Source organism: Nycticebus coucang, chromosome 7 (genome assembly GCF_027406575.1).
Source record: "Nycticebus coucang isolate mNycCou1 chromosome 7, mNycCou1.pri, whole genome shotgun sequence".
NCBI lineage: Eukaryota > Metazoa > Chordata > Mammalia > Primates > Lorisidae > Nycticebus > Nycticebus coucang.
Window position 1 is genome coordinate 121,150,057 of NC_069786.1, and position 144,179 is coordinate 121,294,235.

At 42.6% G+C, this 144,179-nt stretch overlaps 2 protein-coding genes across 2 annotated transcripts; one reads left to right on the forward strand and one right to left on the reverse strand.

Moving 5' to 3' along the window:
• The first annotated feature begins 1,310 nt into the window (after window positions 1-1,310).
• Window positions 1,311-12,607, forward strand: MRPL44 (mitochondrial ribosomal protein L44). Its single transcript, XM_053597587.1, has 4 exons — window positions 1,311-1,556; window positions 4,425-4,893; window positions 8,381-8,559; window positions 12,308-12,607. Exons 1-4 carry the CDS (start codon window positions 1,378-1,380, stop codon window positions 12,477-12,479), a joined length of 999 nt encoding a protein of 332 aa, XP_053453562.1. The 5' UTR covers window positions 1,311-1,377; the 3' UTR covers window positions 12,480-12,607.
• Window positions 12,608-21,451: 8,844 nt separating this feature from the next.
• SERPINE2 (serpin family E member 2) lies at window positions 21,452-81,520 on the reverse strand. The gene is made up of 9 exons (XM_053597586.1): window positions 81,291-81,520; window positions 49,417-49,697; window positions 46,540-46,767; window positions 40,025-40,222; window positions 30,610-30,808; window positions 28,525-28,625; window positions 26,206-26,292; window positions 23,794-23,877; window positions 21,452-22,200 (listed from the first exon to the last, which is right to left on the reverse strand). The coding sequence occupies exons 2-9, from the start codon at window positions 49,673-49,675 to the stop codon at window positions 22,163-22,165; spliced, it is 1,194 nt and encodes a 397-aa protein (XP_053453561.1). The 5' UTR covers window positions 49,676-49,697; window positions 81,291-81,520; the 3' UTR covers window positions 21,452-22,162.
• Window positions 81,521-144,179: the final 62,659 nt, after the last annotated feature.

The following is a 144,179-nucleotide window of genomic DNA, read 5'->3' on the forward strand; positions in this document are numbered from 1 at the left end:
TGGCCCGTGGGCTGTAGTTTGAGGACCCCTGGAGATGTTCAACAGGCAACTCAAAATTGGGAATTTAAGCAAGCTTCCGTTTGTCTTTTTTTTTTTTTTTTTTGCGACAGAGTCTCACTTTATCGCCCTGGGTAAAGTACTGTGGTGTCACAGCTCACAGCAACCTCCAACTCCTGGGCCTAGGTAATTCTCTTGCCTCAGCCTCCCAAGTAGCTGGGACTATAGGCGCCTACCACAATGCCTGGTTATTTTTTTTTGTTGCAGTTTGGCGAGGGCCAGGTTTGAGCCAGCCACCCTCAGTATATGGGGCCAGCACCCTACCCACAGAGCCACAGGCGCTGCCAAAGCAAAGTGCCTTTGTGTCTTAAGATCTGTAAAAAAATTATCCTCTATTAAGTCTTCCAGGAAAGCAATATAATGACATTGCTGAAGAAGGGAAGATAAAGATGAAGACAAAAAACTACTTATAATCCCACTGTTACTGTTTTGTGTTGTTCGAGAGAGTCTTGCTCATTTGCCCTGGGGTTTGAGTGCACTGACAGCATGGCTCACAGCAACCTCAAACTCTTGGTCTCAAATGATCCTCTTGTCTCAGCCATCCGGGTAGCTGGGACTACAGGCACCCCCCACAAGGCAGGGCTAGGTTTTCTATGGTCTCACTTTCCTCAGGCTGGTCTCCAACTCCTGAGCTCAGGCAATCCACCCACCTGGACCTCCCAGAACGCTGGGATTAGAGGTGTGAGCCATACGCCTGGCCTCCCCCAACCCAGACTTTCTTCTGATTTTCTTTCTTTTTTTTTTTAAAGTATGTTAAAATGTTTTTAAATAAAAATTTTAATTTTGATAAGCCAACATTACTGAGTCTAGACGTCTGAAATTAAAAGGCTTTCAGAAATGTGCTGAGTTAAAAGTAGAAGCTCAGTATTTGTTCAGTAGTGGCTGGACTAATGTCTGGAACTCTAAAGCTAAATATTTTTTAAAAAGTTTTCTTTTTTGAGAATTTAAGTGTGTTTTCTTTAATCTTAAAGTGAAACAGGTTTTCTGTCCTGCTATAATGAGAAAAGAAGGAATAAAAGAACAACAAAAGGAGTAAGAGCAACTGACAGTATGAAGTAACTTCTACCAGAAATTACGGAACCAAAAAGCTCCCTGAACTGGCAGGTCTGCAACCTCCGGGAAAGCCTGAACCAGCGCTTGCGCATGCGCAGTGGAAAAAAAAACCCGCAGCAGTCCTAGCCCCGCCCAATGTGCTGGCCCCGCCCCTGCCCTTTCTCTGCCCGGCCCTATGGCCACCTCGCACCCCAATCCGGGGAACTGTGTTTCCAGGAACACCAATCCGACTTTTTTCCTTCCGTTCTCCACCACTTTCTGCCTGCAATGGCGTTCAGGCTGGTGAGGCTGGTCCAGCAGGGGCCTCACTGCTTACTGGCTCCGGCAGTCCCCACGTTAGTCCCTCCTGTTCGAGGAGTGAAGAAAGGATTTCGCGCCGCCTTCCGCTTCCAGAAGGAGTTAGAGCGGTGGCGCCTGCTGCGGCACCCGCCGCCGCCCACGCGCCGGTAGGAGACGCTTGGGGAAGGGCTGGAGCTGAGGTCGGGGATACTGGTCCTCTTCTCACTTCAGACCCGCGGCAGATGCGCGTCTGACTGGAATTCTAGGAGGCTTGTCATCCAGACACCCGTGCTTTAGGACTCCCATTTAAAATCTGCTGAAAATTGCGAGAAATGAGGTCCCCTGGAGGATGATGTTTACGTGGACTTGGGTTTTGTAGCCACCGTTGTATGATACCTGAGTATTCTTTGGGTACTGATGAAGGGGAGGGAAGCGTTCTGCAGTATTGCGAATTCGGGGGGAAAAAAAGTATCTACAATCGCAAGTCCACGGAGTAAAAGAAAAAAAAACTTAGCTTTAGATTTTTGACTTCATTAATCTTGTTCTCCTAGCAGCAGTTCTGGCTGAAAGACACATGTTTTTTTATAGCACCAAATGAGATCATGCATGTTTTTCTTCATCTTGCTTTTTCTGCTTAATACAGTGTTTTTGACATGTTGCAATTACAAATATATACACCTCACTCTTTTTTAGGGCTCTGTTTATGGGCAATATGAGCTCCGTATTACTGATGCTACAACCGATGTGACAATGAATATTCATATTTCATCTTTGGAAACATACATAGTATGAATTTTTGCAACCTACTTTAATATTGTCTCCTCAAAAATGTTGATTCAGTTTATATTCCTACTAGTAGGAACATTTTTCTAACCCAGAATATTATATTCTTTTTCTAATAGGCAAAAAGTATAATGTCTTTTTAATTCACTTTTCCTTGCTTATTCTAAGGTTAGATATTTTAGGCTTTTAAAGTTGGAAGAAACTTTATGGGTAATATACATTAGATAGGTCTGTATATTGCAGAGATCTTCTGACTTTCAACCCAGATTTTTATACTTCGCTGTTCTTTTTCACTTAAAAGGGTTTTAGCTAGGCGCTGTGGCTCATGCCTGTAATCCCAGCACTATGGGAGGCTGAGGCGGGAGGATTGCTTGAGTTAAGAAATTGGAGGCTTGTCTGAGTGAGAGTGAGACCCTGACCCATGAAAAAAATGGGAAAACCCAGCTGGGCACCGCAGAGAATGCCTATAATCTCAGGGGCTTCTGCGGCTGAGGCAGCAGGATGCCCACAGCCTGAGTCTGAGGTTGCAGTGAGCTGTGACACCACTGCACTCTGCTCAGGGCATAGGGTAGAACTCTGTCCAGACAAAAAAATAAATAGAAGTGTCTTATTTGGGGTTTATCCTTTAAAAAAAATTTTAGTTCTTGGAAATAATTGTGAACTTTTAGCCTACTTGTAATATTGATGCCAGATTATTACTAATTTAAATGGATATTTTCAAAATTTAAATCAATAAAATACCAAGTATAGTTAGCTCTTTGTATCTGTGGTTTCCACATATAGGGATTCCAACTAACCACAGATCCAAAATTTTGGGGAGGTGGGGAGAGGATGGTTGTGTACAGACATGTACAGACTTGTCTTGTCATTATTATTATTTTTTTTTTTTGTAGAGACAGAGTCTCACTGTATCGCCCTCGGGTAGAGTGCCGTGGTGTCACACGGCTCACAGCAACCTCTAACTCTTGGGCTTACGCGATTCTCTTGCCTCAGCCTCCCGAGCAGCTGGGACTACAGGCGCCCGCCACAACGCCCGGCTATTTTTTTGTTGCAGTTTGGCCGGGACTGGGTTCGAACCCGCCACCCTTGGCATATGGGGCCGGCGCCCTACTCACCGAGCCACAGGCGCTGCCCCATTATTTTTTAATCAATACAATATAACAGCTATTTATATAGCATTTACATAACAGCTATTTATATAGCATTTACACTACATTAGGTATTACAGGTAATTTAGGGGCATATGTGGATAGGTTGTATGTAAATGTAGGCATACCTCAGAGATATTTTGGGTTTTGGTTCCAAACCACTGCTATAAAGTGAATCACATTTTTTTAAAAATTTATTTTGTGGTGTTTATGAAAGTTTTGTTTATGCTGTAAACATGAATTTAAAATACTTTACTGCTAAAAATATGATGATACAGGTAGAAAGCGAGCACAGGCAAGGTTGCTACCAATCTTCAGTTTGTTAAAGAAAAAAATGCAGTTATCTACCAAAGACAATAAAGTGAAGTACAATAAAATGAATGAGATATGCCTGTATTACACCATTTTATCTAAGGGACTGGAACAGCCATGGATTTGGGTGTATGAGGGGACTCTGGGAATCAATCTCCCACGGAAATTGAGGAGTGACTTTAAATGCAACATACCTCGTGTTTGTGCCCTGAATCTGTGAAGTTATAATTTATGTCTTATATCTAGGTGTAAAGAATATTTCCATGGTTAAAGCAAAAATAAGGAACCTAAAAGTTCATGTAATGGCGTAGTGGCAGTTGGGCCAATGGGAAAATTAATCCAATAATATTATGTAGACTATAGCAAAGAATTGTTTGTATTCATCTGACTTGAGTTTTAATCCTTAGAATATCAGAACCTGGTATTAAAAAGAAACAACCTTTTTTCGGGCGGTGCCTGTGGCTCAGTGAGCAGGGCGCCGGCCCCATATACCAAGGGTGGCAGGTTCAAGCCCAGCCCCGTCCAAACTGCAATAAAAAGAAACAACCTTTTTTGTTTTCCTAGTGTGGTTAACGAGACAGAGTCTTGCTCAGTCACCCACGCTGAAAGACGGTGGCCCTGTTGTAGTCCACTCTAACCTCCAACTCATGGGCTTAGGTGATCCTCTCACCTCAGCCTCCCAAGTGCTGAGATTATAGGTGTGAGCCAATGTACCTGGCCTCAGAATGAAAACTGTTTACATCATAGTAACATGTCCTCTTTACCAGCACTTAACTGTCTTTATGTTTGTAGGTCAGAGAAACCCAACTGGGATTACCATGCTGAAATACAAGCTTTTGGACCTCGGTTACAAGAAACCTTTTCCTTAGATCTTCTCAAAACTGCATTTGTTAATAGCTGCTATATTAAAAGTGAGGAAGCCAGACGCCAAAAACTTGGGATAGAGAAAGAAGCTGTTCTTCTGAATCTTAAATGTAATCAAGAGCTAGCTGAACAAGGGACGTGTTTTTCACAAACTTGCCTCACAGAATTTCTTGAAGACAAGTTCCCCGCTTTGCCCACTGAAGGCATCAAAGGTCTTGTTGACTATCTCACTGGTGAGGAAGTCGTGTGTCACGTGGCTAGAAACTTGTCTGTGGAGCAGTTAACATTGAGTGCAGAATTCCCAGTTCCCTCGCCTGTATTACAGCGGACTTTCTTTGCAGTAGTTGGAGCCCTGTTACAGAGCAGTGGTCCTGAGCGGACTGCACTTTTTATCAGGGTAGGTAATTATTAGTTGCACATGCTTGAGGTAGAAAGAAAAATTTCCTTTTGTAATTCATTTCTTTATCACCTTATAAGTGAATTTTTCTTCCAACAAAATTGGAAAAGATCCAGAGCTTTCTGGTAGGCCCTTAATTAATACCAATTATCTCTTATGAAAGACATCATCAGAAGTGAATATGAAATTCTGGGTTGTGACTTGTAGCTTTACATTTTTAGGGCCAAGGCTAGTGCCTGTGTGGTTGATACTCAGTATCAAAGTTTGGCAAATGATTGAGGTCAGAAGACACTATGCAAAGACTTAGTGTGGTTGGGAGCATCATACTTAAGTGTAAGCTGCTGTTCTGCTTTTCCAAGTGATAAAGCTTGGATTTGTAAGTCCTTGTGGTACACAACACATTAGTAGCTTAACTGATTAAAGTTCTTGTACGTATATCTGGTACATCGTGACCCCCACTGTCCTCTTAAAATTTATTACCTGAGTGAAAAGTTTTATCCTCTGCCACTGAATGAGAACATGAGTTTTTGTAAATCAATCTGCAGTAATAGAGCATCCACACAATCATTTCATTTTATTTTTTGAGACAGAGTTTTACTTTGTCAGCCTTGGTAGAGTGCATTGGCATTATAGCTCACAGCAACCTTAGACTCTTGGGCTGAAGCAATTCTTTTGTCTCCGCTTCTCAAGTAGCTGGGACTACAGGCACCTGCTGCAGAACCCGACTGTTTTTTTTTTTTTTTTTTTTTAAGAGATGGAGTCTCATTCTGGCTCAGGCTGGTTTTGATCTCCTGAGCTTAAGCAGTCCACCCACCTCAGCTTCCCAGAGTGCTAGGATTATAGGCACAAGTCATAGTGCCTGGCTCATGCAATCATTGTAAATGAAACAGTTTTGATGCAGACATCTGAATGTCATTCTCTAAACCCGCAGCACATGTTGTTAAAATCTATTAATTTTGATAGCAAATGTAATCATTTTGTTAGCGAAAGATACTTGTATTTACCAACCTGTCAGACTTTGTTCACAGATGAGATCTGTCATCCTCCTTCCCAGTTGGGCTTGGTGGGACTATTCACTCTTCTAGTTATTTAGCTTTTTTTAAAGAAATTAATCACTAAGTCCTCCTTGATTTCTGTTTTCTTTATCCTTATAGTTTCTGTCGGGTTTTAAAAACTAAACAATATTTGGTTATGACTTTGAAATTTGCAAAAGGTTGCTGGATGAGGTGGCTCACACCTGTAATTCTAGTACTCTGGGAGGCTGAGGCCAGTGGATTGCCTGAGCTCACAGGTTTGAGAACAGCCTGAGTAAGAGCAAGAATCCGTCTACAAAAATAGCTGGGCATTGTGGCAGGTGCTTGTAGTTCCAGCTACTCAGGAGGCTGAGGCAAGAGAATCACTTGACGCAAGAGTTTGAGGTTGCTGTGAGCTATGGTGCCATGGCAGTCTGCCGAGGGCTACAAAATGAGACTCTGTCTCAAAAAAAAAAAATTCCAAAAGGTAGTCATGAGACTTTCAGAAATATTTGTTTGCCATATTTTAGTGCCTTATTGACAATTCTAATTAAAAGTCAGTTAAACAGATAATTCAGATGTCTATTTCCAAATCAAAAGCTTTGGTGTTTCATGTAGTAGAATTGACAAATTTGGATTCATTCATTGATTCATCCATCTCATGTTGAGTGTCTTGCTATGTGCCAGGCTCTCTGCTGAGCTCTGGAGCCAGAAACTACACAGTATTTGGTCCTACTCAGCTCATTAGGCAGATGGAGTAGACAAGAGAAATGCTTTCATAGCAGTATTAAGGTTCAGAGGGAGCTCCGAGAAGGCAGCAATCAACTCTATCTAGTAAGAATAGGGAAAGTTTTACAGAAGTGACATTTGCCCTAAAAAGGACATTTTAAGAAGAAGTATAGGCCGGGTATGGAGACTCATGCCTGTAATCCTAGCACTCTGGGAGACTGAGGCAGGAAGATTGCTTGAGATTAGCCTCATTACGAGCGAGGCGTCTATTAAAAATAGGAAAATTAGCTATGCGTGGTAGAGTGCACCTGTAGTCTTAGCTACTTGGGAGTCTGAGGCAGGAGGATTGAGGAGTTCCAGGTCTCTGAGAGCTGGGCTGAAGCCAAGGCACCCTAGCCCAGATGACAAAGCAGGTGACAGAGGAGACTCTGTCTCAAAACAAAAACTCCACTGAGAGTGTACTTATAAATAGTTTTTATTACTGAAACTGAAGTAGAGTTCTAGTGCTTGGAGGATTATTATAATGAAATTTTTTTCTTTAATACATCGAGAGGTCTTCTCTCCTGCTCACATCGATCCATCCTCTTACCATATTATAGTTAATCCCAGTTAATCGTGATATATAAATTGCTATGAAAATTAATGTCTTTTTATAATTTCTATTCAACATAATTTTTTTACTGGCAAAATGAATGCTACTTTGAATGTTCATAATTTGTTTCTAAATTTTTTTAGTCTTACAAAGAAGTTTTAGTAAGTCAGAGATTTATTTATTTATTTAGGAGACAAAGTCTCAGTCACCCTAGGTAGAGTGCTGTGGTGTCTTAACTCACAGCAACCTCAAACTCCAGGTTCAAGCCATCCTCTTGCCTCAGCCTCCCAAGTAGCTGGGATTACAGGTGCCCATCACAATGCCCAGGTAGTTTTTCTATTTTTAGTACAGATGGGGTCTCACTCTTGCTCAGGCTGGTCTGAGCTGCAGCAATCTACCCACCTTAGCCCCCCAGAGTACTAGGATTACAGGCGTGAACCACTGAACCTGGCCAGTAAGTCATACATTTAAAAGGTAGTTCATGTTAAATTATTATTTAAATGATTTTTTAAAAATCATCAACTTAATGGAAAGTATTATAATCAAGCAGGGGTGTCCAACCAATCAGAACCACAAAAGCATTCTGATTTTGTGAGGACTTTTTTTTATGCTTATGTGTGGCATCCAATATCATGAGAAATATTCCTGGACCCTTTTCTCATCAGCTTAGTGTTTGTGTATTTACTGTGTGGCCCCAGAATAGCTTACTCTTTTAATGTATGGCAGAAAAGAAAAAAGGCTGGATCCCCTAAAGAGGTCTTGAGTGCCTTTTTACGTTTTTCTGCCAGAAGTTACTACTGTTTCTCCATTAATTCAACTTGTTGAAATCTTTTTTCTTACTGGTAGGAATATAATTTTAAATTATAATATAGGATTTTACCTTGTATGGAATTTTCATAGATGATACTGCTTGAAATAGTTTTTTCAGGCTTTCAAAATTTTTTATTTGACTACAATTTTTGTAATAAAACTTACATAAACTATGGGAATGAAATGATACATTTTGTCTTTTGTTTCCCATTAAGTTTTAAATTTCTATTAAAAATATACCTTGTTTTTTTTTTCTGATTCAAACAGTATAAAAAAAAGTACTTTGAATTGTGGTTTTAATGTTCTTTATACTAATTTAAATGAATTATGTTTTTATATTCAGGACTTCTTACTTACCCAAATGACTGGAAAAGAACTCTTTGAGATGTGGAAGATAATAAATCCCATGGGGCTTTTGGTAGAAGAACTGAAGAAAAGGAAGATTTCAGCTCCTGAATCTAGACTGACTAGGCAGTCTGGAAGCACCACAGTTTTGCCCTTGTATTTTGTTGGCTTATACTGGTTAGTAAAATTTTAATCTTCGTAACTTTGATTGGAATCCTTAAAAACAAACTGCTTGTTCCACAACACGCCATAAGAAATGTTGACGTTCCTTTACATAACCTCTTCAGATTCCTTTACATCACTTTTAATTACATTAAACGATTTTTGAAGAGCTCTTCATGGTTATCTATTTACTTACTTTCCGGCTGGGGAAGGCAGATAATGTACATTTTACTACTAGTAGATTTTGTTGGGTCAACTATTTACTGTAGAATTTCATGGATATACATTAATCTAAATTTTTCTATGTAAAAGCACAAGTTTTGACTCATGTTACAGGTTTAAATTTAATCTGTTCCTGTCAGCAGCTTCAACTGAGCCTCCAACTGGGAAAAGAAGAGCTTACTTATCCATAAAAATGTAAATTCTAACCCATGTTGAGAATTTTTTAGTTTTGTTAATAAAAGGTTTACTTACTGCCTGGCACGATAGCTCATGCCTGTAATTCCAGCACATGGGAGGCCACGGTGGCGGGATTGCCTGAGCTAACAGGTTTGAGACCAGCCTGAGCAAGAGCGAGACCCCATCTCTAAGAAATAGCTGGGTGTTGTGGCGGGCACTTTAGTCCCAGCTAGTTGGGAGGCTGAGGCAAGAGGATAACTTAAACCTAAGAGTTTAAGGTTGCTGTGAGCTAAGATGCCACAGCACTCTACCAAGGGTTACCAAGTGAGACAGTGTCTCAAAAAAAAAAAAAAAAAAGCTTATCTGCTCCAAATTAATTTCATGTATTAAGATCAAAGTGTTGAATATAAATACTAAATATTTAAAATAGCTAATCTTATCACAAAAGACTTTAGAAGTATAAAAGCAATAGAAAACATCACGAAGGAGAAAATGTGTAGTGTTGTTAAAAGTTTTATCTTCAGCCCAGGCTCTGTGGTTCATGCCCATAATCCTAGCACTCTGAGAAGCCAAGGCAGGTTAGTAAAATTTTAATCTTCATGATTTTGATTAGAATCCTTAAAAACAAACTGCTTGTTCCACAGCATGCCATAAGAAATGTTGACCAGCCTGAGCAAAAGCGAGACTGCTGTCTCTACTAAAAATAGAAAAACTAGCCAGGCATTATGGCAGCTGGCTGTAGTTCCAGCTGCTCGGGAGGCTGAGGCAAGATTACTCAAGCCCAAGAGTATGAGGTTGCTGTGAGCTGACACCATGATACTCAGGAAATGGAGAGTGAGAGTGAGATTCTGTCTCAAAAATCAAAAAGGGTTTCACCTTCAGTTTTAATTGAAATACAAAGCAAAAAAAAAAAGAAATACTCTTTTTTTGCTTATATTGGTAAACCTTAAATACATCTTTTATAATCAGTTCATACCCTGCTGGTAAAAGAAAGAAATGTACAATTGTGAATAATTTTGACAGAATGTCAAGAATCTTGAATACTTTTATGTTCTTTGATTTGGTATTTGTCAGACAAAAATTTGTGAACAAAGTTGTTCATTTCTTTTCTTTCTCCCTCATTTCTTGAGCATTTTCTGGGAGACAAGGTGGTCAGTAAATAGTAAATGAGAAATAAAATGGCTATCCAATAAGAGAGAAAGGATATGTACACAGTAGAATATAGTACAGTGATTACAGGTGATATTCTGAAAGAATTTTTAATGACATTGGGAAATTTGAGAAGTTTTTTTTATCTTAAAAAATATATGTAGTAACTTGCCATGTTATTAACAGTGATTGTTGTTGCATGTAGTATTTTTCGAGATTTCACATAATGACTTTTTAAAAGATGATCAATGATACATAATGTCATTGGACTTAAAATATGATAACGGGCGGCGCCTGTGGCTCAGTTGGTAGGGCACCGGTCCCATATACCGAGGGTGGCTGGTTCAAACCCGGCCCCGGCCAAAACTGCAACCAAAAAATAGCCAAGCGTTGTGGCGGGCGCCTGTAGTCCCAGCTACTTGGGAGGCTGAGGCAAGAGAAACGCTCAGGCCCAGGAGTCGGAGGTTGCTGTGAGCTGGGTGAGGCCACAGCACTCTACCAAGGGCCATAAAGTGAGACACTGTCTCTACAAAAAAAAAAAAAAAAATTATGATAACTCCTATGCATGAAATTCACTTTTAGGGGATTTTCTCTGTTTCTCACTTTATAAAAGTATGTATATGTTTATTATTATAAAGTTTAACTTAATATGATTAACTATTGTTTCATTTCAAATTACTGTCAAGTAGCAAATGTTTTTGCAAATTCCTTCCACCTTACAGTTCTCTGATTTGCATAGCTGTATTCATTTTTCTTTAATTTGGTTCTGGTTGTCTTCACTTTCAAGTCAACTTGCAGTGAATCTGAGTTATTAAATGGAGTTGCTATGAATGAAACTGTCAGAGAGATGCCTTATTTTAGGTCAGGAAATTTACAGGAAGTGTTTAAAGAAGTAACCAACAGGATTATAGTTAAGTAACATCTGCATTCTTTGTTCCCTTACAGGAACATTTTTACTTTTTTTTTTTTTGAGACAGATTCTCACTTTATCACCCTTTGTAGAGTGCTGTGGCGTTATAGCTCACAGCAACCTCAAACTCTTGGGCTCAAGCAATTATCTTGCCTCAGCTTCCCAGATAGCTGGGACTATAGGTGCCCATCACAATGCCCAGCTATTTCTAGAGAAGAGGTCTTGCTCTGCCTCAGGCTGATCTCAAACCTCAGGCAATCCATTGCCTTGGTCTCTCAAGTGCTAGATTACAGGCATGAACCACCGTACCTGATCCTTTAAAAATGTTTACATTTTTAAAGAAGATAGCTAGGTATAATAATGGAAATAGCAGTAAAGCAGAAAATACCTGTTTTCAGTTTTATCTAGTTTTGCTAGAACACTGGTAACCAGCATTTAATATTTACTACCCTGGGCGGCGCCTGTGGCTCAGTGAGTAGGGCGCCGGCCCCATATGCTGAGGGTGGCGGGTTCAAACCCAGCCCCGGCCAAACTGCAACAAAAAAATAGCCGGGTATTGTGGCAGGCGCCTGTAGTCCCAGCTACTCGGGAGGCTGAGGCAAGAGAATCACGGAAGCCCAAGAATTAGAGGTTGCTGTGAGCCATGTGACGTCACAGCACTCTACACAAGGGCGGTACAGTGAGACTCTGTCTCTACAAAAAAAAAAAAAAAAAAATATTTACTATCCTATCTGTATCTTCTCGGAATAAATTTAGATACGTATAGAAAGTAATTTTTAAATATAGCCAGTTTTGAATCTAAAGTTCACAATTTAAAATATAGAACTGATTTTTCATTTGTGTTAAAGTTTAGATGACAAACTCAAAAGGCACAATTTTTTTAAGTCTTTCTTCATATGTTCAAAAAGAATTAAAGATAATTTAGTCATAGTTTCTAAGAATATTTTTAACAGTTTCAGCTTTTTATAAGAGAATATTTATATATTTTTCCAGTTTTCTTACCAGCAGTTAAACCCATACTTACATAGGTATACATGTATTGCGTTTTTGATTTCAAAAATACTGGGCCGAGAGAGTTGTTTATATTTCTCTGTAAATGTAAATGTATCTTTGTCTAATTATCATAGGTAAGAAACTTGCAACAAAACTAGTTAAAATCCAAAAGGTGATATATAAAGCTATTGTATTATATCTGGCGGTTGTTATTATCAAAGTAAGATTTAGAAGGCATAACTGCTTTTTGTACTGGATCTTACTCTTACTGTGTACTACACAATTTAATACTAGTGTTTGTTTTCTTTCCAGTGATAAAAAGTTGATTGCTGAAGGACCTGGGGAAACAGTATTGGTTGCAGAAGAAGAAGCTGCTCGAGTGGCACTTAGAAAACTGTTTGGATTTACAGAGAACAGACGTCCTTGGGATTATTCCAAGCCCAAAGAGAACTTGAGAGCACAAAAGGCCATCACTACCAACTAGCCAGTGAAAGATATGGCAACCTGAAATTTGTGAGCAAAACAATGAGGCAAATGTCAAAGGTGTTTCAAGCTAGACATTTTCAGAATGTCTAGCTTGCTGTGTTCCTAAAATTAAATAAATGTTAATCAGATCACAGTTTTTTGTTTTGTTTTATTAAAATCGTTTTTGTTTAATCAAAAGTCATTTTTTAAAATCTTTTCCAAGAAAGTTTTCCTAATGTTTTTTGATTTTTTTTTTTATTGTAGAGAATTGGTATAGTTAGGTATATTTTATTTCCCACTAGCTTTGAGGTATTATAATTTGAATATATGTCTTATGTTAGTTTTGTGCTATAATGCCAATAAAATTATTCCTTCTCACAATGTTACATTGCAGTTTGATAGACCTGGGAATCTCTAATACAATTTTAACTAAAGTAGCAATGTTATAATTCTAGAAATGTAAGATATGAATTATGTTTAAAATTCTGTGCATTTCGGGTGGCGCCTGTGGCTCAAGGAGTAGGGCACCGGTCCCATATGCCGGAGGTGGTGGGTTCAAACCCAGCCCCAGCCAAAAAAAAACCACACACACAAAAAAATAAAATAAAATAAAATTGAAAAAAAAAAATCCTGTGCATTTCTAATGTTTCTTGTTTATTTCTATAAAAGGGAGAATAGGTGTATTTTATGGTTTTAAGAAATTGCTTTTTCTAAGAAATTAAAACTTAAAACCAGCTTAAAATATTGAAGGTAATGTAAAAATATTTATCAGTTCAATTTAATATTCTATAATCATAATGGTGAACAGTACCAAGCACTGCTCTAAGTATCAGCACACATTAATTGGGTACAGAGGGTTCTTCGGGTTCTTTATTCTTTTGTGTTGAGGTCAGTGATCCTTCAACTTCAGGTGTCATTTGGTTGATTCCTTAATAACTCTTTGGCAACAGTATTAATTTTTAGTTTCAGTCTGCCAGTGGTTACTCCCAAGGGTTTATAAGAAATGCAGAAGTTGGGAGTTGAGAATAGGAAAGAGATAAAATGTTATAACCAACAATGCTTTTTGCAATGAAATCTTTTTATAAAAGGAGATGAAAGACCTTTGAAACTCCTTTTCTGAGACTGGCTAGGAAATTGGAACTTGAATTATATGTCAGAGGCTTTACAGCTATCACAGGTAAAGCGGGGACTTGTTTTTGGAGGGGAAAATTTGAGAAGTAACTAGTTGGCTAAATTAGTAGGTTATAAATTACATTTGGCCCTTGAACAATGTGAGTTTGAACTGTGTGAATCTGCTTAAATGTGAATTTTCTTCCCTTTCTGCGATAGCAAGCCCTCTTCCCCTCAGCCTGCTGCATGTGAACACCACAAAGATGAAGACCTTCATGATGATCCACTGCCACTTCATAGTAAATGTATTTTCTCTTCGTTATGATGTTTGTAACAACATTTTCTTTTCTGGCTTACTTTGCTGTAAGATTATATAGTATATAATACATATAAAATATGTTAATCGACTGTTAACAATATCAGTATGGCTTCCAGTCAATAGTATGCTGTCAGTAGTTCAGTTTTGGGAGAGTCAAAAGCTATATGTGGATGTCTGACTATGCAGTGCGTTGGCACCCTTAACTTTTGCATTGTTCAAGGGTCAGTGATATTTCACCTTTTATTTTGAGAGTTAGCTCCAGTTTGTAATTGAACATAAGGATAGAGGACTAAACCCAGTGGTAAAATGCCATTTAAATGTCATTCATAACAAGTAAACATTTTTCTTTTTTTTTTTTTTTTTTTTTTGAGACAGTCTTACTATGTCACCCTTGGCAGAGTGCCGAGGCATCACAGCTCATAGCAACCTCCAACTCCTGGGCTCAAGCGATTCTTTTGCCTCAGCCTTCCAAGTAGCTGGGACGACAGGTGCCCGCCACAACGCCCAATTATTTTCAGAGATGAGGTCTTGCTCTGGCTCAGGCTGATCTCGAACCTGTGAGCTCAGGCAATCCACCTGCCTTGGCCTCCCAAGGATTTTATTTTTGTGTGTGTGGCTATATAATATTCCATTGTATATATGTATTACAATTTCTTTGTTCATTCATCCGTTGATGGACACTTACGTTGATTCCAAATCTCAGCTATTGTGAATAGTGCTGCAGTAAATATGAGAGTGCAGGTATTTTTGTTGTACTGATGTTCCCTCTTCTGGATATATTCCCAGCTGTGGGATCACTGGGTCACATGCTAAGTCTCTTCTATACTGTTCTCCATCGTGGTTGTGCTAATTTACATTCCCACCAGCAGTGTACAAAGAGTTCCCCTTTTTCCACATCCTTGCCAGCATTTGACATAAGCCATTTTAACTGGGTAAGATGAAACCTCATTATAGTTTTGATTTGCATTTTTCAGCTGACTAATGTTGAGAGCATTTTTTATTATTTATTTTTTGAGAGAGTCTCAAGCTGTCACCTTCAGTAGAGTGCTGTAGCATCACAGCTCACAGCAATCTCAAACTCTTGGGCTTAAGCAATTCTCCTGCCTTAGCCTCCCAAGTAGCTGGGACTATAGTCACCTGCCACAACACCTGGCTATTACAGTTTCCAAATTTATTTTGCTTACCTGTGCTTTGGGGGTATTTCTCAAGAAATGATTGCCCAGACCAACATACTTAGAAGTATTTCTAAGAAGTAAACATGATTTGATAAGTTTTTCATGGACATAGTAGGAGAAGAGATGATATAATGAAAGCTTCTGAGAAGCAGAGGACAGCAAATGTCTTCTAACCACTTACTTTTTTTTATTTTATTTTATTTATTTATTTATTTTTTTATTAAATCATAGCTGTGTACATTAGTATGATCACGGGGCACCATACACTTGGTTCATAGACCGTTTGACACATTTTCTTTTTTTTTTTTTTTGTAGAGACAGAGTCTCACTTTATGGCCCTCGGTAGAGTGCCGTGGCCTCACACAGCTCACAGCAACCTCCAATTCCTGGGCTTACGCGATTCTCTTGCCTCAGCCTCCCGAGTAGCTGGGACTACAGGCGCCCGCCACAACGCCCGGCTATTTTTTTGTTGTTGCAGTTTTGGCCAGGTCCGGGTTTGAACCCGCCACCCTCGGCATATGGGGCCGGCGCCCTACTCACTGAGCCACAGGCGCCGCCCCCGTTTGACACATTTTCATCACACTAGTTAACATAGCTTTCCTGGCATTTTCTTAGTTATTTTGCTAAGACCTTTACATTCCACATTAACCACTTACTTATTCAGCGAATATGAAATGGCAGAATCTCCCTAGAGTATATGATTCTAATTTTTGTTTAGATGAAAATTTTTGAAAAAGTTTTTAGAATTTATTTGCAAGCTCAGTAATTCTTTTTTCTCCGTTGAGGAGTACTGTTGGTACAATCTCAGATTTCTGCTCAGGGCAGTTTGCAGGACCTTAACCTACTGGTTGCAGGGGAACTATCCTTTAGCTTTTCAGGCTTGTAAACCTCGAATGCTACTGGATTTATATATATGTGGAACAAATCTAGCTCCGGTTCCTAAAACTACCTTGCAAATAAAGATCCATATCCCTTATAAAGAATGTGATTTGAACATATTTTCAAGTCAAGTCTTCTCTGAAATTAAGTTGTACTTTTAAAAAGCATCTGCTGAAATATGGTGGGCTGGAATGTAGAAAAAGTAACATACATTTGCAGTTCCATATGAAATAGCTTAAAACTTAGAACTCTGGATAATTATTTTATTTGTATTAAGAGAATAACGACTGACAAATGTGGTTATGAAGGCAAAGGGAGCACATTGGCACGTTGGTACAAGGGTGGGATCAAATACGGCTTGTGACCAGACTATTCAGTGACCATTTGGCGGACTATCTCTTTGTTTAATGCCTAATCCACTTGTAGAAGATAGTCCTAAGACCATGTGAAAGTTGTTGGGACATAGAAACACAGTGAACAGAGGAAGATATTAGTCATTTACTTTGAAATCCTGATTTCTTTTCCCACCTTTTCCCACACTACAGTTAAGTGTATTGCACCTAAAAAAATCCCTTAACCAAAAATGTAAAATTCGTATCCATAGACTCCTAATTAAGTCCTTTTCTTTTACATTCACACTATGTTTTTATTATATGCAAATATACAGTGGGGAATATTATTCTCCAAGAGCTTATGTGGCTATGAGAAAGTGAACTAGAAACCATGTTCAGAATAATAGTATAATACCTGTAATACAAATTGAACAAATTGGGCCTGCTTTTGTGTTCAGCAGGATATCGATTTTGGCCACGAGGTGGTGCTCTAGTCCTACCGCATGGGTCAGTATGCACAGTGCTGTTTTGGGGAACACTTTCTACCTGTACAGGAAAGATCGTGTATGTATGTAGCACATGGTTCAGTGAAACGGGACTTTTCAAGGCACCTTATAGTTCTGACATTTTATGAGTACGTTTACAGGAGCTAAAAAACCTGTTTCTTTGACTTTTCGTGCTGTTCCTCTCCCCCGAAAGTAGGGGGACAGGAACAGCAAGAAAAAGAAAAGCACTGCTGAGGCAGGAGGATTCTTTGTCCATCTTGACACTTCCTAAAACCAGATGTAGACATTCTCCCCACAAGGGAGGCCAGTTCACAACATCCTTTGGGGATGCCCACTGGGGATATTCCCCTATTAGCTTGCTGCCCAAGTTCTGCATCTAAAAGCCCATGCTGATTTATGCTCCTCTCTGCTGATCCCATATCTCCAAATCTCAGCTTGTCCTGACCACCTTATCTTCTAGAGGTATGGCTCTTCAGATGGGTATGAAAGCACTTGAAAGCCATGGTTCTCCCTACAGTCCCAACAATGTTTGCTAAATTGAATCCAGTGTTGCAAACAAAAAAAGAACAATTTCCCCAAGAATACCTGTAATCACACATGTGTTCTGAAAAAAATAATTAAAAAGCTGTGTGACATTGATAGTGCCTGTGCTTTCCACTAACATGAGTTCACTAATAGCAGAACACGATTGGTTTAAGGCAAATCGGGGAGAAAAGTGAACAAATTTACAACACTAACTTACTCCCCCTTCAACCAAGGAAGAACTTTGATTATTCACAGAGTATTTTTTTACTGGAGCTGTTGTACATTGAAATTGTAAATGAACTATTTTGTTTTGTTCTGATCCTCCACAGAAGATGTATAAGAGGTCACTGAGAATTTCTAAGCTAGGGGAGAAGAGTTTGCCTGACTTTCTGATAATGCTTCCTCTACATAAATTACGTCAGCATCTTCACACCAAGACACCATGTCGGTAAGGGCCCGGAGATATTTAGCAATAGACTATATAGTATATAAGACAAATGTCGCAAAAAGTCAGCTGGTCATCATCAGATTAACTATTCATGATTTGACAATGATGGTCATGGGGCTCCTGGCAATTTGTTTGCTCCTAGCATTGTTTTTGTTTTTTTTGGTCTAGAAAGGACAGGCACAAAGGTCTGCCACGCTTCTCTTGGCCTTGGTAGCTGGGATTATAAAACTTCAGATGCAGAAGGCATAGCATTAAGAAATCACATTCATTTTCATTTTACCACCTAATATTCAATAGTTTAATCAGCAAACACGTGATCTGATAATGAGTGGTGATTTCTCATTTGGCAAATTTTTCATTAAAATCATAACATCTGCATCTCTTCATGATTTGAGGGAGAAGCTCCAAGAAGCAGTTTGTAAATCTAAGAAATGGGGCTGAAAAGTCAGTATTTTCCACCCTTTGGCCTCCCAAAGTAGATTTTGAGTAGAAAAAACACACAGTGTGTCTGTCCATGCTCACAGAAGTCACCTGCCAGCTTCCCCAGCTCTCACCTCCCAGCTGTCACCCCTGAGCAGTCCTCGGAAGCATGCGTTAGCTATTCTGCTGGCTCAGAGCAGATCCTTGCCGTTTTTACTTCAGTTTTTAGAACACTTAGTGTGGAGCTCTATGTCATTCAGTTTTTGATTTTCAGGGAAACGAAAGAGTTAACTGGTATAAAGGCCACTCCCTGTCCCTTTTAGTAGATTTGTCTTATGACTGGGATTTTTTTTCAGGCTACCTGTCACCATCTTTTCAAGACAAGAGACTCCAAGGCCGGTAAGACAGTGTTCACTGTATTTGGGTCAATGCCTACTCTCTTTTTTATTGTGTCTCAGGAATTGAAAATACCCATCTCATTACATGTCAAAAGAGTGATTTCACTGATTGTGGCCTCAGTTTTTCCATAGGTCTACCATTTTGTTACTTTAGGAAAATTGCATCCTGCCTCCTGTTCAAACTCAGTATGACATCTAATCTGTATGATAAATTGTTTGCTCAAACATGTCTACATAGTAAAAGTGATCTTGCTCAGGCCCATAATCTTTATGGCAGTCTCCATATCTTAAATTTATTTCAGTTTTCCTCAAGGAAAGAAGTTTTCATAAATTTAATCACTTCGAAGTAAGAAAAAGCCAAAAGGTAAAAGAGAAAGTATATTAAAAAATTTTAAGTAAAACATTCTCTCCCCTAGTCCAGAGATTACAATTAAAAAAAATCAGCTAGGATCAGAATCTACATGTTGAATGATGAGGAAAGTATAAAGGTAAGTTGGGAGGATCAAGTGAAAATACAGAAAGGATATAGTTTGGCAACCATGATACAAATTTCCCAAGTTCTGTGTATTGTTAAGTTTGAAACTGTACTATGAAACTTTATTAATCAAAGAGGCATTCTGAAACAGGATGAGGCACTTCAAAATTTCACGTGCCCAATAAAATGTGAGCAATATACTATTGGGGAGCAGCCCGCCTGTATCACAGGATAGGGTCATTCATTTTGGCAATGTAAGAAAGGCGAACTCTGGTCCTTTCTGCAATGAGCGCTGCTGGAGTGGGGAACCCAGGGATCTTTGGCGCTGCCGCAAAAGATCTTTTCCCAGACCTGTCCTGCTTCCACGTCTTGTAAATACACTTACAGTAGTGCTAGGATTGTCTCTCTGCCTTTTAAAATTAAATGTCTTGGGGAAAGTGTATTTATCTCTGTACCTTCTGCTACCTGGAATCAATCCAACCTTGTCTAGATTCAAGGATTCTTAGCTAACTGGTAAACCATTGACTTCTAAGCATGTCTGTGAGGATGTTTCTGGAGATTGGCTGAGTGAGGAAGATTTGCCCTTACTCAGCGTGGGTGGCACCTTCTAGGCAGTTGAGAGCCGGGGTAGAACAAAAAGGTCGAAGAAGGGCACATTCACTCTTTTCTGGAGCTGGAACACCCATCTTTTCCTACTCTTGGACATCAGACCTGTCCTCTGGCCTTCGGGACTCAACACCTGTGGCTCCAGGTTCTCAGGCCTTTGAACTTGGGCTGAGCTATGCCATGGGCTCCCTTGTTTCTCCAGCTTGCAGACAGCACGGGATGGGGCTTCTCAACCTCCATAATTGCACAAGCCAATTCCCATAATAAATCTCATGTGCCTCTCCATCTCGTACATCTATGTCCTATTGGTCCTGACCAACAGAGAATTTGAATGAATGAAGTATATAATTCTCATTACTGCCAACGCTGTTAACTATTCTAAAGGATTCAAAACAATACAATTACATGGGAGCAGAATACTGGAAAACACTGTCAGCTGGCTGGAAAGAGCGTCACTAAATATGGGCATGCTTGCTAGAATATACGTGGATTAAGGTAGCCTTTCCCAACAGTTTTTTGGCATTTATTCCTAAATTAGGACAACATTCTCCCCTTTTTCTCTTCTCTCTTGGTGAGCCAAAGTATACGCACTTAAATAGTTGCTATCAGCAAAGCTCAGCCCACTTTACAAATAAGAATTACAAATGGCAGGTTGGTGGCATGTTGAATGTGAGGTTTTAATGTATAAAGAGTGTATGTGGAATGTAAAGATCTTAGCAAAATAACTAAGAAAATGCCACAAAAGCTATGTTAACTAGTGTGATGAAAATGTGTCAAATGGTCTATGAACCAAGTGTATGGTGCCCCATGATCATACTAATGTACACAGCTATGATTTAATAAAAAAAAAAAAATAAATAAAAAATAAAATAAAAAGTACATTTAGGCAGACGAAAAAAATGTATAAAGTGACTAGTAGAGCTTACGGGCTAAAAAACAATGCTTTTACGTTTTGATAAACCATTCTGACTTAGTAAAGAAAGACTACAAATATCTTTTAAGAAATTAATGAAAAAGTATTGACAAATGTAACAGTAAAATTATGATATTTGAGTTAACTTGGAAAGTTATTACAAAACCAAAAATATGGTTTCAAAAAACACTACAGACGGGGTGCAGTGGCTCACGCCTGTAATCCCAGCACTTTGAGAGGCTGAGGTGGGTGGATTGTCTGAGCTCATGAGTTTGAGACCAAACTGAGCTACAGTGAGACCCATCTTTAAAAATAGCCAGTGTTGTCATAGGCAGCTGTAGTCCTGGCTACTTGGGAGGCTGAGGCAAGAGAATCGCTTGAGCCCAAGAGTTAGAGGTTGCTGTGAGCTGTGACACCAGAGCACTCTACCGGAGGCGACAAAATGAGAGTCTGTCTTAAAAAACAAACAACAACAAAAAAACTCCAAGACTATAGCTTATCACCAAGAAATGAAAACATTCACTGTTCCCTTAGATTTCCAAAGTACATTTTTACATTAGGAACTTCTTTCTGTACTTAACTACAAAATCTCTATCATTGCTGACAATACTTAGCCATTGCTTAAGTGAACTGCACTTAAGTTTAGAACTAGGATTACTGTAAGAGCTACTCCTTTGAAGGGATCTAAAAAGTGAAAGTGTGGAAGCAGGGAATAGTGTTTGACTGCCCGGTGTAGAGGGAGAAGAGGAAAAGGCCAGCGGCTTTGTATTTCCCGATGTTTGCCTAAGTGCAGAGGTTTCTTAGAAGAGGCTGAAGTATTTTATTTTTAAAAAGGCTCAGTTCTTTTGTTGTATTTTCAAATAGCAGAGAAATGGCTTTTTTTAAACTACTATTAACACTTTATTTTTACTTTGTACAAAATACAAAAATGCAAATCCAGAGAGTACAGACCAGTAGTGACAGGCACACTGCACAACAGCAAACCTTGCCTAGCAAGACATTAGTTTTTTAAATTTTATTTTAGTGAATACATGCATTATATAAAACAACGACAAAAACACACAAAGGCTAGAGATTTTGCTACTTCTTACCCCCCAAATAATGCTTGCTATCAAGACTTTGGATGGGGGTGGGGAAAAAAGATTAAAAAGGCAAATAATATTTTTTTCCATAAAAAAGTAAAAGCTACCATAAAACATCTTTTTGTTTTGTTTTTTTTTTTTTTTTCTGTCACACTGATTAAATTTCTTCTGAAAAGTCACACATATAAACAAAACAAAACAAAAATCCTGAACTGGACAGACAGCAAATACTCAAGAGGGCTGTTAACCTAGGTAACAGTTCAGTAGTTTAAAGAATCTTTTAGACATTTTGAAGCCTTTCTATTCATTCCTCAGTACAGTGTTCAGTCGTTCTGCCCATTTTTTCCCCCTTTAATACCTCCCAGAACAGAAATGCTTGCATCATTGAGTCTGTTCCTAAAAACTAGTTTTGAAAAAGAAAGCAATGTAAAAAAATATTTAACAGAACTATGGAAGATGTAGGAAAGGAGTCTTCATGGCAAAGTAGTCTTTGCATGGTTTTATTGTAGATTCTTCAGGGTTTATTTATCTGCCCCATGAATAAGACGGCACCTACAAAATTAAAAAGAAACAACGCATGACTCTATAATCCTTAAAGTAAGAACTGAATAATGCTTAAAATAAGATGGCAGGTGCTAGATTTAAGGGAGGGGAAGGAGCAATGTTTAACCTATTACTCAGTAGTATTAAACAACAGAACTTTCTGCAATGAATAAAAATGGTTTATATGTTCACTGTCCAATATGGTAACCAATAGTCACATGTGGCTAGTGTGACTAAGAAAGTGAATTTTTATTATTTTTTTTTGAGACTCTCACTTTGTCATCCTCAGCAGTGTGCCATGGTGTCACAGCTCACAGCAACCTCAAACTCTTGGGCTCAAGAGATCCTCTTGTTTCAGCCTCCCAAGTAGCTGGGATTACAGGTACCCACCACAATGCCCAGCTATTTTTTAGAGACTAGGTCTTGCACTGGCTCAGTCTGGTCTGGAACATGTGCACTCAGGCAATCCACCTGCCTCGGCCTCCTAGAGTGCTGGAATTACAGGCGTGAGCCACCATGACCAGCCAGAAAACCATTTTTTTTTTAAATTTTATTTCCTTGCTTATTTTTTATTTCTTTGCTTTTTTTTTTGTTGAGACGGAGTCCCACCCTATGCACCTGAGCAGAATGCAGTGGTGTCATAGCTCACTGCAACCTCAGACTCGGGCTGTGGGCATCCTGCTGCCTCAGCCTCCAGAAGCTGCTGGGATTACAGGTGCTCGCCGTGGTGCCCAGCTGGGTTTTTCCATTTTTTTCATGAGTCAGGGTCTCACTCTCACTCAGGAGAGTCTTGAACTCCTGAGTTCAGGCAATTCTCCCTTCTCAGCCTCCCACAGTGCTGAGATTACAGGCGTGAGCCACCACGCCCGGCCAGAAAGTCAGTTTTTAAAGTTAAGGTTAAATAGCCATATGTGGCCAGAAGTTCTAGCATTGGACTGCTTAGCTCTGGAGCACACTAATTATAGAACATTACTGATTCAATGAGATAAAAGGATAAGGAACTATCTTACATTGCTGATCAAATAAGATAATGAGCTAAAATGTATTATGCCAACTTTACCAACATGAAGCCAACCTTCCACAAAGACAACCTCATACTTCCTAATTGTACTAAAAAGTAGGGACCATTGTATCATTATAATGATGAAATCAAAGGCCCGAGCCAAGTTTCAACCCATGACTGACAGAGCTAAGATCTACTGCATTAAGAATTTCCAGGTCATAACAACGGAGTGGGCTTACAGAGGTTGAAGACATAGCTTCTGGCAAAATTTACTGCATTTATAAAAATATGGGAAAATCAATAGATATCTAAAGTGCCCTCAAAGGGATACTGGCTGAGCCTCTCAATCTGTTAAAAACAGCAACAACCCCAAACCTAACATCCTATCAGTGTTTATTTAAAAGATTCCATCACAATCTGTAAACACAGCCTGGGTTTTCCTATCTCTTTAATGTGGGTGGCTGTATGATTCAAAGTGTTTGCAATTCTTGACACAGGGGAAATGGATCAAGGGCAACGCTGCTGGATGCATGTCTAGCTGTGACCGCAATATACCTTCCTGCATTCTAATGAGTGAACAGAAGCGGAGAATCACTTACCTGTAGGATTGTGTCGGATGAAAAATAGAAAAGGTCTGTCTACTATAAACCAGGGAGGGGACGACCTTGCAATTAGAATCGCGGCTATGGGGAGAAAAGGGAAATGAGTCAGACACACAGTGAGAGGGGAGCAAGGTGGTTTGTGGGATGGTTCCTCAGAGGCTGGTATTTGAGGACACACTTAATGCCTGTCCCATGGGCCGACCATGTTGTAACAGGCTCAGTGGTCACCACCTACTGAACACCTCACGTGACAGGCTTTACATTATTGTCTCATTTATTCTACACAAGCACCATCTTCTCTGATAACATAATTACTCCTCATAGAGTCCTGACGAAGGTTAAATGACATAAAACATACGAAAACTCTTAGAACAAGTGTTTACCACTAAATAAACACACAATGTGTATTCACTGGAAGGAGGCCTCACTGCCACACACCTGCTGCAATGGCCCATCCTCTTCCTCAACCCCCTGGAAGCACTGACAACTTGGGCTTGACGTTATAAAAGGAGCACCTGTATAATATATAGGGGCAAAGCACTCCAGCCGGGGTTACTAGTAGGTGCTATGGATTGAACTGTCCCCCGGTAAAATTCGTATTTTGAAGCCTTAATCCCCTCAAGTGGCTGCATTTGAATATACCTTAAAGATGTAACAAAGGTTAAATGAGGCCATGAGGGTAGGATCCTGCTTCTATAGAAGTGCAGTCACTGTAAGAAGGGGGAGAGACACCAGGGATCTGAGGACATGTGAGGAAGCACCGTCTTTTTTTTTTTGTAGTTTTTGGCTGGGGCTGGGTTTGAACCCGCCACCTCCAGCATATGGGGTCAGCGCCCTACTCCTTTGAGCCACAGGCACCGCCCAGAAGCATCGTCTTTAAGACAAGGAGAGAGGTGTTAGGAGAAGGCACACCTGCCAACACCTTGACCTTGGACTGGCAGCCTGCAGAACTATTAGTTCTCTTATTTAAGTCACCCAGTCTATAGTGTTTTGTTAAGGCAGCCCAGGTTGGGGCAGACAGCAATAGCAGGACCCAGGCAGCCACACAGAGCCTTGCACTGTGATTGGTTTAATACTCTCTTACTACTATCTTGAAATTCTTCATAAATTATGAATGAGGGGCTCTATATTTTCATTTAGCACAAAACCCCACAAGTTATGTAGCTGGCCCTGATGGTTATGCTAGTTGACAAAATTTAGATGTCACTTACAATCACCTACAAAAGACAAAGAATATCCTAAAAATTCCAGCTGTCTTATTCTAGATTTTTGTTTGGAGTCTCAGTAGTGTGCTGTGGCATCACAGCTCACAGCAACCTCAAACTCTTGGGCCCAAGTGATTCTCTTGCTTCAGCCTCCCAGGTAGCTGGGACTACAGGTGCCTGCCACAATGCCTGGCTATTTTTTGGTTGTAGTTGTCGTTTGGCAGGCCAGGGCTGGATTTGAACCTGCCAGCTCTGGTGGATGTGGCTGACACCCTAGCCACTGAGCTATAGGAGCTGAGCCTGGAGTACTATTTTAAAGAAATAAAATGTTTATTCAAGAAAAGCAATAAAGCAAATATGAATGGTACCTTTTAAAGACCAGGAATATTTGACCCAGTTGTAAGTGTAGCAAGATTTTCACTTCATGAGCTCACAGAATTTGGCCAGATCTATTCATCTGATCTCATATGGATAATGAGGGGGGAAATTGACCTAAGGTGGTTCTATTTTCTCCTTCATTATATAAACCACTGAGGAGAAAGCAGATGTGAATGTTCTAATTATCAGGGAAGGCTGCACAGCCATCCTGCTGCAATTCAATAGAAGCTACTTCTTCACTTTGTCCTGGATAGACCTAATTGGCTATTTTTCTATGAGTACTTGATGTTTTTTTAATATTTCAATTTGAAGCTTGCTTTGTTCCTGCCAATATGTGCAGGGTCAGATGTGTATAAATATAAAGCCAGAATGTGCTTTATTCTCCTGAGAACAGGGGCCAGCAAAGTACTGTCCTCAGCCAAGTCCATGGGGAAAACATCTTATACAAGTAAAGTTTTATTGGAACATAGCCACGCCTGTTCGCCTGCATCGTCTGTCTGCTTTCTCCTACAATGGCAGAGGTAAGAAGTTGCGATGGAGACAGTGTGGCCTAAAAAGCTGAAAAACACGCGATTTGGCTGTTGACACAAGTTTGCTGACTCTTGTCCTAGAGGAATTTCTCTCACTGAAATACTTTAATGAAACAGATTCTGAGCTCCTTGGATACAGGTCCTTGATCCCTCTGTCCTCATTGTCACCTCCTGAGGGTCAACCTGCAGCATCTGGCTGGAAACAAGGCTCATTACTTATTTGAGCAATTGTTGACTGAAGGGGGGTGTGTCTGCTTCCCCACCAGAGCTGGCCCTGCCTGCGCCCCGGGGCTTACTTGTAGCTGCTGAAGCTTTGGTTCCATCTTCACTGACTTCAATTTTTGCTTTTTGCAAGATGTGAGAAACATGAAGGTTTTCTGACCCTGTTTCCAGAAAATAAAACAAAATCAGCATTTCTTTGACAGCACATCATCATCTGGTTGGAAAAGTGACCTCAAAGTCATGCTAATTCCAGTTTTTAAAAACTGTGAGGAGATGTGACCTCTGACAGTCCTGGTGACAAGACTACAGACAGCTGTCATGTGTGAATTTCAGTCCCTGTTAAGTAAACTGTGGTACTTGCTTCTGGGAAGGGAACCCCAGGCCCTGAATATTTTCATGCCTCTCTCAATCTAGTTCTGATCAGTAGAACCTTATTTTGAAAAAAGAAAATAGAAGATATTTAAAAAGGAAGGCCAAGTTTCCAGAAGCAGCAAGGCAATGATACTATTTTTTAATTAGAGAATACAGATCCAGGAAGGATTCAGACAGCATTAATGGATGGGGAAACTGAGGCCTGAAGTGTTAAAAAATCTATCCCCAACTAACTACAACAGCTAGTTAGTAGTAGAGTAAGTGCTGAGTGTTCACAACCACCACCACTTATCTCATGAGCATGTTAGTGACAGAAGAGTGTCTTGCATGGAGAGAGTTTGGCCTTGAGTGGAGGACGGGACGCAGAAATGCAGTGGTGCCTTGAAGACCCTCTCATGAACTCGCTTACTTTTCCTTCTCAGTAAATCCTGACCTTTGCAGCAGTACCCACGGGGGGTGCTGCTTTCAAGGAAAATGCAAACTAAAGTTGACATGAACTTGGATGGGACGCAGCCCTGGAAGCAAAGGGGAAATATGCTTTCGTGTCATCTGGGTTTGAGCTATATGCACCAGGGCCCAGGTCCAGCGTCACCAGCTATGATTGAGATGCACATTTAGGGGCCCCAAGTCACATGTAGGATTGAAAGAACTTCTCAGAGGGATTTGGGGTACTCGGTTCTCCTGTTATCACCCCCTGTTTAGCATTTGGGATAAGGCAGATAACCCTGAAGGGGCAGATACAGGTTAAAACAGCTTCCCAAACTTTTTGTGCTCAGGGATCATGTTAAAATGAAAATTCTGATACAGCAGTTCTGGGTTGGACTCAAGACTGTACATTTCAAACAAGCTCCAGCTGATGCTAATGCTGCTGGGCAAGTGCTCAGAGTCACCGGGGATTAAAAGGAATCAGAAGATCTAGGGAGCTGCACTTTCCCTGGGGAAGTGGTAGGGGTCCCCAGACAGAGCAGGTGCTCAGCTGTTCACTAGCACACAACTGAGGTTGGTAACGAACGAACTTCTTACCATTCAAGGGAAAAGTTCAAACCAGAGTACAAATAATGTTCAAACTATGACTTTCCTTTGAAAGGAGATTGTTTTGTTCTAAATCTAAATGACAAAGAACTGAGCATTCAAACATAACTCTAGAAAAATGTGATACCAAGGAAGCCTCAGCTGCTCTGATGAGGAAAAGTTTTAATCAGATTTATATGAGTTTATATTATTTTAGATTAATGGGTGGACACAAGATACCAAAATACATATCTGGATACAGTACCTGGGTCATTACGAAAGTTTTGACACAAAAATCAGGATACGTAAAATTTCCCACCTAACAGGTACAATGTAGGGGTATAGGGCACACCTCCTGGGGAAAGAACTCAATGACAACTCAGACTTTACCTTTCAAACACACAACAATGTAACCTTACCATACATACCCTCATATTAATCGGGAAAAAAAAAAGAAATGTAAAATCCACATCATATTTACATCCCAGTAACACCAACAAGGTGAGCAGGTTGAAACCTGCAGAGGTGAATCAGAAGGGTGCCGTCGACTGTGCTTCTTGTAATCAAAGTAATGGACCATAACACAGTCTGTCTCTACACTTTGGTAGTGACCTCCTACATGCCTATAGTTGTTCAATGGAATCAAGCAAACATTTGTGAGTTCAACAATCTTGAGGGTTTTTTTTTCAAACAAAAGGAAAATGTTCACATTTGAAAACAAAGAGAAACTAGCATCTAAATAATAGAGAAATTTTTAAGTAACAGAGGCAATGCAGGAAACACTTCTTTGTGCAATCACTGGGGCCTCGTGAAATGAACACACAAAATGGAGGGATGGAGTATGGTGATTTAAGTGATGACTCAACGTCATTCAACGATTTACCAAATTAAACCCTGGACAGTTTTAGGACAAGCCATTCCTAATTCTGACCTTTCTTCTCTAAACAAACCAGAGACTCCGTTTGTAACATTTTCTTCAAGTATACAAGCAAGTTTTAAATGGAACATACTTGTTATTTTTGCAAAATTTGCCTTTGATGAATCAAACATCTCGGTAATACCAAGAACTTGCAGCGGCTCCTTCAAGTCTATTTGAGCGACAGCTGTGAACCTGCCATGAAAGCAGAAAACAAGGGGGAAGAATCACTCGGCTGCAAATGGGACAATCGGGGCACGTTTACAAACTGATTTCTTTTTAAGTAAGATCTGAACACGGATCTGAATTGTACATTAAATTTTAATCCCCAAATTAATAATAAATACCAGGTAAGCAGGGAAAAACTCACTTCTCAAACATTTAGTTGGCAAATGAGCAGTACACACCAACAGCGAGTATAGCCATTGTCACCCTCATGTGCCACAGGGTCCCTTATCCGATTCTTTGAAGATCTACAAAACCACTTTTTTTATTCTTATTCTTTTTTTATTCTTATATTCTTTTTTTATTCAGAGTATTAACAAGGTCCTAGTACTCTGGAATATCTATAGTTCTTTCCTATATCCAGGTATAGTTCTTCCCCATATCCAATTTGAGTATGGTAAGAAACACCATCCTTTATAGCAGCTGTTATCAATGTGTGGGTGGTGACTCACAGGGGTCGCCTAATACCATCCTGCATATCATATATTTACATTATGATTCATAACAGTTGCAAAATTACAGTTATTAAGTAGCAATGAAAATAATTTTATGGTTAGGGGTCACCACAACATGAGGGACTGTATTAAAGGGTCGCGGCATTAGGAAGGTTGAGAACCACTGCTTTAAAGGATAGCAAAGGGTTAAAAGAGAGGCGATTCACTCCTGATAGTTCATGTTGGGACTGTGAAATCATCTTCCTGTTAAACCAGGAGCAAATGTTAGGCATATATATGGAATTATACTTGGGTGTAACATGGGTTCTTGGACATGTGTGGCTTATCTAGCCTGGGGACCATACATAGGTAAATCTTAGTTATTAAAACTATTGTCAGAGGATGTTTACCAGACTTGACTTCATCCTGTAAGGCTTCTCCTGCTCTTCACACACTGAGGCCTACAATCCCATCATCTTATTCATTTATATCACGCATTGCCTACTCGAAGGCTTAATTTTACTAGGAAAAATAATCGTGAGAGGATTACTAATAATTGTTGTGAATGTATTACTCTGATTACTTAACTCAGTGAAGAATTAAAAGCAATTAGAACACTCTACTACCATGGAGGCCTGGGCTATTAAAAGCTCTGGAGAGTGGGAGAACAGTTAATGTTGGCAAGTTCACAGAACAGGGACCACAATTCCTGGCCGCCTTCACTGGTCTGGACAGAGCATTCTCTGACCTCTTAGAAATGTAGGATTCATATAGAATTTGGGATTACTCTTCCCTTGGCTTCAAATGGCATCTATATGGCTCATACGGCTCAAATGGCATCTATATTTTATTTTTAGGGTATAACAGAAAAACTGCCTTAGATACTAATGTAAGAATTCTGTCTAGGTAGTTTCAAAGTATTTCTTTACCACCTAGCTTTTGGGCCTTGGTCTTCAGCAACTTCTAGCTAAAACTTAAGAAATAAGTTTAAAATGAAGTCTTCTTATGAAAACGTACGGAGCTCTATTAATCTTTATTGTACTTTCATCTATGATCCATACATGAGCTTTTCAGTTTTTGGAATACACGTGTGTCTTTGAAATACACGTGTTTTTCAGTCTTTTGAACACAATGAGGTATGTTAAGAAGAGCTGGTCCTCATACAGAGGGAGGGAGGCTCTGGACGAGAGATGCCTCCTCCTCTCCTTTCTTATTATCAGTACCTTACCACAAAAGCAGCACAAAGATTTTTTTAAAAAGCTTAGGAAGGGTGGCGCCTGTGGCTCAAGGAGTAGGGCGCCGGTCCCATATGCTGGAGGTGGCAGGTTCAAACACAGCCCCGGCCAAAAAAAATAAATAAATAAAAAAATAAAAAATAAAAAGCTTAGGAAATCACAGCCTAGTATTCTTACTATGCAATTTCTGCCCCATTTTTGCCTCATGTTTTGTTGTCTCGTATCCAATACCATAGCTACCGGCTGAAAATCCCACCGTCGTCCCCCAGGGAGAGGGCTACTCACTTGGGCAGGATGACCTGCACTCTCTTGGGCACCATGGTGCTCATCCAGCTGTCAATGGTCTTGGTGCTGATGTGAGGGATGATGGCCGACAGGGGGGTGGAGCTCTCAGTTGGCAGTGCGATCAGCATGCTGACACTCTCCCCGTGGTAGGGCAGTTCAATGAAGTTGTACCACAAGTCATTGGGGGTGCTTGTCGACCCTAAAGAAATCAGAGGCAGGTTCAGTGTCTCCTATGGCTTCTGGAAGTGGCATGAGTGGTCACCAGGGTAGCTTCAGAGGGAAGAGGGCAAATCAGCTGGAGAACGCCCCTTTCCCACAAATAGCTTCCTTCAAAGGATAAAGATAAGGACAATTATTTCTTCCCTCTCCACTGAAGAATTCTCTTCCTCCCGTCTAGACAGAATGCCTTTGGGCATCACTAAAATCATTTTAATTCTGCCAAGTAGAATTTAACTAGATCACATAAAGCACTTAGGATTCAGTGCTTTGCAAGAAGTTGACCCTTACATGAATAAAAGAATAAGTCTGAGCTGCCTTAGCCTCATTTCTTTTTTAAAAAAATTTAGTTCAAAAAAAGAAATTGTATGTGTATATTAAGGATACAGCATGATGTTCTGTGATACATATAGACAGTAAAATGGAGACTCCACTGGAGAATGCAGCAAATTAACACATCCATCATCTCACGTAGTCACCTATTTATTTATTATTATTTTTTTATTAAATCATAGCTGTTTACATTAATGCAATCATGGGGTACAATGTGCTGGTTTTAGATACAATTTGAAATGTTTTCATCAAACTGGTTAACACAGCCTTCACGGCATAGTCACCTATTTTGGTGAGGTTTTTTTGGTGACAGATAAAAGCAGCTCAAATCCATTCTTTTAGAAGGAATCCCATACACCAATGGCCCCCAACCTTTTTATTACCAAGGAATGATTTCATGCAAGACAATTTTTCCATGGAAGGGGGAGGGTGAGGAGAATCTGACGGGAGGTGGAGCTGAGGCTGTGATGTGAGCCATGGGGAGCGGCTGCAAATACAGATGAAGCTTTGCTTGCTTTCCCGCTGCTCACCTCCTGCCATGCAGCCCAATTCTTAACAGGCCAAGGATCAAGCCTTTTTGCATCAGGGACTAGTTTCATGAAAGATAACTTTTCCAGGATGGGGGTGGGGGGATAGGATAAGAGGCGGAATTTGGGTGGTAATGTTGTGCAGCCCAGTTCCACGGAACTGGTCCACAACCTGGGGGTTGGTCACTTACAGTGCTCACTTTGGTGGGCCTACACGAGCATGTAAAGAGAAAGAAGAAGATACATAGGGTCTACCATTCAGGACCAGGCCCATCCCAACAACTTCAACAGATGGAAAGTCTACAGCACCCCAGGAGGTCAGCATAAGTGGCCTGACTGTGCAGGTGAGGAGGCCTCTTTGGAGAGATTAAGGAAATGCCAAAAACATCCTGACAGCAGGAGGGCCAGGAGCAGCTAATGCCAAAGGTGATCTTTCTTCACTCCCTGGCTCCCTACTCACTCTCCACCCACTCCAGCAACTACTACATGGGTCATTCTGAAAGTTTTGAGATACATGAAAATCAAGAAACAAAATCCGTGGGCAGAAGCCCTACCAGCACCACCCGTAAGCCGCCGAGCAAGTTGCAACTTGCTGCATTCTCTGATTCTGGGTGAATCAGAAAGGACGCTGTCGATTGTGTTTCTTGGAAGTGAAATAATGTATTAGCCATTTTTTTTTGAGACAGTCTCACTTTGTCACTCTTGGTAGAGTGCCGTGGCATCACGGCTCACAACAACCTCTAACTCCTGGGCTTAAGCGATTCTCTTGTCTCAGCCTCCCAAGTATAGGTGGGACTAGAGGTGCCCACCACAAGGCCTGGCTATTTTTTTTTTTTTTTTTGGCCGGGGCTAGGTTTGAACCCGCCACCTCCAGCATATGGGACCGGCACCCTACTCCTTGAGCCACAGGCGCCGCCCACGCCTGGCTATTTTTTGTTGCAATTCTCATTGCTGTTTTATAGCTGGCCGGGGAAGGGTTTGGACCACCCTCAGTATATGGGGCTGACGCCCTACCCACTGAGCCACAGGTGCCGCCCTGGAAGTGAAATAATGGATGATAACCCAATCTGTCTCAAAACTTTTTTTTTTTTTTTTTTGAGAAAAAGTCTACTCTGTCACCCTGGGGAGAGTGCCATGGCATCATCATAGCTCACAGCAACCTCGGACTCCTGGGCTCAAACGATCCTCCTGCCTCAGTTTTTCTGCTTTTAGTAGAGATAGGGTCTCACCCTTGGTCAGGCTGGTCTTAAACTCGTGAGCTCAAGCAATTCACCCACCTCGGCCTCCCAGAGTGCTGGGATTATAGGTGTGAGCAACTACCCCTGGTCTATCTGAAAACTTTTGTAGTGACCTCCATGGTACTATCACTTACTAGTGAAAATCTAAGAATGAGTTGAATCTGCATTTCTCAAAACACTGTCCAGAGAAAATTCTACCTGCATTATGCTCTACAGACCAAACAGAGTCCACATCCCAGCAGGCTGGGGACCCCAGACACTGGATTGTTCCCGCAGATCCCTGACGTACGCCAGGACCGGAAAGGCTCTGGGATGACCTGAAGTCAAGGAAACCATCTAACTCTAGTTACTGCCAAACTAAGTTGATTTTATTTCATGCAAGATATTCAAAATATGTAGCACCTGAGCATTAACCAGTAAGAGCGGGTGAACGAACAGTGGTGAAGGGCACCCCAAGGAGGGAGTTTTCCACAGCTTTCGGATCCTGAGCTAGGTATGTAATGAAAAGAGTTCTAAAAATAAAGCAGGCAGATGTAGAACCAGCAGGTCTAGATTTATGGCAGATTCCTGAAATGTTTTATGAAACACTTCAAACTTTTAAAGAAGAGGTCATGACCCTGGTGACCTGTGCCTCCTTGTATGTAGAATGGAGATATCAAGATATCACAGGACCTCACAGAGTTGCTGTGATGATTAAATGAGAAAAAAACATATCTAAGGTACTGGCCCGTGCTCCCCTCCTCATCCTCTAAGTAATCTAGAAGAACAACAGAGCTAAGAAAGAAGAAAAGGAGAAAGCAACCTTCCTTCCTTCCTTCCTCCCTCCCTTTCTTTTTTTTCTTTGAGATAATTCTCACTTTAATGCCCTGGGTGGAGGGCCATGGTGCCCTAGCTCACAGCAACATCAAACTCTTGGGCTCAAGTCAAGTGATCCTCTTGCCTCAGCCTCCCAAGTCGCTGAGACGACAGGCACCCACCAAACACCCCCAGTGTTTTTCTATTTGTAGTAGAAAAGGGGTCTTGTGGGCGGCGCCTGTGGCTCAGTCGGTAAGGCGCCGGCCCCATATACCGAGGGTGGCGGGTTCAAACCCGGCCCCGGCCAAACTGCAACCAAAAATTAGCCGGGCATTGTGGGGGGTGCCTGTAGTCCTAGCTACTCGGGAGGCTGAGGCAGGAGAATCGCTTAAGCCCAGGAGTTGGAGGTTGCTATGAGCTGTGTGAGGCCACAGCACTCTACCCAGGGCCATAAAGTGAGACTCTGTCTCTACAAAAAAAAAAGAAAAGGGGTCTTGCTCTTGCTCAGGCTGGTCTCAGCTGTTCAGCAACTCCGCATGGCCTGCCTCAGCCCTGGGTGTGTGTGGAACTTTCTCTAGCCTGGCTTCTTTCTTGGGGCTACCTAAGAACCAAAGATAGGACTCTCCATCTTTACTTTTAGCCTGTGTAATAAAACAGTCTCAGCGGAAACTGAAAAATCAATGGAAAAGTGAGAAAAAAACCTACTTCCTAATGAGCTCTTTAATCCTCGAAGAAAACATTACATCCCTACTCTGGCAGGGCCAATTTTTAGAAACTGTGAAATTTGGGAAGCAGCTAATAAGTGATTGCTCCAGGGCATGAAATAAGGAGGCATTAACGGCTTCTAGAAATGTTTACTGTTCTGATAAGAAGGATGGAGGTTATGAATAATAAAAAGCGATGAGCTGCTGTGTTTGAGGGAGGAAGAGAGAACACACCGGCTCACCAGTTAATCTGTCCTCGCCTGGATCCACTGTTGACCCCCCAGGAATACAGATGACCATGAACTGACCATGAACCACTTTGCACCCAGTTACTCACATCTGCTTAGTGACTGGCTTCTGTGTTCGGCCAATGGTGGCCAGCCTGCTGCGAGACGTGCCCATGCTTATTTTTATGTGGTGGCTTAAGGCGATAGAATCAACACCCTTCTTCCCTTTCTACCTGGTCACTAAAGTACTATTCGCACAGCACCCTTTTCTGGGGGACCTGAGCAGATGCTAAGGACACGAGATCTGGAGCTATGTGGTCTGGTTCAAATCCCGCACCAACAGCACCCTCACTCTGGGACTCTGGTAAGTTCCTAACTCCAAGTCTTAGTTTTCTCATCTGTAAAATGCTACAAGGCCAGCCCCTACTTTACAGAGGTACGAAAATCCAGTGAGATGACACCTATGAAGTGCTCAGGACAGTCTGGAATGCAGCACGAGCCTCCTTCTGTTGAGGTGAGATGCTCTGTAAAATGCCTCCCTTCTTGAATGTGACGTCCCTGCTCACAGTCTGAATACAACATTGACCCACCAGGGGAACCACACCTGCTGCCCTGGGTGGAAGGATGCAGCTCCTGGGAAGCTCCTGGCAGAATGAATCAGGTCAGGGAAGGGTATTTGGGAGCCCAGTGTCAAAACATGGGGCCTCTTTTTAATTTTAATTTTTTATGTTTTCAGAGTCTCACTCTGTCACCATGGGTAGAGCGCCTTGGCATCAGCCTAGCTCACAGCAACTCAAACTCCTGGGTTCAAGTGATCCTCCTACCTCAGCTTCCTGAGTAGCTGGGACTGCAGGTCCTGGATAGTTTTTCTATTTTTAGTAGAAGACAGGGTCTTGCTCTTGCTCAGGCTGGTCTCGAACTCCTGAGCTCAAGAAATTCTCTAGCCTCAGCCTGCCACAGTGCTCATAGTCCCAGGTATGTGCCACTGTGCAGGGTACCCTTATTTTTTTTAATTTTCATTTTTTAAAGTTATGATTGGTATAATAGTTGTGTATATTTTTGAAGTCTCTGGTTGTCTCTGAAATCGTCCCTTTAAAATGCTCTACCTCAGGCTCCCTTTAACCTCTGGAAAATCAACTGTGCGTGCTTTAATAATTTCTGCAGTCTATAAAAACATGAAGTAGGTTCATTCACTCTGATAAGGAGCAGAGATAAAAAGGGGAAAAGAAGTCTTTCCTCTTAGATAGATGGTGGGCAACACAACTTTCAATGAGAAATAACAGGCAAAGAAAAAGTATTAAAAATGTGGAGAAGAGTTAGAATTTTTTGTAAGTGCTGCTTTGGGGGTAACTTGGCTTTTCTAGAAAGCTCCCTACAGTGTTCTGATTCCCACTTTAAATGCTACCAGAGAAGGCATAACTAGGCTCACAGAAATATTAAAGGTTCTTCTCTGCCTGTAAAATCAAAGACAGTATCTTAAATATTTAATATCACAAAGCTTTAGAGATGAAAGGCCCTCTGATTACCTCCTGCCGCAAGTAACTATGCTGAGCGCCTAAGGAGCTGTCCAGACATACTTCTCTAGAAATTGAAATATATGTTTTGGAAAAATAATAAATAGATGTCCTGCACAGAACTATGGCAACTAATATTTACGTACCTGTTGTAATTTAATATTTTTAATTATTAAAAAAATGAAAATTAAAAAAAAAATAAAAAGAGGGCTCTATGCTCTGACACCAAGCTCCCAAACACCCTTCCTTTCCTAGATTCCTGCTGCTCAGACTGCACAGGCTGGAGTTCAGAGGGAGTCCGGGGAGAGCTGCAGCGGGAGGAGGAATGACAAGAGCTACTGGTGTGTGTTGGTGCCCTTTGTAGCTAAGGAGCTGCCAGGGGGAGCTAGATGGCCAGGGTGATAATACGTGTAGTCCGTGCAACGAGAATTTAGCAGACAACCAAGTAGAGAAGGAATACGGGCAAACAGGAGCGAGCTAGAAACTCAGAGAAGACAGGAAGATGGGATATAAATCTGGTTATTCTTTGTGGTCTTTTTCAAAATGTAAGACTCTAATATCTAAATTCATAACTTAAAAAAAATCCAACTTTGACCTAGCAATTCCTGTTCAAGGAAAGTTACCTTTATACGTACTGATAACAGGATGAAAGACTTACATACAAGAACACTCAGTGCAGTGTTTTTTATTATGGGGAAAAAGTCAATGGCCACCCATAGGATACTGTGATATGTCTATTGTGTGGAATATTATGCAGCTGACAGAAGGATCGGGTACATTCTCATGAATTGACATAAAAAGCTTTCTATGATATACTACATAATGAAGAAAGCAGATTATAGAAATCACAGTTTAATCCTGTGTGTGTTCAGAAGGTTCACAGATATATTTTATAAATATCCATAGAAAAGTTCTCAAATTATAAACCTGGCATTTAATAGGGGTGTTTAATCCCAGGAATGGAAATAAAAATAGGGAAAGGTTTACTTATTTACTGTGTATTTCAAGATTGTGCATGAAATATGCTTGTATTAAAAATAACAAGTTTTTTTTTAATAGAAAAGTTTCTGTTCTTGAGGTGCTCACACTTTGGGGGGCACAAGTCAGAGGGTTTTTCCCTCCCCTTCTGTTTTCACCCTCACTCCTTACTGTTACCACATGAGTCTTCCCAGGGATTTTCATGACATCTTGGGAGAGGGTCAAGAGACAGATAAATTAAATGACAATGTTGTGGCAAAGTGACTGAGAGTGGTGAGGCCTGGCTTAGGCCCAGGTGGCACCCCAGGCCATGGGACCCTGGCTAGAGTGTGAGGGAACAGCGGGCTGCAGTCCTGAAAACATGGCTGCTGGGGACCTTCCCGGCCCCACCAGACTGACTTGCCTTGTGTCAGGGTGATAAGCTGCTTTGTTGCCCAAAGCAAGAAGCCAGGGAACGTATGATGCCCTCCGGCTCCCCACAGGGCCCACAAGACGAGCTGGGTCCAATTCCAGATTACTCAGCAAAACCCTATCACAGGCATGGAAGTGCGAGAAGGGCGCCCCCAAACTTCCCAAGTGTGGGAACGAGAACATTGAGCAGGACGCGCTCCCATCCTGCTCTGAATTCAGTACAGAACAGTCGGGGTAGACAGGACACAGGGAAGACATCAAATCGGGTCACTTTTGAGCAGTTTACAAACCACGGGTAGAATATAGACAAACAGCGCAGACAGTTCCCTGAGCTACAAACAGTGGGCACCACCGCCAGCCTTAGGCTGGGAGTGGGGAGGGGTGGGGACCCAGAGGGAGAGAGAGCTCTTGGGAACACTTGGCAGGAGCTGAGCCTTAGAAGAGGCCACAGAGCTCCACTGGTTCTGTAGGGAGAGAGCAGGGGAGTTTGTGTCCTGACCTCTCTTTCCTCCCTCAGCCCTGCCACCTGCTGGTCCCCACTAGACAATCCCACACGAAGCCAGAGAGTGAGGGAGCCCCTGCTGCAGCTGCCTGGGTGCCCAGAACAGCATGGCAGCAGGTGGAGAAGGAGGGAGCATTTGCAGCCCCTGCGGGGCCTAGAGGGTGTGACTGACGGTAGGAAAGGGCTTGGCTATCACCTTCTGTAAAACACACACATGTATATTCTTAGACCGATCAGTTCTTAACTGAAAAGCTACCCTGAGATGTAACTCTGTCTGGGAACAGACTATGTACTCAAGGGAAGAATATATATTCTTGTAAAAACAAACATTTTAAACTTTCATGGAAATGTCTGTTGAAACCTTGCGTTTTAATCTTGAACTAATAACTTGTCATTTTTTTTTCAGCAAAAGACACATACAGTAAACGAGGCCCCCTTGCTTTTTATTTGTTTATAGACTGTGGAGTGTGTACATTTAAAAATTCCCCTAAAATGAAATCACTTTGCCTTGCCTATGAGCCAGCAGCATAGCCGCTGGGATTGCGGCAAAGTTCTCTTGGGTGACCAGCCTGGGAGTGGGCACGGTCCAGGGGAGCTTGCTCTTACTATTCTCAGTTGGTTAGGACAACACCTTTCCGTGGGGCCCTGAGGTACATATCATCTTTTTTATTTTTTATTTATTTATTTATTTTTTTTATTGTTGGGGATTCATTGAGGGTACAATAAGCCAGGTTACACTGATTGCAATTGTTAGGTAAAGTCCTTCTTGCAATCATGTCTTGCCCCCATAAAGTGTGACACACACCAAGGCCCCACCCCCCTCCCTACATATCATCTTTTAAGGAACATTGTTGACTGCATGTCAACGTTGATCCCAGAAGCCTGACTGATGACTGAAAGTGACTTTGTGTATTGTGTCCTGCGCGTGAGTCATCCTCTAATTACAAGAATTAGGCAGCTGGTGCAATGTTCGCATGTGTTTAGAGTTGATGCAACTGAATATGCAAAGGTAATATTTAGGACTCAAAGGCCTACATAGAGTCTGGAAATATGAAGGCTAACTAATAGAGGAAAAAGAGATTAATTTAAATTGGACCAGTGTTTCAGTGAAGCTAGATTTGAAAAAAGTCACCAGGCTTGGTTACCTGTGCTGTGATAATGACAGCAGACATTGGTCATCTTTTTCCCCTACTGCAAAACCGACAGATGCACGTTAAAAACAAATTCAAATTCAAATAAAGAAAAACAATGTGTCTGAAATCTTGTCACTATTAACATTTTTACTAAATATCCTCTAAGACCAATCTCTATGGATGTATGAACATTAAGACAGTATTTTACATAAGGGAAATTAATCAGCATTTGTGGTTCTATAACATGTTTTCTAAAATCAACCATGTACAATATTATATAATCTTACCACTTTTATGAATATAAATTGATCACATGTCCACTATCTATTTGTGTCTGGCTGCTGTTTATTTGCCAGTGTGTGTTTATCTTCAGAGTATAAATTCCCTGGAGCAGGATCACAGATCCCTATCACCAACAGTCTATTCAAAGGGTCCACTTTCCCCCCATTGGAGATACCACTGGGTTTTATCAATTTTTCCAATTTTTGTTAATCTCATAAGCGAGAAAGAAATCTAATTTTTACATTTATTTTTAATTTGCTAATGTAGTGTTGCAAAAGAATTGACAATATTTTAATATAAGTCCTGTTTATACTTATTTTGTGAATTGTCCTTTTTACCTTTTAAGTTTCCAATCAAAAAGCCTGCACATGCGACGTATTCATTCAACCTCTGCAGATAACACAAAGACTTACCAGGAGCTTTAAAAAAAATCCTGCCTCTCAGCATCCTGCTTATTTCAAAAATAAAAGTCGGATTTTGCCCTTGAATTAGGTTGAAACATTCAAGGGCCTTTCTGCCATTGCACAGAGCAGGCCTTGCCAGGCGTGAACTTACCACAGCGGAACACAGACAGCTGGGCCAGCATGGGCACTTGATAGGATTTCCCGTCTGCTGCCACGAACGTACGCTTCTTTGTGTTCTCAGGTTGAAACCGCGATTTCCACAAACCCTTAAAATACACTGCGTTGACAAGGACCAGTCTGGTGAGCACCCCGTCAATCAGATCTGGGGACAGCAGGTTGTCAATCATACCTGTGAAGTCCAAGAGCAAACAAGAAAGGCCCTCAGGATTGGTGGCTGAGCTGAGGGCAAATGGTGGCTGCTGGTCAGGGAGAATGAAAAATCAAAGGGATTCTTAGAGGATTTTAAAAAGAAACTTTCAAAAACACACTTTTGTACTTTCCAGTTTTCTTCTTCCCCCTTGCTAAAAATTAAAGTTAAAAACAAGTTTAAAAATCAGAGAACTGGAAAAGAGTTAAGAAATCCCTAGTTAGGGGTTAGCAAACATTTTCTTTTTTTTTTTTTTTTTGCAGTTTCTGGCGGGGGCTGAGTTTGAACCCGCTACCTCTGGCATATGGAGCTGGTACCTGACTCCTTTAAGCCACAGGCTCCACCCTAAGGGTTAGCAAACTTTTCATCAAGAAATTCTTTTACTGCCAATTTCCTATAAGCCCATACTTTAGAAGATTTTACTTAACCAAATTAGCTGTAGTTCATAATCCCCCTCCACACACACCTTTTTTTTTTTTTGCTAATTAATTTCCAGTGAGAGGTTTTGGTCAACACAAGATAAGCAGTTTGTTCTTTGTTTTGAAGCGCTGGGTTGATTTAATCCAAGCCAAAAATAAACACTTCTGCCTAAACAATGTTATCTAGGGTAAGGCTTTATTTCTCTTAAGATTTCTCTTCATTTCTTTTAACACTCAGAAATGCCGAGGATTATTTTGGAATCCCTGGATATCACAAGGCCTCATAATTGCTTAAAGTGTAACTTAAACCAAAAACCAGTGTCTATATTTATGGGTCAGGCTTCAAGCTAGATGCTAATATGATAGAGATTGGAAGAGAGGATTTCAAATGTTCTCAGCACAAAGAAATGATAAATGTTTGAAGTAATGGATATGCAAACTACCCTAATTTTATCATTATACATTGAATATATGTATCAAAGCATCACATTATACCCCATAATGTGCACAATTAGTATGTGCCAATGAAAAATAAAATATAATTTATTTTTTTTTTTGTAGAGACAGAGTCTCACTTTATGGCCCTCGGTAGAGTGCCGTGGCCTCACACAGCTCACAGCAACCTCCAACTCCTGGGCTTAAGCGATTCTCTTGCCTCAGCCTCCCGAGTAGCTGGGACTACAGGCGCCCGCCACAACGCCCGGCTATTTTTTTTTTGGTTGCAGTTTGGCCGGGGCCGGGTTTGAACCCGCCACCCTCGGTATATGGGGCTGGCGCCCTATGGACTGAGCCACAGGCGCCGCCCGAAAAATAAAATATAATTTAAAAAAAAGATGGGTCTATCCTAGAAGAACATCTAATTTTGAAGGAAAATGCTCTTCACAAGATGTTGGAAATGGTCCATCTTATGTGTCAGGAATGAAGGAGCAAAGAGCCTTCGTAATCCAAAGTTTTATCTCTGGTTGAAGCTCTGGTTTCCCATTTAGGTTCCTTGTACTTGGTTTTTTAAGATTCAGCTGTGTAAGTGAGTGTGTGTGTGTGTTTTAACAGGGATCCGTAATGCCCAAAGCTATTAAAAACCAGTTCACTGCATTTTGTAGCCCAAATATATATGCATGCATATACATATATGCAGAATGTAAATTCAAGTTATACTATTTAAATGGCTAGAGTAAAATCAACTGCTTCTGAAGAAGTAAGAATATCTAATTCAGCAGTGAGAGCTTTAAGTCCCTCTGAGTGAAGCTATGACAGGATCCGGTGCACGTAAGTCATGATAAATAAGCACACTGTCAAGTTTCCCGCACCCACCCTGTGCTGAGGCCGGTTCCTCGCCACTCACTCCTTCCACAAGGGGGCACCAGTGCCACCTTAAGTGGGGAACAGGAAGGACAACTCAGGAGCTATAAATAGTCATCATTCAGTTCAGGACAAGACTGGCCTCTGCCCACAGACTCTGTCCTGTGGGAAAGAAGTTAGAACTCTGTGCTCTCCCACTAGCAAGCTCATTAGAATTGGTTCCCAATAGCGTTGTTTCTTGCCTCTGCTGGGAACACTCCCCATCTAGTTCTTACTGGCATTTAAGGCCTAGCTCCATGGTCCCCTCTCCTTCCAAACCTTCTCTGATCCTCCGTCCCACCTCGCAGGAGATGGCTCTCTTCTCGATTTCTGTAAAGCCCTACGTGTAGCGCTACCATGACACCTGTGGTATTTTATTCTGGCCAATTGTAACACATCTGTTTGCCCCAAGGAAACTGTGAACTGTGTGACAACACCCCGGCTTCCACTTTTCTCATTCCTACCACTATGTTCGGGACACAGTCAGTACCCCACAGTATCTGAAGAAATCTTTTTGTAGAGACACATGATTCCTCCAACTACCACCAGTGGGACTAAGATTTAATAAGGGGCTGTGGGAGACAAAGAGAAAGAGACAGCATGCAGAGAGAAAGGTAAGGCTCACCCAGGTGTGAGGGGCACCTGAAAGCCGGCCATTAATAACCGGCACAGATGCGCATCCATCCATTCTCGGATACCCACATATCTAGTATGTGCCAGGTACTCATTATTTTTTTTTAAAATGTTCTTTATTCATTTATTGATTTGTGTAAATATATAGGGTACGAGTGTGATTTTGTTACATGGAGGTATTTCTTTTTTTTTTCTCTTTTTTTTTTTTTTTATTGTTGGGGATTCATTGAGGGTACAATAAGCCAGTTACACTGATTGCAATTGTTAGGTAAAGTCCCTCTTGCAATCATGTCTTGCCCCCATAAAGTGTGACACACACTAAGGCCCCACCCTCCTCCCTCCATCCCTCTTTCTGCTTCCCCCCCCCATAACCTTAATTGTCATTAATTGTCCTCATAACATGGAGGTATTTCATAATGAAGTCAGGGCTGCTGGTACAGCCAACACTGGAGTAATGTAAATTGTACTCATTGAGTAATTACTCATCATCCACCCCCTCCCACCCTCTATTACTTTTTTTTTTCAGTTTTTGGCCCAGGGCCAGGTTTGAACCTGACACCTCCGGTATATGGGGTCAGCGCCCTACTCCTTGAGCCACAGGTGCCGCTCCTCTACTACTGTCTTAATTAAGAAAGCAAAAGGAATTTTGCCCTCCAAGAGCTATGAATTAGAGCTAGGTGGACATGACATAAAAAGCTCAGAAAACTACCAAGTTGCCATTTTAACAAACAGGTTGAGGTGGACTCACTCGAGGCTATGAGGACAAGTAAGAGGGAGACCTTCAGAGTTCTTTAGCTATCCAGCCATGTAAGTGCTTAATTATAATTGTTATCTTCTGAATGGATATTAAGAATAACTCACTGTTGGCTTGACACCTGTGGCTCAAGTGACTAGGGCACTAGCCACATACACCAGAGCTGGTGGGTCCGAATCCAGCCCGGACCTGCCAAACAACAACTACAACCAAAAAATAGCTGGGTGTTGTGGCGGGCACCTGTAGTCCCAGCTACTTGGGAGGCTGAGGCAAGAGAACTGCTTAAGCCCAAGAGTCTAAGGTTGCTGTGAGCTGTGACGCCACAGAACTCTACCAAGGGCGACAGCTTGAGACTCAAAAAAGAAAACTCACTGGGCACCTAGAACTGCAAGATCAATTCTAGAGTAAGATCAGACAATGTTGAAAGTGAAAATGTTTCCTGGAATGAAAATATATTCAAGCTGATCCACATTCAAATGTTTCCTGTTTAACACTTCAAATTGGTCCTTTCTCCACATTTGTTTAAAACTGTTGTTGTAAATATTGGTGTGTCCTTTTGGATTGTGCCTTTTGTTATGAGCCAATTGAAAAACATAGTTCTACAAATAATAAAGTTATTACCACCACAGCATGAATGTATAATTATATTAAAAATAATAAAAAAAAAAAAAGAGGAAGACCTGGTCTGGATGGTGAGATCTGGCGAGGATGGGAAGCATTACCTGAGCCAGCAGCTGTGAAACAGCTCACAGCAGTTGAACATGTACCCAAGTGCCGGCCCCTCTGTGCACGCTTCATGTCTATTACACATACCTTCGCCACAGCCTTAGTGTCGTGGGAATTGCCCTAGTAGGCATTACGGTGTGTCTCCCCGTTGGACAGATGAAGACATTAAGGCACAGGAATGGTCAGTAACTTGCCCCGGGGCTACACGGCTAGTATGTGTCCAAACTGAGATTCCAACTCACAGCTTGTGTTTTCAACTACCACACCGCTCACATGGTGGTGCAGGGGGAGCAGATACCTACCTGCTATCTAGTGAGAACGAGTGAGAATGCTTGAATGAGGGTCTGCGATGTGAGGGGACCGGGAGGAGGCCGCTCCCATGGTGATGCAGGGGGAGCAGGGTGCTGGTGAGGGGACCGGGAGGAGGCCTGTGTGGCTACAACACACAGTACATCAGGCCAGCAGGCCAGACCGTCATGGGGACACGGCACAGGGCCTGCATGCTGCACTCTCCCACTGTCTCAGGGAAGGAACTAGTGCCTCCGTGGAACAGGCTTGGCAATCTTCTGGACACAACCCATGGAGCCCCAAGGTCCTTTTGAGCTCCATCAGGTACTCAAATTCCTCTCAGTGGGGCAGGTCACCCCCAACAGTCAGTTTGAAAACTTGGGGGAGCATCTTTGGTTGAGTGGGTAGTGGCCAGAGATGCTCCATGTCCTGCAGTGCTCAATGCAGTCCCACGCTATGAAGAACCACCCTGCTTCCTACACGACTTTCAAACGTGCCTCTGGATATCTGCCTCCCTATAATTATCTGAGCCCATCCTTTTAACGTACAATGCTGCACAGCTGCCTCCATCAGCCTTTGTAGCTTTCAACTCCCAGATAATCTCAGCCTCTGACGACTTTTGTTATATGTTCAAGTTGTACCCAAGGGTTTACCTGTGGAACTGCATGCATAAATTACTTTGGTTTTGTTTTCCATTGTGCTAATTTTTTAGAAATGTGCGTATGTGTGCACAGGGGATATGAGCTATGAGTCTCATTTTGGGATAGTAAAGACAGCATTAAAGCTATTTATATAAACTGGGAGAGTTGGGTATGATAGGATCAAAAGTGCTATTTAGGTCTCCATGTTTAAATATCTAGTGGTGTCATTGATGTGGTTTAATGATACATTCCACAGGCAAAGAAGGCTGAGAGGGTGCAATGACTTGCTACAGTCCTGCAGTCTCTGGCCAGAGTCAGGATCAGAGGCCAGTCCCGAGTGCATCTGCTTCCAGACACTGTTCTCTGGCTGCAGCCTCCAGCCGCCTGGCAACGCCGCCCCACATCCTCACTGTTGCGGCCTCCTGATCAACCCTGGCTTCAGGAAGGGAGCCAGAACTGTACCATCCAGGCTCCAACGAGGGAGGATGCCATGGAAACTGGCATCCTGGGTCTCCTCCACGCCCCCTGAGCAGTCTTTGTCTAGCTTGTCACTCCCTCTGCTGATGGTCCTCCAACATTCAGGATATGACTGTGGTGATGACAGCAGAGACAGAGTAGGGACTGCCGGCCCCTCCCTCAGGGATGGTCTGGGGCCCAGGGATCTGCATTCTAAGCACACAACCCAGGTAATTCCAAGGCAGGTGCGCCGGGAACCACACTTGAGAAACATGGCCCGAGTTTTGTCTCTGGGCTTCTTCTCCCTTTGAGCTTTTGTGTCCACTCCGGTGACGCTAACTCCCTACAGGAGAAGGTGCCCAGACCTGCATTTCCCCTGTTGTTCTAGACTCACAGCTCCTCCGTGTGTTTCCACCTGGACCTCCGGCTTACACATTCACAGGTTTAGAACATCAAAGTTAAATATTTCCTCTTTAATGGGAGAAGCGACGCTGCAGTGAGTATTACTGTGTGACGTAGAAAGGGCTAGAATGGAGGGGCTCCTGAAGGGTGTGATATGCCAATCATAACGATGAGGGACGCCTATGTCTTGGCACTGGGGGAAGCAGAAGGCCTGAAGGTGAGTAGAGAAATCTAAGGAAGAGGCACTGCAGGCAAAGGGGACGGCAGATGCAGAGCAGGAAGGGGCCTCCAGCCAAGGGCTCGGGCACGGACACAGCCGGAGGCACCTGTACCCTGCCACACTGCGAACCGCTCAGCGGGGGGAGGACGAGAGACTGCGTCTTGAGTCCTGCTAAGAACGAAGGACCAGAGCTCATCTGGGGCCCGGGGTACTGAGGGACTTGCCAACACCAGTTAGAACCTCGGACTCTGGGCGGCGCCTGTGGCTCAAGGAATAGGGCGCCAGTCCCATATGCCGAAGGTGGCGGGTTCAAACCTAGCCCGGGCCAAAAACCACAAAAAAAAAAAAAAAAGAACCTCGGACTCTGACTCACATGTTCATTCACAAAGCTCACGGTCATGCAAAATACTCCAGCCACTCACCCCGGGTTTCGTTTTTGACCCACACATTGATGGAATCACAGGCAGAGGCTGGATCCTCGAAGTCCACGTTCCGGACCTCACACTGAAACACGTCCTTGTTCCTCGTAACAAAAGGCACTTCCATTTTGAAGCCATTCTTGACAAACACAGCATTGGCCACTGTCACGATATCTTTGTTCTTCTTGGAGACGATGGCCTTGTTGATCTTCTTTAACACTTTGCCAACTCCTAAAGGAGAAGTCAGAAAATACAGCAATATTTCCATGAGAATTCAGAAAATTAAAAAAAAAAACTTTCGTTTTACAACAAATAAAAACAGCACAAAGAGGACAGTATGGGCAGCAAGAGGCAGAGTCTTTGCTTGGTCAGAGGCCTTTTATTTATTTATTTGTTTTGCGATGGAGTCTCATTATGTTGCCCTCGGTAGAGTGCCATGGCATTACAGCTCACAGCAACCTTAAACTCTTGGGCTTATGCGATTCTCTTGCCTCACCCTCCCAAGTAGCTGGGACTATAGGTGCCCACCACAATGCCCGGCTGTTTTTATGTTGTAGTTGTCATTGTTGTTTAGCTGGCCCGGGCTGGGTTTGAACCTGCCAGACTTGGTGTATGTGGCTGGTGCCCTAAGCACTGAGCTATGGGCACTGAGCCTCAGGAGCTTTTCTTAAGACAGTGGGGTGGGGTCACTATTAAAGAGGTCTGAAAAATCAGTTGGCTTCTGCATCAAAACAGGCACATTTGAAGTGTTCTCAAGACCTTCCCAAGGTAGACCTCATTCTCCTGGTGGCCTTTCTGGGCCCAGGTTACCCTGACTGCTGTCACGCTCCTCAGGGCTGCAGCCATGGGGGAATAACTCAAAAGGAACTTCTTAATTCATCCTCTTTCAACTATTTCCTTCCTTGCCGAAGATTTAACAAGTTGATTTCTTTTTTCTACTATGGAGAAAAAAAATGAATAAAATAAGCATTAGAAAGACTATAAAAAATTACCATGTGCCATCATCCAGAACAATGTGATTTTTACTAGATATCAAGCTCAAAAAATAAGGAGATTAATTTTATGGCAATGTAAGCTTTATTTCACATGAGCCGTTCATACATGCTCCATTTAGTTTGAGAGCATGGAAAAGAGGAAAATAACTTACAAGGAAGAAATGTGTTTCTGCAGAGAGCTCAAATTACGTGTCTTTCTTCATTGCTTGGGGTCTTTTCAAAATGACACTGTCCTAAAATTTCCTGCCAGAGTCACCTTGATGGTCTCCTAGAGAGCCGATTTATTACTCTGAATGTGCTTCTTCTTCAGACGCCTTAGTCAGGCAGGGCAAAGTCTTCCTGTGGTCCACAGAGAGGGGACAGAGAGTACAGGGGTTTGCAGGGTGCACGGCCCTTTCTTACACCTCTCCTGACCCCTCTCAGGAGAGCAGGGGGCACAGGCCCATTCTACAATTCAGAACAGCCAGCCGAGGAGGCTAAGGCACTTCCAAGGCCAAGCAGGACGAGTCAACGTCGTCACAACTTCAGGAATAATGACTTACAATTAATGCGGGTCAGCATTAAAACAAACAACAGAAGCCCAGTTGCTATTTTGGAACAGTCTTGGCCAACAGGGCCTGGGTGACACGAGGAAAGGCCATAAATTTTAGCAGTGATTCACCATGAAGTTATAAATTACCAAGTTTTCTGAACTTCCAAGCAACGGACAGAACAGCATGTTTTTCAAGTATTTAGTCCCTCTGTGTTTCCAACAGGTGAACATACTCCAAACTTATGCAGAAGTTTAATGCTGTGTCAACAGGGCAGGGTGGTCAGGCATCGGGTGCCGGATGCAGCCCTGGAGGCCACACTGGGAAGAGGGTCCAAGGCAGCCTGGAGCGAGGTGCTGTCGAGCACAACCCCTACCTCTGTCATCTCACTCTCCAGCTGAAGGTGACAAGGCAGTCAAAAGGCTCAGAGTTTTAGGGCTGGTGGTGATGCAAGGACATGGGCAGGGAAACTCCCTCAGTTCCTGTGACTTGCTCAAGGTCATGGTGCGTGCTGGTGGCTAGAAAGGGCTCCAGTGCCTGACCTGCCCCCTTGATGCCCCGCACGAGTGGGAAGGCAGGTGGGTGATGCCTCTGAGGAGCAAGAACCCTGAGCCTGAACAAAATGCAGGCCGTGAACACCCATGCAATTCAACTCGTGAGAACGGGCTTTCCTTTCAATGTAACAAAAGGTTTTTTCCCCACTGTGATTTGCTAAAAAGCTTTTCATTTTGAAATAATTATAGATTTATAGGACGTGGCAAAGCAACATGCAGAGGGGTCCCCCATGCCCTTCACTCCCCTCTCCCTGTGGTGCCGTCACTGTTGGAGGATGCTGCCATGGTGCAGTCCACGAGCCTATCCCAATTTCACCACCTTTGCACACGCTCCTGCATGTGTGGGCAGCTCTACGAGGCTCTAACCCCCCGGGCAGGTTCATGCAACACCACCACAGCCAAGACCCAGGACGGTCCCACCCCCACAAGTCACTGTGGTACACCCCCACCTTGTGTTCCCTGCTCATATGTTTTATAAGTTATGGTTTAGCTCGAACACCGGGGAGGTGAACGGGAAAGGAAGTTTTCTCTGTGGGATGAGAGGACTGGAGCACTGGGAGTCAGGGACTGACCCCAAGCCCCACAGTGACAGGACAGGGAACCAGACTCCAGTTCTCCCAACTTCCAACACCGCAGCATCTGACCTGAAGAAGGGGCTGGCCCTAAGCTTCAGATCTTGCAAGTGAAACCGCATCTAGCTGCTCTCTTTCTTGGGGCTGTAAGCAAAACCCAAACCGTGCAGTCTCCGTGACACAGGAGTCATGGACGAAATCCCCTGTGGAGAGCGTGGTGTCCACCCACCGTTCACGCCGTATCTCATCACTGTCGTCAGCTGCTTCTTGGTCCTGCCGTCGGCCCCCAGCTGAAGCATCCCCAGGACCGACGCAATCCCGTGGGGGGAGACGACAACGTTGTCATAAGGCCTTGACTTGACGATCTGATTGAAAACCTGGATCCCTGTGTCGGAACCTAGTTCTTCGAGAGACAGGGGGTTGAACTGGGAGCAGATGGAGGGCAAAGTCACGGTGGCCAAGAGAAAGAAGGGCAGATGCCACTTCATGGTTCCTTCTGGCAAGGACAACCTAAAAAATGAGATAAAATGTTTTAAATTATACTGAAATGAGACTTTGGGGGCACTACTTTGCACTTAACTAAGTACGACTTATTGTGCTTGACATGTGAATACATTATTGAATGCCATGTGAATACATTTCGGGCAGAAGAGTCCACTCTAAATCCATCTCTGGCACACGTGCTGGGGAGGTGGGGAGGGAGACAGACCTCAATGTCCAGTCCTTACTCTGAGCCTCAACCTATACTAATCATCATTTAATTCTTATAACTACCCTTTATCCAATGAAGCCTATATACAGTGAGGGCCTACTGTGTGCCAGGCCCTTTTCTTTTTTGAGACAGAGTCTCATTTTGTTCCCCTGGGTAGAGTGCTGTGGTGCCATGTCTCACAGCAGCCTCAAACTCCTGAGCTCAAGTGATCCTCTTGCTCCAACCTCCAAAGTAGCTGGGACTACAGGCATCGACCACAACAGCCAGCTAGTTTTTTAGAGACATGGCCTCGCTCTTGCTCAGGCTGGTCTTGAATTCCTGAGCTCAGGCAATCCACCTGCCTGGGCCTCCCAGAATGCTGGGATTACAGGCGTGAGCCACCATGCCTGACCTTCCAGGCCCTTTTCTAAGTGCTGGGTATATGATGTTAATGAGATGGACAAGACCCCTGCCCCTGTGGAGCTTACAATCTAGAAGGGAGACAGAAAAAAAACCCAGCAAACTATAAAGTTCAGAGAGGAATAAAGGCCAGGAACAAATATCAATAGAATAGAAGAGAACAAAGCAACGTGAGCCAATGAGGGCCTAGGGCTGGCCCTGTTAGGGAGTTGGTCGAGGGGACCACCTCTGCATTAGGAAGCCAGGCAATGGGAGCTGAAAGGTGAGAAAGTGCCAGCCACATGCTGGTGCGGGAAGGGCACAGCAGGGCCAAGGCGTGAATAAGCTGGGTGTGTTAGAGGCCAGTGTGGATGTGAAGTCAAGGGCCTGGAGGAGAAAGGTGGGACAGGAGGGTGAAGTGGAAGGATAGCACATCTGGAAGGGCCTGGAGAGCCAGGAAAGGCGCTTGGATTTCATGCTGAGAGTCAAAAGAAGTCACCGGAGGGTTTTAAAGAAGGGACTGAATCCCTCAAGTTGCTATGACTATCTTATAACCACATGCACTTGACTCTTTTACCACAAGCATACTACTTTTTAAATGAAAGAATCATTAATTAAAATAAATTTAAGTGACAGCTTTAAGCTATCACCTGTTTAACAGGGCAGAACAATTGGTGAATTAATACATTGTGAGGCTGGGGCGTTGCTTCCTCTGACGCGCTCAATCACAGTGGTTTGTTTTAAATGAGCTTCTTTCCTTGATTACCGCGTGCAGAGCTTTCTTCTGCTATGACAAGGAAGAGGTAGGACATTTAAATGTATTTATGGAAAAGCAAATACTTTCATTAAATAAGAACTTAACAGTAGCAGCTGGTAAAACAAAAGCAGAATTCGTGACGCTGCTAATTTGGTTTCTTCCCTGCTAAGCACACGTCTCCCATGGAGCCAATGTGTCCCCCTTGTCACATGCATTTATGTGTGGGAGGTTGGGAGTGTTTGCGGAGAATAACAGAGAAGGGAGCCTTTCAAGAGACAGGTGACCTGGAGGGAGAGAGACCTAGTGTCTGTGGGAGCTCAGGGGACAGGACGGCCAGAGGCCAGAAGGGCCGTGTCACCTTCCTTTGCTTACACTTTCTGTGCTTCCCACCTCTAGGCACAGTCAACGTTCGCTAAATACTGAGATTGAATCTGATGGTTTGTGAGTTCTTTCTATTTTGACTAATTACTGTAATTTTTTCCCTTGTATCAAAATAGTGGTTATTGGGTGAGGCTACGAGAATGCTTGTGTTTAATCTTGATCCTCACTGCCAGCCCCAAACGCGCTCTGAGGGACGAGGCCGCACTGGGTTTGGACAGGGACAGACAGAATCCCCTGCCTGGCTCCCTAGCACATGGAGGGCTCCCTGGGTCATTCAAGTTAATGTTGCTATTTTTCTTATATATTGCAAAACAAGTACCTTTTAAAAAATGTAGAACACTGGGTATTTCTCCAGAGCTTAATTGTAAAACAATTGTGTAAACTCAGCCTGTCTAAATTCAAAACATGTAAGTGACCTACATAACGCTCCTACTTGGGGCTTGACAGTGGCCAGTGTGGCCTATTTTGACTTTGGCACCTAGGACTGGCTCTAATACCATGACAATCCCCTGAGTTTCCTGGAGCCCGCCGGCCACTGGAGAACTTCCAAATCCTAAGTAGGGAAGTTTTACTCCTTTCATCTAAAAATTAAGAATTGTGTTCTCCCTTCTTCTTTCTTTTCTTTCTGTCTGTCTCTCTTTGGGGCAATAAATTTCCCTTTAAAATTTAATATATCACAAAGTCTTCATAAGTATAAAATAACTTGTACAATCTTTGTCATTAATGGTCAAAATCCAGCGACTTGGTGCCAACGTCACCCATCTCCGTCTTGACCTCTGAGCTGTAAGCCTATCCCCAAAGCAACGCTCTTGCTTTAGTGAATGTTTGAGTAAACATTTCAATTTGCATTCTCAAGGCATAAAAGCCATCAAATTGGCTCTACCTCTGGTAGCCTGAAGTTGATGAGCTTAAATACTACAGATAAATATAGAACATTGTAAGACAGGGCAGAAAGATCAGTGACAGTGAGAAATCTAACAGCTCCAATGTCTTGGCATCCGCAAGGACAGTCTTCCAAATAAATGGCTATCTTATTTAACAGAATTTTGCCTGGTTATGAATTTCTGCTAAAAGAACAGTTTCATTATGACATGGAGGAAAGCTGTCATGGTGTTTTTCTTGGTTTCTTGGACTCAGGAAGTTTCTGAGAGCTGTCTATGTAAGGTTTCATAGCAGCATTTTGGACAGTGTTAGGATTGAGCAGAACTTGGAGCCAGAGCTCTTTTTGATTGATGTTCTGGGCATAACTGCTCCTTGGCCTCGATTTCCCAGGCCAAATGCCCCCTCATCTACTCACCTGGTTTATACACATGTCTAAGAATAAGCTTTCACTTTTCTCCAAAGTTCAGGAGCCAGTGAAGTGGGTGTTGATCCATAAATTGCTTTAGGCCTGTATAATTCCTAAGTACACATGTCCAAATATACAATCTTTTTTTTTTTTTTTTTGTAGAGACAGAGTTCCACTCCATGGCCCTCGGTAGAGTGCTGTGGCCTCACACAGCTCACAGCAACCTCCAACTCCTGGGCTTAAGCGATTCTCTTGCCTCAGCCTCCCAAGTAGCTGGGACTACAGGCGCCCGCCACAACGCCCGGCTATTTTTTGGTTGCAGTTTGGCCGGGGTCGGGTTTGAACCCGCCACCCTCGGTATATGGGGCCAGCGCCCTACTGACTGAGCCACAGGCACCGCCCCAAATATACAATCTTTTACATGAAATAACTTGGGGTTCTGAAGCTTTGAAATGCTAATCTCTAGAACAAGCAGATCCCATGACGGGAAGAACATAGAAACCTCCTGTTTATTTTCATTTTTAAGAGAAATTATACTTTAAACTTTCAAATCAGTGAGAAAGAATAAAAGTATTGCTCAAATGTGTTGTGTACATCAAGACAGAAGGTCACGAATCTGTTTAAGGGTTTCCATTCTTAAATAATGTTTTCACAATTCACAGAAAAATAAATTTCTAGTTTAGGCCATCCTTGAAGGAAGATCTTAAATCTGTCAATAACGCCATTGCTACAGGCCTATCCTGAGAAATCTTTGGGTTTCTCTCTCCTCATGTTTTCTCTTACTCCAAACCTTTCCACTTTCCAATGTGGAGAAGTTTTTTTTGTTTGTTTGTTTTTTGAGATACAATCTCACTTTGTGCCCTGGGTAGAGTGCCTTGACGTCATCACAGCTCACAGTAGCCTCAAACTCTTGGGCTCGAGTGATCCTCCTGCCTTAGCCTCCCAAGTAGCTGGGACTACAAGAGCCCACCATAACACCCGGCTGGTTTTTCTATTTTCAGTAGAGATGGGGCTCTTGCTCAAGCTGGTCTCAAACTCCTAAGCTCAAGGGATCCTCCTGCCTCAGCCTTCCAAATAGCTGGGACTACAGGTGCCCACCACAACATCTGGCTAGTTTTTCTATTTTTTACCAGAGAGGGGCTTTCACTCTTGCTCAAGTTGGTCTTGAACTCCTAAGCTCAAGGGATCCCCCTGCCTCAGCCTCCCAGGGTGCTGAGCCACTGCACCCAGCCTGGAGAAGGTTTCCAAAGTAACTGGGTACTGCTTTGAGCTTTAACCATAATTTAGTATAATAAATAACACATTGGAAGTTTTGTAAATGCCAGACTCAAAATACATCTCTACATTTATAAATGCTTGCCTGGCTGATGGCAGACGTGAGAGGAACACACTCTCCCCAGACCTAATGGCTTCCTCACGTCAACACAGGTAATGCTCAGATCTGCAGCTCTAATCCTCACACCGTTGAAAGTATGAAACAGAAATTCAGCAGGGCATTGAATTTGTTCAGTGCTTATTATTCAGGAAAATCTTCCACTGGTGGACCAGGGTGGATCACTGGTTCTGACTCGCTTCTTAAAGGCTCATGCTCCGTATGGACAGGCCTTGGGCCTTCCCAAGTCTGGTCCATTGCCTTCCTCCACTTAAGGACACCCAGCTGTCCCCTCAACTCCCTCTTCCATGCCCCTGTGAAGTTCTTCCTGATAGATGGGGCTATTTATCCTCTTCTTTGAAATCCTACCCAACTTCCACTTCCACCTCTCATTTTAGTTGTTTTCCAACTATGTTTTCTTTCCTCGCAGCTAAACTGGAAGCTCACAGAAGCCAGGGACTTTAGAGTCCCAGTGCCCACAGGCTCAGTTAGGGCCTTTCGGTCAGCAGACACTAAATCAGAGGCTGACTCGCAGGACTGACCCAGCGACTGTTTAGTTTGAAATACAGAGAGCTCTGAAAGTATTTTTAAGTAACTATGAGTCAAAAAAATGTCAGATGCAAGCTTGAACTTAAGACTTACTCTCAGGAAAAATAAAGAACAGCAGCTCTGGTCCCACTGTGCCCACCCCTCACCTACCCCACCCTTGAGAAACATTCTGCACCACTGCCATCATGAGGGGCTGGGCATCTGCCTTCCTGTGTGCCATGCTCCCGCTGCTCCCTGCTGCCTCACGCCCGGCCAGCTGCTGCCATTCCTGTCACCTCCCCAGGCTGGTATTTGTGGCTAGACCTGGGCCTGGAACCAGTGCCGATCAACTTAACAATGGAGACCATGAGAGCCAGTCATGAAAGGTTCAGCTCCAGCTCATTTTTTACCTAATGATTTTTTTTTTTTTTTTTTTACAAATACAATATGATTTACACATAACACAGGAGTAAATGATAATATGTTATCTGTCTATTCTATGTAGCATAACAGATTAGTTGTAGGTAAACCACGGGGTGGGGGAAAAGCACTGGAAGGACTCTTCAGGCTCCATCTCTTAGCCAGATAATCCAGACCTGTTTGAAGAGGACCCACAATATTTAATGAAGGAAAGTATTCCACTGCCTCTAATTCTCTAAAAAAAATTTTAAGTGATATATTTAATAAAATGTGTATATATACCATATGTATATATTTTGTTGTTGTTATTAAGAGGCACAGTCTCCCTGTCACTGAGGCTGGAGTGCAGTAGCCCAATCATAGGTCACTGTAACCTTGAATTCCGGGGCTAAAGCAATCCTCTTACCTCAGCCTCTTGAACAGCTAGGACTGTTCAAGGCACAGACCAACACACCTGGCCAATTTAATTTTCCGTGGAGATGGGGTCTTGCTATGTTGTTGCTCAGGCTAGTCTCAAATTCCTGACCTCAAGCAATCCTCCCACCTCCCAAAATTCTGGAATCATTTTAGGCTCACCCACCTAAAATGTACATACTTTAAAAATTTTTATATCATGAAAGATTTCAAATATATGCAAAAATATAATAAACCTGAGCATACAACATCCAGATAAAACAATCACCAACTCATGACTTAGTTTATTTCGTCTCAAATGAAAGATGGTTTTGAAGCAAATTATAGACATAATATGATACAAAATATTTCAATATACATCCTAAACCTAAGGATTTAAAATATATATCCATGTATCATTATCCCAGTGCAAACTCAGTAACTCCTTAATGTGAAATATCTAGTCTATGCTCATACTTTTCTGATTGCCTTCTAATTTTTTTTTTTATTGTTAAATCATAGCTGTGTACATTAGTGCAATCAAGGGGTACAATGTGCTGGTTTCATATACAATCTGAAATATTCTCATCAAACTGTTCAATGTGGCCTTCATGGCATTTTCTTAGTTATTGTATGTAGACATTTGTATTCTGCCTTTAGTAAGTTTCGCCTGTACCCATACTAAGATGTACTGTAGTTTATTTGAATTAGGATCTAAATAAACTCCACAGATCACAACTGGTTATTTCTCTCATGGGTTTTTTTGAGACAGGGTCTCACTATGTCACCGTTGGTAGAGTGCTTGGTACAGCTCACGGCAACCTCCAACTCTTGGGCTTAAGCGATTCTCTTGCCTCAGCCTCCCAAGTAGCTGGGACTACAGGTGCTTGCCACAATGCCAAGCTATTTTTCTGTTGTAGTTGTCATTGTTGTTTGGCAGGCCTGGGCTTGGTTCGAACCCATCAGCTCCGGTGTATGTGGCTGGCACCCTAGCTGCTGGGCTATAGGCACCGAGCCCCTGGAAATTTTTGTCAAAGTAACCAGGTTATTTGTCTTACATTTCTCCAGGCTGTATTTTTTTTTTTTCAGTTTTTGGCCAGGGCTGGGTTTGAACCTGCTACCTCTGGCATATGGGGCCGGAGCCCTACTCCTTTGAGCCACGGGCGCCACACTCTCCAGGCTGGATTTTGTGAACTGCCTTCATTCAATGCTATTAACAAATTCCTCTGTCCTTTGAACTTCCTATAAATTGGCAGATCTAGAGGAGGGGCCTGCAGGCTACTGTCCATGAGCCAGATCTGGCCACCCCTTTGGTTTCGTCTGTGGTTGCACTTGTGCCACCATAGTGAGCTGAGCAGGCAGAATTGCTAAGTCACAACAGAGACGGTATAGCCAGCAAAGGCCAAACCTTTACTCTCTGACCTTTCATGGGAAGTTTTCTGACCAACCAGCTCTAGAGGTTGCTCAGATTCAAGTAAATGTTCTCCTTTGTAAGAATATTTTATAGAGGGTGTTGGAATCAGGAGACAGTGGCTGACTGTCTCTCTTTTTGGTACTAGCAAGTTACTCATGATTTTTCCCCAAAGTATATTTTTTAAAATTAGGATTGCCAAATGGTAGGTGCTATTATAATCCCAACCTTCCTTCTTTCATGTATTAAGTTAAAATATTTCTATAAAATGAAGTTTTCAATAACCCAACTATTTTGTTACTCCAAGGTTCAGTTTGTATAGCAAAGCCAGGATAAATGCTCAATTCATTTCCTATATCTAACAGTTGACCAATGAGTTAATCAACCAGAGGATTTCTGTTTTGTTTTCTCTATCATTGTGAATTAGTGCTTTTCAACTTATTTTAAGGGTCTTGTTCCACTGTTCTATTTTCCTGACTGAGGCTCAAACAGAGTCTCTTCAGGCTGGTTCTCACACCTTTTGATATGACTCTACGGTCTTGTCAGCTTCCTTGTTTTCTGGTTTGACAAGATGTTTCAGGCTTATTCTGTGTATTTTCTGTTCCAGGTGGAATCAGTGGCTTCTCTAGAGAGCGCTGGTTCCTTTAGGGAGAAACAGCACTTAGAGGCCACAGTCTGAGACCCACCCTCTCACGTGCTCTAGACTGACTGTGGGAATCCCAGGCAACAGTGATGAGGAAAGTCCAAAATCCATTTACACCACTCTCTGGACTATATCCAAATATTGAAAGACAAACTGCTTACACAGTTTTACTCAGACTGCTTACACGTAATGTGAGAATCAAATTACGGAGGTCAGACTGTTTACACATGAATTGGTTTGTCTCCCATGGCCATAAAGACCTGAGGCAGCCCAGCGGACTATGGGAAGATGAAGGAGACAGCTGCTTTAAAGGCCAGGCTGGGACAATCAGAGCAGATCGCCTTCATGCAAAAGCAGTGAGACTCCTGAATCCAGCCCATCCTAGACATGGGATCCTACCAACACAGTTGAATGGAATGAACAATTGACACAGCGTGACGAGAAGAGTTCCCGATTTACCTCCGCCCCGCTCCCCGCCCCTCAATGAAAGCTGACATTCTCTCTGGCCCTGGGACAGTGTGGACTTCCATCTGGTCTTTGTGTTTCTCAGAGCCTCGTTCTGGGAACCTACGGTGCCTTATTAATCTGCCTCTAGAGGGGCTTCCAGAGGGAGAGAAAAACTGTACTTCAGACTGTACCAAAATCATCACATCTCAACAGATTCTCTTGCCAGGGCTTCTCAAAGAAATAAATGTATCGGCAAGGTTTGGGGCTGCCAGACTGAGAGCACCAAGCGGCCTTAAATCGGACTGTGCTGTCCATCAGTCGTGCCAAACATTTCTCACCAATACTTTGCCAATAGGCAAAGGTCTAACTCTGAAGGGGTTTGACAGAAAGCATTAGAGACCCTTCAGGAGTTGAGCCCTGGAGATCAAGGCCATATCTGCAAAGCGGTAGCCCTTGTTAATGCAGAGGCAACTGGCTAAGCTTGAAATACAGCCTTACAATATACATAGGCTGAATCTGGTCTCTCGAACCTGTATAAACATTACTGAAATGTGTCCACCAAGGCCTGTCTTGATTTTCCAACTATCTACCACATTTACTTAAGATATTAAAGCCGGTGAACAAGCAAACCAATTTGCATCTTGATAATCCTTGGAAGCGTACTGTAATCAAAAATAACTCGGCATCTTTAAAACTTAAATAACAGGAATGCCAATTTCCTGTTGTTCTTCCCTGTTTGTCCCTGATCAAAGGGACAGCAGCTTGGTGGTTTTAAAATGTGCGCTTTCAAGTTGCTGGAGAAAGACTTAGAGTCCTCTGAAACTTTGCTTACATTTTTATTTAACTTCAAAATAGATTCATTCTTTGACATTAATTAATCTGGCCAAAAAGAAACCAAAAAACATTTAGGAAAGGACTTTTCAGCCCTTGAAAAGTATGGCAACAATGTCTAAGAAAAGACACAGTTTTTATTATTAACTACATTCCCACTGACCTCCAAGAGCTTTTTGCTCATATACCTGTTTCTTCTGATGTCTCTCTGGAGTGAAGGGAGAAGGCTGAAGGGAAGGAGGGGGCGGGGGCTTTGTTAGCTGTCTGCCTTTTAAAATTCAAGATTACTGGACATTTATTTTATTTTTTTCTAAGTTTCAGGGAAAATTTATGTAAGGTTCAAAGCCAAATTCTACCACCCATTAACCAAGAGATTCAAGCCAAGGCACAATCTTCATTAACCTCAGCCCTCTCCTCTACATGTTAGAAACTGTATCTCAAGGGTGTCACAGGAGTTCAGCAAGTGCCAAGAGAAAGACAGGTAGTGACTAGTGCAGTGCCTGGCTCAGAGCAGGTGCCCGACAGACGCCAGCTCCCTTATCCTTGCCTTCTGCAATGCTCAAGACCTACGGAAATGGTCTTTGATTTTTATTTCATCAGTTATTTAGAAAGTCTCAAGGGTCAAGCTGAGAGAACAGCCAAACATTTGTACATTGACAACGCCCTGTCTGCATCTTTATAGCTTCCTTAGACTCTTTAAGACACAGAAATCGTTTCCGAAAATACTGGTGTGTTTCCACATCTCCATAAGAGAATGAAGGGTTGGTTATAGTGCAAGTGGAGGTGAGTGAGCATGTTCTATAAAACAGTTACTGATTCTTTTTATTTATTTATTTATTTATTTATTGTAGAGACAGAGTCTCACTTTATGGCCCTCGGTAGAGTGCCGTGGCCTCACACAGCTCACAGCAACCTCCACCTCCTGGGCTTAAGCGATTCTCTTGCTTCAGCCTCCCGAGTAGCTGGGACTACAGGCACCCGCTACAACGCCCCGCTATTTTTTGGTTGCAGTTTGGCCGGGGCTGGGTTTGAACCCGCCACCCTCTGTATATGGGGCCGGCGCCTTACTGACTGAGCCACAGGCACCGCCCCCATTACTGATTCTTATATATATTTTTCAGTCTGCTGACTTAGGTCATTCAATCCATTAAACTGATGGTATCAAGTCCTGCAGGCTTTTCTTTTTGACGAATTTTTAAGATGTAATGGTTCAGATGGGTGATTTCCTCATCCGAAGCCAAAAGATGACCCAAAACATCACAGGGATATTGATCAATGATTCTCAATCTTTAAAAACAAGGTGCTCAGCGCCTGTGGCTCAAGTGGCTAAGGCGCCAGCCACATATACCTGAGCTGGCAGGTTCAAATCCAGCCCAGAACCGCCAAACAACAATGACAGCTGCAACCAAAAAATAGCCGGGTGCTGTGGCAGGTGCCTGTGGTCCCAGCTACTTGGGAGGCTGAGGCAGGAGACTCGCTTGAGCCCAGGAATTTGAGGTTGCTGTGAGCTGTGATGCCATAGCACTCTACCCAGAGCGACAGCTTGAGGCTCTGTCTCAGAAAAAAAACAAAACAAAACAAAACAAAAAAAAAAAAGGATGCACCTTTTTTATTCTTTTTATTTTTTGAGACAGAGACTCACTCTCTTTCCCAGGCTAGAGTGCCATGGTGTCATAGCTCACAGCGACCTCAAACTCCTGGGCTCAAGTGATCATTGTGCCTTGGCCTTCCAAGTAGGATGCAGAGGTATTTCATGACTAGTTATATTTCTTGGACTTGTGAAGGTACATGAGAAAAAACAACCATGGATTCCTACAGGCTTTAATAAAATGCAAATTATTTTTATTAGACTCTAAATTCATTTAAAAAGTCATATTTGGAGGTATTATTCAATCTATACTCAAAGCTGGACCTTAAACATGACTTCTCTGATACCTTGGAATAATTCTGATGTGCACTAAAGATGGATGTTGAATGACGGGTACACATGGTCACACAGGGGTATAAAGGACATCGTAAACTAAAAAGGGAAGCAGCCAGAAGTGGGTGAGGGATAAAAACAAGCCTTTCAGGTACTGTGTACACTGGTCTGCCTCAACTTAGCATTATTCACGTTATCTATTTAACAAAAATACCGTATGCCTTTAATGTTTTGAAATAAAAAAATTCTGATGTGCACATGGGCCCCCAATTCCTAGATGAGATAATAATTCTCTCTAGATTGTGACAGATAAAAAATGAGTAGCAAGTCTTGAAAGTGTAAATTGATAAAAAAAATCTTTCTGAAAGGCAACCTTTGGTATGCATAAATAATCTTAAAAATGTATATACCTATTAGAGTAGTAAAACTCTTTCTACCAATCAACCCCAATGTAATAATAAAAATGATTTGAATCCGAAAATGTTCACTGTTATTTCTAGTAGCAAAAGCACTGCAATATTCTTTCCAATAAATAATTGCAATAACAATTATAATTGCAACCTAAATCTCCAATGGAGGGGATAGTGTGGGCACCTTCGCCAGATCGTGTACTTATCTTCCAGTCCCTGGCACTTTGTAGCTGATGGTCTGCATTCATCTGTAATTTCAGAACACACTACTAGTGGGAGTTGATGTGCACTCTCTTAGTGAGCTGACTCTCCAGCACTCCTTAAGATATTATTTCTTGCTTGGCTTCTTCCTTTTCTAAGTCCCACTTTTCCACTCCCTTACTGTTCCTCCTGGGAAAGCTTCCTTAATGAATCACTTGCCCTTAATCCTTGGCTCAGAGACTGCTTCTGGGAGAACATGACCTACATCATCCAACAAGGAGGAGCCATTAGTGGCGTCCGTCCAAGGCATAGCCCTTCAGCTGTTAAGAATCTATCTTCGAAGAAAACTTGATGGAGAAGCTTCATGAATGGGATTAATGCCTTTCTGAGAGACTTCAGCAAGCTGGCTACTCCCTTTCACCATGCTAGACAGTGCCACCAGAAAGGTCTCACCAAACACAGAATCTGCTGATGCCCTGATCTTGGATTTCCCAGGCTCCAGGGAAATGGAGTTCTGTTTTTTTTAATATACCCATGGCATTTTGTACAGCAGCCTCCACTGAGACCTCCACTGTATCCCAGACACTATAAATTCAACATTGACTTAATCCTCAACTTAAGATGTAGGCATTAGTATTTATATTTTACAGATCATGAATGCTGAGGTCCAGAAAAATGAAATAATCTATCCAGAGTGTATAAATGCAGCATGGTGAAGAGATATGAGGAAGAGATGAAAAACAATAATAATAATATGGAACATTTATAACAATATACTATAAGAAAGGTTGTGCAAGATGTGGTCTCTATTTCTCTCTCTCAAAATACTGGACTGATCTACCTTCAGACCTGGGGTAACTGAAGCTACGGATGGGGCAGACTGCTGTGCTCTGTCCTTGTAGTTCACAGAACCTGCCAGGCTCTTCCTGGCCTCAGGTCTCCGTGCCCATGTTCCCTCTGACCGGGACATCCGTCGTCTCCCTCCTCTTTGTGCCTGTGAGCATGGTGGGGACCTTGTCTGCCCTGCCCACCATGGTACCCCAGCATCTAACACGGCACACGGACACCAAGGTGGGGAACATAGAACTGAGGCTTTGATGAGGAGGCCAGGCCGTCAATAATCAACTTAAGGCACATAATGCACTAAGGCCAATTACGGAAGCCACTATTTTACAAGGAGGTAGGTCTGGTAAAGTATTTGGGGATTTTTTTTTTTTTTTAAGATTATACACATTGCCCAGAAAAAGGTTTCACAACATTGGCACTCTTGACATGTTGGGCTATATATTCTTTGTTGTAGAGGGCCATCCTTCATATTGCAGGATGTTTCACAGTGTCACCGGTCTTTATTCATGAGATGCTTGTAGCACCCTGCCCAGATGTGCCACCCAAATGTCTGGAAACATTGACAAATGACCCTGGGGGGAAGAGAGGACGTATCACCCTTGGCTGGGAACCACTATTACAGAGAAAAGGTAAAAACTGGAGGTTAGCATTTTAATTCCATCCACAAAGTGCCTAATTAACTGATACTTTGTCTGAATCACATGAGTAGTAAGGCATTTTAATACAGCATTACCTAACCACCATTTACAATATCAGTGTAGTGGGAACATGAATTCCAAATCCTTAGTGACATCAATGAACACCCATGGAAGGGCTGATTGTTCCATCCAAGAGACTCAGCTTTCCGCATCATTGTTCTAGGCGACTGGTGATGTGAAATGGAGAAAAGAATGGTGCAGAAGGTACACAGAGTCAGAAAAGAGTTAGGCCCCTCATGGCTGATCTGACCTTGTGCTTGACCCATAAGAACAAAGAGAGAAACGAGAGAGACTGCCTTCGTGTTTGGGGTCCTTCCAGAAGGCATCACCCTATAGTTAAACATTCTCTTTCTTTCCATGGTGGTGCAAAACCCAGGAAGAAAGTGTGGAGGACTGAGTCTCAAAACTGACCGCCCTCCCTCTCTGCCCCCTATTTGCTAAAGTAATGTTACTGAGCTAGGAGGACCTCTTCAGTAATGCAAAAAGACTTCCTATTTTTTACCTGCCATGCTACAACAATATTTTCAATTATTGGTTCAACTGCAAATGCCCCAAAAGTCATTTAAATAAATCTCACATGTATGAAATAGTCAATTGTGTTCTCTAAGCAATTCCCAGCTGTAAAAATACAGCCACACTGAATGTACTTTTTTCTGCAGCTAATTGAAAATACTGCACATATAATGTATGATTTAAAGGACCCAGGAGGAATTTCAATTTGCATTCCCTATTTCAAATGTACAATCAAATGCTGTCTTAAAGAACTCCCATGTTTAATTCAATATTGCTTGCCTGAAGCCCCAACCACTCTTAAATTTTAACACTGAATTGATGATCGGGAGGTTTTTAATGTTCCAAGTGACTGTTTAAAAAACAACGGCTTTAACAGGACTGTTTTTCCTGAGGAAACAAACACTCCTAAACTTGACTGGTTCAAACCAGTGTGGCCCAGAGAAAATCTCCAAAATGGCAGCAAGAGGCCTGCCAGGAAGAAGGGACCGTGTCTAAGAAAGTCTTTTGATCAAGAGTCACAGATCTAGAGCTGTGACCCTGAAGTTAGAAAGGCCACCTCACCATTCCTGGTGGTTGATGTGGGGGTGGCTGAAGGCCAAGTCTGAGGGGGCTGAAGAAGGGGCTGCTGCGTGACGTGTGCTAGAGGAGGAGGGCCCAGAATCTTGGGGTCTGGGGACAAGGGAGTTAGGAGATGTATGATCATCTTTATTTCCGTGGAACTTGAGAGGCTGCACCAAGAGCTCACATGCCTACCCAGTTAAGGAAACAGTCAATGAGGTTCCTATGTCCGGAGGAAGCTCAAGAGAAGTTACATAGTTGCAAAAAAGGGAAAGCAGAGCCTGACCTGAAGAGCTCACAGGGGCTCTTCTAGAAGATCCAAGTCCTGCAGGACCAGGACCGGAGGTAGAAAGTGACATGCAGTATTAAGAGTCTCAGGCCAATGAGAAAGGTGCCATTTGCCTTTATTGGACATGCAGTGACACTGCTGGATGACTAAGGTCCCACCACACCACACGCCAGTAAGAGAAGCTGAAAACCAGAAGAGCAGCCACACCTTCTCCCAGGGGTGAGATGACAAAGTGACCTGCAGGGGTGGCAACCAGAGGTGACAACCAAACCAGCAAAGAATTAAAAGCAGCAGAATTCAAAGTCAAGTAATATAGCGGACACCAGATACATATTTATTGACCGAATGAAAGTACTGGTCACAACTTACTCTTATTCCTTAGATATGCAAACCTTCAGCCCACAGTTTTTGTTTCACTAGTTTCTACATAAAATGAGAGTGAACGGACTCAGAAATTATCTGTTTCAATAACCTGTCATCAGCAGCTCTCCTCTTAAGTTATCCTCCACTATATTTCGTCTATAAGACATTCTCCACCTCTAGAAATGAGGGGACCTAGTTATGTGCAACTTGGTCACCTTCTGTGCTGATTGGTTCTGGAATTTCCTACAGGTCGCAAGGAACTAGCCCAGGATTTACTTCTACGGGCCTTCGCCTTGCTTTCATATTTCACGTGGTACCCACCAGTCAATCTTCCCACCACAAATGGGCTTTCTATCACTGGTTAAGGAGGGCAATGTGCTCACTGGCCACCAGCCCCTCTTACTCTCATTCATCCATCTTTTGAGAGTCTGGTAACTGTTGATCTATCTGACCTCCAGCAACCCTGGTGTCCTGACAAACTCTGAGTTTGTCTTCATACTTTGTGCTTTGGGTGCCCTAAGTGATTTCACATGGTCAACCGGCTTCTCTGACATCATGCAAATAAAATGCAGTGCCATTTGGTGACCTACCCTATGTTCTTTCTTCTCCGTTGCACAATAGGTAATATTTACTTACTATCTTCCCCAGGGCAAATGAAGGGAAGGCAGGAAGCGTGCTGGGCTTATGCTATAAAACCTGAGGAGGAAGAGGGGAAGGAAGAGTTCAGCGCAGTTAAATCAGCTTCCTGATACACCTCTGTCCCCAGGTCGGTGTGGTTAAGCAGTTCAGAAATTTAAAAAAAGGTTCAAGGAAAGTAAACAGAATATCTTACCCTCCCTCGAAATATATAAATTAGTCCATTAAAACAATGGATTCTTGTAGCAAACATGAAGCAAAACACTTTCTGTTTTTTATTAGATGACTACAGGGCTGCTTTGAGATAAATTCTGGCATCTGCCAAAGTGACCCTGTGCTAGTTGGGTAGACATTCTCTTCTTTTTCAGTTTTCCATTCAGGGTCTTGCATTTAAGTCCCCTCTGTATCCAGGCTTGGTCCAAGAACCCCAATCAAGTTTGGCCCATCCAAATTCTTTAGCGCAAATGAAGTAGAACAGTTACCTAGAAAGAGTTTGGACTGGGTACAAGAGGTAGATGGCTCCTCGTTCCCCTGCTTCAACTTCTGGGAGAAAATTAAATGAGTCATCTTCCAAAATATATCAAGAAAGTAAATGAAAAAAAAATATATATATATATAAGCACAGGCTCTAGAAATACTTCTTTCAGTTCAAAAGAGCGTGTAAACAAAACCTCAAAGAACGTTCAATAAGGACGACCCCTCCACGTCTGCACGATGTTGTCACTGTCATCACTTTCCGCAACAAGTAACCGTCAAACCACTGAAGATCAGAAACCATCTGAGTGGTGGGAAGTACAATTCCAAACTTCAGTTGCTCGAGGCCGAGGTTCTTCTTCCGTTAGCCTGACTCAATTTCCTTCGCCGTAGCCGATGCTATTGCCCTCTGAAGGGGTGTGGAGGTGGGGACATGTTTAGTTAGCTGCCTTTAATGCCTGTGGAGCAGGCCTGCCACCTCGCCCAGGCCTGCCTGCACAGGCAGAATCACTAAACTGCTCTGCGCCTTTGTTCCCTCATCTGGAGGATCAGCAATACGCCTGCCTCCTCTCTCAGCAGCTGTGAGGTTCACATGAGACTCCAGGCTGGGAGATGACCACCCTTAGGCTCACAGGACTTTTCTTCATGGGATCAGGCTGCTCCTCCCACCTCCAACATCCACAGCTCAGACAGAGGAAGGAGGATTTCCGGGGTTAAAAGGCCATGGCTTCATGGAAGTTCTCCTTCTCATCTTCTCTAACCTCTCATAGAGGGCACTGCACCAAGGGATCACTGGGGATGAAGGGGGCCGAGTGTCCTTTTGCCACGAACCTACATTTTATAGGCGAGAATGGTGCCCCGGTTTCTCAAAACCAATTACAGAGAAAACGTCCCTCAACAATGAGGCTGGTGAGCAGCCACACAGAACGGGGGGGGGGGGGAGGAGGAAACATTCATAAAGCTCCTACTGTGTGCACAGCCCTGCAAACACGCCACCTCATGGAACGTCACACTCAGAGACGCAGAGAGGCTGTGTGCCATGCCATGTCACCCAGAAGGGGGGCGAGAGAGCGTGCGGGGGGTACCCACCACTGGGAGACTGGCACTGCTAGGGGCTTCTCTCAGAGAGAGAGTGTCCCCCATCTCCCCCACTCTAGCAAGTCCCTTTGGATCCCTTTTGTTCCCCCGATCAGAGCGGGATTCAGATTGGTCCCATGTCCCTACTTTTGCCCCTTTCTTTACACCCAGATGCAGGATCGTGTTTCCTGCATGTCTGACGGCCCTCTCCACGCTGTTAGGTACCCCTTTCTCCAGCATAAATCCTTTATTTCTTTGATTAACTTCTAATTCCTATATTTGCTTGAATGTAAGGCATCCTCCAGAGAAGACCACTTTCTTCTTTTCCCACTGAGAAGATCCCTACCCACCCCCACCAGTTTTGTTGAACCTAAATCAACTTCACGACTAATAGGTGAAATCACACGGATTATGAATTAGACATGGTACTTGTCTTCCCACCCCTGTTTTCCATAAAGCAATTTAATCCAGAGTCTTCCTGGGCCTCTTCCACATACCTGCCCTCACTATCCGAGTTGTATAAACATTTTTCCAAATGCAGCCCCTCTGCACTTTCCAAGTGGGCTGTGATACAGCACTTTTCAAATGGTTGGTAAATGTAGAATGTAAATGTCTTGGCACAGTAACTGAGATAATGCCAGGAAAGCTATGTTAACCATTGTGATGAAAATGTGTCAAATGGTCTATGAATCAAGTGTATAATGCCCCATGATTATATCAATGTACATAGCTACGATTTAATAAAAAAAAAATAGAAAAAAAAAAACAAAAAACAAATGGATGTGAGGTGCTGACACTGAGAAATCCACCTGAAGCCATCAGAAGCCCTTTGTCATGCACCAGGACAGCTGCCCTAGGAGGGACTTTACCTAACAATTGCAATCAGTGTAACCTGGCTTATTGTATCCTCAATGAATCCCCAACAATAAAAAAAAAAATATATATATATATATATTTATGATGCTAGCGGCATATTATTGACTGTGTCACTTATTAAACTGGCTTTTAATAGTCTTTTTTATTTATTTATTTATTTATTTAGGCCGGGGCTGGGTTTGAACCCACCACCTCTGGCATATGGGGCCGGCACCTTACTCCTCTGAGCCACAGGCACCACCTGGCTTTTAATAGTCTCAGTAAAATTTCATCAGATGGAGTACGACTCGCTTCTCAACAAACTCATTTCCGCTTCTTCCCAACCACAGAGATGGACCATATTTCCTAGTCTTTGCGGTAGGTGAGAGTGACCCTGAATTTTGTTCCTGACACACAGAAATGATAAACACTCAAGAGGATGAGTACCTTAAATACCGTGATGTGATCATTACACATTCTATGCATGCAACAAACTATCACATGTAAACCATAAATAAGCACAAATATTATGTATCAATGAAAAATATAAAAAAAAATGGGCGGCGCCTGTGGCTCAGTCGGTAAGGTGCCAGCCCCATATACCGAGGGTGGCGGGTTCAAACCCGACCCCGGCTGAACTGCAACCAAAAAATAGCCGGGCGTTGTGGCGGGCGCCTGTAGTCCCAGCTACTCGGGAGGCTGAGGCAAGAGAATCGCTTAAGCCCAGGAGTTGGAGGTTGCTGTGAGCTGTGTGAGGCCACGGCACTCTACCGAGGGCCATAAAGTGAAACTCTGTCTCTACAAAAAAAAAAAAAATAAAAAAATAAAAAAAATATATATATATATATGTATATAAAACTTAAGAGTAAGAAAAGAAAAAAGAACAAACTGTAGTTAATAAAACAGGGGGAGAAGCAATATATGACATTCCCAGGCCTGGCCCAGTAAAACTTCCCACAGGCCACCCTCCACAACACTTCTGCTTCCATCAGCTCAATGCTGAGTAGCTGACCTTGACCTTGGCAATGGCCATTAAATAAAGTGGAGCCACAAGAGGGAAGGAGGCTGCATCATGCAACACCAGGTTTCAAACAGACACACCCACTTTGGGCTTTATGCAAGTAGAAAGTAATCTTCCATCCTGTTTAAACCATGGGATACATTGGCATTTATTTGTTACAGCAACTAGCATTGCCCTAACAGATACAGCATTCAATATTTGGCAATTGTGAAGTCATGACCTCAAGAACAGTTACTAAATCTGTATTAAATTTCTTTGCATCTCTCTTTTTTAATTTAGCCCCTTGTCATCATGCAACCTCAGTAAGCATTCCAAAGTTAATACCTACTAAGGGAATCTCAAGTTCATGAGGCCTCCCCATCTATTCTCAACCACTCACTCATCAATTCCATCATCCAGACCTTTCTGTGAACTTGGAGTAAGGAACTCATCAGAATCTTGTAATATCAAAGATTTCATAAGGACCCTAACAGACAGCAACTCCTTTCTCTGAGAAACAATTTCGAGGAAATATTTTGCTTCATATCTACAGACACAATTTTTTTCTTTTTCTTTTTTTTTTTATTGTTGGGGATTCATTGAGGGTACAATAAGCCAGGTTACACTGACTGCAATTGTTAGGCAAAGTCCCTCTTGCAATCATGTCTTGCCCCCATCAAATGTGACGCACTACAGACACAATTTTTATTTTTATTTATTTTCTTTTTCTTTTTAATTAAATCATAGCTGTGCACATTAATGCAATCATGGGGTACAATGTGCTGGTTTTATATACAATTTGAAATATTTTCATCGAACTGGTTAACATAGCCTTCATGGCATTTTCTCAGTTATTGTGTTCAGATACAATTTTTAAACTGGGACATTGTTTTTCACAGGGAAAATTCTAAATTTCAGTGCCTTTAGTGACATATTAAGGCATTGCTCAGGTATCATTTTTCAGCTTGCACAGCCAGGACCAGAAGGGACCAGGCCTTTATGTAGTTTTGCAGACCCTTCTGTGCCCTGCAGTCATGAATACCGAATAAAAGTGAAAGTTACATGTGAGTAATGCCTCACATCCTTCCAAAGCTTCCATTCCAACTTTGTAAAGGAGTTATCTCCTTTTATTCAGACATAGAGAGCCTGTGAGAGACCGAACACACAACTCTTAGCTGATACAACTCAATAAATATCAATTCTGCAAAGTTTAGGGTAAGAAAGATTTTGTGAAGAGTAAAGTAAAAGAAAAATGAGGACTGTTAACCCATGAGGGCCATCTAGACATTAACGTCTGTGCACAGAGAATCACCTCTGGTGTATGTAGTCATGAGTCATGATAGACATTTAAGTCACCTCTTTCTGTGAAGGGCTTGGCATTAGCCCTACTGAGCCTCCTGCCAGCTGTCTGGAAGCAAGGCATTACTGCCTTCATCTCATACAGGACATCGAGACCTGGACATGTGTCCTGTCACTGGCCCAGGTTCCTCACCTACAGAACTGTATTGGGCCACCAGTCTCTCAGGGCTGCCTTACGAGTCAGAATAACAATGCAGGAAAAACACCTTCCTGGCCCACAGCTGGCTCTGCCATCAGCTCCAGCCACCACGGTCACAGACTGCTCTCCTGGTGTCCGGTCCTTCAGCAATTTAGCCAAACACTGACCACTGACAGCTAGACCTCCCAAACTCCTCGTTAGTATAGCTCATTTTGGCAGTTGGTTATTGACCTAGCACAGGAATTAGGGACAGGGTGGGAGTGGTGGAATTGGTGGGTCCTGATGAAGAAATATTTTATCACCGTAGTGCATGAGGATAATAAAAAGTAAATCGACTCTGAGGTAATTTCATCATTGCTTTTAAGTCCTCTACAGACAATGCATCCCAATTGCCTCTCCTCTCCGGCTATGGTGTGCCACTGTTCTCAACCAGTGTTTTCAACCTTTTTTATCTCACAGCACACTGGAACCTATAGTTAAACTTTTACAGCACACTTAAATTATGTTGATCAAAAAAATAGTTAAAAAAGAATATATTTACTGTACTTTGAACTTCTTTTGAAAATAATTTAATTAATGGCCTTTAAAAATTTTGATAGCACACCAGTGAGCTGCATCAGACCAGTTGAAAATCACTGTTGTCTTTGATTGTTAAAGAATCACAGAAATGCCCTTTCTACCCAAATAGACAAGCCCCTCCAAGGTTGATCTGTTTCATAGATACTTCTGTGCCACTCCAAGCACCTATCTCAGAGTAAGTACTCAAAGGCTATCTCTGTGCCACCTGCCACCCAAATACAGTAAGATTACCACCTTCAGTTCCCCTGAAGTCCCATGTTGGGCAGACACATCAAGAGTAAGTCTTGTAGAAATCTCTTCTACTCTCTGTGAAGAATCTTCCTTGAGAACATGGGAGTGAACAGAGAAAACATGATCGAAAAAAGGAGACAGGAGCCAGCCACATGGCTCAAGAAGCTGGGTGGTGAAAGCCACCAAGTTAGTGGGGTCCTCTGGGAGCTACATGGGTGACTGGCAGGTGATAGCCGTTCTGCTGCCACACTGGACCCAGACTTGGCACAGGTGATAGGAGACAGAAACAGGAATTCTCAATCTGCCACAGCTTTGACCTTGAGACATGAATCAGCACAGAGAGGGAAGTGCCTAAGGCCTAACAACTACTAAGTGTGGAGGTGAGGTTTAAACACAAGTTCATTTGACTCCGGGACTCATCCCTTGTCCAGCCATGTTCTGACCTTTAATCTCTGGGGCCTTGTGTTGTTGCCCAGACACACTGATTCACCTCAGTCATTCATTGAAGATGTTTCAGGATTGAGAATGTCTACCACTGAGACTCACAGACCTGGAGTCTATATCTCATCAGTGGGAATCTCAGCAGATTGTTTTATACCTTGAATCTCAGTTTTCTTACCCATAAACTGGGACTAATTTCCACCCTACAAGAGTTGTTAGGATTCAACAAGACTGTGTATAAAATATGCCTAACAGTACTTGGCATACTGATGAGTCATAATTTTTCACTTCCTTCCCTCCCCTTTGCAGCATCTTTTGGGCTCCTCTGTTCCAGGTATGGTAGAAGGAGGCTGAAAGAACAAGACAGACTTGCGAGTTCCTAGGTGTGTATGTGTATCCACACAAGATACACACACAACTAGAACACAAGGTAGGGAGTAGCACAAAAGCATAATTTTGCCACAACACATGTAAAAAAATGTATTTATTTCATGCAAAGAGACTATAGGCCATTGAGTGACATATGAACAAGGGAACAACTCTGCTTTCACACTTTCAGCTATGCTAAATTAATCCACACCAGCGTGATCAGCACCGTGACACGCATGACTTATCACCTTGCCGCCACACAAGCACAGGTTTATTACAAACAACTGGGCACCTTCAGCCAATCCTCTAATATGGCATTAGACATTAACACAGGTTTAACGTAAGATAACACAAGTCTTTTTGTAAATTAATTTCATAGAGAAAATCCATATGTTTAGAAAGAAAACTCTCTTTATAATTAAGTCATCATACAGAATTTCTGTGGCATCTCCCATCTCACAGAGCAACAAGCCAGGTGTGGGAGATACTCAGACTGCTGGATGAAGTCTCAAGTGGATATATGCCAGAAAACCCCCCGAAATCGTATCAATGGAAGCAGAAAACACATTTCCTATCTGGGAATGTTTCCTAAGGTCAGTTCAACATTCTTGGAACTCTTGTGTATATTGAGGAAATCAAATTTTAATTATTAAAATGGTTATTTGGGGGTATCTGGACATCACCAGACACAGTAGAATGACTTTCTCACAACGTAAAAAACAAAGATGAAAAGAGAAGGCTTTGGATGCTATCCATGAAAATACCTAGATGCTAACCCAAACAGATTATTCTTCCTAGTGTACAGAAACTTATTAATCCTTCACAGCTAACCTAGGGGAAAAAGCACCCAATATAAAGGGGCTACCTGCAACATGTCCCTAGAAAGACCTGCTGGTAACATGGCTGCTCATGTTTCCTCGCAAATGCAAGGCTGGGATCAGAGGGAGGTTATTTCATGCATCAGCTATCCTGTGCTCCAGGGCCAGTGCACAAGAGCTGCCTGAAGTCTGCAGGAAGGTCAGATGACTAGCTGATCACAGGGAAGCTCTGCCCACTGAGTGTGCCACAGGAAAGCGGTGCAGAGACAGCATGCAAGAACACAGAGCAAGTTGCTCCTTCACCTGGTAAGAGACACAATAAAAACATGACTCTCAAAGAGGTACTCATGAGTCTCAAATACAACCTACTGCCATGGCTACCTTGTGTCCCCAAAGTCAGCGCCATTCCTGACACAGTGCTCAGCACCTAGGGTATACTGTCCTCTTCATCCTCACAACACCGAAAGAGTGGTTACCTGTATGCCCTTTGCAGATAAAGAAACTGAGGCTTGGAGAAGTTAAGAAATTGAACTCTGGCTCATGGCCTCCAACTTATAACCTATGGACTCTAGATCCAAACCAAAGCTTGCTAGCTTCCAAATCCCCTCCACTCTTAATTATTATTCTATGAAGAAGGAGAAGCAAATAGCTATTATTAGAAATGACATATGCTACAAAAAAAATAATAGGACATTGTGGTAGGCACCTGTAGTCCCAGCTACTTGAGAGGCTGAGGCAAGAGACTTGCTTAAGCCCAAGAGTTAGAGGTTGCTGTGAGCTGTGATGCCACGGCACTCTACCCAGGGCAACAGCTTGAGACTCTGTCTTTAAAAACAAAAACGACATATGCTGAAATAAACTTTAAAAATGAAAAGCTAAATCTTAAACAGAGGTTAATCAGGCATCTTTTCAAAACCATTCTGCAGTTGTTTTTGGGTTCTGCCAAGTTGTATACAGCTCAGCACATTAGTACCTTGAACTCTGTGTAAATGCACTCTGCTTTCTCAAACTAAAAAGGTCAATACTAATTTTAGATTTCAATCCCAGAAAAAAAGTGTCTAAGGAAAGAATTGGGAGGAGTGGGAGGGTTAGGCAAAAGGCATCAAAACATTCCTTCAAACACGACCTAAGAAGACTGGCCTCCTTCCATCTGTGTGTTTTGGAGGTGTTACTGAAGCACACCACGGAGCACAGCCTTTTGAAAGGTTTGACAGGAATTCCTGTTTCAGAAGGTACAAATATTGACGAGATATAAATCTTGGAAACTCCTTGGGACCAGCTCATTGACAGCCCTGTCTCCAGGCGCTGGGACCAGCACATACAGGCTGCGTGACCGTGGACAAACTCTGGGTGCTCCATGCTAGTGTTTCTCAACCTTTTTCATCTCACAGCATAGTTGAACCTGTAGTTAACCTTCCATAGCACAATTAAAGTATATTGACCCCCTCAAAAGAATACACTTATGTGTTTTGAACTTCTTTCAAAAATAATTTAACTAGTGATCTTTAAAAATTTTCACGGCATACCTAAGATCCTCTCACGGCACACCAGTTGAAACTCACACTCTTTCTTTCCAGCTGTACAAGCGGGAATGACATTAGTATCTATGCAAGAGGCAGGCATGAGACCACACAGAGCCTCTGTCAATGGAAAACTGGAAGCTAATGGCAGTTGAGTAACTTGCCTGCCCAACACACCCCTCTAAATACACCCTCCCCTCCTGAACACAGGGTTGAACATGTGACTCTTGTCTTAGCCAATCATGGTACCCCATTCACCCAACCATGGCCACTGGTAATGGAAAGGGCACATGAACCAACTGAGCCAATCGGAATTCTTCCCTGGATTCTTCCAACTAGAACTGTCAGGGAAGTCCCTCTTTCCTCCTAGCTCATGAGGCTGCATGTAGAAGAATATAAGAGACCAGAAGGGATAAAAGAGAGCCGTAAGGCTCTCAGTCTCTGCCCAGAGCCACCTGAGCTGTGCTCAGGGCTGGGCAGTGTAAGCCAACAGCTGTCCCCTGGTTTCTAAGTTATTTTGCAAGTTTCTGCACTTGTAAGCAAAAGAAAATGCAGTATTCAATAGTTCTTATAATTTGAACAGTGATCAAATCCTCAAGAAAAGTAACTTCTCCCTAAGTGGATTTCTTATTTAAAAAATGGAAGAGAAAAAGAGATTTTAGTAGATGAAGCAAACAGTGCCATTATTTATATAGCATTTTCCCAAAAGAACGAAAGAAATACCTATTTTTATTTGTAGTCACCTTATTCATTTTCAAGTGGGCTTCCTATTTGGCATTAAATTCTCCCATGTGCCTACACCCACTTTCAAGATCTGGTCCTTAAAAACTTAGGATAAAAACAAGTGGTTATTTTATTTTTTCTATAATAGCCATATTTCCTGGCACCACATGCAGGGGGAAAGTGGGAGAGAAGGCACCGATGCTATTTTTGGTATGCTCTCAAAAGAAATTCCCCAGGTTACCAGAGTTCTCACTGGGGGTTGGAGGGTTACAAAAGCAAAGTGTATTTACCAGGATTTGCAGCCACTGCAAAAATCCTTTCTGCCTCTTCGTGGTTTGTATGCATGTATGTATCTCTCTCTCTCTCTTTCTTTCTCTCTCTCTCTATATATATACATTTAAAATCTCCCAAGAATTAACTGATAGAAATGGAAAGACACAGTGGATTCCAGTTCTCAAATGATCTTCTGAAGCAAACGGAAAAATCTGCAGTCAAATTAACAGAAACCTTGGTGTTCCTGATCTGATCTGGAAGAAGGGTGTCCCAACTTCCACTTTTGGAGGACTCCAAGGATGAAACAGTGGACATGTTTGTTAAAATAAAAATGAAATTACAAATAGTGGATTTCCTAGACTCAGTGGCCATCCCCCCCAATCACCACCCCACATGCTACCCCAAAAGGGGTGCTAACTTCTCTAAACTAGGCTTACCTCCAGACTTAGAAATCTAACACCAGAGTGAACCATCACTCATTGACTATGGAAACACACTTGGCCTGTTGGATGAAAGGTAGTGTTTCTCAAGAAACAAAATGTACTCATCTTTTAGTGTTCTGAAACTGAAAGAATTAACCTAAAGGTGCAATTTATTCCATTTGACTCCATTCTGCACCTGAGAGTATTTTTTTTTTAAACCCATCATTCATTTTCAGATCAAGCATGCAATCTATTCATAAGAAAAGATGGTTTGGAAAGAGAAGATGGGCATATTTACGGGTGGAGAACAAGTTTATAAAGAAGATCCAAGTAGATGGGATCCAACTTATTTAACATTTTCACAAATGCCACTACGCGGGAATACAAATTAAATCTTCATATTGGCCCACAATGATCTGAACACCAATGCTAATGCTGAATGATTTTATAGGTTTTAAAAGAATAGAGACAGAAAGTACAAAAGCACATAAAACTCGTTTAAAAAATATTTCATCTAGATGTGATATTTATTAGAAAACTGGATCAGAAATTTAGCTGAGAAATTCTAAGATTTTTAAAATAAGACACCTTTCAGATCATATATTTTTAAATACCCATTGTACAGAAAAGGAAACTGAGGGCCAGATGGCTAACTATACAGATTGTTGAGGGCTCCTTGGACCCTCTCTTAGCCTGCTTTTTCCACCACACTTGGCTGACGATGTTAGCTGAAAAACTACCATAGCAAAACAACAACAAGAACAACGAGAAACCTTAAAAGGGGTCACCAAGAGGTCATACTATTACCCAAGAAGGTTAATGGAAGTAAAACCAGAAAGCATCCTACTTTGTATAAACCATAAAATGCAGACTGCAGCCAAGTCGACGGACCTGGAGGAAGACAGAGCCAAGCCAAAAAAGATTCAGATAAGAGAAGTGAACAGGCACAGAAGCACTTCTGTATTAGACTTCTGCTTTTCTCCAAGTAATGAGCTATCTCAAAAGACCTGGTCGATCAAAAATCTTTTAAAGTGTGGAGCTATACACTAAATTTGGAAGTACTAAAAGGAAGAGTAGGGCAGCACCTGTGGCTCAAGGAGTAGGGTGCCGGTCCCATATGCCGGAGGTGGCGGGTTCAAACCCAGCCCCGGCCAAAAACCACAAAAAAAAAAAAAAAAAAAAAAAAAGGAAGAGTAGAGATCTGAGAGGAGAGCCCCCTTAAAGCCTGAAATATCTCATGCACTCTTGCATAAAGCATGCGCTAAACTAATGAAAATATGGTTTAGTTCAAACGTCTGTTAGATGTCTTTGAGTCACACACCGTTGCTGGCACAAATCAAACATGGCATGACTCCATGAAGCTTACAGTCGAATGCGGTGGTTCTCAACCTTCCTAATCCTCCGAATGCCGCAACCCTTTAATACAGTTCCTCGTGGTGACCCCCAACCATAAAATTATTTTCATTTCTACTTCATAACTGTAATTTTGCTGCTGTTATGAATCATAATGTAAATATCTGATATGTGGGATGTATTTTCATTGTTACAAAGGGGTCGCGACCCACAGGTTGAGAACCGCTGGTCTAATGGGGAGGTCGTGCACCACAGAGGCCTCGGGGGAGTGATTGCCAGGGACGATGCAACAGGTGAGTCTAGTCTTGAAAAAGGGAAAATGAGCCCAACAATGGATGCAGAAGGAGAAAGGAAGTGCAGACAGGAGGGCCGAGGAGCAAAGGCGAGGCGGCGGTGGCGCGAGGCAGCACTGCAGTACGCCGCTGAGTCTACAGGAAGCTCAGTTTGCAAGAGGGTAAGGTTGCGGAGAGGAGATGGGGCAGGGAGGTAGGAAGGGGTTGAAGAAAGCTTCAACCCAGTCAGGTGATGGTTACAAATGGCCAGCAGGCCGGTGAGCCCGTGGAGCACTGCGGAAAGTTCCTCAGCTGTGTGCTGAGAGGAACTTGGGTTCTGGGCCAGCACTGTCCAGAGGCAGCAGAGTGACTCAAGGGCTGAGGGCTCCTGGGGCAGCCTGTGCCTTCCTATTTACAGACTCCCCACTGCTGTCTGCAACATGGAACCGACCCTGCCCATCTCCACCTGCGGTGTTGAGGAAGTGTGGTGGTGGTGAGGTCTGTGGAAATGATGTGTAAACAGCAGAGGCTGCAGTCTTGACACAGGTGAGGTAACAATAGAAATCTGTATTAACCACCCTACAGAAGTTCAAAGCATCTTGAGACATTCAGGGGCAACAAGGTAGAGAGGCAGACCCTCAACCTGTGAGATGATATCACCACTCCTCAGAGTCGGGGCATATCCCTAAATCAAGAGGTGCTGTCTTCTTATCAGGGAGAGCACAAGCGGATTTGACTGTGGGGGGCTGAAGTCTCACTGGCAGTAATGTGAGAGGCAGTTAGAAGAGTTGCAAAACTAGACACAGGGCACCGTACAGTAAGCCAGGAGAGATTCCCAGGCTGCTGGTGGTCATTTTGGCCTAGGGTCATTAGTCCCAAAGTCCACGGGAGCCAGAAGGTTCTATAAATGAGGGCCCAGGTTCAGGGGAAACCAGAAGGCAACCAACCTCCGGTACAGATGGACACTGGAAACTCAGCTCCAGCTGCGTGCAGCCACCTGGGGACACGTGCCTCTTATTCCAGGTCTTCTAACTTGTCAGAGAAACTATTAATCCAGGGATATCTCTAGGTTCATAAATATGACCTCGATGTTTGTGTACTTTGTTCTGCCAACAACACATCTGCCAGTTAGAAGTGGCACACTGGTCACTGTGTCACCCCTTCTGGACTCTGAAGCAAGGCAGGGCCAGCGTGACTGAACCAGAGGTTTGTGGGATTCCACAGCACAGAGAAGCAACCAGCATTGGCAGCTGTCTGGGTGTGGGCAGTGCAGGGGCCCAGCACCAACGTGAAGCTTCTGCTCCAACACCTGGGTGGATGGTTGAGCCACTGCCAAAAAACAAAGCCAGGAACAAATCTTTGCTAACAATGAAGTGAATATTAGATGGGCGATGAAAACTAAAATCAGTTCTAGACTTATTGCAGGGTTTTGTTTTTTTTTTTGCCTAAGGACATGGATGTGTGCACTTGATGGTAGGTAACTAGATGGAACTCAGGAGAATGCTCACAATCTGGGACTCAGTTCATAGTGGACATAGCTGAAGCTTTGGGAACATGTTTTATTCAAAGACTCTTCAGAGCAGAGGAGCGGTGAGAACGGAACCCTGGGTAACCCCAGGCGGTAGCAGAGAAGCCAGGGAGGAGGAAGGAGAACCAGAAGGTAGCAACCAGGGAAGGAAAAAGCATCAGAAAGGAATGGCAGAGCCTCACCCAATACCAGAGAGGTCTGGTGAGTAACCCTAAGATTGCTTTTTTTGGGAAATCACAAGGTCTTCTATTTTGGAGAAACTCTGGCCAGCTTGCAGAGAGCCGAGCAACAAGAGGAGACCTGTGGAGATAAGGGGGTCACTACGAGCGAGGTGAGGATGCGGGGACAAGGGGGGCGAGTAAGGCATTTTTTAAATACAGCTAACAAAGAAGAGAGTTCCTAGGGAGAGACTGCTGACAAAAATGAGAGGAGTGAGATTCCTGAGCACAGGGAGGCACTGGGCTTCAGAGCACAGTTGGAGGCATTAGTCACTGCCACAAGGAGGCCTTCTCTCCAAACTTCTCTAAGTTCCCTGTCCAACTTCATTTTCCTTCTGTTATTCTACCCTATTCATTTTTTAATCATACATTGTATAATATACTTATGTTTGCTTTCTGTCTGTTTTTTTTTTCCTACAAGAATGACAGCTCCAAAAAAAGAAAAGATCTGCTACATTTACCATATATGAGAACCTAGCAAAGTACCCCAACACAGTAGATGCCAGAGATTCATTGACTACCTGGGTAAATATGGAAAAGTGTGTAGGTGGGGGAAAGTGGTAGGATGTGAAAAGACTCTGGTGACCGCTATTCTCTGAACTGAATGGGCTGTGAAGTCACCTGCCCAACCTGAAGGAGGTAAGGGAGTGGCGGTATCTTGTGTTGAAGATTACAACAGCAGTCCCAGTCTGCAACCTGAAAAGAAGGGGCTTGTGGGATGAAGACATTAAGATACTGGAGTTTCTGACTTCAGAAGCTGAGCATCTCTGGGCATGGATGAGATTTGGATGTAGTCAGAGGACTTAGTAGCTGGAGTGGGTGGAGGTCACTGGATTTCAGATGGTCAAGAGAGTGAGAATCTAGACTCCAGATCCCCCACAGAGACTTTGGGACAAGAGGAGGAGAAAAGGCTATGAGCCAAAGTCCCCAGGCAGTGGGAGGAAGACTGGCTGAAGGAGGATGGCAACATGGAGGGGAAGCCAAAGGACCTCACCAGGCCACCACCTGCTTTCCCACTCCAGTACCTCCAACAATCCAGTATTTAATCCCCATGTGTGGGACTAAAAATTAATGTCTTTTGTAGATGGAATAATTTTAAAATTACATTAATACGTGAAGTTCGTGGGAGGTAGAAATGTTATGCATAGACCATTTTGTTTTTAGAATAAAAGATGGATGACATTTTCATGGCTTTCAGTAATTCCCCTGCACTGTACAATATTTTCAAACATTATTTGAATAAAGAATCAAGAGTTGAGGGTTCAAAGAAACTTTAGGTCATTTAGCATAGCACTCATTTGCATAGCCCAAAACTTTAATGAAGTATCTTAAACAGCAAATAATTACTAATTTAGATATGTAGATAGCATTGAAAGCACCCTGAATTTTTTAAGCGTGGTTTAAGATATGCGAATTAGCCAGGCTGACATTTCTTCCAGTTCTCTGAGCTCAATTTTGACATAAAATCTCCAAAGTACAAAATTACCACATAAATTGTTCCAGAACAGTTCAGAGAAGTAAACTGCTTTCTGGCTTGAAAGAGGAAGTTAAACCTTCAAACACACCTTTTAATATTGATGCTAAATAGTAGAACGTTCTGGGCAAAGTAGCCAAAGCAAGGCAGAGAAGCATTTGAGATTTCTCCTGCGGGACAAGACACATACACAGACTTTGTTTCATTCATTGAAACACTAAAACTATCAGTAGCATCTTCCCCCATACTTGAAGGTGGAGTGCTGGTTTATGTAAGAGAAGCCTTCCCTGCTCAGTTTGTGGGCAAATTAAATAGCCAGTTCTGTCTAGAATTTCTGAGTACTGACTGTACTTTCACTTTACCTATAGACCCGAACCAGCCTCGCAACTCCCATTGCTACCGGGGATGAAAATAGCAAAGATCTGCTCTGCGGGGTTAAACAGGTTGCCAGAGGCCAAGGCTCTCCCCAAACCACCGGACACCTCTACGCTGCTCAGCCAGGAGTAACGAGGCAGAGTCCGTTTGTCTTTCCCTTCTCGGCAGCGCACAGGCAAAGTAAGGGGTAGGGGCGACCCGGGAGTCGCTGGGCTCCTCAGGTTCAGGGTCACGGGCGCCAGCTCGGATGGACCGGCAGAAGCCACGCCAGGCTCGGGGACTCTCTCGGCTGGCCCCGCGGCTCCCAGCTGTGGGCACATTTGGACGCCAAGCCGGCGCGGCCCCGCCTTGCCCTGCCCGGGTCCTACTCGGGTTCCCAGCGGGCGGGACCGACGAGCCGGGCGCGCACCCAGCCTCGGCCGAGGCAGTCAGAGGGAGGCTGAGAAAGTTCCCTCCGCCTCGACGCCGGCGCTCCGGGTCGCGCTTGACCAGTAGACTCGGGGCCGGGAGCAAGGTCGCGGCGCGGAGCCCCGGGGACCGTCCCCCGCGCCGGGGACAGTGCCGGCCGCGCCCCTCCCGCGCCCGGGACCGCGCAGCCCGTACTCACCGCCTGGCGCTCGGATCCCCAGGTGACGGCCGCGGAGGGCGGCGCGGCCGGAGCGGGAGCCGGGTCCCGGCGGGGCGGCGAGTCTGGGGAGGGAGAGCGGCTGCGGCCAGGAGGGTCAGAACACGCACAGAGGCGGCGGTGGCGCCTGCAGACGCCGCGCAGCCCGGGCAGCCCCACAGCGCGAGCTGGGCGGCCGCGGTGGCGGGGGCTTTATCCGCCGCGCCGCGCTGGCCCCCGCCCCTTCCTGCCGCCCCCGCCCCCGGCCCGCCCCGCCTTCCCGCCGCCTCCTTTGTGTGCCAGCGGGCCGCCGCGTCCCCGCGCCCGGGCTCCGGGACGCCCCAACTCCGCCCGCGACCTCCGGGAGGCCGCCCCCAAGGGGATCCCGTTTGGGGGCTGCGTCCCGAAAGCGCCAGGGACCGCGCCGACCCCGAGGTGCAGTGCCAGCCCGGGCCGAGTTGCACGTGGGTCGCCGGAATGGGTGTGTTGGGGGGGGGATGCGGGGACTTAAGGGCTTGTGGGGCGTCCCTAAGACGCATACATGTAGTCCTGACTGCCCCGTGGGAGAGACAGGGGGCGCCCGGGGACAGTGCCCACCCCTCCGGGTGATGGAAATAACGGTGCCAGGACGCGGCCGGGAAAGGGCAGATCACCTCCCGGGGCTTTGCGGGGTGTCCTAGAGCCGACTTTTCCCTGTCTAGGGTGTAGAAGAGCGGCGTAGGTCTCTTTAGGCAGATGGCAGACAAGGAAATCCAGAAAACTGGATTCCTGGCTGCGGTGACAGCGTAAGGTACCCGCAGAGTCCTGGGAATCCAGCCCTCCTTAGCCGGCAACTACAGCCAATGGGACCCTGTGCGCAGGGAGGCGCAGACCCCGGAGGCAAGGCGACAAATTACTGTCCCGCCCAGGGCTTTATTAGCTGGATCTTCCTATCCAGTCCTCCTTTTCAAGTTAGGTTTGCAGTGGCCCAACTTTATGTTGCCTTTGGTGTAGAACCCTCCCTAGCTAGCCCAGGACCCCAACCGTGAGGAAGGAATGTGATAAATTTCCTTAGACGCAAGCTCTGAATTAAGGTTGCCTGTCCTGATGAGAGCCGCTGGGAAGATGAGTTTGCAATCTCCCGTTGGCATGTAGGTGGCCGTGCCATGCTGTGTACGTGAAGGGGGAGGGGCTGCCTAGGAAAGTGTAAAGTCTGAGTCTCTCTTACAGGGAAAGAAGCTAAGGGAGGTTTGGCCTCCAGGTCCTCCCTGGTCCTGTCGAAGGAATGTTGTGACGATAAGAACACGCAGTCCACAAAAAATGAAAACTGTTTAATTATTTTACAGTCCTGTTGAATATTCATGTTCAATTACAGGGCAGCGTGTACGTCCTTTTTCCTTGTTCCCGGTGTCCGATATTGCTTTTTGCTCCAGGGTCTTCTCCTGACTGCCTCCTTACACCTTAGGTCACAACTCAAACGCCCTCTCCTCTAAGAAGCTTTCCTGACCACTCGAGCTAACATCACTTCCTCCCCTCTAACAGAGAGCTTTCTTCATAGTGCTCACCATGATTTTATTTATTTATTGCTACTTTCCTGTTATTTTTCTTCCACTGTCCCTTCATGAAATATGCTCCAAAGAGCAGGGAAGAGAAACCAATTCAATAACGTTCTCAACTTACCCCATCCCTAGTAACTAGAGCCATAGTATACACCTAGCAGTTGCTTAATACATGTTGACTGGCTGGTGGCTGAGTGAATAGCCAACTATTAGTTCATGACTATTAGAGGTGGTAAGTCCCCCTCCATTGACAGTATTGTGGCTTGGTCCAGTCATAGAAGTTGAGCTGGAGTAGAGGGCAGAGCAGAGGTGGGAATGAGTTTGCTAAGTGCGTTCAGGAAGCTGGGAGTCGCCTTTTCCAGGAAAAAAAATAAAAATAAAGAAAAAAAGGAGGGGGGGGCATTCCAAAAATACTGGAGAAACAAACTAAAATCAGGAAATGTAGGTGAAGCCAGATTATGAAAGCGTGCAGGATTCCCAGTATTCATTTCAATCTCAATCACTTTTAGAATTTTTCATTGAGATAATTATAGGTTTCCATGCCATTGTAACAAATAACCCAGAGAGGTCCCTTATGTACTTTTTCAAGCTTTCCTCCCTGGTAACATTGTGCACAACTATCATCTACTATCACAACATCAATACACTGATTCCTATCTCAAAGACTTTGGTTAATTATTTATAATTTCGAGTTTTTAGTTTTATTCTAAAGTTAAACAAAATTTTAAGAGAAATGTACAAACATCATACTTTAAAGGGTTTCAGTCTCCTAATGGAGCCAATCATTTTTAGTGGGGGGGGACAATCCTTGTTATTTTCCCCATTCAGATTCTTCATCTATAACAAACATTCGGAAGCCTTTAGGACTTACCTCTTTGGTTATATTTTCATGACTGACATTCATGGTACTTTTCTCCCCAGTACTTGTCAAAGGAACATTTTGGACAAGATTGTGCATGACTTGTCAATTCTGAAATAAGAAGACAGTGTTAACTAATATGGTAAACTAAGTAAGCCAAGCCTCTAATGTTTCTTTCTCTTTCCTTGCACATTGGATGGGACCAATGAAGGGTGTCGCCCAAAGAAAAGTGATTCAAGACAAAGACCCATTTTGCCAGGGGGATATGCTGGGAATACCAACTATAGTTGTCACCAAGAGTGCATGGCTGGTGTTGGCCGGCCTTCCTGATGCCGGCAAGAGGAGACAGAAGCAATAATCTAAGCTACACTTCCCATGACATTCAAATGACCAGACTCTTTGACATCTATCACTAGGTGGCTGTCCCCTGGTGCCCACCTGCTGCAGGTTCCTCCTTCGGTATGTAACCCTCTGTGAAATGAATGCATTTCTTATAGATATGTATCTAATCGACACTTCCCTGCAGTTTTGTTGGAGAGAACCAAATCATTTAATGCTCCTACCTGGTTCTTTATTTGCAACTTCACATTCACAGCAGAATTTCATTTTGTCCTTCAATTGTGTGGCTCACCTTAATCCTCAAATAGAGCCTCAAATTGTTTATTCCTTTGACCTGGAGTTTAGCCAGCTCCAGCCAGACTCTGAGTTTGGCTTTGTGTCCATAAGCCACAGTTGGGAGAGATGCAAGAAATGCCCAAACAGAATAAAACAAATGATCTATTTAGTCTTGTTTCCTCTCTCTTGGAAGAGGTCCAGTGTTGAATGCCTTGGAATAAATGAAAATCCCCCCACCCCACCTTCACTGCACCCAAACAGTATAACCTTGTATTTAAGTAAAAACTGTCCTTAGCTCTCAATGGGGTAATGATGTTTTGTCTGAAGACTGATGGACGTTATGGTAATAAGATAGTGGTGGTTGCTTCTTTTCTATCTAACGCCTATTTAAAAGACATTACACCATAAGGCTACTTATTACACAACATTGTAGATGCAAATGCTGTTTATGTAAGATTGTTTAAACAAGGGGAAAGGAGACTGATTATAACAGTTCATTTATACAATTAGGTTCTGGGAGTGTTGCATTGGTTTGGGGTTTTTTTCCCCTTATAAAAGACATTCGTCTTCTTTGCCTTTAAAGTTAGCTGTCAAATGAAACCAATTTCCTCTTTCTGTAACTTCTGAAGCAGATTAAACTGAAACATCAATTTTCACTTTCCTTTTGTCGTCACTATGTTTTTTACCAAGAGCTTCAGAGAAAAGACGGTTACTAAGTTCTGGGCTGGGTATTATTTTCTACTTATATTTGACCAGATAGGATGGAACAGCCAAATTCTGAGAATCACTGTAATACCGACCCCTTCAAACAACATCCTGGCTCCTTTCCTTCCTGTTACGACCAAACGGTAGATGTGGCCTCCTGTCCTCCCCACGCCTCTAATCCATCTTCTTACCCTCTCATGCTCTTCCTCACTTCCTCTGTCCCTCCTTCTTTATCAAAGTCACCAATAACTTGCAGGACCAACCCCACAGTTTTCCATCATTCCTCATTACCTTGGATCCCTGGGCAGCATTTAACCTTCATGTTTTGCCCATTTTTAAGAAACTCCTCTGCTTATTCTCTCTTCCATTTCCTTGGCTTCCCTTCATCTTGTCCTCATTAAATATTTCTCTTGCAATAGCTGGGCACTAGCTATTGACTCAGCTCTCCCCTCTCTTCTCCACACTTTCTCTCAATGGAGTGAACATTGATTGATATATGGCCATCTAGCATTTATTCCCCTGGGACCCCTGCCTCGTCTTTTGATAGTGGGCTCACTTCTCCTGTTCTATGGGCCATTTTGTTAGGAAAGAACACAAAGACAAGGTGTTCTTTTTGTCTCTACCCCACCTCCACCGCTTGCCTGCGCACCCAAACAGTATAACCTTGTATTTAAGTAAAAATTGTCCTTAGCTCCCAAAGGGGTGCTGGTGTTTTGTTGGGGAAGATTGATGGATGTTACGATAATAATTGTGGTTGCTTTTCCTCCTATCTAACTCCTATTTAAAAGACATTACACCATGAGGTTACTTGTTACACAACATTATAGATGCAAATGCTGTTAGGTAAGGTTGTTTAAACCAGGGGAAAGGAGACTGGTTCTAACAGTTCACTTATACGATTCATTTCTGGGACTGTTGCATTGGTGACCAAGCTGACTGGATTCCCTTTCAGTACTTTGAATCTCAAAAGGAGTAGAAAGAGAAACGGAGCTGACTCATTCCATCTTGATGATATTAGCAGCTCCTTCCATTTGGACCTCTGGGCTGCCCTTGTCCCTGCCTCTTCTAAGTAGATGTCCTCTGTGGACTCTTTGTTTCTGTGAACCTTTTCTACTTGTTAGCCAGATTTTGTTTCTGTTGCTTGCAGCCAAGGACTCCTCCATGATCCACCCTGGATGTGTAAAAATGGTTAGTTGTGGATGATTCCAAGCCTGTATCTACAGCTGGCTTTAACCACTGTCCCAAGGTCCCACGCAGACATCTTCAAGAGCCTCCAGATAATGTTCCACCATCACTTCCCACCTCAGAGGTCCAAAACTAACTTCATTCTCTTCGTCCCCATGCCAGTTCCTCCTCTTGTGCACTTTATGTGTTTTACAGAAATGACTGCTCGCTCGGTCAGCAAAAGCCAGAAAGATGGGATGAGTTCCGGCTTCTCCCCTTTCTTAAAAAATGTGTCTCATATCCAGACATTCCCTGGGTGTTATTAATAATGTCTTTCCCAAATCCCTCTTATTCACCTCCTTTTCCATTTTTTTCAAACTAGTACAGACTGTTATCATTTTATAACTAGAGCGCCCCAATAGCACCTTAGGGGATCTCCCAACTTCCATATTCTGTCCACAATTGCCAACTTAGTCTTTCTAAAATTCCGTGTCAGCCATGCCATCCTGTGCTTAAAATAACTCCATGTTTCTCCGGAAGGTCCAAATATCTCAGTGTAGGCAATCTTCTGTAGAGGTTACAGGCACAGATTTGGAGTTAGAGTGCCTGTGTACAAGTCCACGTCTCACCTCTGTGTAATTGTTTTCAGGTAATCTAACCTGTGAGCCTCTGTTTCTGTCTTTGTAAAATGGGGGATAATAAAATAACCTACTCATAGGGATTTTTTTTTTATTAAATCATAGCTGTGTACATTAATGAAATTATGGGGTACAATGTGCTGGTTTTATATACAATTTGAAATACTTGCATCAAACTAGTTAATATAGCCTTCACCTCATTTTCTTATTATGTTAGGACATTTATACTCTACACTTAGTAGATTTAACATGTATCCTTGTAAAATGCACCATAGGTGTGGTCCCACCAATTACCCTCTCTCCACCCATCCTCCTTCATGGGGTTTTATGTAAGGATTAAGTAGGTAATATATGAAAAGACTTAGTGTCTCACACAAGCAAATGCTTAATAAAAATGTATTACAATGAAAATTCTCCACAGTCTAACCCCAACTTACATTTCTACCATTATCTTCTCATTTTGTCTTTGTTCCCAATCAAAATTACTCACCTATACATACAGAGGGCGCCAAAAAATGGATACGCATTTTAAGAAAGGAAAACTGATTAAATTTGTAATCTTCAAGTCATGTTTGACTTGTGCGATTACAAGAGGCACTCAAACATGACTTGTGTTCATTTTTTGTTATCAGGATATATTGAGTATTACAATTTTAATACCTTTTTTCTTTCTTAAAATTTATATACATTTTCTTGGCACCCTCTGTATATTGTATTTTTCTACCACTGTGCCATTGTTTAAACCATTCTCTGGATGAATTCTGCCCTAAATACCTTTTTTCTCACTCTACCTGTATCATTCATGTAGCATTGCATTACAAACTGTCCCAAATTTTAGTGGGACAACCATTGTATTTGTTTGTGATTCTACTGGTTGGCTGGGTAGGGTTCAGCTAGGATGGTTCATCTCCCATCCATCCTGTGTCTTTTGATGTCGCTCATGCACCTGCAAGACTCAAGATGACCTCACTTGCATGTGTGAATCTTCAGTGAGACGGCCTGGAACACTCAGTCTTCCCTTTTCTGCAGATTTTTCCATTTTCATTGACCTTTTCTACCTTGCATGTCAAGATCAAATACTTCTCTACATGATTTTTCCAGCAGTAACAATTTTACCTGATGGCTCAAGACTCCAGGGTGGTGAAAAGTAAAGTCACAAGTTCTCTCAACAACTAGCCAGGGATTTGTCACAATGTCACTTCTGCGATCACAATCCACAGCAGGTCACAGGGCTCTCTCAGATTCATTTAGGAGAAGTAGACTCTACCTCTTTATGAGAGATGTATTAGGCAGCCTGAGTTGCCATAACAAGATACTACAGACTGTCTTTTCCTCTCCCTGTAAGGACATCGGTCCTGTCAGCCTAGCACTTCACCTTCATGACCTCATTTAACATTAATTAGCTCTTTAAAGACCCTTTTCCCAAATACAGTCACATTAGGGAGCTGGGTGGGGGGCTTGAATGTTTGAATTTTAGGGGACACAATTCAGTCTATCCTAAGAGAAAGGATAGAATCACATTTTAAAAGGGCATGCAGAATGGGAGATTACTTTTGGCATTTTTGGACATAAAACTCTCATATCTTTAAACTCTCAAGATAGCTTCTGAGTTTTTTCTAAAAATAATAGATTAAATTTTTAAAAAATTGCCAGTTGCTTAACCAGCCCTGCAGCTGGCTGCAGAGCAGGAGCTGATTTGTGCTGTATCTTGTGTACTGTAGAGCAGTGGCTCCCGCTGCTCCAGGCCACCAGCCTTTCTCACGTGATGAACGGCCCTGTGTCCCACCCCCTTTCACTTGTGTCCACTCATCACCTTTACTTGTACATGATTTTGGATTTAATGAAGATAATGATGCTACTGTCTTTATGCAACTCAGAGGAAAAAACTGATTCTTACTAAAGAATATAATTACTGAATTATACCAGATATAGACACCCATGGTCACTTTTTAAGCAATAATCTCATAAAAGGCCCCCTGGAGGATTCTCTTCATTTCTCCAGTTGATGCTTTGTAGATTTCTTCCCTAAAAGTGCTAGGAAAAAGCAAGTAAAAAGCAAGGAGGTCGGGCGATGTAAGCTGCTGGCTAACTGTTCCTATCATCCCTTACTCTTGACATCTGTGCCATTTGAGCATTGAACATCTCTTCCAAGATATCTAGAGTGAGAAAGGCACCTCACAGGTCACTGAACTCAGTGGTCCTCTTGCCTCAGCCTCTCCAGTATCTGAGGCCAGGTGCAGTGGCTCACACCTGTAATCCTAGCACTCTGGGAGGCCAAGGTGGATGGATTACCTGAGCCCAGGAGTTCAAGACCAGCCCGAGCCAGAGGGAGATCTGTCTCTAAAAATAGCCAGGCATTGTGGCGGGCACCTGTGGCCACAGATACTGGGGAGGCTGAGGCAAGAGGACCACTTGAGCCCAACAGTTTGAGGTTGCTTTTTTTTTATTATTATTAATTTATTTTTTATTTTTTTGTTGTTGCAGTTTGGCTGGGGCTGGGCTCGAACCCACTACCCTTGGTACATGGGGCCAGCACCCCACTCACTGAGCCACAGGTAGTGAGCTATGATGCCATGGCACTCTGCCACGGGTGACAAACTGAGACTCTGTCTCAAAAAAATATATGAATAAGTAAAACACAATAGAATAGAATAAAATAAAATAGAACATACCTGGGAAGCTATCCCCAAAAGTACTCATTTGACATCCAACTGAATCTGAATTGTTTAACAGCCTTCCAGATGTCACTTACGGACACGTATCTCAACACTGATGTAGTCTAAGCCCTTGCTTCTGAAGATATATGGTCTTTAGACTGACAGTATCTACATCACCCAGAAGTTTATTGCTGATGCGGGACCCCGGGTCCTGCCTAGACTTACTGCATCAGAATCTACATTTTTATAAGGTCCCCAGTTGAGTCATGTGAACGTTAAAATTTAAGAAAACGGATTAAACTTGCATGTATAATATACAAAAGAGCAGGGATTCAAGAACCCAACAGACTTGCTCAAGGTTGCCTAGGTAAATGAAGAGCTCACATGGATAATTGGTGAACCGTCTGTGCTTAGAATCGGATAGACCAGTGCTCAAATCCAGGCTCTCCTCTTTGCCAGCCTGAAATCTTGAGAATTCCCTGACTATCTTGGAGTCTCAAATTATTTGCTGTTAAAGGAGCAGTAACACTATCTTACAGGCTTGCTGAGAGGCTAAAATAAAAAATACGTAAAAGGCACCTAGAAAGCCCTTAGTCAACAGCTGTCAGTGTCATTATTCTTAGATTTCCTGACTCTGCTGCCACGTGAGTATCCCATGTTGCATACAAGAAATGGGAATAGTGCTTTCAGTACATTTGGTCTTTTTGAGACCAGTGTTATATCTAATTTAGATTTTGTGGTTTGAAAGAATGACAAGGAAGAGGGGCTTCAGAGCCAAGTGACCAGGATGTGGCACAGCTGTGAGATTCCAGACTCCTGCTTCTCGCTTCTTTTTTCCTGGGCTTGTCTGTAATCACCTGCAGAAGCCCCTGCAGGGGCATCCAGGAGGGTGAGCCTTTCACCCACACTTGGCCTCAGTTCTCTGATGTTTCTCCTCTTTCCTCACTGCCCAGTGGGCCTTCCACATTCTCACACAGGCTCCAAAGTGAGGCTCCCCCACTTCCTGCCTCTGGGGAAACCCCATAAATTCTTGGCCTTGCTTTTACCCGTAAAAGTTCCCGGCCTTGTGCCTCCTCATTCTAGAGGTAAATCAGTTACAACACTAGCAACACTTTCTTTCTTTCTTTCTTCTTTTCTTTTCTTATTATTTTTGACACAGAGTCTCATTTTGTCACCCTGGGTAGAGTGTGTGGCATCATAGCTCACAGCAACCACAAACTCTTGGGCTCAAGTGATCCTCTTGCCTCAGCTTCTCCAGCAGCTGGGACTATAGGCGCCTGCCAGGATGCTGGCTATTTTTAGAGATGAGGTCTTGCTCTTGCTCAGGCTGCTCTCAAACTCCTGAGCTCAAGACATCCGCGTCCCCTGCCCCTCCGCCCCGCCCTGGCCTTCCAGAGTGCTATGTTTACAGGTGTGAGCCTCACTTCCTTTCAAATAATACGTGCATTTTTTGGTGAGGAAGTATTTTTTCCCTTTTCTTCTTAGTTGACGCATAATAATTGTATGTATTTAGGGAATTAAGAGTGATATTTGATACATGTATACAATGTACTATGTTATTATCAAATTAGGGAAATTAGCAGCATATCCATCACCTTAAACATTTGTCATTTCTTTGTGTTGGGAACCTTCAAAATGCTTTCTTCTAGCTTTTTCAAAATAATATAATAAATTATTGTTAAACATATTCACTCTACAGTGATACAGGGCACTAGAACTTATACTTCCTATCTACCTGTAATTTTGTATCTGTTAACCAATTTCTTCCTTTGCTCCCCCTTCCCTGTTCTTCCCAGCCTCTAATAAACACAATTCTACTCTCTATTTTTATGAGATCAATTTTTTTTTTAGCTCTTACTTACTAGTGAGAATGTGCAGTATTTGTCTTTCTGTACCTGGGTTATTTCACTTAACATAATGACCTCTAGTTTCATCCTCATTGCTACAAATGACATTATTTCCTTCTCTTCTATTGCCAAATACTACCCATTGTGTATATCTACCCCATTTTCTTCACTGGAATCTAGAAACCAGGATGGGTTTGTATGGATAGTATGTATGATTGTTGCTACTGAGGCAGGGAACACTCATACATTTTGTCCATAGGTAAGCAAGGATCCACTTAGTCCCTCTTTATCCCTATGTCTCCATTTCCTGAATGCTTAATTGATTTACTCATGAGAAGAGGTTTTTATGGGTTCCAGTACATACACTTAGGTAATATTTTATGCCTCCTGCCTGTCATTCAGAGAAAAATGTACCCTGTACCATACCACATCCATATAATTATCTCAATACCGCATTCTAGCTAATAACTATCAACATAGCAAGATGGGTGTTCACCTAATGAGTTATAAACTCAGACAAAAATGTGACAATACATCTGTAGAGGGCTCATGATACTCTGCCAACCAGTCTGTAGCAGATATGGTTGTTTACCATAAATATCATCTCCTATTCTGCTGGGAGAATCTGGATTTTGTTCAGAGATCCATCCATCCCTCTGGAATCTGTCTTAGGGGGAAATCCTGGCTAACATGGACAGCCATGATAGTTCCATTCTCTTTGCTCATTCTTGGTTTAGAAAGTGAAAATATGATCTAATTCTGCTCAGTGATTTGAGGGAAGTCAGTTATCGGGAAAGCTTTTGAGAAAGGTTGTCTAGATGATAAAAACAAGAAAAGATTCAAACAAAAAGAGATCTTTTCTTCCAATCTGATGCACAGAATGGCAGCATCTTGTGCCATAAGAAGAACTCAGGCAACATGCTAAGTAAAGATAGAAGAGGCAAAAGACTGAGAGGCCAGAGGTCCTCAATGCTGTTAGTCACTGAGTTAACTCTCCTGGGAAACCCTCTAGTTAGGGGCCCCTTGTCTGATAAGGTCAATATTCTTTCTTGTCCTGGCATTTTAAACTTAGTATTTCTTTTACCAGCAGCCAAGGCATCCAAAAGAACATGCAGTATTTTAAAGCAGTCATTAAATTCTTTTAGGATCCTAGGCTCTTTCCTTTCCAGAATTCATTCATTCATTTTAACAAATAGATACTAAAATATACCAGCGAAAGAGAGACAGTGATCAAATGATCACACGTACAGATAATGGTAAACTATAATTATAAGAAAAAGGGAAAGTATAAGAAACTCTATGAGAATAAATGACAGATACAATTAAGCCTGGAAAGGGGTTGTATTAAGAGGTAAGATTTCACTTAGCAAACAGTATGTGAAGGGTATGAGAAAGCAAATGTAGGGAGAAGAAAGTGTCTTAGGGATGGTATAACAGCATAGGCAAAGCCTCCATGTGGGAAGGAGTCTGATGCTCGGGCGTGATCCCAAGTTCTGTGGGACAGGAGGAGAGAGACAGAGGAAGGAGTGGTGCTTTTAACACTCGAGAGGTTGAGAGGGTCCACATAACGTAGACTACATCTTGGAGACAATAATGAGAATTGTTCTCTCTACCCTAAAACAAAAAAGGGAAACAATGAAGGGCTCTAATCTGAGAATGACCAGAGTATACAACCTCACCATTTCCTTCTGGGAGCCTTAGGGTTCAGTCTTGCCATAGAATTGCTTTCAAGAGCAAAATGCTATCAACGAAATGCAATTAAAGACAATTAAATTATATCATTATCTGGGCCTTTTGAAGGGGATCTTTGGCAGGAAGCATTAGAACTCACCCAGTATCTACATGCTCCTCTATATTTACCAGATTTTTTTGCAGTTTGGTTGGGACCATGGGACAGTGTGGTAATGATGGAAGTCATTTCCAGGTATGACTTTTTTTTGGTGGTAATGATGGAAGTCATTTCCAGGAATGACTTTTTTTTTTGAGACAGAGTCTCACTCTGTTGCACTCTTGGGTTCAAACGATCCTCCTGCTTCAACCTCCCGAGAAACTAGGACTACAGGCACCTGTCACTCACTACGCCTAACTAGTTTTTTCTGTTTTTAGTAGAGATGGAGTCTCACTCTTGTTCAGGCTGGTCTAAAACCAGAGCTCAAGCAATCCACCTGGCTTGGCTTCTCAGAGTGCTGGGATTACAGGTGTGAGCCACTGCACCCAGCCTCCATGTCTGATTTCTTCTAACCATTCTGTAGGATCCTTTAGCCCTCACTTCACTCAACGCAATGACCTTGGAAGTCATATTTCCAAATGAAGTAGCTACAAGATATAAGAAGGCTGGTGACCTGCCGGCAGATTTTGGGTGAGTGAGAAATAAAATCTCCTTTTCAAGGCACTGAGTTTTTAAGGTTTATTCGTTACTGCAGCACAACCCAACTATATTAGCCTCCTGCTGTAACAAATTACCATAAACTAAGTGGCAACAAAAATTTACCATCATGCATTGCTTAAAGATGCTTTCTGATAAATACACTACTAGGCATTTTTTTTTGTTGTGTGAATATCGTGGAATGTACTCACACAAACCCAGGTGGTATAGCCTGCCACACACTGAGGCTACGTGGTCTGGCCTATGGCTCCTAGGTTACAAACATGTTCAGCAGGTGACTGTGTTGAATACTGTAGGCAATTGTAATGCAATGGTGTGTCTAAACTTACCTATGCATGAAAAAGATACAGTAAAAATAAAGTATAAAACATAAGAGATGGTGCACCTATGTAGGGTACTTACCATGAATGGAGCTTGTCGGACTAGACATTGCCCTGGATAAGTGAGTGAATGTGAAGGCCTAGGGCATCACTGTACACTACTGTAGACTTTATAAAAACTATATACTTAGGCAACACTAAATTTATTAAAAAGTAAAGTAATTGTGCTGTGATGTCATGCCACCTAGCTCCTACCATCATTATAATCTAATGCAGACCATCGTTGGCTGACATGTTTTGTGGCATATAACTATGTTCTCTCACAGTTCTGGAGGCTAGAAATCTGAAATCAAGATGTCAGCAGGGCCATAGTCCCTTGGAAGGGTATAGGGAAGAATCCTTCCTTGTCTCTTCCTGGCTTCCAGGAAACGTCAGCAAGCTTTCGCTTGTGGTTGCATCACTCCAGGGTTTGCCCCCATCTTCACAAGGCTGTCTCCTCTGTCTCTCTGTATCTTCACATAGCCTTCTCATAAGGCCACCAGTACCGGTGTCTTAATCTGTTTTGTGTTGCTACAAAGGAATACCTAAAGCTAGGTAATTTATAAAGAAAAAAAGTTTATTTGTTTCTTGATGACTGTAAAGTTCAAGATTGGGCACCTGCATCTGGTGAGGGGCTCAGGCTGCTTCCACTCATGAAAGGGAGCTGGCTTGTGCAGAGATCATGGAGCAAAGCCGAAGGAAGAGAGAAGGGGCACGTGCCAGGCCCTTCATAATAACCAGCTCTCAGGGGAACTAATAGAGTGTGAACTCAGTCCCACAGGAAGGCATCATTCTATTCACGAGGCCACTCCCATGACCCAAACCCCTCTCATTAAGTCCCACCTCCAACATTGGGTATCAAATTTCAACATGAGGTTTGGAGGGGAAACCATTCAAACTGTAGCAGTTGGATTTAGGGCCCACCCTGATCCAGTGGGACCCTATCTTTACTTAGTAACCACTGATGCATCTGCAAAGACCTTATTTTAAAATAAGATTATATTCTGAATCTTCAGGTGTACATGCATTTTGGGCGTACACTATTCATCCCACTACACTGACAAATAGAAGATACAGCTTATAACACAGCAGCACTTCTTAAAAGCCATCATTTCTCTCCTCCCTTACCCGAGAGCAGTTCTGGAGTTTTCCTTTCATTCCCCGTCCCTCTTTGCCTGCATTCTTCCCCCAGCTTTCAGGCCTTGTGGACATTGTTTCACCATTGCCTCACCTCCTCCTCCCCCCCATCTCTCCAGGTTCCATCTCTTCTTACATTTGTCTTGTTCAGGCTACAACAATCATTGGAACTGGGTGTGCAGAAGCAGAACTTCCTCAGAGGGCAGAGCAAAGGGGAGGGTATTCAGCAGTAAATGCCAACATATTTTAGTAGAAGTCTAGAACACTCTCAAGTTAATGGTTATCCCAATCAAATTTGCATTTTCGTTTGCATTTGGGCTGTAGGTTGAGTCTTGCTGTGGGAAGCAGGCAAGAGCATAGGTCAGGAAACCACCTGGAGGGAATGGCAGCAGTTCTAAGAGCTGGGACCAGGCTGATGGGGGAGCAATACTCATGGAGCTAAGTTCCAGAGACAACACTGATAGGACTCAGGAAAGGTGGGTAAAAAGTGGACCTGGTCAGAGTTATATACCCTCTTTTCAGTAAAATGCACATTAAACAATTCTTGTACAAATAGAGATGACTCCTGTTTGTAGACTCTGCTCATCCTTCATCCTGAGGTTGTCTGCCTTGGTGCCAGAGACACCAACACAGACCTCCAGAAATACTGTTTCCCCCCAGCCTCTGATAGTTACTGGGCAGCAGCCAGGTTGGGGCTATTGGGAGCATTGCCTAGAGTGATCCAGTGATCAGCTTGAGCAGCCCAGCACCTGAATGAAGCAGCGTCCCACCAACGTGGTGGTCCAAAGGGCCAGCTGCAGAAAGAGCTTTCATGACTGCATCTTTGAAAAACAATGAGCAGGGAAGAGATGTGGTTTCAAACTGGGAAAAACCAGCAGACACCTTGGGGAAAACTGGAGCAGATGTGAGGAGAGGCAGGCCCCCAATAATGGATCATCTGGTACAGATGCCTGAAAGTGGGGAGCGTGCAGGAGAGAGTGGGGCACGTCAGTTGTGAGCTCTGAGCGTGTGCGATCAGGCAGGCCTCTGCTGGGGCTCGCACTGGTTCGTAGCCTGGTGGCCTGTGCTGCAGCTAAGTGCCGTGAGCATGGGTGAACACTCGTCAGAGCCGGCCCCATATCACGTAGAGCCAATCCGTAGAAATGGAGACTGCTCTTCTTCCTGTGCTAGGAGGACATGTTCAAAGTTTCAGGTGAGTGAGATTCCCTCAAATCCACAGGCTGGTTGTGATGGGGAGTAAGCCGGGTCAGTCTAGATGAGGGCCATGGGGGCCGATGGAATTAGTTGATGGAGTGACCTTTTAGGGGATCTGCCCAAGGGAGTTAGCTGGCCACCTCAATTACCAGATGAGACAGGGTTTAATCTGGCCTGGTTTCAGGAGTCAAGTGGTTCAGCTTGGTGGCTAAGGGTAGGCTAGTAAGATCTCCGAGTGGTTGTGGTGGGACAGTCACATTTTGAGTTCAAGGTGCATTTGGAATGAACCAGTACAACTGACCAATGGCTGCTGGACTGAGGGACAGGATTTATCTCACTGGGGAGTGGCAGGGGCAGGAATGGGCTGGATTCTGATCCAGCAGGGACTGGAGGACCCATCAGGAACCCAGGTGGACACAGCGATTGGGAACCCAGAATGCTGGTTATGAGTGGGGCTGTAGCTCACATAAGAAGAACACAGAAGGCTCAGGGACTCTTTGGTGACTTTTTAATCTAGGTCCAGGGCTAAACACAGAGCATGGTCTGGGGCTGCTGTTGTGTTTCCAGGCTTACCTGTCATTGCTGGCGGGTGACAGTCTGTATAATGGATGCACGCAAGGAAATCAGGCCAGACTCTGGTATATGGGCTCCTGCTGAGGTTTTAGACCAGGTCCAAGTCCCAGCAGGCATGACAGGGTGCCCTGTTCCCTCCTGGGGTGTTGGCCCTGCACTTTCCCCCAGGACTCCTAGGCAGCTTTCCACCACACTAGCCATTGCCTCTGCACCTCCAGACAGGGTGTCATCACCCTTTGGAGTACGGTGCTCTCCAGACTGGGCCCTGGAGTGAGACTACCTGGTCTGAACTCTGCGTAATCTTTAGTGCATTATCCATAATTCCTGCAGGTGTAATCTTGAATGTATTTTTCACCTCTGAACCCTAATTTTTTCATCTGCAGGTTAAGATGAATACATCTAAAGCAAAGGTAGATGAAAGAATTAAATGAGATTGTGCATGTGAAGCAGGTGGTATAAGGTCTAGTGCGTGTAACCGTTAGCTGATGTTGTTGCTGTATTTTAAGGTTAGCTGATTTGGGTGGGGGCTGGTCTTCCGGTCAGGGCTCTCCCCTGGCCTTGCTCTGGCTGCTTCTTATTTTGACCTCTGTCTCTTCCACACCAATCTGGATGCTGAGAGTCTTAATATCAGAGGTTGAGATGCCGTAATGTTCTCCAGAGAAACTTTGCCTTTGCGTCTGTGTGAGAGGACGTCCACGTGCACACATCTTTAAGGGAGGGTTGCGGACCAACCCCAAGTCAGCTCAGTGTGATGCTTCCTCCTTTTTATAAATCATTTTCACTGTGAATGGAGAACACACAGATTCCTGTCTTTTCTGGGGACACAGTGACGGTGATATGTTTTTTTTTTTTTTTTCCAGAAAAGCTTGTTACAGGTTCAGCACACAGGACTGATGAGAGAAAGTCATGGAATAATTTTGCTCAGTTGACAGGAGGATTGGAAATAGGTTTGAGAACTGTAAGCATAAAAGGAGATATCTATAGCAAGGGTAGCGATACGTTATTCTTCACCATTACCAATAATAGCGCAAGATTAAATTAAATAAGTTATAAGAGGAAGGAGTTAGTTTAGATTCAAAGAAGAGAATGAGGAGATAGTCCAAGTAGAATTAGCCTAGAGGATACAAACATTGAGATTGTTCCAGGCATCCAACACTCATCTAAGACCTAGAATGCGGTGATGGTAACACACACAAGCACCTGTTCCGGGTCCATCCAGTCTGTGTGGTTTCACAGGAAGGAGATAATTACCAAGGCATTTTTTTCCGATAATGACTTTCTTGTTTTCTCCTTTGTTTTCACATTTTCTGTTTTTATTTTCACTTCTCCATGTCCTCTTTTCTCTTTCCCACCTTGCCTGGTCTGTGATGTTAGCAAGAATTTGTTCCCAATTAAACTGAAAGCTCCTGCTCTTCTTTCAAATTGCCATTAAAATATTTTATTCCTCACCTTCACCCCAGGCCTGTCCATGGAGTGTTTTTAACACTATTTACAAGTCTCTACATACAGCTGAAGATGGCAGAGGAATGGGAAGAGGGCTCTCAGTTTTAGGTTTCGTTCAGTTTCTCAAAGCTTTTGAGCATGGACTTCTGTCATAGACTCTTGTTTGATTTCCCAGTATTCATTTTTGATTCTGCAGGTTACAGAACCCTGATGTTGCTTTGGGGAACTATCTCCTTCCCTCCCCACATACTCAGCCCCGTCAGAGGAAGTTCTGTGGGGAGTGTCAATCAAGGTGACCCCACCTTCCCTTGGACAAGATTGAGCAGGTGACCGTGAGTTAGTTTAAGGAGATACTTTTTCTGCAATAGAACTTTTAAGCAAAATGGCACCAAAAGACAAAACAGCTGGAGATCGTTCATCATGACAATGGCAATTTGAAGAGGTGACACATTAAATGGTTTTTGACACTTTCATACCCACAGTTACTCTGTTTCTTGTCCTTTCTGGAGTCTGGTATTTTATTGTTGTTGTTCTTTTTTTTAAAGTTTTGCTTTTGATTATGAGACCCATTGTGTGTCCCTTCAGTGAATTCTTTTTTTCTTCATTTAGTTCCAGTGGACTTCTGTGTTATAAGAAAAGCCCCCACAAAGATATTCAGATACCCTATCCTTTATGGGATTATCAAAGACTACAGAACAATTCCTGTATGTCCTTTAAAAAATCATCTCTTTTTGCTTGAAGGCATTAATAAAATGTTGATTATTGGCACAGAGATAGTTGTAACGTTTTGGAGGAGTAACCAGATGGTGACATTACATGGAATTTCCTAGTCCAATTTATCTCAAACTAGATGTGTTTGTTAAATCTTGGGAAAATGTTTCATCATCATGATTATGTTCTAGCTCTACTTTTTAAAAACTAAACTATAGAACATCTTGTGGGGACAGAATTTGGATGTGATGAAAGCAGTTTGTTTGGCAATGCCTCAGAGGTGTACATGCTAACTTCAAAACAGTTTATGTCCCAAAATGTCTAGAAGGCAAACAAATATTCTCAGAAGGGGAATATTTCCTAAGTGGATGCAGCCAATACATAGATTTTATTGCAGCTCTGTCAGGACCCGAGGACGGACACATTGCTGTTGTCTTCCACAGACTGTGATACATATCTCTTTGATATAGTAGACACTGCTTTCTGCAAAACCATTAAATAATGGACTCCCCAGAATCCAGGTGAGCGGTAGAAAAAGACCTTTGCTTTGGATTATGAGTAAGATTGCAGATTAAATTATTAGGATCAAGTAAGGGCTGGAAAAGATTTCTACATTTGCAATAGGAAGTCTGTGGGTAGTTTTTATATTGACTCAGTTATTCTGGTAGATCAGATGAAAAGAAGAGGGAAGTGATAACACTGAACCCCCGTGTTGGTGTTAGAAACTCACTGATAAACAGCAGCTTCTACTCCTCAAAAAACCCCTCATAACATTTCCTCCAGAGTGAGTATTCCCTCTTTCCCCTCTGCTCCCATCTCTGATTGGTCTCCTCTTGCACTAATGTATCGGCTAGCTTACTGGTGTGTGACAAACCACACTCTGAAAGGTAGTGGCTTGAAACAGCAAACACAAGACTCATGAGACTGGGGGTTGGCTGGGCACTCCGCCCTTGGCCGGGTCTGCTCAGGCATCCACTAGAAATCCGTGGAGCAGCTGAAGGCTGGCTCTGCTGATCTTGCTTGTGCTCTCACATGTTTGGGTTGGTCGGCTATAGGCTGGTCAAGGATGTTCTCAGCTGGGGCGACTAGGCTTGCTCTGTTCATCTTCCAACAGGCAGCCTGGGCTTGTTCGCACAACTGTTCTGGGGGCAGGGGGGAGAGAGAAAGAGAGAGAGGGAGAGAGAAAGAAGGAGAAGAAGAAGAAGAGATAAAAAAGGAAGTGGGAAAGGTCTTTTGAGGTCTGAGCTAAGAACAAGAACATAATCACCCCCCACCCCCCACCTTGTCAGAAGGAGCTACAAAGTCACATTGCAAGGGGCGTGGATATAAAAAGGCATAAATAATGGAGGCCATCATTAACCTCCCTGCTTAGAAATGTTGCAGCTCTGTTGTTGTTATTGTTTGTCGTGTGATAGCAAATGAGAAGAATGGATGGAGAGGGATACTGAACCAGAGAGAAGAGAAGTGGAAGAGAGAGAATTCATGTGGGTTGAATACTAGAAAGAATTTGGGAGAATCAGGCAAATGAGAGGCTTCGACGCAACTTCAGTGTAGAGAGCAAATGTGGATGAGGGGCAATGGGGTTTGGAGTTGTGTTTGATGGTTTAGGAATTTGATTCTTTTTGATAGTCTATGCCACAAACAAGCAAAGAGCAGAACTTCCATTAAGTTACATTTTGGTTATTGAACCACACATTTTTCAACACAACCGTACAAGACAGAGCTTTGCGGGTTCCCAGGACTTACTGAGATTAAGTGTAGAGATTTCAAAAGGAAGCCCCTGAAGAAAGTAAAGCTCCACCAAAGTGGAGGAAAAGTAAAACATTGATTTTTTTTTTTCCTACCCTTAGGAGAACAATCGATCATATTTAGATGTTTACTATTTCCTCAGCACTATCAGGTTAAGCATGTGAAAATTCCGAGCAAATGTGGTATTTTATGAAGACTTTATGAATTCCGTTTTTAAAAATATCCATGGAGATGTAAAGAAATAACATATTGATGGACCTATAGGGGCACAAGGCTTCCAGTTTGTTTGTGCATTTGACAGATAACATTTCTGTGTCAACACCCACTTCTATCTTGATGATGTCAGTGTTTAAAATCTAAACTACGGATACCTATGGTATGAATGGCAGGTGCCATGAAGCTAATTTTAGGGGCTTGAAAGTGAACCCACCCTGTCTTTAAGTCCTTGACTAACTACGTGAACTTGGGTACATTCTCTTACCTCACTGAGCTTGTTTTTAATCTTAAAATGGGGATAACAATCCTTTAATTAAGAACTCAAGATTTTTGCAAGAATTCAAGGTGGTGTATCATCAGTGATGAGCAAGACAAAGTTTTTTTTTTTTTTTTTTTTGCAGTTTTTTGGCCAGGGCGGGGTTTGAACCTGCCACCTCTGGTATACGGGGCCAGCACCCTACTCCTTGAGCCACAGGCACCACCCCAAGACAAAGTTTAGTTTAGACTCCTCAAAAGAGGCTATAGGCCAGCCTTCCTTGTGCTGGTGTCTAGAAACATCCTCAATTCTGGTCAAATGAACTTGTCTAAAGTCCAGTGTCAGGAATTCATTGAACCCACAAAGACCTCTCTTTGTCTCATTGCTTGTAGAAGACAACCAAAGGGATGGAGCCAACTTAGGTGTGATACCAGCTGTGCCATTGAGGCCATCTAAAATGAATCCATCATGAGATATAGTTTTTTAATTTTCCATGTCTTTATTCTAGAGCTTAAGGCACTCACAATTTAGTTGGGGGAGAAAAAGCCACAGAAGGCATTAAAATGTAGCAAGTATTTACTCCAATGCCAAATGTGGAGTTTCAAGGCCCGGAGAGATGAAGTGGGTCTTGAAGGCTAGAAAGGTTTTCGGTGTATAAAGTTGGCAAAAAGCACACTCTGAAAGGGTCCGGAAGCCAGACAGAAGGCCCCTAATGGGACAGTGCTGTTAATAATTTCTGAAACAGTAAGAAAAATCATGAAGATTGGTGCCTGGCGGGGACCTCTAAAATCCCCAGTTGGAGCCTGGAACCACGTGTCAGCTGACAAGGAATCACACACATTGTGATGGAATCTGGCATGACGCAGCAGAGGTGGTGGGAGCAGCAGGATGTCACGGAGACTCTGAGCCTCATTTTTTCCAAACTGACGGAGTACAATTCTGCCTCAAACACCTGCTCTGTTGGGTACTGACTGGGTGAGCTGAGATCACCTCTCCTTATTGTCAACTTCTCATACGCCACAATGCCTCATCCTTCAAGTGTTTAAGAAACAGAGATGGGAATAGTATATCTCATCTGACAGCTTGTGTAAGAACTATAATTTCCTTTATACCTGAACTCTGTAATAAAACAGAGGACAGTTTCTCTTCATATCCCTGGGCAAGGGCCAAATAGAAAAGTGGAACGTGGCATGGAATAGCCTGGATCATCCCCTCAATTACTAACATTCATTTTTTCCTTCTTCAGATTGTCAATTACAGATAAATTGGCCCACACAACATGGCAGGGAAAACTCAAGGGCAAACAAATCTCCTGATTCTAATATCAGTGGACTTGTGATCCTGTACTTTTCTGCCAACTAAAGGATGAGAACTGAAATGTTTTTATGTGACTTCTAAATAAGTAATATCTTATGTTTCCAAGCTGGCATGCAGCATAAAAACAAAGGAAAGAAAAGACTGAACTAAAGAAACCTGAGAGCCAAGGCAAATTCCCTTCTCATCTGAGATTTTTTTTTAATAAAAAGGCCTGTTGTGATGGGTAAGAGAGTAAGTGGGGCTGTCACCCTTAAAGGAAAATTATATTAAAATTTTAAACTTGGAAATTTACCTGATGATATTTTTTATAGGAATTAACAATTTAAGGAAAATTATAAGCCCTGCTAATTTATTTATTCAACAAATAGTTGCTAAGGGCCTGCCAGACTCTGTCCTGGGAATGGGGAAGATGTATGTCACTACAAAAGTTTTGAGACAGACTGTGTTATGGTCCATTATTTCACTTCTAAAAAACACAGTTGACAGTGTCCTTTCCGATTCACTTGTGCAAGTTTCAACTCATCAACTTATTGATGTTGCAGGGAGGGCTTCATTGGTTTCCATCTGTGCAGATTTTATGTTTCTTGTAAGTTTTATATCTCAAAACTTTTGTAATGACCCACAAGGCCCTGTTCATATGGGCTTGAAAATGGACAACAGCCTCTAAGAATAGAGTCTTCCAGGTTGTCCTAGTGCTATAAAGATGGATAAGTCAGTGTGGAGATGGGAAGGGAGAGAGGTAGAGTTGGGGATGGTGGTGTGCTAAGGGCAGGCCTCAGGGCTAAGGTGGCATCTGGGGGAAGTAGGAACAGAGCCTTGTGCACATCCCCCAGAGTATTCTGTACAGAGGGACCAGATTGTAGGCTTGGCAGATAACATACAGGATGCCAGTTCAAGGTGAATCTCAAATAAAAAACAAGTTTTTCTTTCTTTCTTTTCTTTTTTTTTTTTTTTTAGCACAAGTATATACTAAATATTACATAAGATATACTAAAAAAAATAATAAAATCATTGTTTATCCAAAATTCAGCTTGAACTAGGAGTACTGTGTTTTGAACTAGGAGTACTTGCTGACTCTAGCCGGCCTTGTCAGGCCTTGAGGAAAGAGTGTGCTTGGTGTGTTCAAGGAACAGCAAGCAGACCAAAGAGGGAGCGTGGGGAAGGCTCAGAAGATGAGGCACTACAAGGTGGCAGGGGGCTCGGCACCTGTAGCTCAGTGGTGAGGGCGCCAGCCACATACTGGAGCTGGCAGGTTTGAACCCGGCCTGGGCCTGCTAACCAATGACGATGACAACAACAACAACAACAAAAAGATAGCTGGTTGTTGTGGCAGGTGCCTGTAATCCGAGCTATTTGGGAGGCTGAGGCAAGAGAATCACTTAAGCCCTAGAGTTTAAGGTTTCTGTGAGCTATGATGCCACAGCACTCTACTGAGAGCAATATAGTGAGACTCTGTCTCAAAAAAAAAAAGGTGGTAGGTGGCTGGGTCAGGGGAGGCTGTGACAAGTTTGGCTTTTCTGTTGGGTGTGATGAGAAGCCAGTAGGAGGCACTGAGTAGAGAATTGTTGAGATTCATTCATTTCTTTCAATTCATGAATTTCATTCAACACTTGTTCAAACAAATTACTGAACACCTATCTGGGCTTCTGAGTCAGGACCACATTAGGATCCTGCTCCTGTGTGCCAGGTACTCATCAACCATCTAGGGGTGATGACACCTAACAGAGCAGTCAAGTCTCATAAGTACAAACATTTGGGCAGTGGGGGCTGTTCAGCCCAGTGTACCACAGTGGGTGGGTCACTGGGCCAGAAGTCTGTGAAGCATTGGGAGGAGGTTGAACTGGCTGGTTTGGGAAGGACATGTAAGAAGGATCTCTTTTCCTCCTATTTCAAGCATGTAGATGTCATCCTTTAAAATATGAAGCTAGTAGACGATCTGCATAGGAGATTCATGCCAATTCACATCTACGTGAAAGAAACTCATTTCAATTCAAGTTGGGAGGAGGGAGATGAGGGAAAGGGAAGGGGGCTTGGGGTGCTCCCACTAAATGGGTACAATGTAGGGGTGTACAGCACACCTTTGGGTGCAGAACATAGCTACAAGTGGGACTCTACCTAACAAACTAAAATATTGTGATTTGGTTGTTTGTACCCTCACATTAACTTGAAATTAATAAAAATAAGAAAGAAAATGGGAATGGAATGGAATGCCACTGCTGCCTCTGTATCAGTGTGCCTGGGGACAGGGTCTTCTCATTACATCATCCCTGGACATCACACTGCAACCAAACAGATTGCAGGATGGGCAGCAGAACATCAAGTAAATGTCACAAACCCATCCAGAACTAGGTCAAAGTGGGTCTTCACCTGACACACCATGTGCCCTTGCCTGACTGAGAGTATGGGCCTCAGTCAATATGTATTTCATAAAACCAGCATTACTTTTCCTTGTGGATTCTTGCATATGAGAAGTTAGCACCCAGCAAAATTCTTGGCACACCACACAGAAGCTGGGTAAGTGTTTGTGAAATAACTATCCAACTTTTGCACTAATTTGCAGAAAGTAATTTTGAAGTGCTTCTAATAGAGTCATCGGTTTCATCAATTGCCTTAATTTAATTCATTTTTTAAAGCTTTCTGCGTGTAGAAGATACTTTGTGTCCTGTGGCTTGTCTGAAATGACCAGAGAACTTCAGAGAAGAGCTACGCTTGCAGTTCAGGGCCAGGGCACTAGGGTCCAGGATGTCCTAGGTCTGTCCGAAGACCTAGAGCGCATCTGGGGAACACAGTTGGTGCAGGTCCTTCAAGCAAAAACCTAGCTGTGACTGGAGGACTGGTCTATTTGCCTGTCACTCCAAGAAAACTAAATTCCTATAAAAGCTGCTGGTGCTCCCTGATGATAGGTCAGAAACAAGTCTCCAGAACTGTCTCTGGGAGTTTTCTATAACTGTTATGAAGATTACCACAAACGCATTGTCTTAAAACAACAAAAATCTATTCTCTCACAGGTCTGGAGGTGAGAAGTCCAAAGTCAAGACGTTAGTTCCTGCTGTTCCCCGTGGTTCCAGGACATGCTGGCTTTTGGCTGCATCCTCCAAACTCTGCCTTTGAGGTCACACTCCTCCCTTGTCTCAAACCCCCATTGCCTCCCTCTTGTAAGGACAATTTATCACGGGATTTAGGGCCTACCTGGGTGGTTTTGTCTTAAGATCCTTGCTTTAATGACATCTGCAAAAACCCCTTTTCCAAATGAATTCACATTCACAGATTCTAGGAGTTAGGACATGGACATGCATTTGGGGGAGACATTATCCAACTCACCATACCCCCCAAATATAAGACAATGAGGGAGCCAAGAGAAGGCAGTGAAAACATGAAAAGATGGCTAGTACTGTATAATCTGGGTGAATACAAGTCACAGCCAGAGCTGTCATGCCCGTCCTTGCCCCTTCAGCACTCACCATTCTTGCAACACACCAGGGGCTTCTGCCTGCACCCGCTGCTCTCTCTCTGCCTAAGGGATTTCTCTGGTTGCTGCATTGTGTTTGGCTCGTGGGCAAGTGAGGCAGGCTAAAAATAACAAGGAGTTCATGCCCCAGGGAAAAGATGTCAGCAGATGAAAGATAGGAGTTAGGGATAAATACCCCAGATTTCTACTCTGGCAGTTCAACTAGAGGAAAGCAAGTTCTGTCCAATCTTTCCAAGGTCCTAGTGGGCCTGAGCCCTAACTGCCTACAGCAATAACTTTTGCCTTCTTTCCTTTCTCCCTCTCACTTTCCTTTTCCACTTTGAGGGTTTCCTGGTGTCATCTCTTCTTCTTCTTCTTCTTTTTTTTTATTAAATCATAGCTGTGTACGTTAATGTGATCATGGGGCACCATACACTGGTGCGTCATCTCTTCTATAACCTACCTGGGACTAATACTTTGGTTAGGGTCTGCTTCACAGAAACTCAACAGAAACACTTAAACATATGTACTTCCCAGTTATTATTTGTTATGTTAAGCACTGTGCTAAAAACTTCATTGTATGTAATTTACTCATTAACAATAGCCATTGGAGTTTCACGTTATTCTGATCATTTTGCAGATGCAAAAACAGAAGCTTAGAGAAGGTAAGCATTTCACTGAAGACTTCACAGGTTAGTAGCACAGGGAAAGCTGGGATTTGAACAGGCTTTATGGGACCCCAAAAATCCATGCCCTTAAACACTATGCTATAGCATCCTCCTATATTAAGCCTCCTATTTTAGGTTCCCCGGGAAATAGAGATTGATGTGTATAAAGTTTGTCAGAGAGTGTTGCCAATGTCAATACACATAGGGGAGAGACAAAAGCCAGGTTAGTCAAAGGGGGAAGTTGGACTGTGATACAATCATGAAGGCCTCATCCTGTTCCATGGGGAGCTCAGAAACAGGAATGGCCTTTCAGCGTTGTCCTGCCTTGAGTCAAAGTGGCCAGTTATTTATACCCTCCCAGGATTAAGCAGTCTTTGGCTGTGTGCTGCCAATGAAAATAAGGCATGACCTTGTATGAGGTGGCTCTTAGCATAGGGTAATTTCTGGAGGCAACTCAACTGAAAATCTTTAGCTATCAACACTCCAAACAACTAGGTCAATAGATGCCAATCTTGAGAAGGAGGATTGGGCTGGTTCACTAAGACATGAATTGTACAGTCCAACCCTTGTACTAATTTGATCTGATTTTATCATATAATAAGTTGTGGGAACAACTTCAGAGTTCTGTTTGATGCTTTCCCTGAGAAAACTTATAAGAAAAAGATTAATGGGCTGGATTTTAGCCTTCATCACTGTAACTGGTCTTGAAGTGGCAACTGATCTATCCATTCTAGAATGACCTTACCCTCAGCTGTCCCTTCTGCTGGTTTAGGTGGTTTTCTAAGTGGAATAACTACACCTTCAACCCTGAGGGATCTAGACACTGATCAGTATGCCCTTCTCAGGCTGTGACTGCTATCTTTATTAATTTACTATCAAAATTGAGGAAAGAATTATCAAGAGACACTCAGGTGGGTCACCTGGGCACCCACCCTATTCTTCTCTCTCCCCACTGTGTCACAGAAGCCTTTCTTCTTCATGAAGGTTGGAAGCAGTAACTCCTGCCAGGATGAAGACAACCTGCTTTGTGTTCCTATCTATTGGCATGAGAAGCCTCAAGTGACTGGGTACAGCCCAGTAGCTTAAAGTTCAATGAGACTCTTGATTTGCCCCTTGGTGCAAATGTTTCCATTCTAAACTAGGACTTTTAAATCCATAGAAACTAGTGTTATTGGGACCAAAACACAATGGTGGCCAGGATGACTCCTACTTCCCTGCCTTGGCTCTGAATATGTGCATTCTACATACTAATGACCCAATACCATATAATGCTAACTGATTTAGAGTGTATGTTGAATCTTGGGGGAGAGAGCATCCTTGCAGGGTATCATATCCAAGTTGGCACCTAATCGCACCTTCTAAATTTCATGCCATTGCTCCATCGGGCCTCAAGCTTCTGAATGGTGCAGTAAGTAATGAGACCAATAGAGTCCATGATAATGTTGTTTGGGCCAAAGTGATGTCATGTAGTGCTCATGTCAGTGGATCAGATACTCTGTAAGCTCTTGGGTAATGTTTCTGGATGGTACCCTGTAGGAAGAAAAGACAAATCTATGCCTCCTAAAACATGTCCATATGTCTATCTGAACCAACCATTGTCCTCGCATGATGGAAAGAGTCCAGAGTACTCACATGGTCATTGTATATCCAGTCTCCTCAAGGGATAATGCCATATCAGGGCAGTTACAACAAAGATTCTGTTGATCATACGGGAAGCTTGGAAACAAGACTGGCTCTTCAGGGTTCTCTTGATTTAAGAAAAGAGGGCTGGACCTTTATATCCACTCCCCAGCGACTAGTGATTGGATGCTGGCTATCCCCAGAAAGACAAAAACTCTGGGCAAGACAGTAATAACTTCCTTCAGCTGAAATAGATGCCGGAAGGCAACTCAGCTGAGAGCTTCCAGCTCCCATCCATCCTGGCAGCTGGGGAAGGACCTGGCCACACAGTATCCAGTATCCAGTAGGACTCATTTATCTCCCATGAAGGGACTGTGTTTGCTTTCTTTTTTTCTCCCTAGAGAAATGTATTGGCAGTTAACAGATTGCTGGTGGTTTTAGTAGGAGCGATATAATGATGTTGAGAGGAAAGAGGAACACAGACAGTTAAGTAGTAAATCTGAAATAAGGGAGCTAAGCTTGTGAGTCTAAACCCCTCTTGCAAGAAACTTTGTGGAAAGAAGAGGGATTCTAGAGAACATAGAGGGAGAATGGTGTAGGATACCCTTCTTTCTTTTTTTTTTTTTTTTTTTTTTTTTTTTGTAGAGACAGAGTCTCACTTTATGGCCCTTGGTAGAGTGCCGTGGCATCACACAGCTCACAGCAACCTCCAGCTCCTGGGCTGAAGCGATTCTCTTGCCTCAGCCTCCCGAGTAGCTGGGACTACAGGTGCCCGCCACAGCACCCGGCTAAGGATACCCTTCTTTCTTTCCCCAGTGAGTGCACTTCCAAAATAGATGACTGGGGCTATGAGGGAAATTGGGAAGAACTTTTTCTCTGTGTGAAGCTAATTAGTCCCCAGGGGAATTGAATCTGTAGTTCCAGCTTCATTAGTATCAACCCAGATGAACCAATTGGCTGGAGAGCAACCAGGCTTCCTGCGAGCATTAGCAGTCAGGTTCAAGCTCATCTTAAAGTTATTTACTAGGTCAGATAGAGAGGTTGGGTTTACGTTCATGGTATCTCAAAGTGTTCTCTCATAGTGTGTGAGATCTGACACTGGGGAGTTTAAATGGGCTTGGCTGATACTTTGAGAAAAATTTCCTACTTATGCCTAAAAGATACAATGAAAAATTTAAATAAAGATGAGCATCAGGGGCTCTGGAATATTTTGATGGAATAGATTTGAAAAGGGCAATGGAGTCAGAAGTTGTCAGGACCATCTATGCTTTCAAATACCAGGTCCCATGCAAATGTATTTTCTGAGCATTTTTCAGCTATACATCTGTTTAGTCTGTAAAAATCTGGAGAACTGAGCTCATTATGATATAAATATAACTGATGAGGGAAAGTGGAATTCTCATCAACTCCTGAAGTACAGATTTGAATAATTTCCCAAGTCCCACGTTTCACTGTATATATATTTTTTCTGCTTAGGAAGATCCATCCTCAATTAAATCAGGAAGGAGTCAAGATTGCTTGAGCGGGAAACCTGAGCAAGTTCAGCCTTTTTCCTTATGCTTTTTTTGGAAGATGGATGGGGTGTGGGAGAAGATGGATGAGAGTGTGGGTCTCATTCCAAATAACAGGAAGAACTCTCTTTGTACGGATGTTAGAAGCCTGTCCTGAGCTAAAGGAGGAGTTGGAACCAGGTAGGCATCAGGGTCAAGTAGTTGGTTCATACTTGGACGCCGTAAGCATATCCTTTATGAGAGGACAGTCTAGACTGGTCTCATGCTCAACAAAATTGAAGGCACTTCTGGATGGCTGGAATCTGCTTCTCAAGCCTCTCAGAACTCCTTCCATAGCTGTCTCTTTTTCATCTTTCAGATCTCTGAGTTTAAATACCCTTCTTTCAAAAGGTGGGAGGTCCCATTATGTAGGTAAAGTCGATACTCCCTGTTATTCTCTCCCTCATTCTCTTTGTTGTTTCCTTTATAGTACACATCCAAGTTTTAAATTACCCTTATTTCCTCATCTCTCTCACTCACTTGAGTATAACTCGTATGAAGGCAAGGACTAAGTCTGTGTCATAATCAAATCCCAGTGCCTGGCACCTGCTAATCATTCATTAAACTGATGTTGATTGAATAAGTGGAAAGATTTGACTTAGAAAGCACCACAAGGCAATGTTGACCCTTTATTTTAAAGTCATAGCACAGAGCCCAATCTTATCTTTGCTATCAACCAGCATGTGACTGGCCAAGCCTTTCGGTCTCTCTGGGAGTCATCTGCAAAATGGAAAGTTAAAAGAGTTCATTTTAACTCCAGAGTTATGCAGCTAGAATAGACTGATTGCATGTGTTCTGGAATTTTGAAGTGTATTATTTTGAACTTAGCCTTCCAAGGAGTATTTCTCTTTCTAACTGGTTTATGTACCTTATTTTTCAAAGAGCAGCTTGTTTTGACTGGAAACAAGAAATCCCTAGTACAAATTAAATTAAGCACTAGGGTCCATTCAAAATGGTTACAAATAATGTGGAAAATTCAAAGCTTTAGTGGCCTCTTCAAAACATTTCAAATGCTTGGGGAAATGACAGTATTTACTGAACTATCAGCTGGTTCTTCCAGGCTGAAAACAGAGGTACTGGAAAGTTGAGAAGCTTGACAGACTTACTGTTATGGACAAAGGCATAAATTGCCATTATGTATGTTCTCTAAGCAGAGGCCTAGCAGAAGACCAGAGGACAGTGGTCCAGAGGGCTCGTGAAACTTGTGATCTAGATAGGACTTGCCAGTTGGGCACAGGGCTCTGATGGGTGCCCACGAGTAGAGGGCAATACTACAAATTGAAGGAAGTCATGGCTTATTCTCTGGTTGTTTGTGGTGTCACCATGCTATTTCTGGTATTAAGATGTTTGCTGGTACTAATATGAAACCAATAGATAAACAAGTACACATGAGAGAAAAACACAATTAAATTCAAGTTGAGAGTTAGGGGGAGGAAGGAAAGGGGAGAGGGGAAGAGGGCGGGGGATTGGTAAACTCTCACCTGGTGGGAACAACATAAGGGTGCACAGCACCCTGCATGAAGAACTCAACTACAACTTGACTTTTACTTAACAAATGCAAACAATGTAACCTAATCATTTGTACCCTCATATTAATCTGAAATTAAGAAAAAAATGTTTTCTGAGGTCCAACTATTCATTTTATCCCTGTAGATTTCTAGTGGTGACTTCCAGAAGGAAAACATAAAAAGCAAATTATTTTGTTTGAGGCCCAGCATCTCTAATTGTTAGTAGCATTTTTTACATTTTCCTCAGTGGGTTGGAACCAAGGGCTTAGCTGACACAGTAGCATCAATCTACTCCCAGCACTGAACTGCAAAGGTGGAGAGGCACTAACAGATTGGAGACAAGCTCATCTACAAGGACTCAAAAGACCCAATTAGCAGAGGATGGCTGGTTTGAAAATGCGAGTTCCCACACAGAGCAGCCAGGCTACCGCGTGAAGACTTTATCCACACAACCATGGATGACCTAGGGCCTTGCTAATTGTACCCTGGGACAGGGCTTTCACCACCAGTGTAGACGCACATTCAGAAAGAGTAAGTGCACTTCTGCATTTTAAGAGAGATTAGAAACCTGCAAACCAACAGCATGTCCTAGAGGGAGCAGACTTCTTTAGAAGCTTGAATTCCATCAATATTAGTTAGACAACTCTTTCAGCTAAAGTACAGTGGTTAAGGATGGATTTATTCCAAACTCAGCTCCAAACCCCAAAAAGAACAAAGAAAAAAATGTCACCACATGTAAATCAACACACTTCAGGACCTAGTCCATCCACCACAGGCAAAATGTTTATTTCTAACCTCACTCTTAGATGTTACAAGATTAATAGGTCGCTTGTCCTTCCTCTTATTCCCCTCTTTCTTTTGTTTTCCCATTCCTCTGCTTGTTTCTTAACCAAAGACTTTGATGAAAATCACCCCAGGGTTCTGGGCTATTTGCCTTGCCTCTTCTTTACTTCTAGTGAAAAAGAATCCATTTTCTCTCAACCTCAGAAACTTCTGAGGCAATATAAGTGTGAGTTTTAAAGACTGACTCCTTTCATATATGTTGTATGTTGTATATGTGATAGGAAGTATGTGTATAATGGGAAATTCAGGGTTAAATCCACCAAGTATAGAAACACAAGTGTCATTTCTTTACAGATTGAGGATATCATAGACAGCATTATGCATATTTGCCCCTTTTCTGTACCATAGAAATATCTCATGTATCTCTGACTCTCCCCAGCCGGATGGTTGAAATCAATTGATAAAAGTTTGAGGATTTGGTTTGCATTAAAATTCAAAACACCCTGGAAAGGCTTACCCTATTAAGCTGCTTTTAAATCCGATGCAACCCAGTGAAGGAGTTTATCTACTCTTTTCCGAGAGCAAGAGTTGCCAGCACAGAGGTGAGAACACACTGAAATGGGTATGATGGGAGGAATCACAGATGGTGTCTGAAGTGAATGCTCAAGTCCCTTCCCCCATTCCATCTCCTCACATTCCCAATTTCCGCCAGGAAGCAGCTATCTCTTCCCAGTAGGTTAAGCTTCTTCTTGCTTTTTTTAGCTTGGCTGACGACCAAGAAGTCCTGTGCTACCTCTTTCTTTGGGCACACTTTACTCCCTCATTCTGTGCTCTCAACATCACGCCAGGCATCATGTTCGCTGCTGGGTGGGCATCAGCAAATAAGGCGACATCTGCTTTCCCAGGGCTTATAATCTAGGACCAACAATAAATAAGGAGCAGACAGAGCTGTGATGGACGCTCTTGGTGAGTGGTCCCTTCTAGACAAGTCAGGACAGCGTCTCTGTGGAGGTGAAGATGGAGAAGGGAAGGGGCCAGCCACCTGTGGACAGGAAGACTGGTGTTCTAGGCAGAAGGACCAGCCAGTGTGAAAACCATGACTCAGAGGACAAGTCAGAATTTAAAGAAAAAATGTTCAAGTATGAATCATTGATTCTACCTGAGCCTTGAGCACATGTTTTCAGGCAGAAAGTGTTCACTCACAGGCTATTTTATGGTTCTCCTACCAGGTGACTATTTGGTGGGCTGGGGGACATTGGAGAAGAATAGAAGGATAGTATGTTTAAATTTTTTAATCTTATTTTTCCTATTGAAAACTAGAGATGAGAGAGAGAGAAGAAAAAAATCCCTGAGATTTAGGTGAAACATAATTTCCCTCCAAATAAATGATGCATTTCTTTGAGTTGTTGGAATGTTGTCTCACAAATCTATTTGTTTCTATTACATTTTTGAGTGTCTGGGTTTTGTTCTTCAATCAGCAGACACCTCAGAGAATGGTAATAATTGGGGTGGTGGGGGGAGGAGGTTTTAAAACATGCCCTGGGTAACCACACTATTAGGAGTTCTCAGAAGAACCTTGTGTAGAAAACAGGAGGCTAACTGAGCCTGGAGGTTGCCTTCAGCTCGCCAGTGCTGCGATCGTCAGGAAGGTGATGTCATTGGTACCAGCTGTCTACTGTGTGTGCCTGCCAGTCTCTCTTCTTTGGAAAACTGTCCCTCTTTCCTCCATGCTGGTAGGACAGATCCCTGTTTGCCCTGACTCTAGGGTGGGCACATGACCCCAAAATGGCCAGAGTAGCCCAGTATTCTGATCATGGTGATTGGTTCAGCTAAGGGCATGTGACTCAAAAGGGCCTACCAGAGCCCTTCCTTGAGATTTGATAGTGGGAGCTGAAAGAGAGTCTCTTTCCTCTTCCAGGATCAGGCACTGTAAGGATTAAGTGGGTCTGAGGCTATGAGAAGTTGTTTTACTGCCAAAGAGAGGGGCTGAGATTAAAACCAGCAGAGGTGAGTGGAAAGAGAGAGCCCAGGCATCACGGACTGGGTCCCAGATCTCACCACTTTGAAACAAGATGCAGTCTCAGACTTCCCAGCCAATACATTACATTTTTTGCTGTAAGTGCTATTTTGAGTTGGATTTCTAGCTCTTGTAACTAGTAGATGTGAATTAATAGACTCTCCCTGCTGAAATGTTTTTCTCATTTCCACCAAATCTTGCTAGAACAACTAGATATAAATTCACATATACTTTTCAGCCACCACCAAACATTGGCCAGTTCTCATGTAGTGTCCTGTTTATTTTCCTGTTTATCCTCACTCAAGTATATTACAAGACTTTGAATTCTTCAAGTACAGATCATTATCGAGGAGAAATGTCAAAGTGTATTATTGCGTCTGTGATAAGAACAAACAGTGCTCAGAATGAGTTGCGTAATGGGAATTAATTTTCATTTTGAATGTACTTTATTACAACTTCATTACCTAATTGGAGGTATTATTTTTAGACAACTCTCTGTTCTCATTCATGACAAGAAGATTTATTTTTTCTTAAATTGGGAAACAAACAGAAAACTTTTTCCGCTAGTTCTTGGATTTAAAAAGAAGAGTCATAAATTGGGGAGGTTAGCGGCCTGTATTTGTGACCTGCATAAAATGCTTCCGCTTCTTCCTGAACTAGCACAAGAAAAATCACTGTTGAAAGCAGTGCTTAGTTGTTGTCAGGCCACTTAAGCTAATCCTGAAGATGAGTCATTAGATTTAAACCCTAGGAAGTGAACACTCAGAAAGAGACATGGGCCTGTGACCTCCTTTTCCAACATTGTTCACCGCAGTGAGGAAGGAAAACCCAACCACATCAATAAATTGGAAATCCGGGGGGTCCTAACTTCAGATCTACCTCTAGCAAAGTTAAGAAACTGAATAATAAAATTCTTCAACTTCTCTCAGTTTCTTTACTCAAGTAAGACCGTCTAAGGATTCTGACGATAATTCTGCTAAAAAAAAATCTTAGGTTGATTAAGCAGGCAACAGCAGCCTGTTTTAGTAATCTTAACACTTTAAGATGTGAAGCACCAATAAAGAAAATGCAATGACTTTCCGGGAAAATTACAACCATTCCCCTTGGAATCCTAAGTTATTTCTGCAAAGTCGGGTTGGCCCAGGAAAGTCCTGGAATCCTGTTTAATAGAGTAGCACGCTATTATTTCTTCCTGATTAGCCATTTAGTGAAAATGACCAAATATAATGTAATAATGTTCTGGGGAAAATCAGAAACTATTTGAGCTGAAAGAGACCTTAAGCTACTCACTTTGTAGGTGAAGAGTCACTCATGGCAGTTCTGGGACCTGCTCACGGTCTCAAAAGGTCTGATAAGTGTTTAGCAGTAGCTCAGGTTCCAGGATGATGCTGAAGTATTAAGTATTTGTCCCACATTCTGCCCAGCCCGTATCTACCTTTCTCAAAGTATGTTCTCAGAATACTACTGAACAGGTATTCTGTGAGTAAAGAATTATCCAGAAAAATGAATTTGGAAATAGCATGTATTGCAGCTCTTCTTGGAATATGTTAAAGACTCAGATGTCCTATAGTAAAAAGAAAAAGAAGAAGATTACTTACCTATGTTTATTGGGGAGTTTGCCCAAAATATTTGTGTAAGGAAACCTTATTCCGTGAAACATGCCCCCAACATGAGCAGGTCAGGTTTTCCATATGGGAAAGACTTATAAGCCTGTTTGATGTTTGCTCTGCCACATAAATCCAAGCTCCTGAGCACATTTCTAGCTCTGTTCCGGCCTATATTGGGCCAGGTTAGAGTTTATTTAAAATGCTAAATTCAAAAATCTAGTGTTCTACTAAGGGAAAATTTCAGGCATATCATTTCTGGCATTTTCGCAGCAAAATACCAAAATGCTATAACTTAGGAAATACTGAAGGGCCATCACTCAGTGAAATTTAGCATGTGGTTTTTGGAATCAAACATTCTGGCAATTAACTGTCTGAGTAAGCTTGAAATATGAACCTGTGAGTCAGGATGACCAAGCCAGCTCCACATGGGTGTGCCTAGCAGACAAGGAGTTATTAGTAGTCTTAAGTGGGCCTATTAGCCAATGCTATTGAACATCTTCCAGTGAAGTTGCTGTATTTCTCCAGGACTCACCAATTCAAATGCCTTTAGAGACAAGGCACTAGCATAAATCAGTCCATTTTGAATTGGGAACTGCCTGCCCACTAAAAACAAAACAAAAAACAATTATACTATGTCACCCAGATAAAATTCATTGGTGGGATGAATTAGTTACATGGACTGGCAGTGTTCAATCCTTGTCTTAGACTTAAAAGTGCGGCATGATTAACAGCAGACTGAATGATCTTAGGAAAGTGGCATTCTGCTCTCTCACAGGATCACAGAACAGAGTCATCTGCTGATGAGCATCATGATTTATAATTCATGATTGCCATCCAGGAGTACCATCTTACAAATAATAGGCAGATGTGCCATTCCATGAAATTAGCAGAGAGTGGGATATATTTATCATTCCAACTACATTGATCATTATTGACGCTTTTGATGGTTCAGAAAACTCTGCAGGATCGCTGCAAAGCTTCTGGGGCATAATTCTGACCAACAGTCACATTGTAACAGACAGACTCACAGGGGAACACTTTTCATTGAACAGTGCAAGTGCTAATTAGGGTAAGTTATGGTGAGGTTAGACCTGTGGAATTTACTGGCTAATGTGAAATGCCACCACTTAAGACAACAGAAGATTACTAAAATGTGCCCGAATGGTTGAAAATCAGTAGCAACATAGAAAATGAGGAAATGAGCATGTTTAGTTCACAAGAAGAGCCAGGAAGCTTCTATGGAAGACAGGTTTTCAGGAGGAAAAATGCTGTTGCTTTTGAAAAGTAATTTCTTTTTGGAAGAGCTATTAAATTAGGATGAATACCCATCATTAGTAGTGGTGATAACTTATACCTTCCCACATGCAGAAAGAGCCATGACATGTGCGTTCTGATTTGAGGAAATTACTAAACCTTCTTCCTCTAAGAATTTCAGAACACAGGAAGAATCTGTTTGTGAGTTCTCCAAGGGCAATGAGGTTTCTTCTGTGGCCTCAGAATAACTCCCTCAATGCCCATTTCTGTGCCATTGCCAGAGTAGGCACTCAACACAGAGAAGAAATATGTTCCCTGGAAGAATAATAATGCTGACTAGCATTGACTAAGCTCTTGCTATATGCAGGCAAGGCACCCCACTGGGTGTTTATGTACAATGTCATTAATTCTTGTGGCAAAGCCTATTTTATAGATAAGCAGACTGAGCCAGAGAGAGGGTGGGTACCTCGTTCAACATGACATGATGTGACAGAGTTCCAAGAGGTCAGGTTCCAAAGCCCATATGCTTTCCTGTAACTAGGTATGAATGTGCAGGAATGGAGGTGTCTGAGGAATCAGTGGGGTTTGGGGAGAGTATGGCTGGAATCTGTAGGAATTATTGGATTGGGTTTGCCTAGATATAAGTAAAGACGAGCTTTGAAAGAAAGAATTAACTTTAGAAGAGGGAGCATTACAGATTACAGAGGGTTCAATGCCATTTAACCCATTTGTACTTCAGAACTAAGTACAGATCAATGTTTGCATCTATGATATTGGGAGCTTGCTGAGAGCTTGGGTTAAGAATGTGTAGTGGGGGCGGTGCCTGTGGCTCAGCGAGTAGGGTGCCGGTCCCATATGCCGGAGGTGGTGGGTTCAAACCCAGCCCCGGCCAAATTAAAAAAAAAAAAAAAAGAATGTGTAGTGGAGGCTGGGCGCAGTGGCTCACGCCTGTAACCCTAGCATTGTGGGAGGCCAAGTCGGGTGGATTGCTTGAGCTCAGGAGTTCGAGACCAGCCTGAGCAAGAGCAGGACCCTGTCTCTGCTAAAATTAGAAAAACTAGCTGGGCATGGTGGTAACAAGGCTATAGTCCTGCTAGTCTGAAGGTTAAAGCAGGAGGATCACTTGAGCCCAAGAGTTTGAGTTTGCTGTGAGCTATGAAACCATAGCACTCTACCCAGAGAAACAGAGTAAGACTCTGCCTCAAAAAAAAAAAAAAAAAAAGAAAGAAAAAAAAAAAAGGAAAGAAAGAAAGAATATGTAATGGGTTCACTTGTGTCCCCTAAGAAGATATGGCCAAGTCCTAACCCCTGCAACCTCAGAATGTGTTATTATTTGGAAGAAGTGTCTTTGTGGATGTAATGAGAATGAGGAGCTCCAGATGAGATCGTCCTGAAGTTGGGGCCGGACTTAGATCTCCTGTCTTTTATAAGAGACAGAAAACGAGGGGACAGAGACACACGGAGGAAAGCCACGTGAAGAGAGAGGCAGACATTGAAGTGATCTGCCCAGAGGTTGAGGAACAGCAGGATTGCCAGAGCCATTAGAAGCTAGGAGAGAGGCATAGAACTAATTCTTCCTCAGAGCTTCCAGAAGGAACCACCTTGCTGATGTTTTGATTTCAGACGTGTGGCCGCTAGTGCTATGAGAGAATAAATTTCTGCAGTTTTAAGCCACCAAGTTCACAGTGATTTGTTACAGCAACCCTAGGGAACTAATATAGAGTGCCTGTCAAATTTATTTCTGTGGATCTGCTTACTGTGGCTCCCAGATTTCTCCCAGAGGTCATGGTGCATCTGCAGAGAGCTGGTTTGAAAAGGAGAGACTGAGCTAGACGTCCTGGCTTGTAAGTTTGAAATGGTCCCCTCACGTGGCCTCTTAGTCTGTAGTTTTTATGTTCTTGCTGGGGAACTGTGGAAACTGACACTAAAGACCATTAGGTTTGAATTACTTAACTCATCTTGATTCTTCTTTTAATTGCTCTGTGACGTGACCTTAAACAATTTATTCACTATCAGTTTCCTGGTCAGTAAATCACGACTGCAACATCAGCTCCTTTATTCAGCCATTGGCCAGAAAGACAGAGCAGTCTACATTTAAAAAGTGTGGTATGCCCTCAGCTCCTTCCCGAGTCACCCCTCCCAGAGGTTGTTGCACATCATCCCTTGGTGTTAAAGAGTTAGTGACAGCCACCATAAAGGGTTAATGTTCTGGCGTCAACATACTCTAGCACAGAGACATGAGGCAATGTCTCACCGGGTGCCTTCAGCAAGCCTGCTATGGAAACAAACCACCAGAGCTCTTGGGAGGTGCTTAGTGTCGCCACAGATTCAAAACACACATCACAGGTCTATAATGGAGACTGATCCCTCCTTCCCAGGGGATAGGTCTACCCAGGCTGTGCTGCTCTAGCAGGCTCCTGAGCGTGAGAGGCCTCAGACAGAGTCCACCAACATGACCAGGTACGGAAATGGAGCCTGCTCAGCACATGAGAGATTCTGAGCTGCGAACTGCCCCGATCATCTCCCGTCACCACGCTTTTGTTTCGGCTCCACTGTGTTGTCATACTGCTAATGTGAGGTGAGGTCCCTGCAGCATTTCGTCAGCATCACCTTTGGAAAACATGTGTCATTTTTGCCAGGAATGGGGGAAATGTTCTGCTTTCTGCTGGTGAAGAAAACAATGTTGTTGCTCCCTTTATCCACATGAAAAATAACTCCATTTTCTCATTCGAATCTTTCAGCAAGTGTTTAAGGATAGCCTCTTTGTGCGGCCTCTCTTAGGTATTAGAGAGAGGGCGGCGAATGTAACAGAAAAAGTTCCTCCTTGTGGAGCGTGTCATCTGGTGGGAACACACTAAGAACACACAAATGGTAATAAATGTATAGTTGTCCTGGTGGTGATAAGGGATGTGAAGAAAGGAAGCAGGGCAGATGGGTAGAGGGAGTTTGTGACGATATTACTCTGCTAGGCTGCCATAGCAAACACTGTGGACCGGGTGGCTCAAACAATAGACATTTACTTATTATTTATTTATTTATTTTTTGAGATAGGGTCTTGCTTTCTTCTCCAGGCTATGGTGGCATCATTGTAGCTCGTGGACTTCTGGGCTCAAACAATCCTCCTTCCTCAGCCTCCAGAGAAGCTGGGATTACAGGTGCACACCACCATGCTCAGCGAATTTTTGTATATATATATATTTATTGTAGAGACAAGTCCTTGCTATGTTGCTCAGGCTGGTCTTGAACTTTGGTCTTAAGCAGTACTCTCACTTTAGCCTCCCAGGGTGCTAGGATTACAGGCATGAGCCACCGTGCCTGGCTGAGAAATTTCTTTTCTTGTAGTTCTAGAAGCTAGAGTATCTAAGATTAGGATGCTAGACAGCTGGGTTTCTGGTGAGGGCCTTCTTCCTGGCTTACAGACAATTGTCTTTTTGCTGTTTCCTCGCATGGCAGAGAGGGGTTGGGGAAACAAATGTCTCTTCTTATGAGGACATTAATCCCATCAGATCAGAACTCTCCCTATGATGTCTTTTAACCTGAATTGTTTCTTGCGCCAAATGAGGTCACACTGGGGGTTAGAGCTTCCACCTGTGGATCTGGGGGACACAGAATCCAGTCCATAGTGGTAGGGCCAGGGAGGTTGCCATTTTATGTAGGATGGCAGGATGATCTTCCCTGATGTGAAAGGGTGAAAAGAAATGAGGGAATGAAACTTGCAGATAACTAGAGAATGCTTTACAGATGGACAAAAAAGCAAAGGCAAATTCCCCAAGATATTACAATGTGCTTGGGGAGTTGGAGCGGTAGCCAGGAGGCCAGTGGGTCTGGAATGCAGGGAACCAGGGAGAGAGTGCAAAGGCTGGACTCATGAGAGGCTCAAGGGTTGTAGCAGGCTGGGTGATACTTCGTAGGTCACTATAGCCCCTGAGTGACATGCTCTGGTGTGAGGGTTTAAAGGGCCCCATCAGCTTCCGTGTTGAGGAGCAATGTCTGAAGTGGGCAGTGCTGGCGCTGGCTGGTGATGTGTACTTTCTCCCTGTGGTAGTGACTTTCCAAAGTTGGCTTATGACAGCTCTTCACAAACTTGTACACGTGTGTCTTCCCACGTAGGGAGGGAGGTAGGGCTTCTTGCCTCTTCTTGTACCTGGGCTGTTCTTATGATGGGCTCCGACCACTTGAATGCAGGGGAGGCGACATTTTTGGACTTCTGAAGAAGACAGGCCATTTCCACTTCTTGCCTCCTGAAATCCAGCTGTCATGCTGCGAGAAGCCCAAGACACATGGAGCCACCACATGGGGAGAACTGTGGGGCTGTGGGCGACAGTCCAGCTGAGATACCACCTGTCAGCCACGTAAGTGTGATGTCCTGTCCTGTCCTGCACTTTCAGCCCAGTCAAGTGTCTGAAGCCTGCAGTCCTTGCCAATATTACATGGAAGAGTCCTTCGGCAAAGTCAGGGAAAAGTAAAAGAGCTGGTGTTTTGCCTGGAGCTTAATCCTGGAGCTTAATCCTGGAGCTTCATCATAGAGCAATTAGACAACAAAAACATGCCCTCTCTCATCCCCTTTCTTTCCTTTCATTTTTCCCTCCTTCCGTTCCACTTTCCTTTCCTTTCTTACTTTTTTTTCATTTCCTCTTCCTTTTCTTTCTTCTTTTCTCTTGTACACCATCATCTGTTCATTTCATCCACCTATATTAGTCCCACACAGAAGGAACAAAGCCTAATTCATATGCTTAAGAAAATACTTAAGAAATTAATTTTTTAACTCAAGAAATATTAACTGGCACACAGACACAAAAGGTACAAGAAATAGAGTCTAGCAAGGGGGAGGGGAAAGGAGGAAGGGGGAAGGCAACTGGCAGGTTCTCACCTAACGTGCACAATGTGAGGGTGTACAGAACACCTCCTAGGTGAAGAGCTCCGCTATGACTTGAACTTTGCCTTGGAAATGAGAACAATGTAACCTAAAAATTTGTACCCTCATATTAATTTGAAATAAAAAAATTAAAAAATTAAAGAAAAAGAAAATATTTAACAAATTAGAGAAATACCTAGAAATATCTCACAAGACACACACAGAGAGATTGAGAGGTTGAGAAGGAGAGAAGCAGGGGAAGGGGCAGAAAACCCACTCATGTGTCAGAGAATTGGAGGTGAAAAAGTTAAGGGAAAATTAAACATGTAAATTATGTATTGCTTTTTATTTCTTTCTTTTTTTTTTTTTTTTGAGACAGAGCCTCAAGCTGTCATCCTGGGTAGAGTGCTGTGTCATCACAGCTCACAGCAACCTCCAACTCCTGGGCTCAAGAGATTCTCTTGTCTCAACCTCCCAAGTAGCTGGGACCACAGGCATCCTCCACAATGCCCGGCTATTTTTTGGTTGTGGCTGTCATTGTTGTTTGGCAGGCTCGGGCTGGATTCGAACCCTCCAGCTCAGGTGTATGTGGCTGGTGCCTTAGCCGCTTGAGCTACAGGTGCTGAGCCATAAATTATGTATTTCTAATAATTCTTGGTCTTAGATCAAGTTGGCTGTCCCAGAACCCATCCTGGGATCACATACTTGTATGACTTTCTTGAGGCTTACGGACTGCATTAGAGTGTCCCAGCCTTCCTGGGAGCAGACTGTGAGACTCTGAGGCTGAAACCCTTCATTGCTACTGCAATATCTTGACTTTAGTTAATCTAAGAAGCATTACTTGTGTATTAGTTTTTTAGTGATTGTACAGATTACCACAGTGGCTTAAAACAATACCCATTTCTTAGCTCACAGTCTTGTAGGTTAAAAGTCCAGAAGTGAAGTGGTTGGGTTTTCTGCTCAGGGCCCCAGAAGCTACAGGCAAGTTGAGCAGTTGTCTGTGGGCTTTGAGGGAAGAATCAACTTCCGAGTTCATTCAGGGTATTGGCAGCACTCTGTTCCTTAGAGTTGTAGGATTAAGGTCCCATTTCCTTGCAGGCTTTCAGCCAGGGGCTGTTCTGAGCTCCTCTGAGCTGCCCTCATTCTTTGTCAGATGGCCTTGTCGACATTCAAGCCAGCAAGGCTATGTCAAATCCTTCTCCAGTCCCAAATTTCTGACTTCTGTGATGAGCTGTAGAAAATGTTCTTTTAAATGGCTCATGATACTAGTTCAGGCTCACTTGGAAAATCTCCCTCTCTTAAGGTCACTTGTGCCATATAACCTAAACTAGTCATGGGAATAAAAGCCATCATATTCACAGTCCAGGGAATTATGTGGCATATACTGGGATTAGGGGAGAGGTGTTATGGAACATCTTAAAAGTGTAGCAGACGGTAGTACAACGTGATAATTATTAGTGTTTAAAAGACTTGGCTCTTTGTGGAGCAGGAAGGCTACAGATTGGAATAGAAATCTATTTGGGTGAATTGATGTGCTTAGAGACTTGGTTTTTTTTTTTTGTTGTTGTTTTTTAAGAGACAGAGTCTCACTCTGTTGCCCTGGGTAGAGGGCCATGGTGTCATAGCTCACGGCAACCTCAAACTTTTCTTTCTTTTTTTTGTTATTTTTTTTTTTTTTTGAGAGTACTGTGGTATCAGAGCTCCCAGCAACCTCAAACTCTTGGGCTCAAAAGATCCTCTTGCCTTAGCCTCCCCAGTAGCTGGGACTGCAGATGCCTGCCACAACATCCAGCTAGTTTATTATTTATTTATTTATTTTTCAGTAGAGATGGGGGTCTTTCTTTTGCTCAGGTTGGTCTTGAATTCCTGAGCTCAAGCAATCGACCTACTGCAGCCTCCCAAAGTGCTAGGATTACAGATATGAGCCACCATGCCTGGCTTTGTTTTTTGAGTGGAAGAGGAAGGTGGTGTTTTTTGTTCTTTAGAGTGCAGAATAACTTATCACATTACCCTGCTCAGTATGAATTAACCTTGAGCCTCTGTGGAGAAAGAGCTCTTATTGTGAAGCAGGAAGCAAGTGAACTCAGGGAAGATTTTTGCAAGACGCTGATTCAGAACCTGAGTGTGGGGGCCTGACTGCCCCTCTAGGTGTGCCACACCCCTTGCACACCTATTTCAATGTTGACTTCCAATGTGGAAATATCCGGAAGAGGAGCAAGTGTGGCCAGTGCTCCAGGCTCTCATAAAAGCAGAGGAATGGGGAAGTCTTCTCACAGTTCTGCCCTGGGGAGATAAGGCGCAAAGGCTTCTTAAAAAAATTTTTTTTATAATGAAAAGTTTATTTTTAAAATGTCAGTGACATTTTATAATCCTAGAGAAGAATGACAATTACGAAGTTAATTTCTATTTTACCAGCACATCTAGAAATATTTGTATCTTTTCCTCGAATTTGCAATGATTACAAGCTTATTTTGCTGTGCTGCTGATACCAAGAAACATTCTTCTCTGCCTGGTTCATCCAATTGTTTAAGGTCTTCTTAATTATCTTACTCAGGATCACAAGTGCTGCCTCCTGGGTGCTGGGGACCTTTATGAAGAATTTAATTAGTTACTTCATTTAAAAGATGTCCAGACATCCACAAGGGATATTTAACCCAGAGTTGTGTTTCCACTAGTATGTATATCACGTAAAATTAGACAAGAATGATTTTTACGTTTGTGATGTCTAAGGGTCCAAGGTTTAATTATGTGTTTATAAGAAACTTGCTTCTAGACTGTTCTTTCTAAGAACAATTTCACTGGCTGTCCCATCCCCTTTTTCTGTAACAAGAGGTTCTGGAGTGTTTTCTGCCTGATAAATGAACAGTGTCCTTTGGGTGGGAGACTGAGGGTGGGAGTGTAACTTGCCCATCCTTAGGCACAGTGCACAGTATAAGGAACATCTGTCTGTTTTTCACAATTGTGCAGCTTACTCTTACCTCAGAGTCTTTGTTCATGCTGTTCTCTTGCTTGAAATTCTCTTCCCTCAGATTTCCAAAGGGCTTGGAGATGTCCATCATTCCAGACGGTGCTCAGATACAACCTGCTCGCCGAGGCTGTCCTGGGCCTTTTTGTCACTGTCTGTCACATTGTCTGGTTTCATTTTCTTCATAACATTCTTACAACTATCTCAAATGATGGTATTGGCAGTTTCCTTTTTAACCAATAACGTTTGATATTATTTTAAAATAATTCGGGATCAAAGCTGAGGATATTTAGATACCCCCAAATTTCTAAAAATAGCCATAAAATATCAGGCCCTGGCCCCTTCCCTGGGTCTGACTACATGGTTATAGATGTGGCCCTGTTACCCTCAGCAGATGGGGAGCTGGGCTGAGGCTCCTGGGAAGAAAAGGGGGAAGGGAGAGAGATTGGGAGTCAGGGACCACTGGCCTCCTGTAATGGCCATCAATTTGCCCCACCAGGAGACCTCGGATCTCCAAGGGAGTTGTTCCTAGTGTCTATGGACTTTAGTGGAGAAATAATTGGCTAAGCTGTAGAATCAGCAGGTTTGCACTGGCACAGACATCTGAGCAGAGTGGGGGAGGGCAAGGAAGTAACTCTAAGAGCTTAATATGTGTGTCAGGGGATCTTGGGTTGTTAGTAAACACCTAGAGTATTGTCTGCTTCTTACCTGGAATTGTCTGAAGGTAGGGTGCTTAATAAGCAGATGGGGCCAAAATGGTGACTAAAGACTGTAAACTGGTATACCTGGGAGGGATAACATTACCTTTGGTCCTTAGAGGCCTCACGGGGTGGGGGTTCCCCTGCCCAGGTCAAGGAGTGCACAAGAGTGCAGTCTTGATCAGGTAACAAGTGAAGTTCACTCACCAGAGAGTATTGGCGTGAGCTCAGCATCCCAAAACACATGCCTATGATCCGTGCCAGGACCCTGCCATTGCCAGATGGTCTAGCAGATGCTTTTCTAATGAAGATTTATCAACCAGGCTCAGCTCAGTAGTAAGATGTGATAGCAACAGGGGGCATCCGCACCTGGCCATTGGCTAGAGGCTTTGTCTAAAGCAGGATGTGTGGTCAGTTGATGAGGATTTCATTGTCTGGAAGGAACTCTAGACATAGAAAGGCATGTTTACAAGATTTCATTGAAGCAGATATTTTTTAAATGTGAAGAAAGGTTCTGAGCAGGAATATGACTCAAGAGGGAAGGGCATTTCTCAAAATGGATGAGGCAGAAAAGGAACTCTATAAAACTACTCAGATAGTTCCCCGGGGAGCGTTCCAGTGACTGTACACTTTAAAGGTCAGGTACATAAAGTTAAATGACCAATAGATAACTAAGAGTGGAAGCAAAGCATGTATTGTGAAAGCTAACCAGACTCAGCACTTGTGAGAAGGGAAGGAAACCGAAGACATCATGTTTACTCTCAGAAACAGAATTTGAGCCAAGATGGCCCAGAACAATGTTTGGCAAGATTGGCACAACACTAGCAGGTGGAATTTCCTTCCTCCAATTTCCTTTCCACTTCTTTCTTTCCATCTCCTGAGCCAATGGACCTCAAACTGGGTGAGTGTGGAAGAAGCATTATTGAAAGGAATTTAAATGTGAACAATGGAGAGATCTGTCATGGACCAAACATGGTAAGCATTCAATTTTTGCCAAAGTTATGTATAGAGTTAATACAAATTTTAATTCAAATCCCTGTGGATGTATGTTCCTCAAAGCACACAGTCAAGAAGGATTGCAGGGCACAAGACATTATTTATAGATAAAAACTGGGAATAATCCAGGAGAATGTGTAAGGAAATTTCTGTAAACCAGAAAGGCCTTACCTGTGAACTGTTTTGGTGTTTTTGGACTTGGAACTCAGTTGAACTGCCTTGGGGAGAGCTTGAGCAGGAGTGTGGAGAACTTTGGGTATTTATTGTCTAGGGCCCCAGATTGAGCTGCTGAGCCGGATGGAGCTAATTGTGTTTGGCTCTGGGCCGCAGGGAGCCATTGTGAGAGAATTGCCCCAGCAAGCTCTGCCCTCAGGGTGGCAAGGCAAGGATCGGGCAGGAGCTTGTAACCTATTGACTGAGCAGCCTAAAGGCAGGGACTGAGCCACCTTACAGCCTTAACCCTCAGGTGCAGAGTGAGACCCGTTTTGGCACACTGGGTAAGTGGATAGCCACTTTAGCAGTGATCCCAGCGACAAGCACTTTCCTGGGAAAGTTTCTGCTTAGCCAAGTTTAGAAGTTTAAAGTGCCTTTTAAGAGGGCTGAAGAGACATTTAGGGTCTCCACCCCATGCGGTTTGAGAAATCAGCTGGGGCCTCCAGTCGTATCAGCATTGTGATTAATATCTCATACCCAAGAAGACAACCTGCTGCCCAGACAATATTCAATAAGATATATATACTGCTTTTTTTTTTTGTTGTTGTTGTTAGTTTGTTTTTTGTTTATTTTGTCATCAGTTTTGTTTTTTAATTTCAACCTTTTCCCTACAGATTTTTACTTTTCTTATTTTTCTTTTTCTTTCTTTTCTTTCTCAATTGTTCTAGGTTAAATACAATTTCTCATTGCTGCCTTTTTCAATAATTAGAACTTCATTTTTGCTAGTGTTTCTACCCCTACTATTTGGTTTTTCACCCAATGTTATCCCGTAAAGTTTTCTGTTTGCTTGTTTTGGTTTGATTTATAGCATTTTTATCTTTCCTCTCTACTTGGTGGAGGTGGGGTACTGTGTCTGATCAGGTTTGCAAAGAGCTGCTGACCTCAAGGGAACCACCCAACTGGGCACCACCAGAGGTTGAAGTTTTTTAAAGATTGTGTCAAAATACCCTATTGCACACCTATATTGCTCTGTCTCCCGATTTCCATACCTCTCTTCTTTTTGTCAATATTCCCTTTTAGCCACTCCCTCTCCCTTCTCTTTCTTTCTTTCTTTCTTTCTTTCTTTCTTTCTTTCTTTCTTTCTTTCTTTCTTTCTTTCTTTCTTTCTTTCTTTCTTTCTTTCTTTCTTTCTTTCTTTCGCTTTCTTTTATCCCTTCTTGCTCTGCAACCTTCTGATCCTTCTGGTCCTATACCAAAGGACTCATTGAAACCTTATTCCACAGGAATGGGAACTTAAAGAGCAAGAGGAAGTGAAAGGAAAATTAGGGCAAGGAACAAATAAAAGAAATCACTCATGAGGAAGAATCAGCAGAAAACTCCTGGCAACATGAAGAACCAGCCCAGAGCAACCCTTCCAAGACAACATGAGGTAGCTACTGCAGAGGATTCCACCTATAAAGAAATGTTAGGAATGACAGAAAGGGAATTTAGAATACATATGATGAAAACAATGAAGGAAATGATGGAAACAATGAAGGAAACTGCTAATAAAGTGGAAAATAACCAAAAGGAAATCCAAAAACACAATCAAATAAGAGATGAACGATATGAAGAATATAGACAGGATATAGCAGAGCTGAAGGAACTGAAGCAGTCAATTAAGGAACTTCAAGATGCAATGGAAAGTATCAGGAACAGGTTAGACCATGCAGAAGAAAGAATTTCGGAGATAGAGGACAAAATTCTTGAGATAACTCAGATAGTTAAAGAGGCAGAAAAGAAGAGAGAGAAAGCAGAACATTCATTGTCAGAATTATGGGACTTTATGAAATGTTCCAACATATGAGTTATAGGAATCCCAGAAGGGGAAGAAGAATGCCCCAGAGGAATGGAAGCCATACTAGAGAATATTATAAAAGAAAATTTCCCTAATATCACCAAAGATTCTGACACACTGCTTTCAGAGGGATATCGGACCCCAGGTCGTCTCAACTCTAACCCAGCTTCTCCAAGACGCATTGGGATGAACCTGTCCAAGGTCAAGACCAAAGAAAAGATTCTGCAAGCTGCCAGGAGTAAGCACCAGTTGACCCACAGGGGCAAATCCATCAGAGTGACCGCAGACTTCTCTAATGAAACTTTCCAAGCAAGAAGACAGACAGTGGTCGTCTACCTTTAATCCACTTAAACAGAACAATTTCCAACCCAGAATTCTATACCCTGCTAAGCTAAGCTTTAAAATTAACAGAGAAATCAAATCATTTACAGATATACAAACATTGAGGAAATTTGCCACAACAAGACCAGCTCTACAGGACATACTTCAACCTGTTCTACACACTGACCATCTGTATCAATAGCAAAGTGCTGATACAATGTATCAGTAGCAAAGAAAGAACTCAGGAATTAAAGGACAGCACCTAACCTCCACACTGATGCAAAAGATAAAACTAAGCAATGGACTCTCACAAGATAAGATGAATAGAATACTACCACACTTATTAATTATCTCAATAAATGTTAATGGCTTGAATTCCCCACTGAAGAGACATAGATTGGCTGACTGGATTAAAAAATGCAAGCCATCCATTTGCTGTCTCCAAGAAACACACCTGGCTTCAAAAGACAAATTAAAACTCCGAGTCAAGGTTTGGAAGACAGTTTTTCAGGCAAATGAAATTCAGAAAAAAAGAGGAGCTGCAATCTTATTTTCAGATACATGTGGATTTAAAGCAACTAAAGTCAAAAAAGACAAAGATGGTCACTTTACATAGGTCAAGTGAAAAATAAAACAAGCAGACATTTCAATTGTAAATATTTATGTACCCAATTTAAATGCTCCCAGATTCTTGAAACAGACCTTACTCAATCTGAGCAATATGATATCCGATAATACCATAATAACAGGGGACTTTAACACTCCTCTTATGGAGCTGGACAGATCCTCTAAATAGATATTAAACAAAGATATAAGAGATTTAAATGAGACCCTAGAACAACTGTGCTTGATAGACGCATATAGAACACTCCATCCCAAAGATAAAGAATATACATTCTTCTCATCACCCCATGGAACATTCTCCAAAATTGATCATATCCTGGGACACAAAACAAATATCAACAGAATAAAAAGAATTGAAATTTTACCTTGTGTCTTCTCAGAACATAAGGCACTAAAGTGGAACTCAATGCTAACAAAAAGTTCAACCCCACACAAAGGCATGGAAATTAAACAACCTTCTGTTGAATGACAGATGGTGCAGGAAGAAATAAGACAGAAAATCAGGAGATTAAAGATGGTGGCCGAGTAACAGCTTCCCTGCAACTGGGAACAGCGAGTCTGAGGAGACAAGACTCCAGGCTTCTCTGGCCGGTGGGATCTGCCTATAATCATCCCTTTGAGGATACAGGGAGCCGGCAAGGGACTTCTGGACCCCAAGAGGAGGACAAAAACACTGGAAAACTGGCGAGTGGTTGCATGTGTTCAATCGACCTAATCACATTGGCAACCATAAGTACAAGCAGCAGTGAGACTGCAAACTGGAAAGGCCTTACCTGTGAACTGTTTCAGTGTTCTTGGACTTGGCACTCAGTTGATCTGCCTTGGGGACAGCTTGAGCAGGAGTGTGGAGAACTTTGGGCATTGTGTGGCCCTACACTGAGCCATTGAGCTGGGCGCAGGAAGACATTGTGAAAGAACTACCCCGGCAAGTTCCGCCCTCAGGGTCTCAGAGCAAGGATTGGGCGGATCAAAGTAACCTACTGACTGAGCAGCCTAAAGCAGGGACTGAACTGCCTTACAGCCTTAATCCTTAGGGGCAGAGTGAGACGGTTTTGGCACACTGGAGCCTTGGGCAGTTGCCCTGGGTAGAGTGCCGTGACGTCACAGCTCATAGCAACCTCAAACTCCTGGGCTTGGCCGCCGCTCAGACCTCCATAAGAACTGTGCAGCGAATCCCGACCGGTGACCTTCACCAACCGGGCCTCCACATTCCTTAACCAGGAACTGCGGGAGCCACACAACCCTGCATCCTCCCTCCTGTGTCCTCCCAGCTTCCACACTAGCCCGTTCATCTGGACAGGGACTCTGGTAGCTGCGTGCCCTTTGGAGCCCTCACTGCCTCTGTGCAGAGCTCTTCTCCTGGCCAGAGACTTCTGGAGCCTTGGGATCTCTGTGCCAAAGTCACTGGGTGCCTGGCACTCCCAGAACCGTGCACACCACCCCAAGCCCTGTTGCTGGATTTGCATGTGTCACAAACCGGAGCTGCTTCCACAACCAAAACTACCTAGCTAGAGCAGCCCCAGAGGAACTACACAGGGTCACTCCCTACAAAGATCCAGCAACAATAGAGTGATCCAGCTGGGGTCTAATTTTGGAGAGACACCTCCCCAACTCTGAGGACGGCCAGAGGCAATGGTGTAAAACAATCATGAGGAGAAATCAACAGAAAAACTCTGGCAATATGAATAATCAGAGTAGATCAACTCCCCCAAGGATCAATGGGGCAGAAACAGCACAAGACCCCATGCACAAACAAATAGCTAAGATGTCAGAAATTGAATTCAGGATCTGGGTAGCAAATAAGATCGAATTAGAATTCCAAAAGTTATCTCAAGAATTCAACGGATTCAAAGACCAAATGACCAAAGATTTTGACACATTGAGACAAGAAGTTGCATCCCTCAAAGATCTGAGAAACACAGTAGAATCCCTCAGTAACAGAATGGAGCAAGCAGAAGAAAGGATTTCTGACATTGAAGACAAAACTTTCGAACGCTCCCAAACCCTCAAAGAAGAAGAGAAATGGAGAGCAAAAACAGACCACTCTCTCAGAGAGCTCTTGGATAATTTGAAAAAAACCAATATTCGTCTTATAGGGATCCCTGAAAGTGACGAAGTGGCTTCACAAGGCCCATAGTCTCTTCTCCATGAGATTATGAAGGAGAACTTTCCAGACATGCCAAGAGATTCCGAAATTTAGATAGCAGACAGTTTCAGAACTCCAGCATGACTCAACCCAAATAAGACATCCCCCAGACACATCATAATCAATTTCACTAAAGTTAATATGAAGGAGAAAATTCTGAAAGCTGCCAGATGAAAGAAAACCATTACCTACAAGGGGAAGAATATTAGAATAACTGCAGATCTCTCTACTGAAACCTTTCAAGCTAGAAGAGGATGGTCATCGACTTTTAATCTCCTAAAACAAAATAACTTTCAACCCAGGATCCTGTATCCAGCTAAACTGAGCTTCATTTATGATGGAGAAATTAAATACTTCAATGACATTCAAATGTTGAAGAAATTTGCGATAACTAAACCAGCTCTCCAGGATATTCTCAGACCTATCCTCCATAAAGACCAGCATAATCCTCCACCACAAAAGTAAACTCACCCAGAAAATTTTGATCAAATTCCAACTTCCACAGTCACAAAAGGAGTAAAAATGTCCACTGGACTCTCCAAAGGCTTATCAATACTCTCAATTAATGTGAATGGTTTAAACTGTCCTCTAAAGAGGCACAGGCTGGCTGACTGGATACAAAAACTCAAGCGAGATATCTGATGCCTACAAGAATTGCATCTTACATTAAAAGACAAATATAGACTCAAGGTAAAGGGATGGTCATCTATATTCTAGGCAAATGGAAAGCAGAAAAAAGCAGGTGTTGCAATCCTGTTTGCAGACGCAGTAGGCTTTAAACCAACCAAAATAATTAAGGATAAGGATGGACACTTCATATTTGCTAAAGGTAATACTCAATATGATGAGATCTCAATTATTAATATTTATGCACCCAACCACAACACATCTCAATTTATAAGAGAAACTCTAACAGACATGAGCAACTCAATTTCCTCCACTTCCATAGTAGTTGGAGATTTTAACACCCCTTTAGCAGTGCTGGATAGATCCTCCAAAAAGAAGCTAAGCAAAGAAATTTTAGATTTAAACTCAACCATTCAACATCTGGACTTAACGGACATCTACAGAACATTTCATCCCAACAAAACTGAATACACATTCTTCTCATCAGCCCATGGAACATACTCCAAAATCGACCACATCCTAGGCCATAAATCTAACCTCAGCAAATTTTAAAAAAATAGAAATTATTCCTTGCATCTTCTCAGACCATCGTGGAATAAAAGTTGAACTCAATAACAATAGGAACTGCATACCCATACAAGAACATGGAAGCTAAACAACCTTATGCTGAAGGATAGACGGGTTATAGACGAGATTAAGAAGGAAATCACCAAAACAACAATCAAGACATGAATTACCAGAACCTCTGGGATACTGCAAAGGCAGTCCTAAGAGGGAAATTCATAGCACTGCAAGTCTTCCTCAGGAAAACAGAAAGAGAGGAAGTTAATAACTTAATGGGACATCTCAAGCAACTGGAGAAGGAAGAACCCTCCAACCCCAAACCCAGCAGAAGAAAAGAAATAACCAAAATCAGAGCAGAGCTAAATGAAATTGAAAACAAAAGAATTATACAGCAGATCAATAAATCCAAAAGCTGGTTCTTTGAAAAAATCAATAAAATAGATGAACCTTTGGCCAACCTTACCAGGAAAAAAAGAGTAAAATATCTAATTTCATCAATCAGAAATGGTAATGAGGAAATAACAACAGACCCCTCAGAAATTCAAAAAATCCTTAACAAATACTACAGGAAACTCTACTCTCACAAATATGAAAATCTATAAGAAATCGACCAATACCTGGAAGCACGCCACCTACCAAGACTTAGCCAGAACGAAGTGAAAATGTTGAACAGGCCTATATCATGTTCTGAAATAGCATCAACTATACAAAATCTCCCTAAAAAGAAAAGCCCAGGACCAGATGGCTTTACGTCAGAATTCTACCAAACATTTAAAGAAGAACTAGTACCTATACTACTAAACCACTTCCAAAATATAGAAAAAGAAGGAATATTACCCAGCACATTCTACAAAGCAAACATCACCTTGATCCCAAAACCAGGGAAAGACCCAACAAGAAAAGAAAATTATAGACCAATATCACTAATTGATATAGATGCTAAAATACTCAATAGGATCCTAACAAACAGAATCCAACAACACATCAAAAAAATTATACACCATGACCGAGTCTGATTTATCCCAGGGTCTCAAGGCTGGTTCAATATACGTAAATCTATAAATGTAATTCAATACACAAACAAACTTAAAACTAAAGACCATATGATTCTTTCAATTGATGCAGAAAAAGCTTTTGATAATATCCAGCATCCCTTCATGATTAGAGCACTTAAGAAAATTGGTATAGAAGGGACATTTCTTAAACTAATAGAGGCCATCTACAGCAAACCCACAGCCAATATCGTATTGAATGGAGTTAAATGGAAATCCTTTCCACTTAGATCAGGAACCAGGCAAGGTTGCCCATTGTCTCCATTGCTCTTTAACATTGTAAGGGAAGTTTTAGCCATTGCAATTAGGGAAGAAAAGGCGATCAAGGGTATCCACATAGGATCAGAAGAGATCAAACTTTCACTCTTCGCAGATGATATGATTGTATATCTGGAAAACACTAGGGATTCTACTACAAAACTTTTAGAAGTGATCAAGGAATATAGCAATGTCTCAGGCTACAAAATCAACACCCATAAATGTGTAGCCTTTATATATACCAACAATAACCAAGCCGAACAAACAGTCAAGGACTAACTAGGAATAGAAAAGTAAAATCGCTAGTAACCTGAATCAGAAATGATAAAGGGGAAATAACAACTGATCCCACAGAGATACAAGAGATTATCTCTGAATACTACCAGAAACTCTATGCCCAGAAATTTGACAATGTGAAGGAAATGGGTCAATATTTGTAATCATACCCTGTCCCTAGACTTAGCCAGGAAGAAACAGAACTCCTGAAAAGACCAATTTCAAGCACTTAGATTAAAGAAACAATTAAAAATCTTCCAACCAAAAAATGTCCTGGTCCAGATGGCTTCACACCAGAATTCTATCAAACTTTCAAGGACGAGCTTATTCCTGTACTGCAGAAATTATTTCAAAAAATTGAGCAGGAAGGAATCTTCCCCAACACGTTCTATGAAGCAAACATCACCTTGATACTAAAACCAGGAAAAGACCCAAACAAAAAGGAGAATTTCAGACCAATCTCACTCATGAATATAGATGCAAAAATTCTCAACAAAATCCTAGCCAATACATTACAGCTTATCATCAAAAACAGTCATACATCATGATCAAGTAGGTTTCATCCCAGGGATGCAAGGCTGGTTTAACATACATAAGTCCATAAACGTTATCCACCGTATTAACAGAGGCAGAAATAAAGATCCTATGATCCTCTCAATAGATGCAGAAAAAGCATTTGATAAAATCCAGCATCCTTTTCTAATTAGAACACTGAAGAGTATAGGCATAGGTGGCACATTTCTAAAACTGATTGAAGCTATCTATGACAAACCCACAGCTAATATTTTACTGAATGGAGTAAAATTGAAAGCTTTTCCTCTTAGAACTGGAACCAGACAAGGTTGTCCTCTGTCACCTTTACTATTCAACATAGTGGTGGAAGTTCTAGCCAATATAATTAGGCAAGACAAGGCAATAAAGGGAATCCAAATGGGAGCAGAGAAGTTCAAACTCTCCCTCTTTGCTGACGACATGATCTTATACTTAGAGAATGCCAAAGACTCAACCTCAAGACTCCTAGAAGTCATCAAAAAATACAGCAATGTTTCAGGATATAAAATCAATGTCCCCAAGTCAGTAGCCTTTGTATACGCCAATAACAGTCAAGATGAGAAGCTAATTAAGGACACAACTCCCTTCACCATACTTTCAAAGAAAACGAAATACCTAGGAATATACCTAATAAAGGAGGTGAAGTACCTTTATAAAGAAAATTATGGGGCAGCGCCTGTGGCTCAGTGAGTAGGGCGCCAGCCCCATATGCCAAGGGTGGCGGGTTCAAATCCAGCCCCAGCCAAACTGCAACAACAACAACAACAAAAAAAGTAGCCGGGCATTGTGGTGGGTGCCTGTAGTCCCAGCTGCTTGGGAGGCTGAGGCAAGAGAATCGTGTAAGCCCAAGAGTTAGAGGTTGCTGTGAGCTGTGTGACACCATGGCACTCTATCCGAGGGCAGTACAGTGAGACTCTGTCTCTCCAAAAAAAAAGAAAATTATGAAATCCTCAGAAAGGAAACAGCAGAGGATATTAACAAATGGAAGAACATACCATACTCATGGATGGGAAGAATCAACATTCTTAAAATGTCTATACTTCCCAAAACAATCTACCTATTCAATGCCATTTCTATTAAAATACCAACATCGTACTTTGAAGATTTGGAAAAAATCATTCTGTGTTTTGTATGGAACCAGAAAAAAATCCCGTATAGCTAAGGCAATTCTTAGTAATAAAAATAAAGCTGGGGGCATCACCATACCAGATTTTAGGCTGTACTACAAAGCCATAGTGGTCAAGACAGTATGGCACTGGCACAAAAATAGAGACATAGACACTTGGAATCGAATAGAAAACCAGGAAATGAAACTAACATCTTACAACCACCTAATCTTTGATAAACCAAACAAGAACATAACTTGGGGGAAAGACTCCCTATTCAATAAATGGTTTTGGGAGAACTGGATATCCACATGTAAAAGACTGAAACTGGACCCACACCTTTCCCCACTCACAAAAATTGATTCAAGATGGATAAAAGACTTAAATTTAAGGCATGAAACAATAAAAATCCTCAAAGAAAGCATAGGAAAAACACTGGAAGATATTGGCCTTGGGAAAGACTTTATGAAGAAGATTGCCATGGCAATTGCAACAACAAAAATAAACAAATGGGACTTCATTAAAGTGAAAAGCTTCTGTACAGCTAAGGAGAGAACAACCAAAGCAAAGGGACTACGTACACAATGGGAAAGGATATTTGCATATTTTGAATCTATAGAGAACTAGGATCTATAGAGAACTCAAATTAATCCACATGAAAAAACCAACAATCCCGTATATCAATGGGCAAGAGACATGAATAGAAGCTTCTCTAAAGAAGACAGACGAATGGCTAACAAACATATGAAAAAATGTTCATCATCCCTATATATTAAAGAAATGCAAATCAAAACCACCCTGAGATACCATCTAACCCCAGCAAGAATGGCCCACATCACAAAATCTCAAAACTGCAGATGCTGGCATGCGTGTGGAGAGAAGGGAACACTTTTACACTGCTGGTGGGACTGCAAACTGGTACAACCTTTCTGGAAGGATGTATGGAGAGACCTCAAAGCACTCAAGCTAGACCTCCCATTTGATTCTGCAATCCCATTACTGGGCATCTACCCGGAAGGAAAAAAATCCTTTTATCATAAGGACACCTGTACTAGACAGCTTACTGCAGCTCAATTTACAATCGCCAAAATGTGGAAACAGCCTAATTGCCCACCAACCCAGGAATGGATTAACAAGCTGTGGTATATGTATACCATGGAATACTATTCAGCCATTAAAAAAAATGGAGACTTTACATCCTTCATATTAACCTGGATGGAGCTGGAAGACATTATTCTTAGTAAAGCATCACAAGAATGGAGAAGCATCAATCCTATGTACTCAATTTTATTATGAGAACGATTAATGACGATTAAGGTTATGGTAGGGGTGGGGGAAGGGGAGAGCAGAGAGAGAAAGAAGGAGGGAGGGGTAGGGAAAGGAAGAGCAGAGAGAGGGAAGGAGGGATGGGGTTGGGGCCTTGGTGTGTGCCACACCTTTTGAGGGCAAGACACAATTGCAAGAGGGACTTTACCTAACAAATGCAATCAGCATAACCTGGCATATTTTACCCTCAATGAATCCCAAACAATAAAAATAAATAAATAAATAAATAAAAATTATAAAGGAAAGTGTGTGTATTATTGTCTCCTAAGAATGGGGTTGAGGGGAAAGAAAGAGAAAAAGAGAGAGAGGAGGTTTGTGTTGAGTAATTGGCCATGTGGTTGTGGACCTGACAGGTCCCAGGATCTACAGTGGGCAAACTGGCCTGGGAGAGCTGGTGCTGCACTTCCAGTCTGTGTTTTGAGACCCAGGAAGAGCTGATATGTCAGTCTGAGTTCAAAGGCAGACTATCAAACTGATGTCCCAGCCCAAAGGTAGTGAGTGCAGCAGCTTCTCTCTTGGCATTTTCATTCTATTCAGGCCTTCAGATGAATGGATGAGGCCCACCCATGTTAGGGAGGGCATTCTGCTTAGGCAGTCTATTAATTCAGATGTTAATCTCACCAGAAACACTCTCACAGACATGCCCAGAATAATGTTTAACCAAATATCTGTAAAACTGATACATAAAATTAGCTATTATAAGCCCTCCCCCATCAACATGGGGCCCACAGACATCTCTTTAAGCCACACTTAATCTTCAAAGACAGTAACAAGGTCATAATTCCACCCAACGTGACACAACAATCCTGTTTATGAGCAAAAACAACTAACCCCTTTTCCATCAAAGGATGTGGAATCTTTGAGTGATGTTTAGTCTTTTCCTTGATATCCTGTAACTTAAATATGGGATAAATATGATATAAAATTAGCAGCACATAAACACTGTGATACGAAGTCAACACATCTTACATTACATGATAAAGGAATAAGAAAGGGAGGAAAAGGAAAATATCTGCTTTAACCCTCCCCTACACACACATCCAGAGACATTCACAGTCAAATAAAGAGGAAACATATTCATGACAATTACAATGCTGCCTAAGTGGTCATATGGTCATTGGTGGTATTTTTAACTGTCTTCCTTCACTAACCATTTTGTATTCCCTTTGCCTTCAGCAAGCACCTCAGCTGGTCATGGTTCTTTATCTGGTGCAATGACCTGACCTTTCACTCTGGGCCACTTGTCCTGCCTGGATTGGGTTCTTTTTGTTTTCCATTGGTGAAAACAGGGCTGGGTGAAACTGAGACACTCCATAAGGGATCTCCTGTATTCCAGACATATTCATCTTCCTTACCTTGGAAGGGAGGATCAGTCATTCCAGTCAACAGTGACTCCCTTGTTTGCTTGTTGATTCAGAGGCACGAGGAGCCCAAAATGGGCAGCAGTCTTCACTTCCAGTTCAATGGAATCATTGTTGTGTCTCCTGGTCAAAGCATTCCTCCTGCTGGAACCAAAACCTCTGGGCCCAGCAGAGCCTGAAGTCATGGGAACAGGAAACAAAAATTTCGCTAGTGGGTCACTAAAGGTGAAGATGAGTGGTGTTTCGAATCCTGGCTATGGCAGAAACAGCTCCATATTTTGGACTCAGATTCAGAGCACATACGCCCTTCCAGAGAACCCTGCCCTGGCCCTGCAAGGTACTGCCACCTATTTGGTATGGTAACTGAGTCTTCGATAGGCTATTCCACCATCCTATCAAGTCAGCTGCTTCAGGGTACTGGTAAATGTGGTCAAACCAGTAAATTCCATGTGCATGGGCCAGTTGCTGCATTTCATTTCCGATGAAGTGAGGTTGTGATTGATTAGAGGTTATGCTATGAGGGATACCAGAACAGTGGAGAAGGCATTCTGTTAAGTCCACAGGTGGTAGTTTTGGCAGAAGCATTGCAGGCAAAGAAGGTAAGTCCAGGAGGTGGCCCAGTGTAAACAGCTTGCCACTAGGGAGTTGGCTGATCACCCCGGGGAATGGTGCCATATCAGGGCCTCAGTGTCTGTTTCTGCTGTTGGCAGATTGAGGTATCAGAGATGGTTATAACTAGCTTAGCCTTGGTGAATGGAAGTTCGCATACTAGAATGATGCATAAATTCCATCCCTGCCACCATGGCCACTTTGTTCATGAGTCCACTAGGGAAAGAAGCTGACCAGTATCTAAAGCATCCTAAATACTTCTCTGCTGAGATCACCTTTTGGCGAGCATTCAGATGGGACACCAATGTTTTCCCATTTTCCCAACCATTCAGAAGTCTATATATCCACATACCTCTTCCCTAAACTTCCTTGTCACCAATTTTCCAATTACATTTCTTCCAAATTCAGGGTGGAGTGGCCATAGCATCATGTGTAATGGATGGCCAAACCAATGGTCACAGCCCAAGAACTGGTATATATAGTCACATGTCTGGCCATTTCTCCTTCCAAGCACAATGAATGGCCACCTGCACCACTCAAAGCTCTGTCCACTGGGAGGATTTCCCTTCTCACTCATCTTTGAGGATGTCGCAGAAAGACACTGTGGTGCTTCACCTGTCAACTTTCAGGTGATGCCTACAGGTGACACAGAACCATCTTTAAATCAGGTCCCAGTTTTCTCTTCCTCTTTCCAATGATTGGGGGAACTCCCAGTGAAGCCAGAGGTGCGGGCTGGGAGGGAGATGGCAGGGTGGCATGAAAGGGGGCCATTTCTTCATGGGAATTGCTTTTGCCTCCAGGATCTGCTCAGGCCCAATCTCAGACACACTATTCCACATGATGGCCATGGCCACACCACCCTGAACGCACCCAATCTCGTGTGATCTCAGAAGCTAAGCAGGATTGGGCCTGGTTAGTACTTGGGTGGGAGACCACTCCATTTGATGGTGTTGTGTACACTCAACTCCATGGCTTGGTGGGCTACACAGTACCCATCTCATGAGGGCAGCTCAGGTTGAATGACAGCTTTGTGGCCCATGTTAAGCATTCAGCATTCTACTAAGGCCTAGCAGCAGGTCTATGCTGCCTTCGAGGATCTGCCAGCAGCTCCAAACAGCATCCCTATCTGTCACTGACATGTGAGCACCACTGGACCTTCTGGAGCGCATGGCCCGAGTGGCAGTGCAGCTCGTATAGCGGCATGGACCCGCGCATGGCCTTCTTGCATTCTGGGCACCAAGTAGTCATTTAGCAAATAAGCAGGAGCAGCACAACCAAATGAGAAGGATGTTGCCCCTCCCCTACATCCAAAGCAGCACAGTGCTTTTTTCTGGGATTTAAGAGGGGGGCCAGAAACAACAATTTCTCCTTTACTGCAGGAGAGATATCTTAACATGTCTTACACCTCTAGAAATTGCACGCAGGTGCAAGGTACCTGTATTTTTGTCAGATTTATTTCCAACTCTCTGGCAAACAAATGTCTTACCAATAAATCTAAAGTAGTTGCTGCTTCTTGCTCACAAGGTCCAAGATATAAAGTATCTATGTAATGGGCCAGTGTGCAATCTTACGGAAGAAAAGGTGATCAAGATACATGCAAAACTAAATTATGACCTAGGGCTGGAGAGTTCAGATAGCCCTGTGGCAGTATCATAAGATGTTTTACTGGCAAACTACTTTTGGTGGGGTCTTGTTTTCAGGGATGGAAGAAAGGCATTTTCCAGATCAATAGAGGCATAGCAGGTACCAGGATATGTGCTAATTTGCTCAATCAATGAAACTACATCTGGTATAGAAACTGCAATTAGAGCCACAAACTGAATGAGCTTACGGTAATTCACTGTTGTTCTCCAAGATCCAGCTGTCCTCTTCACAGGAGGTTTGAATGGGGATGCAGTGGGAATCACCACCCCTGCATCCTTCAAAACACTGATGGTGGCACGAATCTTTGCCATCCCTCCAGGGATTCAGTGTTGCTTTCAGTTTACCATTTTCCTTCCTAGTGGCTTCCGCTTGGCCTTCCCACCATCCTAGAATTCACAGGTCTGGCAACCAGCATGGCAATTCTGGTAGCTGTCTAGAGTATGTATCCCAATTATCACACTCAGAAAAATTATGAACAAAAATACACAAAACACTTTAATTATATTATGTAACCTAAAATGAACAATAAAATCATCAGGTGAGTTCATATTTATGTTTTTCTCTTTTAAAACTGTGGGATAATTACAAGCAACCTACCAACCTCTTTCCCACCCCAAATAAATAAGAGCTAGGGAGTATTCACATAGCAGAAAAGTTGGGTTGGAATTATAATATAAGGAATTCCTAATATAAAGGAATGGTTTTCAACAATATTCTTGGAAACACTGGCGAAATATCTAGGGTAAAGTTAAATTTATAACCTAACCCTATAGCTATGATAAAAACATTAAAGAGTTAAATCTAAGATATGAATTATGAAAAAACTGGAGATGGAGAAAGCTTTAAAGTGTAAAATATGACCACACATACCATAAGCCTTCATAAAATTTATTTTCCGAGGAAAACATACTCTGAACACTCAGAAATGAGACAGATTTTTGGATAAGGGTTTTTATTTCAGCATTATTTATAATTCTAAAAATATGCAACAATAGAGAAATGCTTAAATAGATTATAATATTTAGTAATATAATATAGTAGTACATAGTCTTCAACAAGAAAAGCCTGAATATATTAGACAAAATATTTTTACTATAAGTATACTGTAGAAACAAAAAAAGCTTACTAACTTATACTGTAATAAGTTAAACAATAAGAAAAGAACTATAAGATTATTTCAAGAAAAAAACTATAAAATTACTTAAATATCATGTTTATATATAAAGAAAACATACGTAAGAAGAGAAAAAAAAATACAATACAAACTATCCATACTCTCACCACCAAAGCTAACCACTGTTAAAAATTTTTTGAATATATTTTCAGACTTTTCTTGGTGTATATATGGATATTTATGTATAAATTTTAAATAGAACATATAATGATGCCTTATGTCATATTTTATAGCTTCCTTTTTATCAAAACATATTTTATGAAAATAAATTTTATGCTAAAATTTTGACTAGGTACATAGCATTTTGTTTTATGCAAGTGGTTTATTTAATCATTCCCATATTGTCTGTTTTTTTTTTTTTTCACTTTTTTCTTTTCCTATAATGTTCAATACTGTGAAGATCAATCCCATAACCAATGCACAGTTTTAAAGAGTTACTTTAGGATTTTTTTAAGCCAGAAAATATTATAAATGTTATGTTTTGAAATAAATATTAAATTATGAACATGAAAAGGAAATGACCTCTAAAATGATAGAAAATTTAATAAGAAAGTTACCTTAGTTTTTAATTTCCAAATTTATAAAAACAACTTAAAATGTTTAAAGACATAAGTGTGTATGGTTAAAAAGTCAAATCTCTAAGGAGGTTTCCAGGAAAAGTAGCTCATTGAAAAAGAGAGAAGCTTATTGTCCAATGTCTAGGGTGAAAGAATGGTGGTTAATCTTCTATGTTTTGGAAATCCTAATGTAAGAATGTTAAGGTCATTTTTGGGGATATATGAACTCCCACAATAAGGGCTTAGCTCTCTTAAATCTTCATTTAATCTTTAAGAAAACTCTCCTCGCTGGAAGGGTAAAGCCTGTTTATTGCACATCTACCTCCTGGGGTGAAGGTTGTCTTGACCCATCAGTCTACACAGACTTCAATTGTGCCTTTGTCCTGTATTTAGTCCCATGACTCACCCTAACCCTCTGTTGTACCTAGAATTCCCAATTCAAGCATTCCTGTGGTTCTCAAGAGCAGATCATCTCTCTTCACAGATCCTCACTGTTTTAGTTCATTTCATGTTGCTAGAGCAGAGTACCTGAGATTGAGTAATTTATAAAGAAAAGAAGTTTTTTAGCACACAATTCAGGTGACTGTAAAGTCCAAAATTGGGCAACCCATCTGGTAAGGGTTTCATGGTGCTTTGACAAGTGATGGGAAAAGTAGAAGGAAGGAGCAAACAGACCAACATAGAAGAAATAATCCACTCTCCAAATAACTAATCCAGTCCCACTAGAGTGAGAACTCCCTCCCAAGTGATGCCATCAATCCGTTAACGAGTGGTCTGCTCCCCATGACCCAAACACCTCCCCCTAGGCCCATCTCCCAATGCTGCCCCAATGGAAGCCAAATTTCAGCATGAGTTTTGGGAGGAACAAATCCTCACCCTTCTCCACCTATTCTTGATGATATTTTCTTTCATTTGCATCACTCACTACTCCTCCATCTGATTTTCATTTTTCTAGTTATTTGTTGAAATCTTGAATGTATGGATAGTCCCCCTTTTCTCTTCTCTGTTGTGACCTTATACCTGTTATCATTATTATTAATGTTATTCTTTTTATTATTATGCATTTGAAATAAGTGGAACAGAGGTGCAGGTAGGAGAGTTGAGGCTTTCCAATGTGCTACTTTAAACTGGAAGGTACCTACTTATTTTCAACATGCTTGATGAATGATTTTAGCATGGGAAGCCTGTGTGCTTAGTAAATTCATATCACTAAAGCTCAATTTCTTCATTTGTAATATAACTGTAAGAAAATATGCCCTATCTTATTGTACCCTCAATGAATCCCCAACAATAAAAAAAAAAAAATGCCCTATCTACTGCCTAGATGAGATCAAAGGAAATTATCATATCCCTGCAAAAAGCTTCACAAAGC

Bases quoted from the DNA above. Each gene is read 5' to 3' on its own strand.
- MRPL44 (XM_053597587.1), top strand. From the start codon at position 1,378: ATGGCGTTCAGGCTGGTGAGGCTGGTCCAGCAGGGGCCTCACTGCTTA. The intron at 4,894-8,380 runs GTAGGTAATTAT...TTTTATATTCAG, and splicing joins GGACTGCACTTTTTATCAGG to GACTTCTTACTTACCCAAAT. The intron at 8,560-12,307 runs GTTAGTAAAATT...TTTTCTTTCCAG, and splicing joins TATTTTGTTGGCTTATACTG to TGATAAAAAGTTGATTGCTG.
- SERPINE2 (XM_053597586.1), bottom strand. From the start codon at position 49,675: ATGAAGTGGCATCTGCCCTTCTTTCTCTTGGCCACCGTGACTTTGCCC. The intron at 40,223-46,539 runs GTGAGTGGCTGG...TGGACTTCACAG, and splicing joins GGTCAAAAACGAAACCCGGG to GTATGATTGACAACCTGCTG. The intron at 23,878-26,205 runs GTAAGCCCCGGG...TTCTCCCCATAG, and splicing joins CAAAGCTTCAGCAGCTACAA to CCGCGATTCTAATTGCAAGG.